Below are 122,584 nucleotides of genomic sequence, written 5' to 3'. Positions count from 1 at the left end.
CACGTGCTCTGTGAGCACTCCCACCTCCCTATGGCTCAAATGACTCTCACACTCCTCTCTCAACTCCAGAACTTTCTCCTCTGCTCCATACCAGTTGATCAGACCGCCTGCTGGTCATCTCTGCTTGGACGTCCCACAGGCACCTCCAAGGCAACGTGTCTCAAAGGAACCCCTCGTCCGTGTCTTCTCTACCTGCTCACACTACTGTTCCTTCTGGGTCTCCCTCCGCCAGAGTGACGCCACCGTCTGCCTGGCTGCCCGCATGGGGAACATGGATGCACTTGGAATTTACCCCCTCATGGCCACTAGGCCAGACAAGGCTTCTTCTGTGATGTCTCCTATCAGCCCTCCTGGCTCCATCCCTGCTGCTAATGCCCCTCCGTTCCCCCCGCCCTGCGTTGTTACAAGAGCCCCCTAACTCCCTCCCAGCTCAATCTTGTCCCCTCAAATCCTTTCTAAAGTGCAAATATATGGTGTCATTTCCCTGCATAGAACTCTTCCAAGGTTCCCCATAAGCAAGGTGCTTTTGCTTGGATCATAAGCACCTTGTGGCCACTTATGATCCAAATCTGTCGGGTTTCTTCCGACTCCTCTCCCTCTTCCTGAATCTCTCATGGCTCTGCTCAGGGAGATCCTGCGGCTGGAAAGCTTTTCTGTCCAGTCCATGAGTTGCTTTTCTGACTTCTTTGTCTTCAGCTTGGTCACCTCCCCCTCCCCGGCATCTTTCCTGGCCCTGCAGGTCTGGGTCAGGCATCCTCGCTTAACACCCTGCCCCTGTCTAGCACTCGAGCTCTGTGTGAAGTGGCCTGTCTCCCCAGCGGTGGTAGGTTCCCGTGGTGTTCCTAGGCATTCCACCCTACACACTGGACCAGTTTCCCCCTTTTCCATCATCAGTTTACTTTAAACTGACCAGCAATTCCTTCTCAAAACTGGGTAAGATTTTCTCTCTTCCCTGGGATAGATTAAGAACATAAAAATAATAACCTGCAAAAAGCAACCTGGTTGAACTTGAGTCCTTTCAGCCATTCAGTTACACAGTTGACTCTGTGTGTGTGTGTGTATTTGTGTGTGTGTATGTGTATTTGTGTGTGTGTGTGTGAGACAGAGAGAGAGAGAGGGAGGGAGGGAGAGAGAGACTGACTATGTACAGAAGGATACATTACACGGTGGACATTTTTGATCATCTTTAAAGATGAAGTAGGATTTTGGCATCCTTCTGAGAGGTGCAGATGAAAGGGCAGGTGGGGTTGGGGGCAGGATTGAGAAGGGAAGGGAACAGAAGGCAGAGTTCAGCCGAAGTCCTGCCCAGCAACCCAGGGGTTCATGCTTTCCCTCACCCTGGAGACTCTTCCCCTGGCCCTTTCCCCAGGGCCTGGCTGCTGCAGTGCCTCGTCAGAGTCAGCTCACTGCGTGTCCTGGTTGCTGTGACCTAGAGCAAGTGGTGGTCACTGGAGAGATGGCTGTGGCAGATTAGCTTGGAGTCTGCCCTCTCGTCTTCAGTGTCCCATGCTCAGGGTGTTTCTGCTGGTTTAGTATCAGAAGACTCCTGACCATGAAGTAGTGGGACCAAGGCAACCTTAGGTCCCAAACCAGGCTTTCACATCCCTCGTCTCTCACTGCCCGGGCAGAGGCGCTTCGCCTGACCAGATGGCAGCATCCCAAGGGCTTCACGCCCAGAGTCAGAGGGCAGCACGATTACTAGCAAATATGTTGCCTCCACTGTTAGATTAAGTTTCCAAGGGTAGGAACTACTGTACGGGTTTGCCTTTTTTTCCCATAGTATCTAACCAGAGTGCATGCACTAAATATTTTAAAAAACTAAACTGAATTCTGAGTATTGTTATCAGTGAATATACTGATTTTATTAGCAGCGTACATGGAACACTTTGTTAAAGAGGATTTGAAAAAAAAACCACAGACCCACTCACGGCTCAAAAGGAGCTCAGAAAACAAAAGGATTTCCAAAACTGTGTCCCCTGCTGTCCTTGAAGCTGTGAAGGAGGCAGAAATTCCATATGATTTAGGTCAACTGAATACGTTCAAGTCTTTAAAAATAGCGATTTCAGGTTAACAGCAGGTTAGGGATCACCGTCTACAAATAATTATTTAATTTCTAGAGAGAAAAATTCAGATTCAACATATTTTCTAAGCATTCCCCAGGCATCAGGCATACATTTGCTCGTTCCATCTTTACATTGTGTATTACAACCTGATGGATGATGATATAACTAATAAAGCTGAGGCTCAGAGAGTTTTAGCAACCCAAGCAGAGTCACACAGCTAAGAATTCAAAGCCACATCCATTTGCCACCAAGTTTGTGGGACCTGAGGGCCAGATGGTCTTTACAATAGAACTGCACTGTCCAATATGGTTGCTGCTATTTAAATTTAAATGAGTCAAAATTAAATAAAAGCACTCAGAAAGCTGCCATTCTAGGTAGTAACAACTTCTAGGAAAAGCAGGAAAATTGTGCTTTTCACATTTGCATCCCAGGTCTGATATGGACCTGGCACTGAGGGGAAGTTGAGTGGATGAATGAATGAATAACTCAGTGAGTGAATGTAATGCTCAGGGCAAATACAAGTTAAACAACAAATTAGTTTGGATCATGGTGTAAGTGTGTATGTATATATATATATGTGCATTTTTGTGTGTGTATAGAGTGTGTATTTGTGTGTATATATGTGTCTGTGTATATAAGTGTGTACATGTGCATGTATGTGAATATGTACACATCTATATATGGGGCAAGGACAGGGAGAGGGATAGGCCAGAGATACAGGCCTTGTGAGAATTCTTGAATCCTTGAATTCCACAGTGAGTTTGAACTTGACTCTGCTGGCCATGGGAGCCATGGATGGTGCGGGAGCTGGGAAATGGCAGGATGCAAACTGTGCTTGAGATGGATGCAACTGGCAGAGGCAGAGAGAGCCACTGCTGGGCTCTGACCACATTTGGTGGAGGGAAAGAGCTCTGCCCAGTTGGATCTGAGGCTGGGAGGCTTCAGGAGGGCAGCCGCCAGAGAGACGGAGCCTCTTCTCACTTCCCCTTGGCAGCAGCACAGACGTGGGGAGTTCCGAGCAGCACACGCACTCCTGAGCTGTCTTCGCCCCTGCTGGGCAGAGTCCTGTGGACTAAACACCTCTCCTTCCCAGTTGCTGGCAGTCCTGGGAACTGGGATGTGTCTGAAATATTTTTAGACAAATTTTAAAACAGCTCTAACCCCAACCAAGGGACCTGAGCTGAGATTATTTATTTACTAGTGTCTGCTCATCCCTGTCTTTGGGGACTGGGCTCCAAAGTCACAAGGCACAGACCCCGCGCGTGCACACATCCCCCTCCAGGGCAAGGCCAGAACAGCCACATGTCAGGAGAAGGTTCTGCACAGGGAGAGTGACTCTAAGCTGAGGGTGAAATCAAGGAAGACTTTATGAAGGAGGTGGCATTTTCCCTGGCCTTGCAGGCTGGCTAGAATGTGGACAGAGGGAAATAGAAAGGGAGGGGAACTCCAGATGGGGGATCTGCAAGAGCACAGTCACCAAAGCAGAAAATGCAGGGCAAGGTTTAGGGCAGAGGGTAGCCCAGAGTTTCTGCCTCCACCTCACCCCTTATTTCGGGGGAATCTCTTGACCCTGGAACCAAGCATGGCTGGGGGAGGTTTTCTGGTAGAGAAGGTGCCTGATCTGGGTTGGGTGAGGTAGCAGGGAGCTTGGAGGCAGGCCGACCAACCAGAGGAAGTAATGGTGGCCGCGAGATGCTGCCTCTGCTTCCTCCTCTGCCTTGCCCGCCCAGCATTCTCCCTCTGTGAATCACGCCTCTATTTGGCCAGTACCCTCGGTACTTTGTCCCCGTGGGCCACCATTGCAGAGCAGTCGTCACCTGGAAGAGGGTGGGTAAGGCCCAGGGCGGGGAGCTCTCCCTGAGTTAGTTTACTGTATCAGCAAGTTATCAGTCCGCTAAGTGCCGAGAGACTTACCCCAAAGGGGCTGAATACGCAGGCTAGTTTCAAAGGAGAGTAGGTTTTTGCAGCAACTCGTCTGGGGTGGGTAGGGTGGGTGGGATGGGGAAGGCTGCCTCTGCCAGGACGGAGCATGCAGTGGGGCTGCCCACCCTTTGCTGGGCTCCCACCAAGTAGTTCCTACAATTTTGTTGACTTCTCGTGACAGCTCAGTGCTGCTGTCACCAGTTCTCTAGAATAGCTCGGAGAGGTCAAGGCTCAGACTTGTCAGGTGCAGAGTCTGGACTGGGGCCCAGGTCTGACTGGTTTCAAGCTTGTGCCTTCTTGACTTTTCCACATTGCCTGCAGGGGGAGTTAGAAAGAAGGGGGGACTAGGGTGCAGGGCTCAGAGACGTGGCTTCTCTGCAAGGCTGGGAGAATCTAGAGTGCCCCAGAGTGCATCTGGCATCTGAAAGTCCCCGACAACCCCAGTGGTTCTCATTCCTTCTGTACGAGGTATGAATTCCTCCTCCCACCCGCCCCCAGCCAGGCGGAAACTCGGCTGTCGGCTGTCGAGTGGGGGTGGAGAATGTTCCCTGATCTGACTCCAGCATCCTGGGCCACATTCAGACATAATCCTTTTCACCACGTGTGTATGGCAGGAAGGAAAGATCAGAAGTGGCCAAGACTCAGAACTGGACAGACCAGCTGCTGGATGGGGTCCAGCCTGTCCTCTGGGGTCACAGGGGCCACCGTGACAGTGGACATTGGGTGTTGGTGGTGGTGCTGTGTAGCCCGCGGCACCTGGGGCTCCAGCACAAAGTCACAGGGGTGAGAGGGGTGAAGCGACCGTGGGGAAAGGAGCAGCAGGTATTTGGAGATTCAGGCGGGCAGTCGGGCAGGATGGCAGCGGTGTTAAGAAAGTTCAGCAGCGGGAATCTGGATTCTGGGACGGGGATTGGCATGAACAAGACAGGGGAGGCGCTGGCTATGGCAGAGGTCCCAGCACCGGGGCCTAGGCAGGGCGGGCCTGAGGCGTGGCTCCAGTAGGTGCAGAAGGGCCAGTAGGACCGAGGAGTTGGCAGGCCCTGTCTGATAGGACAGCAGGTGTTAGCAAGCTGGGGACCCTAAGAGGACATCTTTAGGAAGACTGGGTTCGGGAAGGAAGCTGGGGAGCCCACAGACTTATGAACATTGATTCCAGAGGCTAAGTTTCTACCAACAGAAGGGAGAACCTCTGTAATTTCTTTGTGTCCTAATGGAGACACAGGCTTGCTAGTTTCTCTATTTTATTTTGAAGGCAGACAACTCAATCCATTCCTTTTCTGCACTCATCTTGAGTCATTCTTACCTAAGGGGAGTCTGATGATCAGTGTTTATTTCGTTTATGCTGCCTTCGTGCGTCAGTGGTTTAGAGCAAGAAGAGACATGGCCCCTCCCTCATTTTACTGATAAGGAAACTGAGGCCCAGAGGGGTGGAGAGACTTCCCTGAGGACCACTGGCCCAGAGAGAGTTAGGGCAGCGTCCAGGCTGTGGACCCCCGGCCAGGGCTCCCTCTCCTCTGCAAGCCTCAGCTCATCTGGACTTGCCATGGTAACCAGGCCTGCTCCGGCGTGGGCAGAACAGGCTGTGGAGCAGTTACCTAGCAACTCCCCATAACCAGGTCAGAGCAGGGGGAGCGAGGCTCCAGGCTGCTCACCCTGGGGAATTCAGACCCGTCGAATAGGGATCACCCACATCAGATCGTGGCCACAGGTGACCCTGGATAGAGCCATACCTGGATGCACCTGAGTGGGGGAGTCTCACATGAGGGTCAGAGAGTTGCTGGGACTGTGGCACAGACCCTGGATGGCTGGGGCCCCCGTCCCCACGGCAGACACAGGGCCTCACTGTGTACCCTTCTGGTTTCTTTGAATAGCGTGGAACCTGTCCCCATAGACATGCTGGCTTAACCTGCATGTGGGAATCTGTAGAGGAGGGCTGATGGCAGGGTGTGTGTGTGTGTGTGTGTGTGTGTGTGTGTGTGTCCCTGTAGGCATTTCAATCTGGAGGGGGAAAGCTGGGATGCTGTGTTCCCTCACAGCTGCCTTCTTGTTCCTTAATTATCTCAAGAAATGTTTACGGAATGACCTGGCCATAAAATAAGTGAATCTTTTTCTTATATTCCCTGTGAATTGGGTCTTGACAGCCATCACCCACTGCCACCCAACCCCGCCTGCTTCTTCCCTGGGCAGATCTGTGCCTGGCTTCCCGGATTCTGCCTCCTGTGGGGTCCCACCAGTTGATCTAAGCCAACCTCGGTGGTGTCATCCCTTGGAAGCGGTTGGTTTCAGAGTGGCAAGTGATCTGGTCATTGCCAGAGGGACCTGAGGGAATGGCTGCTAAAGGACTCTGGGAAAGGTCTTTCTCACTAATCAAAATTGGGAAGGAATGTGTTTCTTCTTCATTGGATGTTGTCAGTCTGCATCTGATGCCTGAAACTGCAACGGCCACTGACTAGAGACACCGTTGATGCTCCGAGGATGGCATTGTTGAGCCATTGAATCCAGCAAGCCAAGAACTGCCCTTCCTCTGGACGTCTCGTACGGGACACCATAAACCCCTTGTGGCTTAGGATACTTCTGGTCAGGGCTCCATGTTCCTGCAGGCAAAGTCCTCCTAACTGACCCTCTTGCTTCTTGGCCTCAGAGTCACTCACTTTCCACTAGTCTGAGTGGGGTGCTCAGTAGATGCCTGGACAAAGCTTGGTATTAAAGGTAAAGTATCCAAAGAAAGCAAATGTCTCTCGGAACAAGTCAAAGCTATGACACCTTGATTCTTCATCTGCTGGGTTGGAACTAAAATCGGACCTGCAGCTGCACGCCCAGCCTCTTACAGGTCTGAATATGCTTTTCTTAAAGAGCCTGAAGGCTCTCTCATATTCCTAGCATCCCGCACACTTCATTCATTCATTCATTCATTCATGCAGTGATGTATTCGGGCTGGTCCCTACCTGCTCGTGAGAGCCAACTGTGCACATCTCTTCCCCACTGTGAGTTCAGTAATGGCATGGTGATAGCTTGAAATCAGCCATGGTGGGAGGTTTTTTTCTAAATGGACTTAATTTTTAGAGCAGTTTTAGGAGCAGATTTTTCTTATCCTTCCTATCCCCACACATGCAGAGCCTCCCCTGTTATCAACATCCCCCAGCGGGGTGGTACATGTGTTACAGCTGATGAACCTACAATGACACATCATGTAGTTTACATCAGGGTTCACTCTTGATGTGGGTTTTGGCAAGTGTATAATGACACGTTGCCACCATTAGAGTATCATAAAGGATAGTTCACTGTGAAACCCTAAAACTCCTCTGTTCCACCTATTCTTCTCCCCCCTGGCCCTTGGAAAACTTTGATTTTTTTACTGTCTCTATGGTTTTGCCTTTTCCAGAATGTCATACAGTTGGAATTATACAGCACGCAGCCTCTCCAGATTGGTTTCTTTTGCTTAGTAATATGCATTTACGTTTCCTTCGCGTCTTTTCATGGCTTGATAGGTCATTTATTTTTAGCACTGAATAGTATTCCGTTGTCTGAATGTCCTGCAGTTTATTTATACATTCACTTACTGAAGGACATCTTGGTTGCCTTCAAGTGCTGGCAATTATGAATAAAGCTGCTATAAACATTCATCTGCTGGTTTTTGTGTGGACATGTTTTCAGCCCCTTTGGGTAAATGCCAAGGAGCATGATTGCTGGATCGTATGTTATATGTTTAATTTGGAAGAAACTGCCAAACTATCTTTCAAAGTGGCTGTACCATTTTGATTTCAATTCATTTGCCCCAGCGGTGAATGAGAGTTCCTGTTGCTCTAAATCCTCGCCAGTATTTGGTGTTGTCAGTGTTTTGGATCTTGGATTTTCTAAGAGGTGTGTAGTGGTATCTCATTGTTTCAATTTGCATTTCCCTAATGAGAGATAATGTTGAGCATCTTTTCATGAGCATCTTACTTGTGATCTTATATCTTCTCCAGTGAGGTGTCTGTTCAAGCCTTTTGCTCATTTTTGAATCAGGTTGGTCATTTCTTGTTGCTGGGTTTTAAGAATTCTTTGCGTATTTTGGGTAATAGTCTTAGAAAACATACCTATCAGATGTGACTTTTGCAAAGATGTTCTCCCATTCTGTGGCTTGTCTTCTCATTCTCTGGACACATGGTAGGAATATTTACATCACAGAATTGATGAACACGACACATCAGGGCCTTTCCCCCGAGAGGCAGTAGTTAAACACCTTTAGCAGCACACTAATGCATTCACGCATCATTGATTTATTGGGTGAATTTTTTGCCCTTATCCTCAAACATTTTCAGTCCCACTGGGGGAGGCAGGGCGCTGCATTGCTGGCTATAGTACGGAGTTCTGAGAACTGACATAGAAGCACGGATGCTATGGGACATGAAGGAGGGGTATCTACATCAGCCATGAAGTTGGGATGGCTTCCCAGTGCAGAACTTGAGCTCTGAGCTAAGTTCTTTAAACTGAGTAGCCGTTGTCCAGATCCATTCCGCCCAATAACGTAGTCATTTCTGGCTATTTAACTCACTCACTAGACACACTGCACACATGGCCAGAGGCCACTGCATTGGTCAGAGCAAATAGAGAACTTTTCCATCACTACTGCAGAAAGTCCTATTGGACAGCACCAGTCTGGACAAAAAACGTGGGAGAAGGGTGTTCCAGGCAGAAGGAACAGAGTGGGAAGACTCAGAGGCCTGAGACAATGTGACTCATTCTGGGAAGAGATGGGAATATCTGCTGAGCTAACAGGCAGCAGTCCGATCACACAATGTCTTTAGTGCAAGGCTAAGGAGTTTAAACTTTAGCCTGAAAGCTACGGGGATCCCCTGAAGGCTTTAACAGGAGCCTGATGCCATCAGCTTTGCAAGTTAGTAAGATCTCTCTGGTATTCGATGGAGGCTGGATTAGAGAGGACCAGCCAGGAAGCAGGGAGACCAGTTCTGAGACGACTGCAGTCACCTGGGAGAGAAGTGAGGGACATCTGAGATGAGGCAATGATGCCACGTAGATAGATGCAGAGAGAGGGCAGAGTAAAGGGATGTGAAGATCCGATGGCTGACTGTATCTGGCTCCAATGAGGTGCTTTGTAAGTATCTGTTGATTTACTGAATGAGTGATAGCCAAGCCCAGATTGTACAACTTGGGTGCACATCCCCTGGGACTCTGGGTGGTAGTTATTGCACAAATGAAGAGGTCCAAGGCTTTTTTTTTTTTTTCAGCTGAAGGAGAAAAGGGCAATAGGAAGAGAGATGGAGGGAAAGGTGGCCTCCCCTGTCCTGTCTGATGGAGGGAGGACTCCGGTGAAAAGGGAACAAGCTGTGGGGGACCCTGGAACCAAGCAGTGCCTCTCTGGGACCCAGGGACAAGGGCTGCTCAGAGCTGGGTGCAGGCCATTCTCCACCTGACCCCCTTCCCCAACCCCCAGGCCTCATGGACTGCAGGGCAGATTTGCTTTCCTAAAGGATCGGGCTGTTTGACCAACAGACAGATCCAGTACATGGTGGCTCTGCAGCATCAGGGAAGACGTTGTCAGCAGAGGGTGTTCTTGGGGACCAAATGTGGCCAGAGAAGATACAAGCAGACTGGCACTTAAACTCATGAGTGATAAGCCCCCTCCACCTTGTGGACGGAGAAGTAACTGGAGATGTTGAGGGCGGGTGGCTAAGAGCTACTGTAATTTGGGCATTTGCAATTTTTTTTTTAATTGAAGTATAGTCAGTTACAATGTTTTGATTCCTGGTGTACAGCATAAAGGGCATCAATGTTAATATCACCTTGTGTGTATGTATGGGTCTGTAAGGTCTGGGACATTTGGATTACGGAATGAATGACAGGTGAGATGAGGCAGGTTTCACTTGTTCATTCACTAAACAAATATTTATTGAGGCTTGGTGTGCCATGAACAGTGCTAGATGCTGGGCGTACAATGGTTTACAAAACAGATGATCCTGCCCCTGCGGAGCTTACCGTCTAACAGTCATACAAATCATCCGTGCATGTGCTATTCAGGAGAAGCTCTGAGAACCACGAGATCATCTAGTGGGAAGGATTATTCTAGATTAAGGGTTAGGAAAGGACAATTTGGGCAATTTTGTTTAAACCGAGACCTGGAGATGCATGGGAGTGAGTCAAGTAGAGAACAGGGGATGTGCATTCCGGGGAGAGGGAACAGCAGGAGTGGACGATCTGGGGGCAAATCCTCAGCCATCTGGAGGCTGAGAGAAGGCCAGTGGGGCAGGGGTATGAAAGCAAGGAGGAGAGAGGCTGGAGAGGGTGGTAGGGGCCAGGCCTCACAGGGCCGCACTGGGACTTTGGATTTAAACCTAAGTGTGTTGGGTAGAGGAGTGAAGTCATCAGATCCACATTTTCTGAAGCTTGCTCTGTGGTCTGTGTGGAGAACAAGAGGGCATGAAGGAAGGAAAGGGGGGAGGTGAATTCAGTTGCCTGGGGTAGGGATGACGGTGGCATGGCTGTGGTGACAGAAAGAAGTGGAGGAATCTGAGGGGTACTGGCAACAACGTTTTTCTCAGGCTCTTGCCTTGGTGTAGACAGGCCGAAGTGTTGACTTTTGACAGGGTGAACAGTAAATATTTGGACCATGCCAGCCTGTCCCCCATGCGGCCTATTTCTCTTTGAGTTACCTGAGATCTGATGATGTCACAGGAGCCACTCCCCTGCCCCCAAGTAGGACCACACCTGATGGGAGATTAAGGATTTCCTGGGAAATCTTTCGTAACTTCTATAACCTTTGCTCATGTTTACAACAATTATTGTTGGGAAATCCCCATTTGTATTTTATCCGAGTGCTTCTTGCCCTAAAGTTTCCTGATTCTTGATGGAAATGAAGATGCTAAAATAAGAAGTCTGGGCTGCCAAACACGAAGGATGTTATGACAGCTTTGAATCGTGTGTCTATCCCACAGCCAAAGTGACTTATCTGTTAGCAATAAAGAAAAATGACTGAATATGCCTAGAAGAGGGCTTCAATTAGATGTCCGTAGCTGTCCAGCTCATGGCCAAGTCATTTGCCCTTGCTGTTCAAGTATGGCCCATGGACCCAGCAATCAGAGTTTGAGAGAAATGCCGGATTGAATCAGAATCTGCATTTTTTAACACACTCCCCAGGAAATTCATAGGCACATTCATTTTGAGAAGTATGGCCTCAGGTTACCCCAAAGCCATAGAAAAGCGGGTGGGCAGTGAGTGGCCAGGGCAAGATATTTGAAATGCTTCAAGAGTCAGCCAGCTGTTAGGGAGACAGAACTGGTCCAACAGGAACCAGATTTTCTCTGGAAGTTCCCTGTGCCTCCCAAGTCACGCAGAGCAGTTCAGCTGAATTCAGAGACAACGTATTGTTTCCTGGTTGTGTGGCTGGTGAGAGGCACCAGGGGATGGCGGATGGGACACTCCCCTGCAGCTGAGATGCTGTCAGGTGGAGAGCAACTTGCCCTAGGCAGTGCCAGAGGCCAAGGAGTGTCAGCCTCCCCTCCCGGACAGCATGGACAGAGTGGCCTTGTCCCCCGTGGGCCCTTGTTTCCTGTGGGTGGTTAGGATGACTCTCCCTTCCTTCTGAAATGAGACATATGACATGCAGGGACAAGGCTGTTTCAGCACCGCAATTAAAAACACTCCCACAACGGCCTCTGCTGGAACAGAAGGTCTGGTTCCAGGGGCTTGAAAGCTCTGCCCATGCTGTGTGGTCAGCCCCTCGAGGCCAGTGACCCCAGGCCCCCACCTGAGGCGTGTGTGACACAGACACCAGACACAGCCAGCAAAACAAAGGCACTCATTTTATTACTGCTTCTTGAGATGTGTTTCAAGGCACAAAACCCAGGCCAGAACCAAATCTTTTCCCTCTGTCTTCACTGGGGCTGGTCCTCCCACATAATCAGACAAATGGATGAAGTTTGTGAGCTGGTTAAAGCATATGGTTTGTAAATCCTGTCAGATCAAACACCACTTTTGGCTTTTATTTCCTGTAGCATGTTCACATTCTCTAGCACCGAAATAGCTTAGTAGGGCTGCTCGGCCTTTGCTCTCTTTCTCCCATTCGTTTGTCTTCATTCCTGTGGTGTCTTCGCCCCCTGCCTTCCGTGGTCTGTGTTCCTCTGCTCCAATTCCTCCCTCGCCACCTGCCTCTGTCCCTCCTTCCTGGCCGATGTCTGTCCGCTGACTCGTCACCCGATGTCTTCCTCGCCTGTGGCATGTAACCTCCTGTCCCTTCTCCTCCCTTTGTGCCTCTCAAGCTGCTCCTTGACCTTCTGAACCGTCTTCGCTAACTCCCTCCTGCACTTTCCTATCCAAAGGCTGTGAGACGCTCCTCATTCCACTGCCCCTGCCTGTCTCAGGCTGTTTTCTCTTCCCTCCTGAGACCCACCACAGAGTCCTTTCTTTCTCCCTGTTTCTCTAAAGGCAACACGGGGATCAGAGAATAGTGGAATTCAGAGGCAAAGGGACACAGCCTACGTACGTGACACTGACTGTTACTTCTGAGTCAGAAACTCTTCTTACATCACCTTTGCTCGTGGCTGCCTGGTCCTTCCTTAGCAGGAAGGGCTGGGAAGAGGACAAAGCAACAGGCCCCCCCACCCCCACGCTCCCTCACCAGCACTTCCGCCCCAGCCCTTTCTTTCCTGTCTCAGCGTGTGTGTGCACACGCACACACACACACACAGACTTGCACACACACACACCCCTCCTGGGTCCCTCAGGGCAGACAGGCTTGTTCTGGCTCCACTAAAACACTGAGCCTCCACCTCCAGGGTCCCTGCTCCCCAGCCAGGCTGGTCTGTGATTCACGCCCCCAGGGTGAGCTCAGGGAAACACAATTCTATTTTGAGGTGACAAGGGGAGACAGTGGCAGTGGGGTTCCTTCCCCAGGTGCAGCTTGTAGGGCAGGGGAGGTGCCAGCAGTGGTCCAACAGTCAGAGGGAACAGGAAGCTCTCTCAAAGCCAGCTCTGGCTCAGGGTCATGGTCAATCAACCAACCAACCAATCGATGGGTCAATTGCGAACGCAACGCTCCCATAGAGTGAGCTTCTCTCTGTGCCACTGGGAAAAGCATCTTCAAAACACAGACAACCAAGAGGGAAAACAAATAGTGCCCTGAAGAGAAACCCTTGTAACCGTAAAACCATGGCTCTAAAATCCAGCATTCTCAGCCAGGGCTTCTCCAATCACTTTACGGAGTCTAGGATGTTGCCCTGTTGGTCGCCGGGGAAACAGGTTTCACTCAAGTAAGCCCCTGGGGGATTTGTGAACAATCCCTCCATTTCCCAGCGCCCCGCTCCTGGCGGAGCCTCCATTTCTCCATGTCAGCCGCAGGGAGGAGGATGAGCTGAGGAATGTTCACTGCAGGGAGATGAAAGTCTCGGCTGAGCACCAGCCAGGGGGCCAGCCCTAGCCTCGTACCCCTTCCAATGCCCAGCTCAGACTTCACCCCCAGTGCAGCAGTGCCCACCCTGGAGAACAGGAGGGAAGCTGCCCTGCACGCCCTCAGGGTAAGGAGGACTGGCGGGTAAGCTGGAACACGCCCCACCAGGCCCAACTCCGCCCTGCTGTTCCCTGTCCAACGCCAGATGTGGATCCCTGCTTAGCAACTCTCAGCAAAAATTCTCAAGACCAGGAGGAAGTGAAGCGGTGCATCTTAAGGACAGGAAGAATTTCAATTTCATTTCGCTGCCCCCGCTTCCCAACTCCCCCACTGCCTTCTGCACATCCGCTGAGGGGAGGGAAAATAAGTAAAAATATAATTCTCTACCTGAGTTCCTTTCATATTAACTAATTAACCAACTAAACTGCCAATAAATTACTATTATAAAATGTGTGTGTGCATAGGCATATACGTGTGTGTATGTATGTATGCATGTATATGCACACACACACGTATGTTTATGTAGTTCCAGCTTCTCTTTCTTGCCCCATCACTTGCAGGTAGCTTCAGACAAGAGCCTCTGATTCCTCCAGAAGGGCTTCACCGCATCATGGGCGCCACGTAGTTGGCCGGGAAGAGGCCCAGTTTGTTGTGCAGGCGGCCAGTCCACCAGGACGGGTTGGCGCTGTCCAGGACCTCCACCACCTCTCCGCACTGGAATCCTAGCTCGTCATCCTCCAGGGCCTCAAAGTCGTACAGCGCCCGGGCCCACCGCACTCGCTGTTGGGGGAAGCACAGAGAGGTTCTGCTGAGCTGGGGGTGGCCGAGCTGGTGTCGGAGCCACTGGCTCACAGAAGAGTCTCTGCTGGGTCTGGCACTGAGACAAAGCCCTCTGAGAGCAGCCCGCCCTAAAGGCTGACGAATGGCTCCCCAGAGACATTTCAAACCCCACTGCAACTGAAAGCAGACCCAGATACAGAGTCCTGAGCAACGGAGACGTTCTTCTCCAAGGCCCCAGGAGGATCCTGGAGAACGACTCTCCCTACATCAATAGGTGGTCTTTTTATTCTCTTCAAGTGACAAACAGAACACAGTGTGCCCAAACCAACAGCCCTTGGTGCCAGCGCAGCCAAGTCAAGATGGATCTCTGTGATAAAGGCAACAGATCACCCTCTGCTAGAATCGCAGCCAGGAGCTATGAGGACCGGGCAAGGCCCGACAGCCAAGCTGAGAAGAACAGGCTGGATGGTGCCAGCTGGGATTGGCTCTGCCCGGGAATTCTCACCCCACCGTCCCTTGCTGGGTTCCCAGCACCTCTGTGTGAGCTCCACGCAGTTTGGCATCTCTCCTGGCGGGCCAACTATTTTTCTAATTGTCCCCTTTGCCTCCTGCATTGAACCCAGAGGGGGATATTCACATACCCCGATCACCTGGAGTTGCACCGGGTCTGTGTGTCTCCGGTGCATGAGGGCGGCATTCATTTCACTGCCCAGGACCCCGCCACAGTGCCCGTCGTTTATGTCCAGGCTGCCTCCACGGCGGTCCTAGAAACATATGCGACAGGAGACCCGTCGTCACCCTTCCGGAAGCATACCCCATAGGCTCCCCCAGTGCCTTGCTCGGATGCCATGGACACAGCCCAAGAATACTCACTGATGATGGCAGTAAACCCTAGACGATGGAGAGAGGGGAAACAATGACCAATGTGGAGATGATGCCGGATTTCATTCATTCAGTCAAGGAATGTTTGTCAGGCACCTGCCATGTGCCTAGTACAGACCTAAGCTCGGGGGTACGTAGATGGAAAGAGAAGGCCCCTGTCTTCATGGAACATCAGTTTAGAGGGGGTATCACACACATCTAAGTGATAAGTGAGCAGAGAAAAGAGTGTCTAAGTCTGCCTGGGTAATAAAGGAAGGCTTTATAGAGCAGGTGATGTTTGAACTCCAGTTTAAAGGAGGAAAGGGCATTTCAGGCAGAGGGGACAACATATTAAAAGCCTCAAAGGCATGAGAGAAAACACAGTGGACCATCCTGGTAACTAAAGGTAGTACAGCCGGAATGGGTGCTTGTGCGGGGAGTGGGGGAGGGAGCAGGGGACGAGGCTGGGGAGACAAATACGGGCAGCTCACAAAGGACTTTGTACGCCCTGCTAAGGAATTTAAGAATGATGTTATCTGGCTGTATTGTCCACCTCCTTAAGTCGCCTAAAATCCCATCTGGAACAAGGCGGGGGATAAATAAATAAATAAGCAAGCCTCCATTTCTGATGTTAATCTGTTTTTCTTATAGATCTCACCAGCCAGATGGGTTAAGGGGCATGAAGAAACTTGGAATTGCACTGATAGGAAAACGAAGCAATTGTTCACCGAGTCCTCGGGGTGAGTGTGTGTGCGTGTGCGTGTGCGTGTGCATGTTCAAGCAGGGAGCCATTTAGTTCACAGAGACTCCTTTGCCAAGAACAGTTTACCGTATTTCTGCCATCTGGGGACCCAGGCTTTTCTTTATAAACTCAGTGAGACCTGACGGGGCTTGGCGGGGACCAGGATGTTCCTCCCTCATCCAACAGTCCCAGGGCCACAACCGACCCCCAGCAGTTATTTGCTTTGGTTGTTTCCAGCACTGTGGAGGATTTTCACACACTAAGTGGCAGTGGGGAGAAGGTGGCCTGAGCCTAGGGGAAAGCAAGCCCTCCTCCCCACTTTGCTGGGCCCAGCTTCGCTCTTGGGAGATACCTGATGAAAATGCTGCTGCTGCAGGTACCGCTGCTGTGGCGGCAGTTGGGCTGCGGGATACTGCGAGGGAGGGGCGGGGGGCTGGTCTGACAGCTTCCGATTCATCGAAGGCCGGATCTCTTCTCCCACAGCCCCACTCAGGGGTAGGCCTCCCTGGGACCTCCGGTCCAGGCTGTTGCCCCGCTGACGCTGAGAGAGAACAGAGAAGATACAGATCCATTCTCCTCCCGCGTCTGCTGGCCCTACCCCTCCCTTCTGGCAGCTGTGCCCAGACTTAGCGCTTGACGGCTCCAAGAAACAGCTGATGGGGTGGGGACAGCTTAAGGAGAATGGACGGTTTGGATCATCAGGTTTTCAAAGTGGCCTCAGCATTCTCAGATCCTCCCAGTTTGGGGAGTATGGGTGTCTGGTTCACAGACTTTCCACATGGTACCCATCTAGTCCATTCCCAGTGGGCTTGTTTTTCTCTGTGTAATCAAGCTTACATATTCCATTTTCCTGACACAATGCCACTCCTCCTTATCGCGTGTTGCCACACCACTGGACATCCTACCCTCCAGATAAGCTCTGCTATTGACTTTGCATGATTCTGAGCTGTCATTTACAGCCTGGTGAAAGAGACCCAAGCAGCAACGCTCTCGCAGCACCATGGAAACCAGGCCTGCCGCTGGGCGTGTTGGGAAGCAGCAAGACCTTTCTCCTGAATGCTAGGACAACCTCGTGAGTCAGAGATACTTTCTTGTTATTTTTATTTAACAAACAATTACACAGGGCCCTGGGCTCAGTGTATGCCAGGCACTGTTTTAAGCACTTTGCAAAATGAACTCTTTTAATCCAGTTTAATGCAGTTTAATGTTGTCTCTCTTGTCTCTTTGTGCACATCCTTGTAAATGAATACCTCTGTCCATTTCCTGGTTAAAAGTATTCACAAGGTCTTGGTTAACCTTTGTTTTTCTTTCTGAACTTTTGTGTGCACTCGGGAACACCCTTTTCCCCTTTGATTATAACTTCTCAGGCTTAAAATCAACCCATTACTTGAAAGGGATGTTTTTTTTTTTTACTTCCCCAAAGCACATGTTGCTTGGAAAGTCTCAATGCCTTTTCAAATAACCTGTTGTTGGGATTTCAACTACCCTAGTCAATGCCTGTTTCTATAATATCCATCTCTCATAACTGTTATTTCTTTTGAAACATTATTTTATCGATTGTGCATGTGTGAATTTATTTATGGGGGGTAAGTTAACATTTCCTTAGTGCCAACTGTGGGCAGGCTCTGTGGCAAGAGCTGTAATCATGTTATCTCATTTAATCCTCACAACAGCCCAGTGAGAGAGGCATTATATTCTCTCCATGCTATGGATGAGAAAACTGATGCTCAGAAAGTTTTCTTAACTTGGCTATGTGATAAGAATAGTTAGCAATGAAATCAGGACTTCAAGCCAAGTCTATCTGATGCATTTTCTATTAAAACAATACTTCATACTCCCAACTGTTCCAAGAGCATGAATTCCACGGCCAGTTTTCTCCTCCAATGCCCTCTGCCTCCCCCGCTTCTGCCACCCCCACTTCTGTCACAAAGCTCTACCTGCTGCTTTAGTCCTGGACTCCAGGCTCTAATATTCCTGAATGTTACCACCCACCACCCAGCTCCTTCATCCTTGGGCAACTCCTGAGCTAAGGTGAAAATTGTGAGATAGTAACGTCTGTGAAAAACGAAATACCAGCATCCACAATAAGAGCCCATGTGTGCTGAGTGCTTGTAGTGTGATTAGGGATGATGTAAGGGATGGGGACACATCATCTTCTCTAACCTTCACAACATCCTATGAAGTTGATATCACTATTATCCCGATTTTACGGATGAGAAAACTGAGGCTCAGAGAACTTTCCAAAACCATGGAGCTAGGAAGTGTTAAGCTAGGATTTAGACTGCGATCTGACTTCAGAGTTATTCTGCCTTTCAGAATGTGCAGGGACCTGCCCATCAAATGCATGGTCTTGGTGGTTCATGTAGGACCCAAGACGCCCAGAATCTCTGAATTGGGGCTGATGGGGACCTGAAGCATACCTGATCCTCCCGGGTTCTGTCCCTCAGAAAGATCTGCTTCTGTTTGGAGATGGAAGTCGTCCTGTAGTAGTCCACCAGCTTGTTGAGGGATGGAAACTTCTCTGTCCACAGGAAGTAATTACCCTTGTTGTCTCTCATGACTTTGAAGTGCTGAACATCATCCTCATGCCTAGAGATCAAGGCAAATCCAACACTGTCTATTACATGGTGACCATGTCCCCGCCTCCAGGGCTGACTGCATCCAGGGATGCTGGAGTTCTGTCTGGGTAGGAAATGGAGATATGGGTGGCTAGCCCGTCTCTGGGCAGGTGGGCTGGCCCAGTCAAACTCCAGGGGGAGATTTGTGGGCAGGACCACTCAGGAAGGACACAGGCTGCACTAGAGATTTTTTTACTTGAGCAGAAGTTAATCTTTCTTCGGCCACTGGAGCTGATCTTTTACAAGAGAAAAAAGTTCCAAATGCTTTAAAGGCTATGAGGTTAAGGACTATTTTTTTTAACAACGTTCTTTTGAAACATGGCAACTGCTGAAACATTACTAGGCTAAGGACTCTGCCAAGACTAGAGCGGAGGAGTTTTTCATGCCCTTGTTATCTTTCTCTTAACAGAAATAGTTTGAACCAGCTCTTTTAAGCCTGTAAACTACCAGAGAAATTTGTCACACTTTGTTCTGTACATAATGGGGATCTCTTCTTTCGCATAAATAAGGTTACAAAGTATTTTGAGCTTTTGGGAAAAAAATGTGCTGAGGCTCAGAGAGGTGGAGGGCTTTGGTCAAGGTCACGGTGAGTGAGTGGCAGGGCTGCGGCAAGAATCCCGGCTCTCGGTTTCTAGTCTAGTGAGCTGGGCCTGTCATACCATGCACACATGCTAACTTCTTTTGGTTTTTTTGCTATTATTATTATTATTATTATTATTAATTATTTTCATGCTAACTTCTTTTAGATCAGCACCCTTGACACCAGCTGGACTCACAAGTGATGGGACACATTTGTGCCAGGGTTGGAGAAATTGAATTGTATTCACTGGAAAGGGAGGACTGGCCTTTTAATAATAGCTCCAGGCTTTCTCCACCACAAAGTCATTCTCTTTCGGATGTCAAGGTCTTTTTTTTTTTTTTTGGTCAAATGAACATACATTTATATCTACATATAAACTTGTGTTAATGATAGCAGTTGTCCGATCCAGCAGAAAGGTCAAAAATTTAAAGCATGCTTGAGAGTAAAGATTCCTCTTTCTTAGGGATGGATTTAGTGGTCCGCGTTCAGAGAGGACAGGAATTCTGATCTTCATTCTCCTCTTATGCGCTGGGCTCTGCTCACAGCCAGGTGAACCCAGACAGTGATGCCTGCTTGACCAACTCAGGGATATCACCGAAGCTTTGTGATCATCGCCTGCTCTTCCCCTTTCGGTTGTGGCCACTCATATAAGCTTTCTTCACTCCAACACCACGTGGCTCAACTCAGTCATCACTCCTCACATCTGGGTGAGGAGGAGGACGCATTCTTGTGATACAATTATTCATCTACCACCTCTTAGTCAAAGAACACAGAGTGAGAAACATTAACCCTTTCCCTCTCCTGTGCTGAGAGGATGGATGTCAGGGCTGCAGTTGGTCATCTGGGTGATGGAGAGAGAGTGGCTGGACCATTGTCTCAAATTCTGAGAAGGGCGGAGGAAAGGATGTAACTCAGGGCTCCAGGCTCTAAAGTCTAAATATTTCAAACCTTTAAAAAATGATAGAGCTATACTTAGCTCTTAATTATCTACATCCATGACAGAAAGCAGATGTATAAGTAAACAAAAAATAATTTTGCTTTGGAATATATTATACTACATTTCTGCAGAAGAAGTAATATAATTCTGTTTATGGTAATAATCACCATCACAAAAAGCTACATTGTCTCAACAGTAGGGGAAGACTGGCAGAAGTCAAGACTGCTCTTTTTTTTGTAGAATTCAATTTTTTTTAAACATTAAAAACCTTTTTTTTGGGGGGGGACATAATTAGGTTTATTTATTTATTTAAGTGGAGGTATTAGGGATTGAACCCAGGACCTCGTGCATGCTAAGCACGTGGTCTACCACTGAGCTATACCCTCCACCCTTATAAAATTCAATTTAATGAAGGAAATATAAATCCTAATTCCTAATTGAAAAAGCCAGACTCAACATCATGCAGACCAAAGGCACGAAGAGATGCCTTTCAGTCTAACAATTTGCTTGGCTCTTGCCTCTAAGTGTGGCCCTTAAGAAATTGGTTTGACTTGTAAGATTTATTAATAGAACAGAATTTCATTAATTCAGATCTAGTAAGTTTAGAATTTGTGATACATCAGTATTGGCCTGAGCTAAAACTTACCATTGCCCAAGTCATGAAAAAGAACACTTCAGTGAAGGAAAATTAAAAGTTTAAGCCTGACTGCAAGGGCAGTGCTCTGGAGCCCAAGCTCTTCTTGAGCCCAGCAGGGGCACATATGCATACAAATGGTTGACCTATTATTTTTAAGTCCTTCCTATCAATTCCTCAATATACCCTTTCTTTCTAAATAGCAAACTGGACTCAGCTGATTACCCGAGATTGGATTTATGAATTTAAAGCACTACGGCTGCATGTCTTTCAAATGCTATGGCATCACGCAGACCGGCATTTCTGGTCGGGTAAGTTGACAGTAAGGCCTCACTGTACAGGTTGTCGGGCCTCCTCCTAGACTACGATCGGCTTTAATTCTTGCACTTTCACGTGTGGTCACCAAGTCTGATGTGTGACTTGTGATCCCCAACACGCTGACCACACACCGTGTGTTCAGACTTGGGGCTTCTGCGTGGGGGGCTGTGTCATGTTTCAAGCCTGCGCTGAGTCATTTCCTCCCCGGGGCTGCACAGGAGCCAGACTTTGCTGTCACAGGCCCCCACCCCAGGCCTCCTGGGCTCTGCTGCTGCCCGTTCGGTGGTTTTACAGGGCTTGGAGGTGGCCTTTTTGTACAACTACCCACAACTGCAGTTGTGACCTGCGGCGGGAACTCAGGGTTTTGATTTTTTCAGACCCTTCCTTAGACAAACATCAGTGGTAAAAGAAAAGGTTAAGATCTCAACCTCAAGATGGATGTGGACAATTAGGAACTCTCTTTTCCTTCTCCCTTCCCTTGCCTTCCACAGATATTCATCCAGCACCTATAGGGTGCAAGGCTCTGTAAAAGGTACAAAGATAGTAGATAAAAATCCTGTCCTTCCAGAAGCACCTGGGCTGGAGAGGGAGGCTGATGAATGTACATGTAATTTGGGCCACAAACTAAGGAGTCATGTACATGAGTTACGGGAAGGAAATGGTGGCATCACAGTTGATAAGATGCTTGGGCCTCTTGGCTGCCAGGTTCCTGAAGTCATAGGTCTTTTCAAGAGGGTGGTGTGGGTCAGGGTGGAGTCAGGAATGACCAGTACCTGACAGATATGGAGAAGTCCCCTGGGGAGCTCTGGCTGGCCCGTATGATGAAGAAACCGACCGCCTTGCCCATCAGCAAGTTCTCTGCCTGGTGTCGCGAGAGGCCTTCGTGAAACCATCTAGCAGGTGAGATAAAAGCAGAGGATCTTGGTGAGATGCCAGAGTGATGGTGTGGGGGAAGACGGGGAGAGATGACCCACAGGGAGAGAGGCAGGGGACTGTGTTCAGCAGAGAGCAGAGAGAGATCAAAGAGGGGCCAGGAGCTTTTGAAACCAAACAAACGCTCCAGCAGTTGGCGGGCGAGGCTAGGGTTCCCCTTGATGCACCCACCTTGCTCTGTACTGCGCCCCCTCCCCCCCCGCATCCCCCACAGAAGTGTCTCTCTGGCTTGGAAATCCTGAATCATGGAAATGTGCCACTGCTCCAAAATGGGACAGCGTGGGAGTGACTCCTTGCAGGGAGCGGCCGCCTGCGGCAGCTTGGAGAGGAATATCTCCAGAAAAGAACTGCAGGGACAGACAAGATGCCAGGAGGCAGGGACCCCTTTGGGAACTGGGGCAATCGGGCTGGAGCCGGGCAGGGCCTTGGGCACTGGCTCCCAGGCTGAGACCTCAGTGGCTGGGAAGGAGGGTTACAGCCCAGGGTCCTTGGGTGGCCTGGGGCAGGTCGGTTTTGCTCTGTGCTAGGCAGAGGCTGCAGGGCACCCAGGGAGGCCCGCACGCACACTTGGAAATGAGTGAGGCTGGCAGCAGCCAGACAGAGATATCTACACAACCCGCTTCTGGGCCCTCCCCAAAAAGCCAGGCTGGAAAATCTTCTTTACTGTAGAAAAGAAGAAACTGAGGAGAAACTGTCTTTCAGGGAAGCAACCAGGGTGGCAGCCTTTGGAAGCGTTGCTGCAGGCAGCATGGCGCTTATGAAGAAGGCCCGGGGGGCAAGACAAACAGTGGCTGGAACCGCAGGGCAGGAGACCGGAAACCTCTCTGAACCGTAGAAAAGCGGAACACACGTTGGCAATCACTCCAAGGCCAAAGGTGGGGCAGCGCCCCTTTCCTTCAAGGTGCCTGCCCTAACTGCTGCCCCTGGAAGGCTAGTATGGGTGTCCCTTTAAGGGGAACGTCCAAAGGCCACGCTCTGGATTCCTTTGTGAGCAATTCCCTGTGCTGTCTGGAGTTTAGGAACCGAGCAGACAGGGAAGGTGGAAGGGATGTCCTTATTCCAGACCTGGGGCTGCAGGGGAAGGGTGGCTGGGCTTTGAGGTGCAGGAAACAGAGGGTTTCTGATGTCATCTGCCTGGAGATCCTGCCAGAGAATTTGCCATACAAACCTACATGGCTGACAAGCGGCCACCGCAGGAAACGTAGGAAACGTGATGGGGAGGGGAAATGAAGGGTGCCTCCTCCCCAGCAGCCGTCCTCAGAGGCAATATCTCAGGCAGCAAGCAGTGAGGGGACTGTTTAGAAAACACACACTTGTCCTCCAACAGGAATTTGGTAAGTGATGTCTTTCAAGACTTGCAAAAATGTCCACACACACGACATATGAAATGAAATGCCAGGGTTTCACATTATCTTATTACTCCAAAGCTGTTCATTCAGTCATTTAACAGCTTTTATTAAACATCTATTTTGTGCTGGGCCCCCTTCTGGGCCCTGGGGGTACAGTGATGAGCGGAACCGGTAAGAATCCTTGCGGAACTTACATCCTAGCGGGTGTGGGGAGACACACCACAAACAGCAAAATGATTAGAATACAGAGTGTGTCAGGTGATGTCAGTGCTGTGGAGAACATGAAAACAGAGGAGATATGGGGAGGGGGGAGTAATTTAAAATCTGGTGACGGGGAGGGCCTCCCTGGGAGGGGACATTCTAACCCTAAAGGAGAAGGTGGGAGAACCAGGAGGGAGGGTAAGTTGACGGTAAGTTGCTGACGGGAATGGTCCAGCAGAGAAGGCGGGAGGATGTCCCGGAAGCCAAATGAGGAAGGTGTTTCCACAGGAGGGAAAGATTCCCCACGTCAAATTGTGCTGAGATGGTGGCCAACAATCGACCACGGGGACCAGCGGTTCACTGTGATCTTGATCAAAAGGTTTCCAAGGAGTCGTGGGGGCTCCAGAGAGAACGGGAGAAGGAGGGTTAGAGACAGCGAATATCACAGTTCTTTTGAAGAAGTGGAGGGGTAGCTGGAAGGGGATTTGGGATCAAGAGTTTTGTTATTTGGCTTAGTTTTTGTTTTTTGGTAAGATGGGAGAAATTGCAGCATCTTTGCTTGCTGACGGGAATGGTCCAGCAGAGAAGGCAAGAAAGTTGATGCGGGAGAGAGGGGAGAACTTGGGCTAGAAGCACAGATGCTTCTTTCCTAACAGCTGCAGGAAAGGCAGAGTCTCAGAGGTTGCAGGATGTGGGTGGATGCAGTGAGTCAGGTCGGGGTGGGGTAGTGGGGCTTTTCTGGGGGCCTGCACTGTGCTGGAAGCAAGGCATCATCTGGGAGTGTGGTGGGGAGGGCTGCAGGTGTGACGCGGTCACCTAGAAGATACAGGGCAGCATCAAGGGCCCCGCTGAGGTCAGTGGGCAACCTGCAGGTTCAGTGGTCAGTGCCGGTGCCCTGGGAGCGGTACCGCTGCGCCTCACCAGGATCATCAGCAAAGGTTTTCTAACAAGCCTTTGCTCTTTGGCTAGACCCTGACTCTCAGACAAGATTAGATTTCTATCTAACCCTTGTGGTCAATTCTTGAGACGCACGAGACCCAATCTCAATTTTTCGTTTCCTCTTTACGAAGGGAGTTTCCCCGACTTCTTTCACTGGCGTGAGCATGGTTTCAGGAAGGCCCAGGGCTGTTCGTTATCCTGGTTGGGACGGAGGCTGGGTTGGGAGACAAGAGAGAAGAACCCCCGAAGGAGCAGCTGTGGAAGTGGGGTGGCCGACAGCGCCCCCTACTGGAATTCTTGGAAACCCTGTGGCTATGATTATAGATAATTCTAGTTTATAAACTTAAAATAGCGATACTTGCACATGGTATAAAATTCGGGGGAGAATGCAGTGAAATGCAAGTCTCCCTCCCACCCGTGGCCTTCAGCTGCGTGGTTCCCTCTCCAGAGGCAACCATTTTTGACGGCATCTCGGCTGGGCGTGGGTAATCTTTACTGCTGAAAAAGCAAGGGGAGTGTGTGTGGGCAGGCCCGTCCCAGCAGGCTGGAAATACTTACTCAGGAAACTCCATGTCTATAAAATTCTTGGGCACGTATCCTTCTTGGCTCCCAAGCTCCGCCTTGAACCACTCCTCTTGGTTACTTAAGATCTACATGGAAGAGAAGGAAGGACACCAAGAAGCAGGAGAAAGGGGCTGCAGGGCGCAGGGTGCCCTTTGGGATTTAGAAGAAAATAAGACAAAGGAACCACTTAGCTGCTCAAGGGCCAGAGCAGCGGGTCTATCTTTGGGATTTGGCTTCTCTTGACCCCAAGCTCTTTTTGTCCATTTGGGCCATCCACTCACGTGACCCCACCCTGGGTGGCCCCCCAGACTCAGTGCTCAGGGGCTTCCCTGAACCCCCTTCTCCTATTTTAGAGAGTCGTGTCCCAGATCTTAGCACCTTAGGCCCCTTATCTAGGCGGGTGGTGAGAAGGAAGGATCGGCTACTCCGTGACTTTCTCCTCTCTGCCAGGCAACTAGGAATCTTTTACAATTTCAATTTGTTCTTAAGTTTTTTTTTGAAACTAGCAAATTAAAACTTAAACATCCAAGTGGGGGCTAGCTTTGAAAATATTCACTCTTGGTGGGGGGAGGGTATAGCTCAGCGGTAGAGCACGCGCTTAGCATGCACGAAGCCCTGAGTCCAATCCCCAGTACTTCCATTAAATAAATAAATAAACCTAATTACCCCCAACAAGGAAAAATTAAAAAAAAAAAAAAGAATGAAAACATAACTCTTGGCTTTCACACCCCATGTGTTTCACAAACAGTTTGGACATAACTCAAGACATTTGGAATGCCTTTTCTAAACTTGCTTTTAGAGCCAGATCATAGGCAAAACCAGAATTGCTGCCTCATTACTATACAGTCTTACCTTGACCATGACCTCAAATGTTATCACCTGCCTGGATTACTCATATGATTCTCCAGACTTAGCTCTATGTGGTTTCTGGTTATTTCAGAAAATCGTTTACCGTTAAAAGATGAATATTCACTGCATCCTCTGACCCCAAGAATGTTTCTAAAGTATGTAGCATAGACTCAAATAATAATTCAAAATGAAGATGGTAGAGCAAAAAGATGAGAAGGATCTTGATGATGCCATGGAACCCCTGAAGAGCCACCCAGGAGCCCTCTGACTACTGGAATTTGCATGAGAAATTATAAATCATTGTTATTGTTTAAGCCATTTTTAGTTTCTGTTTCTTGTAGCTGAAAATGGGTTAACTGATGGGAGTGTGATGATAACGGGAAAACAGAAGACGGATAAGAAAGATCACCTGGAGGAGAGGCCATCTGGGCTTCCCAGGCAATGAAAGGAGTTACCCAGGTGAAGTCTGAGGGCAAAAGAACTTCTTCTGGGGCACGAGGAAGTGAGGACATTCTGGGGACGAAACGCCTCAGTCTAACGGGAGTTTAGATTGTGACCACAGGACCAGAGACAAGGGAAACCAGGGGCACAGGGCTTTGTGGTCCATGTTGAAAATTCTGGATTTTTACCTCAAAATTTATGAAGAGGCATTAAAGGATTTTCAGCAGGGAAATAGCACAGTAAGAACCAGAGTGAAGAAAGGCGTGCTGTCTCAGAGCATGATGTTGGATTGAGGGGTCAAGTCACGGGAGAAAGAGATGTCGGAGAGAGATGTGTAGCCATCCGGGGAAGAGATGGAGGGGCTCTGGGCTAAGAAGAGGTGAGGACATATTCCAGAGGAATCAGGAGGCACAAATGGCAGGATTTAGTGACAGTTGGCGGAGCTAAGGGAGAAGGGGGATTCTGGGATGGCTCCGGATTTCTGGCTTGGGAGATGGAGTGGGCGGTGATGCCTTTACTAAAATAGAAAACACAGGAGGAGGAGCAGGTCTAAGGGAAAACTCCTGGACTTCAGACCGCGTGTGGGTGAATCAAGTTGCCCTGGGAGGTCTGAGGAGGAAAACTCTGTGAGCAGTTGGAGATGTGTGTCTGGACTTGATGGAGAGGTTGGGACTGGAGTTTGGGATCCTGCAGTCACTTGAAATTGGTGGAGTTCAAACCACAAGTTTTTCTCTGTCCCGGAGTTTGGGAAGAGAATTGAAGAGAGCTAAGTAATTGAGAAGCAGTGATGACCTATTTCTAATGTCACACCTGAGGTGGTAGAAGGGGGACTTTTAGTTTGGGAATGAGGAGGCTTAGGTCCTAGCTTGTCTCTGTCACTAAGTGTATGACCTTAGACGAATCAATTTCCATCTGCAAAATGGGGGCAATAAAAACTGGCCAGCACCTCATGGAGCCAACCCGAGGATCAAGTAAGCCCTGGTATCTGGAAGTCCTTCAGAGAGTATGCACCGTTTTTTTTTCAAGAATGTAATTCTGTAAAAGGTGATATTCTTATGAGGGAGAACTCCAGTTCTGAAGGACACGGAAGGGTTTATAAGTTCTCTAAAGTGTTATATGTTTATGTTTTGAATTCAATCATTTGTTCTGAAGAAATAAAAGTGTGTCCCATATTTGAGTTCTAGAATTGCTGAGAAAAGAAAACTTTATAGTTTCTAACATCAAATGTGACTGTTGGTCTTGCCAAGGACGCGTGGGTACGTGTGTGCTGAGGGGGGTAGTGGGTGGGGGAGGCAGGAAATCTAGGTCAAAAGAAGAGTTAGGAAACTCCGCACCAGTGCCTGGTCTTCACATAAAGAACACAAGGGCATTTTGCTCCATGCCCTCTCCCCTGAATTTAAGGACTTTGGAATTCCTTTCTCCCGTCACACAGGAAGGCGACGTTTGGCTTGGGTAGCAAATGTCAAATACGAAGGTGTACAGGGATGAGGTAGAAGAGGCCATTTGGAAATTGGCTCATTGCGGCAGGAACCATACTTTGCACTTAGTTCTCTGACCTGAAATTGGCTGTAATTTTAGGAATGGTGGTTCACACCCATCTACCTCCTCCAGCAACTGAAAGATTATCCCACTATACAAGCCACTTTCCCCCACCACCTGCTGCTCGGTCTGCCTGAGATTGTGTTCCCAGAGAGGTGAATTTATAGGCTTTTTATGGTGCATAGAAGGCAAGGTCTTTTAAAAAAATCTCATTTTCTGCAAAGAAGAATCTTTGGGGGGAGGTGGTTTCCTCCTGCCGTTGTTGGCCCGGAGCCATGCTTCCTGTTCGTCTTATCTCTCCATCCCTCCCACCCCGTTCCCCTATCTCTTGTCCCCATCGTGTAAACCTGGGCAAGGGGCTCAGCCCAAACATGTGAGGTTTTACCCTTAACTTTGCTGTAACTTAATTCTTATAATGTTGCCTCCCAGAAATCATTTTCTGGGTTACATGGCCTGAGAATAAGTTAGATGTGGGAAGAGGACAAAATGTACGGTTGGAAGAATTTTAAAACTGGATGAAATTATAGCTCTTAGAGGCAGAGCAGAAATCTGAAGTGCTGAAGGAGTTAATTACATAGGATTAACTCTTAGTGCCCCTTAGTCGCTGTTTTAGTGGGAAGAAGTGGGGTCACGTTTAGATGCATTACAGAAGCAGACAGAGATGGGCTGGGCTGAGAGGCTTTTTTTTAAATATCGATTGGCAAATTCTAGTGGGAAATCTAAGTCTGGTGCGGGGAGCAGCTGCGGGGCCAGAGGTTGTGACATGGACACGAAACATCCAACTCTTGACTTTTTAAATGTTTTTCTCACAGGAGACACGGGAGCAAGTCATTTGGCAGGAGTTCCCTGTCCACTGTCTGGCTCACCATTCTGGGAATGGCATCTAGTGAGCACCTACTGTTTGCAGTTAGGTGCTGGGAATAGAGAGGAAGGAGCTGGGGCCTTCACCCTTGGGAACTCACAGTCTGGAGGGGGTGGTTTGGCAGTGAGCTAGTCAGTTTGTTTTGTACCTTCTAATGACAAAGGCTGTTTAGTCTTTCAGCACTAAAGGCCAACCACGAAAGAGCATTCCGGGAGTGAACTGCCCGGGCAGTCAAGAGCTGGCCTTGAAAACAGCTGTGAGCCTCCTGGGGCTTGTTACCCATCTCTGGAGGAGGGGGCGGACGGAGCATGTCTACCACCACGATACAGACCTCCCCGGAGGCTCAGCCAACATGCCCCTTTCCACTTTCGTCTTTACAGTGGCTACAAAGGACAGAATTTTAAAAGAAGGAGGGCTTTGGCCTTCTGATGGAATTCTAAATGTGTAGAAGCGCAGTTTAACAATCCAAGGAAGGCATACCAAGCCCCCGTCTGGGGCCCTGACTTGGGTTAGATGCTGGGAAGATACAAAGACAAACCTGCAAGGATCTGCTCTCAGACCAGTGGAGGGCTCACCCACTCACTCATTCATCAAATATTTATCCCCCTTCTGCTGCTCTGGACACTAAGTCAGACCCAGCCCTGACCTGTACAGACCTCTGGGGGGTGGAGGAGCCACCATGTAAGCAGACAATCAGGATCACACGGGGTCAGGCAGCAGCGAGAGGTGGCTGCTCAGGATGCAGAGAGCTTGGAAGCTGGGCCTGCTGGTAAAATACTGTCATGTGAGGCCAGATCGTAAGCGCCTTGAATGGAGTTTGTGTGAAATGCTGTGGAGGAGCTAAAGAGGTATGGTCGGGAGGGGTGGTTGGGAGAGGGGAGGATTAGTGAGAGTTCCTGGGCAGAGGTGGTCAAATGTCTGTGTGAGGGAGAAGGGCATTCAGAGTACGAGGGAGAGCCTGGAAAGGATGGTGGGTATATGCAGTGTGACCTGGGGCATTTCATACACAAAAATGTGCATGTGTGTGCATGTGTATGTGTGTATGTAAGTGTACGTGTACGTGTTCATGCACACCAGCACGATGTCCTTGGGCAGTAGTTTGGGGCCGTAGGGTTTAGACTTCAATCAACTGGTAATGGGGAACCAGAACTCAAACTGAGTGCTTTTGAGTAAGGACATAATATGATCTGGTTTGTCTTCTAGAAAGCCTCTTCTGGGACTAGTTTGTAGGATGAAGGAGGAAGAGATGGGAGGCGATGAAGTCAGTCAAGGCCAAGCTATGGCAGTAGTTTTAACAGTCAGAGGCAGTGGGAACGGGTGACACTGACAATGTGGAGATCATTTTTGAACATCCACTTTGGGCTGGGGCTATTTATTACCTCTAATCCTTTCCACAAGCCTGTAAGATACATATGGCCTCCACTTATAAAGACACTGAAGCTCAGAGGGGGCGAGTGACTGACCCAAGGCCACACAGCTACTAAGCTGGGACTCAAACTCAGATTTATCTGGCCCCAAAGTCCATGCTCCTTTGTACTGTGTCAGATTCCTCTCCAGTGAAGAAAGGGATACAATGAAATAAAAACTTTCAGAGCAGCGTAAGGTGTTTGGGTGTCAGACAGGGCTCCATTCAGCTGCAGGAGAGGGACAGTGAGCAGGGTCCGATCCTGCAGGCGTTTAAGTAGGGTCCTTATATTCCACACTAAGGAGATCACTGCTGGTCTTTAAGGGAGTGTTGGGGGTAAAAGACAGATTCCAGAGGGTTCCAGTGGAATGAACGGGAAGTGAGGAAGTAGAGACATTTAGCACAGAGAATCCTTCCCAGCACTGGCAGGGAAGGAGAGGAAAGAAACAGGAGCTGGACTGAAAAGCAGAGTTGAGGAGAGTTTTTCATTTCTTTTTACTTTTCTGGAGAATAGGGAAATTTTAAGCAAGAGAGTAGGTTCTGTTTGAAATGGGAGGTGAGGGGTGAGAGTTGTCCCCTTCTTTGGGCTTCCTTTGGGTGAGAACACTCTAGAATGTCAATACTCACATGGTCACAGTTCCCCACAGGGAAGGGAGGGACTGCTCACCGTGTTGCAGAGCCCTCTGTGACCTTGGTAAGATCCCAAAGAAGTGAAGGTCACATTTTCCTGGGTCAGCAGCCCCAGGAACAGTTTTGACCTCGAGAAGCTCGACATTGAAGGCATACTCTTTGCAACTGCCTTAGTAGGTCTTGCACGGTGAGAGCAGTTAGGGGGATAAATACTGGGGGGTTCAAATCCAAACCATCATTCTGCCTGGTTTGTGCTCTGCAGACACCTTTGGAATCATCGTCTTGCGTACTGACGGGGTCCTTCCTATAGCAGACATTTATCTTAGTGGAGGGACAATGGTGGCCTCAGCGACACTGGGTGGTCTGAGAAGGCCCACGTGGGCTGCAGAGGACCTGGGATCAGGATATCTGAGGTGTTCCGAGGCCAGGAGGAGGGCATTGGTGCCTTGGTTCCCCAGTGGCCTCTTGAAGGCCTTGTGTTTTTTGGCACAAAACAGGGGCTCACAGGCGGGGTCTGTAACTGTGGTGCAGGAAACGGGGGAGAAGTCCAGACCCTCTTCAGCTCGGCGAGTGGCCGCTACAATTCAAGCATGGCCATAAGACAAGTTTTAAGAAGCCCCTGAGTTGGCCAGGTGTGCATGGCCTTTGTAGACCCGAGTCTCAACTCTCAGCTGCCTCTCCAGGCTGTCCCCACCCACACCTCCCTCTTGTAAGTCCCAGCCATGCCCAGCATCACAACGCAGACCGAGTTCCGCCTGGGCTCACTCATCTCTGAGCTTTAGCCAAGAGCCCAGCCCACCTTCTTGCATTCTCTGACAACTGACAGCACCACCCAGTCCTACAACCCCATCTTTCAAGGTGGGGTCACTTGTCCCCCAACCCTTGCTCCTGAGCATGTGGATGAGAACATCTATGACAGCCCTCAGGGCAGGTTTGTTCCCCCTCCATGCCACGAGCATCTCAGGGCAAGGATGCTGGCTTGTGCCAAGCGGATTTCCATCACCCAGCCTGGTAGCTGGTGCCCAGGTGCTCAGAAGGAAGCCTTTTGATTGAGGTGAACTTCTCTCTTTGAAAGGAACTGTATATATTTCTTGAGAAACAAAGGCATGGATTGTGAGATTGACTCAGTGACCAGACCAGAGACACCTAAACTCTGTCAGGCTCCCCGGGGCCCCACATCACCTACCTTCAGAACATCTCCGGCGTGAAAGCTCAGTTCATCCTCACCTGAGGCGATGAAATCGAACTTGGCAATGGCTTCCATGTTGTAACGTGAAGCTGGAAGAGAAATAATGTGGTCATTGTGCCTTTCTGGCAGGAGGGGGGCGGCAGAGCCAGTGCCAGCGGGCTGGTAGGGGAGCCCTCAAAAGTCTCCAGCTGGGGAGGGAGGTGCGGGAGCAGCGTGAGGGCTTTTGTTTTCCGCAAGAGCTCCCAGAGCCTCTAGGACCTGCTTTCCGGCATCGTCCTCTGAATCCCCAGATGCCAGGAGCAGGGAGTGAAGGCCAGCGATCGACTTTCCCCTCTCCTTTCTTCGTTTGCTGTCCTGGCCTGTGACCATTTCTGGGGCATCGCTGTTTCCGGTTGATAAGGACGGAAGACTGACTATCATCTCTAACTTGGGGCCCGAGGGATTGGAGAGACTGTTCGGTAAACACTGTCCTGAGGCCGTCCCTTAGCAGCTGTATTTAACCAGGCAGCATTAATTAGACAGATGCCATTTTCTCTTTTACATCTGAACCATTTAAGAGAACTAGACAGCAGCGGTCAGTGGGGAACGCAGCATCCTTCTGCACGGTTTGGGAGTAGAAAGCACTCTGGTTTTAGAGTTGAGAGACTCAATTAGTTAGATTCCTTCTTTTATTATTATGGTGACGACCAAGTACATTTTGGAAATTTCCGCTTTAATACTTCAATTGAGTTAAAATATTGGTCCCTCCTAGTAATACATGAGACCTGTGTAAAGATAAATAAGTAAACCTACAAATGAAATATAGCTGTTTTTTTGGAGACAGTGGGATTTAATAGAAAGAGAGCAGAGGCCAGGTGTTGCTGGCGAATAGCTGTGTGCCTCCTGCAAGTAACGAAATCTCTTGCAGTCTCAGTTTCCTTATTTGTGAAAGGAGGATCATAATGCTCAACGAATAAGGACATAAGATTAAAATAATGACGAATGCAAAATGTTATACAAGATAGAGCTAAGTAGCATTTATATTTTAGAATAATTTTATGGAATGAATTTATCCTCAGCAAAGGTAGCCTGGCCAAAAGCAGCAAAAATTTTCTTCTGATTTCTCCCATCATCTAGAAACTTTTCTCATTGAAATTTGATATTTATTCTCCATGACCCTCCAATTCTTTGGTTCTCTGCTCACTGTCAGGACACCATCTTGAAAGCTGTTGTTTGGCATTTCTGTTTTGCAAAATTTGCCTAAGTCTGAAACCCTTCAGGTTAATAACCCTTAAATCTACTTGACTTTCAGTGACCGGTAAACTGGGATCACAGTTGTCCTCTCAGTGGGAACTTCTGCCCAGGTGACAAAATTTAGGTAAATAAGGAGGGTAGTGGCCAGTGGGAGGGTGCAGCACGCAGCAAGCGGAGGATTAAAGCCGACTGCAGCAGTGGTGATAGCAAGAGGCTGGTTCCTCTGATTCGCCACATTCGCTTGGTCTTCCAAAGGCAATTTGTAGAGCTGAATATTACCAGTCCCAAAGATGGATCTTAAGCAAAAAATATTTCAGGAGCCAAAGTAAAATGTCACAGCCCCTTGTCTGAGCTTTATCACCAGCCAAAAATTATTTCCAAATGAAAAAAAACCACATATATTTGGTGCACTTTCTTCAAGATCTGTCCATCTAAGGCAAATTAAAATTTTTGTGCCCTAGGATGACCCACTCAACAGGAAGGAGTACTCTGCCCTCCTGAGTGACTGTGAAATGCCTCTGCTGATTTGATTCACCCCATTACTTTAACGTGCAAAGCTTCCCCTAATTAAAGCCTTCCCTCTAGTTTGCAGGAAGATGGGCTTCTGTGGGTCACCCTCATGGTATCAACAGCAGACACTGGTCACATCAGGAGATCAAGTGTCAGGTGAATGGTCCTGAAAACCAAGATCCCATTTCTATGCAAATTTACCTTAATAAGCAGGATGGAGACAAGGGGAGGGCAAGTGCTAAGCATATTAGAAAGTCACATACATTAGAGATGGAAAAAAAAAATCCAAGGCTTGCTCTAGATACGACCTTGAGCTTGGGAAGATCTTTCCGACATTACATGTAACTCAGATCAGGCCTGGGTGCTGGGTGCAGGCTGGCTGTAAGTCACCCAGTGAGAAGGCTGTGGCAGAAGTCAAACTGCTTCTGAAGAGAGGCACTTTCCTCTACCTTCCCCCAGGAGGCGGGTGGGGTGGTAAAGCCAACCGCAGAGGCACATCACAGAGCTCCCCAGCTTATAATGTTAATCCTGGGTTGCAGAAACCCAATTAAACAGGCCCACTCTTTGTGCAATCACTTTGAAAAAATTTGTTTGTGTCCCACTTCCATTTGTAAAATGAAATCTGTTCAGATGCTGTTTGGTAGGAGGGAGGTGTTCAGGGTGGCGTGGGGGACGCTCTGTTTTTGTTCAAATTGCAGGGGGCTTTGCAAATTCTTCCCTCGAATTTACCATTCTCTGCTTCCCTAATAGCAGAGAACAGTAAATGTGCCAGCCCCAGGGGCTGGTCTTCTGTTTGATCATAAAACTGCATGGAAATTTATATCCTACTCCTCTATATTCATTAGTTTTAATTTTGAAAAGTTAAAAATTACCACCAGGGAAAAAAGAAAACCCTGTACCCACCACCACAGCAACTGGAAAAGAAAACAAGTGATGGAGCCAAAGACGTGGTAGCAACAATTCCAAGAGAGAAAAGAGGCAGGGGTCGGGGGCGGTGAGAGAGACAGAGAGAGAGAGAGTTCAGCGGCCTCAAGAACTCAATGCGGTGGAGCCTTCTCGCTGCTCTTTGCAGTTAGAGCGCTTCTGACCTCAGGGAAGATGAAGACAGACACCTCTTCCGAGAGCCTCACTGATGGGCTAAATGTGCTTTCCCTTCCAGTAATCAGCTTCAGAAACGGCTGCAATGATACCTGAGTGTGGAGAAGTGACAGCATCCAGGTGCCAAGCCGCTGCCAGCAGCCTCCACCTGCTCAGCCCAGCCCTTCTGACGGTGCCATGGGTCCAGGAAGCCTGCCTCTGAATTGTGCATGGCTCCTGCCCGCAGCGCCTGCTCTGCTTCTCACCAGCCCTCTGCATCTCTCACCCTCCCACTTCACGAATTGCACGGAATACTGATTAGCAGCCCTGGGACACAGACCACCGCTGGACACCTCCACACAGGACACCCCCAGCACAGTTTTCTCTGCCCTTGCATTTCTGCTGAAGTTTCTTGTACCACCAAAAAACCCCCGAAAAAGTCAGGCATGCTTATCTACTTCTAAAATACATCACCGCAGAGGATTCTGAAAACAAAAGCTAGGAGACAGCTCTGTAAAACAGCCTCCATTTGAAAGCCAGATTCAGTGGATGTTCAGAAACATGTAGTTACCATCAAAATGGTACCGGGAGAGAAACTTCTTGAACAGTTTCAGCTCCTCCTAATTTGGCTATGAATAGCCAAGCCTTCCGTTTTGTGCTTCTCTTAAAAAGAGCAATTGCATAACACCACAAAGCTCTTCGAAGATTCAGGCTTAGGACCCAGGGAAAGGAGCCAGGGCTCAAACTGAATCTTGCCAACACTTCCTATTTTGCTGGGGGGAGCCCTAATTTGAATATATAGGACTTGCCCCTGTTTATGCTGTCATTCAGTTGAGATAATGTCTTGGGAAGAAAAAAAACATTACTCTTTTTTAAAAAATTCTTTTTTGTTTGTTTTGTTGGGGAGGTAGGTTGGTTTGTTTGCTCTTTATAAGTATTTTTTTGTAGCCTATTTACCAGGTTATTAGCAACAAACATAATTTGTATTAATTTATTTATTGATAGAATAGTGAGGAGTTTACGTTTTAGAACTTTGGCTGCAGTGACCAGAGGAGCTTAGCTAAAAGTGTAAAATGATACCAGCTCTCTAAGTTCACACAGTAATGCTTGGAATCCACACCCTTTCTACTGTCAGGCAGAACCTCTCCTGGAGACAGTGTGAAGGCAGACAGCGTCCTCCCCCTTGAATCAGCAAGGTCAGCTCAGTTCTGTTTCGGAAGTGGGAAACCTTACATGGCCGGGAAAAAATGATGACAGCTAAGCCTCACTGTACACAATAGATATGTTCTCGAAGAGTTATTATGATGGACGCTCATTCTGCAAAGGAATCCCATTGCAAAATGAAAAGAAAAATTTGTTATGCAAATAGCTACTTCTTCATTTATCTGTGTTAAAGGCTGGGTTTTCATGCATTGAGTCTTAAAAAGGGCACATCTGTATGTCCCTCTTGGCACCTCACACTGTGAGTTAAATAAATATGTTTCCTCTTTTCTTAAACCCCAAGCATCTTTTAAAAAAACCTCTTCTACTGATATATAACGTTCCACCTTGGAGTATAGACTAGGGGTCCTCAACCTCTTTTCTGTAAAGGGCAGGACATTGTCTGCTGCGACCACACACCTGCACTGTTTTCCGGGAAGGCAGCCGGAGAGAACAGTAAACAAGCAAGCGGACTGGGGTTCTGATAAAATTATGCTCACTGAAACCTGAATTTCATATAATTTTACATGCCCCAAGATATTCTAATTATTATTTTGATTTTTTCCAACCATTCAAAAAAGTAAAAACCATCTTACCTTGTGGCCAGAAATGTGTGATGAGTCAAATTTGGCCTACTGGCTGTAGTTTATGGGTCCGGGGCCCGGATGTCCTTGGCTATATCCTGTCTCCACTAACAGTCTGTAAACTTCTTCAGGGCTTAGGAGTAGGTGAACCTGATATGAATCTAAGATGTGCCATTTACTTCCCAAGTGCCCTATTTCTTCGTCCAAAACCTGGGGGCAATCACACTTACTCCACAGGGCGGTTGTGTGTTAATAAAGACCCTGGCACACAGTAGGCATCAAATGAGTAGTAATAGCAGTTGTTATTTATCCTTAGATGCCCAGCAGCACCTAGTCAGTGCTTTGTAGGCCCTTAGCAAATGCTTGTTGAGTGTCTGGAAACATGATAAATGACCTGCCACCAGAGTTATAACTGTAATTGATTTCCACCGGGAAGGGGCAGCAGGCGGAAGGACCCATTTACAAGGATCAATTAATTTTCCATTCAAAAGTGCCCTAACTGCTCAGCAAATTCAGCCAGAAATCGTGAAACACACGTCCACACGGAAGGTCTGATTTATTTAATCCAATAGAGGGCAATGGTGCACCCCAAACCGTGGATTCCACCTCATAACTTTTCTATGCATGACGAGTCCCCACAACCTTTATCTAGACAGTTTGGCAACTGTCTTCCTGGTCTCTGGTGAGTTTTAAGGCATCTAAACTTTAACATTTCAAAGAGTCTAAAACCCATAAAATACAGAATTGCTTAGATGGAAAAAGAATTGGAAGACATCTGCTCCCACACATTTTCTGATGCTTAAATTCTCTCTGAGCTCCCTGGAAAGCTGGTCCCCTTTCATCTCAAAATGACTAGTTCCTCACTCTTGCTTTTGAGCCGAGGTTTATGATTTGTGTTGAAACCCCTACTATGTATTTTTCTTTTATCTGAAACGTACAGCTGTGGTTGGGCCTTTCTGACTTTATCATCTCTTTCTGGGCATTAGACATAGGAGTGGGAAACTGAGGAAGGTCATAGACCGCCCTTCTTGAAATTTCCTAAGTGGAGGATGGACAACTACCTATGACTCATCTGTTAGCCACTGGTTAAATATTCTTCTAGAGACCCAAACCAATCTATTCTGGAAAAGAATGTTAAAAAAAGAAGAAGGAGAAGGAGAAGGAGGAGGAGGAGGAGGAGGAGGAGGAGAAGGAGAAGAAGGAGAAGGAGAAGGAGAAGGAGAAGACGAAGAAGAAGAAAGAAAAGAAAAAGGCTGAGCATGGCTAAGAGATGAAGGGCTGATCTTTCCTCATTTTGGGCCCTCAGGTGACATTTTTGGTCTATTCTAAACCAGCAGAATCCTCGCCCACAGGATACCTTTATAATCAGCTGGCCACGTTGGAAATGTTAACCTTCTCGCTCAGTGTCTAATAGGGCTTACATACTTCTTTACTGTGCCTGCTCTTGAATTACTTCTAACTCATCCTCTGGAGCCCTTAAAATAGAGGGCCTCAAATCCTGTTCTAGTAAGATCCTGCTTCTGGTTTCTCTGGAGACTTGGATCTGTGTCCAGGTGCCAGTGGGAGATGGAATCATGGCAGCTACAACCAAGACAGCCGTGGGAGTGGCCACCAAGGGCTTCTGCTTTAAAAGATTTACAACCAACACTTCTTTGCTTATCTGGGTCTCTCAAGTCAGACATGCAGGGCCGTTTCTTTTTGGGTTTTGGACCTCAGGGGCCTTCTAGGAGGACCTGGCCTATTTCCACAGGTGCTCTCTCCACGGGGTATAAACAGTGCTGATTTTTATTGCACCCAGAATAAGCAAAGACAAGCACATGGACCCCACCAAACCAGTTCTGGCAGACATTTTTAGGACCCTCTAAAAGCCTCCATTTTAAATGCTTTTGAGCACACGGGACATTCTTATTTTCCCCTCATCCCTAGGTGACTCAATTTTCCCCCTCCTAAGCCCTAGAAATGCGTAAATCCCCTGGAATGGCTGGCAAGGGTGAACACATGGGACTAGAGGTGCCCTTTGAAGCTTGTCCGAGGATAATAATTCCTCGGTAGCTGATCTGCTGATGCCAGTCCTGGAGGCCACCAGGAAGTGGCTTGTGAATAGAAGCCATCAGGGAGTTTCTCCATCTCTCTGCGCTTGTGTGTCCCTTACCAAACAATTCATCCTCTAGCCGCTTCACTGCGGAAAGCGGTAGTGGGTTCCTGAGTGGGATCCGAGACATGGCGGGGGGTTGTGCTGTGCTCCCCTCCCAGTCTGGGATGGCTTTGGGCTCAGCCCGTAACCACCCACCCAAGGCTGGCTGTACCCACCCGGCCTTCTAACACCTCTACCAGGGCACTGCCTGCAGACCACCTGCCAGCCTCTTAGGTTCAATCCAACCTTGGATCCCCAGCCCCACCTGGACACTTTGGCTTTGCCCTGAGATTTTTTTTCCATACTTTTCCTACTTTCCAAATGGAAACCATCTTCCCAGCTAGAAGGCACTTGGTTTCCAGGTTTGGAAGCTAAAGAAAGATATTTCAAAAACTAACAGATAAACTTTACACAACTGGAGAGTTCTTCTAAGTCCCTTAGATCCTTATTTAATCAAATTGCTCTTCTGCTGGTCCCTGTCTGTCATTGTGGATTAGGGAGATTTCATTGGTCTCAGTGATGCTTCCCTCTTTTTAATTAGCTCCTCTTGTCCTGCTTAGCGTTTTTTTTGTTTTGGGGAAGGGAGGTCAAGGGGAGGGGAGTAGAAGAGGGAGGCAAATCAGAAGGTGGTCCCTGTGCAGGTCCCCTCCCCTGCCTTGTAAATTGAGCGATGCCGAGACAAATAGTCATTTGCTTTTCCTTCTTCTGATTATTCATTACCTTACTCTTCCCCCATCAACACCAGTATGGCTTATAAAACATACTTTTTTTTTAAGTTCAAAGCCCATCATATAAAATCTCATTTGTCTTCAAACTTTTTATAAGAAAAATATCTTTCTTTAAGCGTAAGTGTAAATTTGCCACTCTCTGCAAGGTGAGGCTGCCAGCCACAGTGACTTGGTTTCAAATCTCAGGTCTGTTGCTCACTTGGTAGCCGGAGGAAGAATGTCTCTGTGTGTCAGTTTATTCATTGAGACTGGAGATGCTAATCTTCACCCCCGGGTGTTTCGGGAAGAGGATGTAGAATGCTGGGCTCATTGCTAGAGTTCAGCAGTTTAGTGTGTCTTTCCCCAAAGCATCTTTGCCTCTCGGCTATCTACCATTGTTTCTCGTAGAGAATAGAATGTCAAGACTTCTTTAAAAGGTGTAAATTTTAGCATATATTGGGGCCCATTTTCCCCACTTACCCTGGGCAAGTTCTGGTTTCTCTCTACTTACCTCGGAGCCCTGGCTGCAATGTCCTCAGAAGGTACAATGCATCGTAATCAAGATGATCCAGTAAGTAGAGAGAGAAGATAGCACTAGCCAGAGGAAAGTTGGGAAATGGAAGATTGAGAAACAGAAAACTGTTATGGCTTCTAAACCTTGCCGTGGGCCCAGAGCTCAGTCACCGTGTTGCTATCTTTAAACAGGAAGCCCCGGGACAGCCGAGCAGGGAGAGCTCACAGAACAAGCCTCCCCGACGCCTAGAAACAAGAACCAGTTAAGACTAAGCTCCATTTACTGACGTGGCCTGTCATGTGCCAAGGGCTTCAGAAATGGTCACCCTTTGCAACATGCATTATTATTATTATTATCATTCACATTTTATGAAGGAGACAACGGGGTGAGAGATTAGCGTAAGGGTCTGCTGGCTCCAAAAGCTGTGCTTTCTCCTTCATCCAGCTGCCTCCACTGGTCCCAGCACAGTAGTGAAACTGCTGCTAACTAGCTGAGTGCCCCTGAACCATCCTGGGCTGCTGTCTTTCAGACAAGAAATTGACGGGAACGATTCTCAGCTATCTGCAAACATTCAAGCTCACTGCTCCTTGGTCAAAGAGGCAACGACTACAAAAAACCTGGATGACCTCAGACCAGCAATCATATGCTTTAAGGCAATTGCAGACATGGGTTTCCAATCTCAGTTAGTAAACTTACAAGCAGCTGTTCTCTTTTCCTTTTCTTTCTCTTCCTCTCCCTCTCTTTTTTTTTTCTCCCTCCCTCTTCCTCTCTCTTGATGCCACATATTTCTAGCCTTTCCCACATTCAACTTTCCCCACAATGTGTTCTGCTTTTTTCAACTTCTTTTTCCTTCTCTTTAAAAACATCAGTAACTTACCATGAATCTAGTTAGAAAAAGTGTCTCTAGAATGTTCTTGTTTTTTGATCTTCTACACTTATTTAAATAGCCCCATGGAAACATCCATACAAAACAACAACAACAACAAAAAAACGAAACAGAAAGAGCCCCCCTATGCTGGCAGTGTACCTCTCGCCCCGCTCTGCTGCAAGACGATGTCTCTCTCGCCACTTCCTCGTTTTATCCTGTTTCCTAAAGCAAGAACAATCATCTGCAGAAACACCATGAATCCTGCTGGCAAAAGCCAACGATGAACAAAGCATTAAAAATACCCACCTAGAATCAGAAATTACTTAATGAGCCCTGTAAGAAGGACGAGAAGAGTGGTGGTGGATGTGAGTACAGGGCGAGAAAGAGACAGACAGACAGACATTTTACAAATCTCCAGGCTTCATTTCTGTTCACTTCCTATTTTCTAGTCACATCATGATTTCCCCTCGAATATATCACTGAGATTTTATGGTGCCTTCCTGTTCGCTTTCCTTCTCTTCCCTTCTGTTTGCTTCGTATTTGTTTTTATTGATTTGGGGGCTGAAAGCTTGGCTCATTTATCACATATTTGAAAGCCACCATCTTCTTGCTCTGTCGTCACCAGAACTGTAACATCACTCACAAACGCCACAAATACTCTCAGTGTCCCCTCTCCTCTTTCTCACCATCTGTGCTCTGCACTGCCTTAACTCTTATTCGGGCAAAGCACAAAAGGGTAGAGTGGATGGTCGCATGACCACAGCTGCTTTAATCTTCTTGTCACTTTTACTTAGAGTCCCAAGCCCCCATTTATTATTGGAATGCGGGTCATTTTTTTTAGTTCACTGGTCTCAAAGCTTGCAAAAGTGGACATTAAGCCATGTGACAGCTTCCCTTTCCTTCATTTGAGAAGTCTATCCCTGAAAAGATAAAAGTAATTACATTTTTATTGATCAAGCCGCCCCATAAAGGTACGTAAAAAGCTGCCAATAGAAGGGAGGATATTGAGAATTACTTCCCTCAAGTGAATAACTATAATAGTCTGACTTTTTGGAAATGTAGGTCTTAATTCGAGTCTGCTTGAACTGAGGAACTCCTGTAACTGGCTTTGTTTAAAGGAGTTCTCTTTCTTTTTAATTGCCATTTCTGATCAAGCAGGGCCCTAAATCTTGGCTTCTTGAAGTTGGAAGTGATCCAGAATATAGGTCCAGTCTTTCCCTGTTTAATTGAGTTGATAGAGAATGGGTGGGGGGGTGCACTTGGAAGGGGCAGACTAAGAGTTTGATGAATTGGTTCTATCGAACCAAAATGTCTCACTATAATTTTCAGTCTGAATTTTGCCCTAAGAAGAAAAATCAGATTGAATATAAGCAGATGATGCTCACAAGTCCTAAATTCTTGTGTCTAAGCTTAAATATCCCCCCTGGTCCTCCACCAGCCTCAGACTCCTTCTCCTAATCATTTTCTTCAGGTCGAATTGCAGTTTTTCAGTGTTCTTCTCAAAGTGTATTACCTAGAGTTAAACCCAGTGTGCAAGACGTGGTTTGAGCCATGCTGAGCAGTACAGGACTATCTGACGACTTTACCCGCACAGTGGAGCTTTGTAATTGTCACCTTGTTAGCTGTTAGGGAGTTGAACCACCACCACTACGACAAAACCCCAAGTGTTTCCCAGCGTGAAGAGGAGCCAGGCCAGGCCTCCCCACTTCTGCTGGGGGCTTTTCTGGAACCAAAACGTGAAGTTCAAGTTTAATCCTTCTGATTCTCCTCCTGTTTTTGTCCTCCCTGTTGGCAGATTCTACAGTTCATCACAGCTCGTCTGGCCATGGGCTTGCATTCTGCCCCTCTGGGTCTCTCTTTCAAGTCTCTTTTCATAAGCAAACTTAATGCAGTTTCGGTATTTATTCCATAATAAATGGAACGTGGGCTTTGGAGTCAGGCAGGGTTGGGTTTGAATCCTGCCTCCTTCATTTACCAGTTGTGTGATCACAAGTAAATTGGTTCTCTCTGAACTCAGTTTCCTGCCCTAAGGACTCCCTCCAGGCTGCCACTGAACTTTTCAATCAATATTCCTTGTGTAGCCACTCCAAACCCACCAGATTAAGTAGTTAGCATTCCATCTGTCTTTCTTCATTTTGTTCTCTAGGGTATCATGAAAAATGTAACCAAATGCCTTGCTGAAGGCAAACTGTGCTGTCCAGTAGCCCTTTCCACAAAAAAAGAAAAGGAAGAACAGAGTCCCTGCCTCCTTGAGGGATGTACTTGCGGAAACACAAAGTGGAAGCCATTCATCATCTCCCTCACTTTGCCTCTTCTGTGTTTTCTGTTCCCCACTCCTTGTCCTCTTTTCCAGTCTGTTGAGTTTCCTTTTGTTGTGTCTCTTAAATAGGCTGCTGTCACATTAGCTATCGGCCCCCTGTTCTCCCTCCACCCTGTGCTGCCTGCTTGATGGAGCAAAGACTCCTATGTGTTGAAGTCTTCTGACGCACATGCTTTCTGAGGGTCATTTCTCCATTCAGATTTCGTCAATGTCATGTTGTCACGCTACCTCCCAGATCCACTCAAGACTCTCTTGTTGTCATTTCAGGCCTCCAGCAATCTCTCCCCAACTCGTCTCTCTAAATTGGCTTCAGAATACCACCGACCCCATGCAAACGTGCTTTAGTAAATGGCTTCTCATCATCCTCTCAGCATGCCATCTGCATCCTTGCTTCTGTACTGGTCCTCCTTCTGCCACTTAACTCAGGCTGCTATGTACCGTTGAGCAGGTCGTCCACTGTATAAGGGCCCCTGGCTGGGGCTTCTGTGGCAACTGAAATCCATCTGGTATTCTCCTAATCAAGCTGCCAGTCCTGGTGTGTGGCTGTATCTGCTGAAAGTTCGGGGAACACTTTCAAATGTAAATAAAAGCACCTGGTCTAACTTCAACTGCTCCTTCAAGGCCTTACTCAGGGACCGGCCGGTCGGCCCCTGTGCTCTCGCTCTCTCTTACTCTTCTGGGGTCCTCAGTGCACCTACCCCTTGCTTGCTATGGCCACCACGCCAAGTGAGGTGGGAAAGCACACGGGCTTTGGAGTCAGACTACCAGAGTTCAAATCCTGGGGCTACCACTGGCTGTCTGGGTGACCCTGAGAGAGTTATTTAATTTCTCTGAGCCTCAGTTTCCTCATATTTAAAGCAGGAATGATAACAGTGCCTGCCTTATAGTGTTCTTGGGAAAAACGTGAACTACCCACCCAAACCACTTAGCGTGGAGCCCGGCACACAGTAGGTGTACTTAGTCGTTGTCAGCTGTTGCGGCTTTCCATATACTCCTCGATTACTGAGACATGTTGTGGCTCAAGGGACGTATGAATGAGAAAATGTACACCTCACTAAGTGGGGGTTCCAGATAAAACACAGAGCACTCAGTTCAATTTGAATTTCAGAGAAACAACAAATAGTTTCTAGCATAAATATATCCCCAATGTTTACCTTCTCCATGGGACTCTCAAAGAGGTAGACTGGCTCATTGTCAAGAAGGATGGCAAAGGATCATTTGATCTTTCTACCCTCTTGTCCCGACTCTCCCCGCAGCCCCTGCACCTCACACAATGCCTGTCCCATGAGATCTTTTACAAGAAAATTGGAGGGTGGGTTATCCTGTGGGGTGAGAACTGGGGTCTTGGCAGGGAGCCTTAGGATGTCCTTGTGAAGGTCACCGTTTGTGTGTAGAAGTCTGTATTTTCTCATTCATACATCCTGTGAGCCACAAAACGTCATACTTCCTACTTTCTCTATCTTTCTGGTGTTATTTGCTACTTTTCATATTGTGCCTTTACCATTATGCATTCTGGAATACTACGTGTTTCGAGAAGTGGGTTTTACATGCTGGAATTTCTGTTTTCGTAAGTGAATTATTTTGTAATCCGTATTTGTGGTAAAGCCAGAATCCTCTAAGCCTTCTTCCACAGTCTGATATTTCTCTTGTGATTATGCTGGCATTTCACATCGTTATTTTCAAATTCACTATCTGCTTTCTCGTATCTGTAAGTTGTCAAAATTTTCCATGCTTGGTATTTGCACCAAGGTAAAAAAAAAATTTCTGGGCATCAGCCCCAGTAACGATTAGTAGTCCCATCATGCAGTCACCAGGCTGACATTTACTTGCATCACTGTGTATCTGGTCCCGATGACAAATAATCCTTGAATGGGTGGCTGGTACCTCAGCCTTTCTTTATATGATTTGTGCCTTCCTAGAGCCTTGTCTCTTCCCAGAATAATCACAGAGGAAGTCACTAAACCACCGACAGTACCAGACGTGGTTCTGTGTTATCATGAACTTCTCTTTTTTATAGTCTTTTATTTCGAATCCTCCATTGCTGACTCCTTGCCCAGATTCTTTCTTCTCTCTCTTAACTCTGCGAGCCCAAGAAGGGCAATTTCTCCTTGGGCTCGTCTTCAGAGTCCCTGCTGCTTGACCTCACTGGGCTCTCTCTCTTCTTATTTCTCAGGAGTCTCTCCTAGACTTCAAGCATTCACTCAACAAGCATTTTCTGGGCCCCACTTTGTGCCGGGGATTGTGCTCAGCACAGAGATGCAGAGGTGACTAGGGAGCTCCTGATGGCCCTTAGGTGGCTTCCAGTCTTGCAGGGCACACAGACCAATTGACCAAACAAATGAGAGCAAGTGTGATAATGGTGTCAAAGTGGTTGAGGAGCCCAAAGGAGTCCAGCCCGGGATGGGTACAGGCACAGGAGGGACCAGGGCATGCTTCCCAAATGAGGTGACGATTGAACTGAGCCTTGTGGACAGGCAGAGGACACATACATGACAGACAGAGTCGTACGTGCAAATAGGAGCTGGGGAGCCCAGCTGGTTCATTGTGGCCATTGCAGACTGGCCAGATGGGGTTGGTATTTCCGTGTGCAGTGGGTAGGACATGGAGGGCCTGCCAGAGCATTCCAAGAATGTTGGGCTTTATCCCAAGGGCTATAGCGATTCACTAAACATTTTGACAACATTTGCTTTAGGAAGTGTTTATTCTGGTGGCAGAATGAAGGCTTAGCGGGCATGGTCAACTGGAGATGGAGAAACTCTTTGCAGGAGTCTTGGTCAGAAATGATAAGGGCCTGAAATATGACAGTGAGAGGCCATGCTCTTTCTCTTGGAGCTGGGCCTTTGCACATGCCATAGTAAGTGTTTTACATGTATTATCTCACTCAGCAATTGCAAGAAACTAAGGAGTAAGAACTACTATTATATCCATCTGACAAATAAGGAAACAGGTTCAAAAAGGTTAAATAATTGCCCAGGTTCACATGTATCAAAATCTCTAACATTGTTCTTTGTCTTAACTCAAGAGAATCACTAACTTTCTGACCAATTAGGAGTGGCTAAAAGGCAGAGAAGAGCCTAGAACAGCACTGCTCTATAGAAATGTAATGCAAGCCACGTATGTAATTTAAAATATTCTAGCACATTAAAAAGTAAAAGGAAATTATTTTCAATAATTTGTCTTATTTAACCCAATATATCCAAAATATTCTCATTTCAACATGAAATGGTATAAAATAGTAAAGTTATTCTGTGGTTTTTTTCTAACCTAAGTCTGGTGTGTATTTTATACTCACAGTGCACCTTCATTTGGACCAGCCATATTTGAAGTACTTTGTAGCACATATGGCTAGTGGCTGCCAGTATTGGTCAGCATGGGTTTAGAAAGACTTTCATTTTCTGCCATGAGCAATATGGCAGATGGCGATAACATTTTCGGAGGTATGAGAATATAGGAAGAAAAGATCATTTGGAAGGAGTTTAAAATGTGAAACCTCTAGGTAGAGATTCATAGTCAGGGGTTGAAGCTGTAGGTGTGGATCTCAGCAAAAAGGACTGAGTGAACCCATAAAGTTGGGAGCTATTCTCATCTAGATGGTTGTTAAAACCCCAGGTAAGAAGAAATCACATGGGGAGATTATGTAGAAGGGCTGAGCCTTTGGAAACAGCAGGAAGGCATGGATGCCTTGTGCAGGTGAAGGAGGTCACTGGTAGCAGCAGGTGGGGTATCTCCCCTCGATCGGGAGGGGAGGAGGACAAGGTGAGTGTGGATGCGGAGGGTAAGTCTGTAGGTAAAGGGTGTGGGCAGGGGCAGGCAGTAGCCCTCTAACCCGATGTTGGTCGGGTTCTCCTGGCTCATTTTACTTCTTTCTTCTCTTCTATAGAGAAATGAACCCTAGCTTTTATATCTGACTGCTCACAAAATCTGTAAGTGAAAAGGGGAGGAAGAGGTAAACAAAATATAAATACTTATCCAGCCGGGGACCAAAACCAAGATGAGCATTCATTTCTCCTAATTGCCTCCCCATTCTCTTTCCTCTCTCTCTCATTAAACTTTTTATTTTGAAATAATTATAGACTCACAGGAAACTGCAAAAATAGTACAGAGAGTTCCCCTGTATTCTTCATCCTGCTTCCTCCAACAGTGATAAAGATATCACCATAGTATAGTATCAGAGCCAGGAAACTGACATTGGTACAGTACTATTAACTGGACTTCTATCTTCTCTTTCACCACTTCCTCCGAAGAAGTACTCTGAATACAGAGTCAACATGATGTAAGATGTAATGTCCCAACTGGGTCAGGAGTTTTGTGTGTGTGCGAGAGGTTTTCATCCCTGTAACTAAATGACATGCAGCAGACACTGCACCAAGTGCCACCTAAGCGCTCAGGTCAAAAACACTTTCTCACAGCCATTTGTCATTTGCACCAACATTATGCAGTTAGACCAGGCTCTTTTCTGTCTGTTTGGCAATTGTATCATTACGGAGAACAGCAAAGAAAAATAGACTGCTGTGCTGTTCCCATCAGCATTTATAACAAGGAATGTGTGGCTCAGAAGAAAGGAACAACATGCCTAAGGTTGCACTGCTATATGACCTGGGTCTCATTGACTGCAGAACTCAAGCTCAAGTTTACGACATCGCACTATCTCTTGGCAGATGGCAATATCATGGCCTTGTCTACAAAGCAGAAAACCAATGGATTAGAAGGGAGTCAGCATTCAGATAAGTGACTCATCCAACTTTCAAGCAGGGAGGATTTCAGATGAACCCACAGAACCCAATGCAATAGGATCTTCAATAAATGCTAAGAGGTTAATCGAACCAGCTCACAAAACCAACAGATCCGAAGGAGATAGGCACCTTCCTCAAAAGCAGACTCAAAGACAGAGCCAAGAATCTCTTTGCTTCAAACCAATGAGAGAAAATGAAGCCAACTTGAACGGAACAGTGGCTGTCCATCAACCAAGTTTCTGCCAGTGAGAATAACCCATTTATTCACAGAGTGAGAGAGTTCCTCTGTATTTTCACTGTAAGTGGTAATTTGTTAACGGGTAAATATGGAATGACTGTAGTTCTCCCTTGGAGATAAATGAGCTCACGTTCTCAAAAAATAATACATCTGGCAAGAAGCAGAAGTCAGAAAAAAAGAAATATTTCATCCATTAAGATCTGGAAAGCAAAAGGAAATAGATATTTCTGGTAGCTGACTGAAGAGTTTGGCCTTGACAATTCCTGAGCAGTGGAAAAAGGAAAAATTTAGCAGGAATAGTTTGAATAAGGGTGGTCAGATGCCTAAAGGCTGAGTGATCTCTATAAAATGGCATTTCTCCTACATGGGTTCCTTATTTATTTTGTGCATCTACACTTTCCCTTTTATCACCAAATATGATATGTATACTACAAGTAATAAAAGAGTTGCTGTCAAATTCAAGAAGACAGGCTGAGAGCAATTTGCAGTTGTGAAGACAAACTGAAGGGGACAGGACAGAGGGAAGAGGGGTCCTTACTCCGCTGGAGCCATTGGAAAGGGTTTTCAGCCTTCAAGTGCCAAGACAGCAGCAAACACTTGACGAAGGGTGAGGAAATCGCTGAAATCAATTCAGTCCTGTAAATGCTGTTATCAAACAGTCAAGGGTGAGGGGGGAATGTCCCAGGTTTGACTGCTCTGCACTGACCAGAGTTGAAATCCAGCCGAGAGATCAGTTTTGCAATTGACCTGCCCCTTAATGATGCAGTTTGGCCATTGGTACCAGACCCCAGCCATTGGTCTACAGGTGAACAGAGGCAGCCCGTGTTTTGAAATCTATGCAGATGCTTACATAGACCCTGCTCTCCAGTCAGACAACAAGACCACCACCAGATGTGACTTCAATGTGCTTCCCCTTTTAGCTATTTAAATGTGAGACATTCCTCCTGCATCTAGTCCACTTCCGGGGACTATTTTTATCAGGGTCTTTTCCACCCCAGCTCCAAGACACATCACAGATATCCCCACAAAAGTTCCAAGAGTCAGCAATGAAATAAACCCAATGCCAACGGACTCGCACACCCAGGCAGGCAGAGAAGGTCACGGCAACTGTCCCCGAGATCACTCGGAGCTGCAGATAAGCTGGGTGGGGGTAGCACAGCTGGCTGATAGGGCAGAACTAAAATGTGATCAACGGCATCTGGTTTCCTCTCCCTCTGCAGTGTTCACAGAAGTGATCGTGAAAAAAGGGAAGAAGTGAGGAGGAAAAATAAGGAGAGACAGGGCCCCTTCTGGGAAAAGAAATCTAGTCCTGAATTCTCAATTGCCCATTCAACCCCAGAAGCCGGTGACCGCTTCCACTGAGCACCAGGTGACAGACAGGCTGAGTTTCCTCCAGGCTGGAGCTGGTCAAGGGTGGCAGCTTCTGCCTCAGTCTTTCTGCTCTCTCCCTTCCCCATTCCAATCACGATAAACACATTTATACTCACTTGATTATGTCAGCCAGACAATGCTCCCCTAATTGGCAGTGATCAGGGTTCCAGAACCTGCTGTCTCTCTATCAGGCAAAGCGATAAGGAGCCGCTAATGCAGTCCCCGTTAACAATTTCCAGTGGAATAAAAAACAATCCCCTGACTCGTGCATGGCAATGAATTTTCCTAACAGCTCCTAAAGCCAACCCTTGAGGAACTCAGGCTTACACGAATCTGCCCAGCATAGCATGCTTTTATAAATCTTCCCTACCCCCAGCTCAAGTGCATTTAAAAAAAAAAAAAAAACCATAGCTACTTCCTTCTGCTCGAGGTTCTTTTGTTCTTTAGCGTTTTTTTCTTTTTTCTTTTTTTTCTTTTATAGGGCTTATGGAGCTAACTGTCATTTTTGGTTCTCAGTTCTTTGCAAATTTCAGGGACATCTGGCACACAGTTGACTGCTTTTGCTAGCTCTGGTGTTTGTAGATGTACACAGTCTCTGCCACGTGTGCATGTGAACACGCCCTATGTGTAACTTATGCGTGTATAATTTGGAGCTTGAGTGCATTGGTATCTTTTGATATGTAAGTGTGAATACCACAATACTGATCATAAGTAGTTGCTCAATAAATATTTACTAACTGATTGAATGCACCAAGAAGGCAAATGCCATTCATTCATTCATCCGACATTTGAATGCCTCATATGAGCCAGGCACTGGGCTAGATGCTGGGTGTTCAGTGATGCGTACTCATGGTCCCTGCCCTCAGGGAGCTCACAGCTGAAGGGCGGGAGACAGGCACATAACAGGCAATTATAAGACATCTAGGAAACATGGGGATAGAGCCCTGGGTGGGGTAGCACAGAGCTGCAGGGAGGGAGACCTTATCCACCGAGGGGAGGAGCTGAGGCCATGGGGGTCTCCTAAAGATGGTGAGGCCTAAGCTGGGATGGTAAAGGGTTCTGGACAGAGAGACCAGCAAGATCGATGGCAGGACCCAAGAAACAACAGGTGTGGGTGGAGGACTAGAAGCTGGAGGGTGTTGAGAGAGGGCATCGAGGCAGGGAGCTGCAAGAATGAAGAGGGGGCTCAGGCAGGGACTGGATCTAGGTGGGGGTTCTGGGAGGAGTCGAGGAAAGGAGTTCCAACTCTCTCAGTTAGGGCCCCGATTCTTCTGGATTTTGCCAGAATGTGCTCACACCCATCTCAAAGAAGAATTTAGACCAGCTTCGAGGCTTTGCTGGAGTGCAGAAGGGTGAGCTGGTCATGCCCTGACCCTGACATTGACAGACGAGCTGCGTGAAACTGAGCAAGGGCCAGCCTCTGGATGGGTAAACTGAGGCGTGGGCTTTGCGGGCTCTGAGATTCCTACCAGGTTTTATATTCTGAGGTGCCTAGACTCTGTGAGGTTTGCAGACAGACCACACCTGGGCCTGTCACGTACAAACCGTGGGGATTTTAAAGGAACGAGGCTACTTCCGAGCAGCATGCAGCGTCATAGCATCACTGTCCTACAGTACGGAGACAGCTAGGCACACTGAATGCAGTTTCATAGAAGCCCCTCAGAGGCATTCACAGGAATGTACTGCCTGATGGAGATGTCCTACTGGGTCCCCAGCCGGGGTCATGGCCTCATTATCTCAGTTCTGAAGACCTCCGATTAAATTCATAGCATGAATCTCTGTTTGATTTAGTTTCTGTAAAGCATTGCTTGGCTCACATCCTTTCTGCTCAAAACCTCTCAACGATTCCACTTTACTTATAGAATCAAGCCCCAAATTCTTAGAGTGGCATTCAAATCCCTAACTTACCTGCTGCAGCCTCCACCTCAGCCAGGTGGGACCCCTAGCAGTGGCGTCCACGACTGTCCCCACCACTCTGCCCCGTCTCACTCCAGCCCCCACCACAGGTCCACCTCAGATTTGAGTCCATCTCCTCTGGGAACACAGTCTTTCTCTGACCCTGTCCTTTCCATTACCCTGTCCTTTTCAGAATCCTGTATAGCGCTTACTGGCCATGTCGTTCACTAGCATCTATTAATTTTACTTTGTGGTTTCTGTCTTGAAGCCCCAGCTAATTTGTAAGCCCCAAGTCTCATTCCTCTTTGTAGCATATGGACCAAGTGTGGGATCCAGCTCACGGAAAATGCTTGCCGAAGATGGGTTTCCTACACTGTAGCCTCTATGAGACGACTGAGTAAAATCCACGGGAAGTATGATTACTATCATTGTTATCATAGTGCTGTGGGTTGAAGTTTTTTCCCTCGTCTTGGAAAAAAAAGGACCCTCTGAGAGACTGGTTTGGTGTACCCCTTTTGGAGTAATGAGACTGTGGACTATTTCTCCTACGATTCATAAACAGTATTTTACATGCGTTACTTAGGAGCTTAAAGTTCATCCAGGAATGAGCTATTTCACAGATAGAAAGGAGCATATGTGCAATCCTCCAGGAGGAATAATCACTCTGCTAAATTTAAAGGGGAAAATGATTAAACACTCCAGCCTGAAAGTAGAAATGGTTTAACATCACCTGATCAGAGAGGAGCATGAGAGACTTAATTTCTGGCCCCGAGATTTCTGGTTTTATTGTCCATGTTCCGCTGAACAACACACAGGGTTTTTCGCAAAAGGGAAACTGGCATTAAGTCACTAAGGAAGATCCCCATTTCCTTACTGAACCAACAGCATTTAAGGAAGCTGAGCTCTGCCCATATGTCCTGCTGTGCAGAATTTGTAACTGGGCAGTTAAAGCCGCCATCTAGGCTGGCAGCTGTGATTTTCCCAGAAGTAGAGCTTCAAGAGGAAAAATAGCTTTTAAACATCAGTTCCATCTTTGCAAATTGGATCTGTTCATGAAAAATTGTTCTACATCCAGATTTTTTCCTTTTCTTTCCTCATTAGTAAAGGATGTGATTATTTCTTTCTCACCTGAGTGGAAATTCATTCATTGACTCAACAAACATTTACTGAGCACCTACCATGAGGCAGACACTGTTTTAGGTGCTGGGGCTACAGATGTGAACACAAGAGGCAAAGTCCTTGGCCTCGTGGAGCTTGTCTTCCAGCAGGGGAGACAGATAATTAAATAAGTAAACAAATAAATAGGTACCTATCATGTCAGGCACAGATAACTGAAAAAATGCTAACATCTTATTGTATCTGGAAAAATTAATTTCCAGAAAATGAAAAATTAAGACTCTTCCATGAATACTATCTTAGCTCATGCAAGTCACATATATTAAGGGGTATTTTTAAAAAGGTTAACTATCAGGGAATATATTCACTGCTCTTTGCACACGACATTGACATTCCCTACTGACCTTCAACAAGACTTCAAGAAGCATTTCTAGGAGAAGGATTTGTGCCAACTTGTATTCGCTCCATTAGGTACTATGGAGCCATATGGTACTATATGGCCCTGTGGCCCTCACAGTGGTCCACACTGGAAACCTGGAATTCCTTCTGGACTCCTCCCTCTCTTTTCTTCGTATTTCCCAAATCTGGCACCCCTCCCTACTGGGTCTCTAAACCCTACCCTTTAAATATGCCTAAAATTGACTCCCTCTTTCCTTCACCCTCTCCTCAGTGCAGGCTTTATAATCTGTCCACTACTCAGCCACCTGTTTTTCCTCTCTGACTCTAGGCTCAGATGCCTCCAGTCTCCCCTTTTCATGGCTCCTAGGATGACTCGTGTAAATCACCCCTCTCTCCCCGGCTCCCCAGGCCTGCAGGACGGAGCTCAGGATTCTTGGGCTGATTGCTGCAGGCCTGGCCCCAGCCGACCTGGGCAGCTTCGTGTCTCAGCATTCTTCCTAGATCCTGGCCCCTGTCACACCAGCACCATGGAAACTAACGGTTTCTTCTTCCTTGAATACTCTCCTCTTTTCCTGTCAATCCTTGCCATCCTTTAATATAGCTCCAAAGTCTCCTCCTCCGCGCAGCCCTCTTAGACCCACCAAGGTGCTGAATTCTCCCTCCCTTCTCCCCAAGGTTATCCTGGCACCGGCTCACTTCAAGGACAGCATCTCATGCAAGACTTTTGCCATACTTCTTTTACTTCTGTGTCTTCCCTCCCAAGCTGTAAGCTCCTCCAAGCAGGAAGTGTCTTATTTGTAATCTTAGAGCAGAGCACAGCGTCTGGTACATAGTAGGCCCTCAATAAATATTTGATGAATGAATGAATGAACTATGGTCTCATCTGACTTGGCTTGTGCTGAACTATGCATTTGAGAGTTAGGTGACTGGCAGTATAACAGAATGAAGCCAACTGACACATGTGGTAAAGGACTTAACTTTGATCTTATGAACAATGGTTTTAAACATTTGAGCTAATGGACTGCAGATGATAAGGGATTTCAAAACTAAATTTTCCTAGACAATATTTCTGTGTGTACTAAATCTGGAGATGGTTGAGAAGTTCAAATAAATGATTAAGGCATGTAAAACAGAACGATTAAGTAATCTGGATCATTTACTGCAGAAAAGAAGCTTGAAGAGACAATAATGGTTTTTAATGAAAAGAAAGATTACTCCAAGGATGGCTAAACATCTTCCTTCTGCAGGTACACAAAAGAAGAAGAAGTAAGATTAAAGTGCTACAAAGATTCAAGTCAAAAACAAAACAGAACTTAATAGCTTCCTGTTGGGACATGTGAGCCCACTTCAAGTTACTGTTACAAATAACTCACATGTGTTGAGGGCTTACTCTGAACCAGGCCTTGTTCTAAGTGTTTTACCACGTATTATTTCACTTGGTCTTCATAGCAAACCCATGTGGGTTCCTTTTAGTTAAGTTATTCCCATTTTACAGATGAGGAGATGGAGGCATGGGACGGAGAGAAATTTACCTGGGCTGCAAGCCGGGAGATGGGAGAGCTGAAATTCCAGTCCGGGCTGTCTGGCTCCTGAGACTTAGCCCTCACCTACTCTGCTTACTGCCTTAGTAGGGCTGATATGGACACCAGCCCTGCACCTGAGAATGGAGGCCTAAATTTAAGCTCACAAATGCTCCATAAGCTCATTTGACCAGTTTAAATTTAAACAAGAGGGGGAGGGTATAGCTCAGTGGTAGAGTGCATGCCCAGCATGCACAAGGTCCTGCGTTGAATCCCCAGTACCTCCATTAAAAAAAAAAAAATAAGCCTAATTACCTCCTTCCCCCAAATAAACAAACAAACAAATAAAAATAAATAATAATTTAAAAAATAAATTTAAACAATAAAATCCTTGAAAACATTAACTGTCCGTCATTGCAAGGACAACTAACTGTCTTGTGGGCATAATTACACTATTGTGTGTGTGTGTCTATGGAAGTTAGAGTACCCATTTTTCTTTATTCTGGTGAGTTGGCCTACCAGCTCTTGTACTTCTAATGAGACGGTAAGCTGTCTTGTTTTGTTTCCAGCAGTCAGCACCCATAGTTTAAGCATACACACGTGTGCATATATTTACAAGACCTGACATAAGTCGAGTCACATTTAGGTACGATGATTTTACTTTCAGAGTGATGGAATTTATTCTTGGGGCTAAAAAGCCCCCACCTTCCTCCCTGTTTTATTTTTCCAAGGCGACCTTGTTTAGCCTGCCTCGGGGACGTAAGCGGTGGGGTCACCGTCAGCACAGAACAGGGGCAGCTTGCTGAGCAACTGTCTGTGCAGAAGGGAGTCAACACTCATCGGATCTGCGAAGGAGCGTGATTGAGCCCCGAGCTGCATGCGGGCTGCAGGAGCCTGGAGGCTGGTTCAGAGAACTGGGGTGGCCCGCAGGAGCCCTGTGAAAAGGGTGTGAATGAGTCACTAGACTTTTCAAATTGACTGAGATGGCTTCGGTTGATTTTCTTCGAATTTAGATGTGTTATCAGGGTTCATACCTTGGGCATAACGGGAAGATGAGTGAACATTATCTTGCTAGAGCCCCACCTTCGATCTTCGGCAGGGCTGTGATAAGATTTGGGGCAAGATGTGACTCGGCAGGAGTGCTCTGGCCAGCGCGCGTGGCATGTGCCCGACTCGCACTTCGGGGCCTCATGGGGCACTTCTCAGTGTTCTGAGCTGGGAGGAAACCCAGTGCGACAGGTGCGAGTGTTTTCTGTCATCTGCACCCGTCGGCCTGGGTGGATATTTACCATTTTAGGGCATCAGGAGGCACTGCTGACTTGTCCCACTTTGACTTCATGGTCTGGGAAAAGCATTTGCTTTCTAACATCGGGGCCACCATAGTAACCAGAGAAACGGCGGCTGTCCTGACCAAGCGTTTGAGTTCTGGAAGTTCACCTAACCTGTCTGGCTTCAGTTTCCTCATCTTCAAAATGGATCTAACCATGGATCTAACCCTTGGGGAGGGCTAAATAGACTAATACATGTCAAGGGCTCAGAGAAGTTCCTGGTATTTCGTTAGCACTAAATTAATTAAGTTAATATTAATTAAAATTTATATTAATGCACACGTTTTGTCCATACAACTTCATATTTGGCAGAGGACTGACTCCATCACTTGCACAAAATAGGTGCTTCGTAAATATTTGTTAAATGTTGAAGGAAATAGAAGAATGGATTCAGGGCATACATGGGTGATACCCTGTTCTGACTGCTCAGTGCCCTGTAATTCAGGGACAGGCCAGCAAAACTGGATGTTAAGATTTAATATCTCCCATAGAGAAACACCTATATGCAAAAGCGAAGTGTTCTGCGATCACACATCCCTGCAGACAAGAAGGGAGAGAGGACAGCTGTGCGTGAAGCTCACAGAGGCAGTGGCTGGAAGAACTGAGCTGGGACTATCACGCTTGAAGAACAGGTCCCCTGACTAAACCAAATCAACCGAAATCTCTAATTTAACTTAACAAATGTTAGAACTACAAAATATATGTTATTTCTGAGTCTACAAAAATAAGTGAATATGAAAAACAGAAGTCAAATCCCTGACCGATGTTTACATTCTGCTGACTTTCTAACAATGACAGCTTCAACTTGAATCGCTTAATTTAAAAACAGAAAATGAACACTATCATGTTTCAGGAGCTGGTACAGTATGACAAAAGTACCTTAATATTAGGTTGAATCATATGAAATGGCCACTTTTGGTTTAAAAATGGTCAGGCATTGTCCATTTCATACAGTTCAATCTAATGTACTTAAGCTAGTTGACACTAAATCAAAACTCTCATATTACCTCGCCCTTTATTGCCTTTTAACTATGACTATAAAACTAAATTGGCCAATTTCACCGTTCTTAGCCTCTTTGGCCTCGTAGAGTTTTCACAGAGTAGGTGCTAAAGAAATGTTTTATCAATTAAGCAGTATTTTCTGCTATCGTCTCTTAAAAATCAGGCCTAAATTTTGCTACACTATCAAATGCGGAGACTGTTCTTAAAATATAATGAACAAAGTATTAGCTTCACTTCATGTTTCACGATTTAGATAAATCCTTTCTGTTCCTTGTTTGGGCAGCACTGGGAAGCTAATTAATGCATTATTAATATATCGTAGAGGCAAACAAGACTGCTTGCACAAACACCATGACATGAATAAATTCAGGTCAGAAAGATTTTTGCAAATGAGGACAAATGTTATTATAATAATGAGAAATTATTGTTTATATGACACATCTCTGCGCATTAAAACACATTACAGACTTACAAATGAAGGGAATGGTCGAATCAGGCAGCCTTCTGGAGATTCCAATCACTTAGGGCCCAACTGGGGCATCCAAAGTACCCCACAATGAACTAGAAATGATAACCTTTGGGATCCCAGGATTGAACGCATCATTATTATTCATGTAAGGTTTCCTAACATTTGGGCTTGGTCCCAGACTTGGGAGCGTTTACTGACATAACTGAGCAGACAGCATGCAATGGTTTTCAATTCAGAAAGTAACGAGCTCCTTCTATGGTGGAAGAGATGGGGAAAGTTCAGGGAGGGGTGTGAAGAGCCTGTGACTTACTGCATCTCCTTGGGCCTCAGCTTTCCCATGTTTGTGAATTACCTCCTAGAGACCAGTCATTCTCTGTAACATCTGTCGTTGTGGGATGATACCTGAAAAGGCTATGCATGTCTTTGGAGGTGGGGGAGGGGGGAGTTAGAGCTCTAAAACATATTATTTTTGTTTTGGTGACCCAGAGCTGTGAGAGCAGACATGTTGCATAAGCAGAGTTCTGAGAAAACAGATTTGCTTTCATTTTTCAAACAGAAGAACCACAATCCTCTCTATGTTTGGCTCGTTATACAAATTAAATATATGGGTAAGAGAGAGCTCACAGAATCAGCAATTTTAACCTTTCCCCCGGTGCTGAGGATTTCTCTTAGAGATTTTTTTGGAGCTTGGAGCAAGCACAGTTCTGCTCAATTTGTGCCGTCTAATGAGATCACAGCCCGAGGGGCTGTGCTCCGACAGTAAAGTCTTCATGCTAATTACATTTTAGAATGGTTAGGGCAGGAGTGGTTCCAAACATACTTGAGGTAATAACTAGTCATGTATCCAGAAGGTTAACAGTTCAATCAAAGAGAGAAAAAATTAGCATATCTTAAGAAAGAGTTCAAGTGGTTTCATACAAGAACACTTTAAGTCTACAAGGGTACTTAAAATACTGATAAGCCAGGTAATTCTATATTTCCCTTTTTAACTCGTTGAAAGCCCCCGATTTCAAGGTGCAGTGTCTGAGAACAAGAAGTATCTGGCAGGTGAAGGGGAGAAGTACGTAGTTAGGGAAATTGGCTGGAGTTTTAGGTTAGGGGTCTGTGCCAGGACTACATCGCAGAGTTTGGTGGGGGGGCCAGGCTGCTGATGAAAGAACACAGGCGATGCTGGAGAGTCTGGCATTGGGTAAAGGCTCTGGGCCAATCTTCCATTATAGTCACAACACAGCTTTGGTCCATGCTAACAATAAATCCCTCAAATAATTGTATATCAAATCACTATAAACAAAATTATAATCTGCTTTCATCAATGCACTTTCCATAACATCTGAATTTTTCCTCAAATTCCTATTTTTCTATGATTTCTAATGAACACAAAAGAGCAGCAATTGGAAACTACACCCATTGCTGGCTATTTTAAATGACTGAAGTTATCTTTCATTTAGAAGGGCACAGTATTTTAATTAATTTAAAAAATATTTATTGAGCACCTATTACGTACTTGGCAATGGTTAACATGGCTAATTGTTTTAGAGATGATTCCTAAGAAAGACTTTCTGTTCTGCTAACAGTAAAGTATTAAAATAACAAAACAGCTCAAGTACTTTTTTTAATATTCTAAAAAGTGGCACTTTTCATCCTCCAAGAGCCCCACACTACACAAGGAGTTCCCTTCAATACAAGTGCAATGCAGTGTGGAATTGTGTGGATCACAGTCTATGGACCATTGATTTCAAGGGGTACCATATTCAGTAGATAAAATACAGCTAAGCTGGAAAGCAAAGGATGACTTTTTTCTAATTTAAAATACAGGAAAATTTTGAGGCTGAAAATCAAGTTAGAAAGAAAGTTACTCAACTCACTAACTTTTAAGTAGGATAGGGTCTTTTATGTTCATTTAAAAATATGAGATATTTCAAAGGTACAGAAAAGTACAAAGAATGAGAGAAGCCTCTGTCTACCCACCACTCCTAGGGTTTTTAGGAGTCTATTTAACAGACTCTGTTCTATTTCAGAGGGTCCTACAGTTAGTTGCCCAGGTAAGGACATTTCTATATCTGAGACCAGCCTCCAAGGATAAAGCCTCTTCATAGAACATTTTTGGCCCCGTGGAATTCTCTCCCTTACCCTCAGGCCATTTTACTCTGAGCTGTTACTTTCATTCTTTGAAGGGAAGGAGGACCTGGCAGATGCTGAAACAGACCTGCTCTTTAGCAAGTCATAGCTGATTCAGGGAGATCAATACCTACATAAATAATTCTGAGGCTGAGCGCTGGGGAGAAAGAGATGAATTCTGTCTGGGGAAGAGCTGGGGAGAGAGAGTGGGTCTGGGGTTAACCTGTGAAGGTTGGCTGGGATTTGGAAGGTGACTGTGGGGGATGGGGAAACTCAAGCAAGAGGGAAGACCTTGTTCCAGAATCATGAGCAGACAGTCCTTGGACCAGAGTGTGTTCTCAACAGAATGGGCATGCTTTGGTTGTTAAAAAAAAAAAAGTTGGAGGCCTCTAACTTATTGATGGAGAGGTCAAGACCTCAAATTCTCTAATTTTCTTTTCCAACTGGGTTACCAAGTCTTACCGAACTTTTATATATAATCTGGCTGCTTTTTAAACCTTAAAATCATATAATACAGTAATAATTTACTTTGGGAGAGCATGTTACAGTTTACAAATGGCTTTTTTATACATATTATTACATTTGATCCATATAACAGCCCTGGGACACCACAGGCTCATCTCCACAAGCGATTTCCTTTGAAAATAACTGCTAGTTATAGAAATCAGAAAAATTTCCACTGGCGGCTTTATTGTATTAGAAGCACGAGCCAGGATAAAGGCAGCAATTTGGGAGAAATGAAAGGAGGGGGTCCCAAGCATAGACACAAACTGAGAGTCCCGGGAGGGTGGTGAGCCTGTGGTTTTGGAAATGGAGAGAGATACTGGGGAGACAAGCGTACAGAAGAAAGTAGAGGGTGGAGTGAGTGGGTGGTGACCCAGTGCTGGGTGAGTGGTGGTCCTCAGCACAGTGCTGAGCACACAAGCCCATGATCAATACTTGTTCCCCCACGAGTGGGCTTGGGTATATATCTTGAGCAGTGCCGTGTGAAACACGATTCAAAAATCTAAAATGGTGGCTTTTAGGACACAGGTATAGAATAAAATAAGTATTTTTAATAACATTTTCTCATTTTACACACCTGTGTTCTCTCTCATTCCACATCCCCATCGACTGTACATTTGATAAACTGTTTTTCAATGCATACACTGAAATGGTGCCCTTCTGCAGCTACTTTATAGACGTGAAAACAACTAGTGTACCATGACTGCTGTAATCTAGTTGCAATAAATCTTACTGATGTAGGATGCATCAACATATCCATTTAGCCAGCTGCAAATCAGTTTACTCTTCTACTTAGAGACATGATGTGAAATGAAATTAATCCAGTTGCAGCAAAGTGAGTGCATTCAGCTGAATAAATCCCTTTACGTGGAAAAGAACTTTGTTTTGCAGCTCACTGGAAACCAAACCCACATGGCAGTATAATGCCTTCTCTGGAATTGAACAAATGCCTTTATCCCAGTTTTATTTACAGCTAAACTCACATCAGAGCTATTTTATATGATAGTGGACTCTGTTGTCCTTAGGTGAGGGTCACAGTGAAAGCATTTGCAGGACAACTAAAATGTTACAATAGAACTTAGCCTAAGGACATTTGCTCCATCTAGACTATGAACTCGGCAAAGACTGACAACTCCTTGGAGAGAAAAGAGACTAATAAGAACTAACAAAACCATGTATCTCTTTTTATATTTTTCCTTCTTTGCATTCTAGGGTCAAAAGGGCAATTGACACACATTGTAGATTTAATAAATACATTTTGGTGGTGACTATCACACGCAGGCAAGGCTTCGAGAGGGTCCAGAGGTTGGGTGACACACTAATGGAATGGAGATTCTTAGCTTAGAGAAGGGGAGACTGCCTTCGGGAGTTGTGAAGGTAGTTTGTGTTATTCGACATTACGGGCTGTTAGAAAGCTCATCATGTGCAGGTGGGATGAAAGAAAGTCGACTTACATCCGGGGAGGTGATCCAGGGTTAGGAATGGGGAAGAAGTGTTGATTTAGATGGATTAGAAGGCATCAACACAGGTCCTTAAGAAATCTTTCTTTGGAATTTTACAGTTGAAGAGTAGGTCATTTTTCTGAAATGGTTTTGATGCCGTGCAGTAGGGAAATGACATGGAGGACCCCCTCAAGTTCTGTTCCAGTTCTTATCCCATGATTTTCCAGCAGCCAGTGTCGGGACCGACTTGTTTCTTGCCCATCTTTCTCCATAGCTGGAAGCACTTGACCTCTTACTTAAGGTCAGCCATACCGTACACCTGGCACTAAGCCTCTTCCTGGTTGGGAGGGATTTAAGAAGCACACTCCAGCCCAACACTCAGGTAACTGTGCATCAGGTCACCCCCAGCTGCTGGCCTGGCTCTGAGGTGTCCCATTCTAGCAAGTGGGATTCTGCCTTGAATCTAAGTCCACGTCTTACTGGATTTACCTGAAATCCACCCACGTACTCCTATGCTAGCACCCCAACTCCTTTCTTGCTCTCCAGGTCTAACATGATTTTGAGATCACATCTAGTACCCAGTCTAGAAGCTTTCTCTCTCTCCAGCCCATACCACCCCCTCTCCCCATTCATACTTGGTGTCCAATCTCTGAAGCCAAACCCTGTTACCCAAAGCCGGCTGTGCACAGGACACTGATTATAACCTGCCCTAGATCTCTCCTCTCACCTGTGGTTGGATTCTCTACTCCCAGCCCCCCATGTCCCCACCATCATCACTCAGACCACTGCCAGTCGTTTGTTCTTTTCTTGGCCGCATGATGACATGCCACGTGGCTTCATTTTCTTACATTCTGCTGTGAATGATTGCATATCTGAGCCCTTTTCTACAAACCACATGCGTCTACAACAGGCCTTCTCAACCTCAGTGCTACTGACATGTGGGGCTGGTTAAATCTTTATTATGCGGACCATCCTGTGCGTTATAGGGTCCTTAGCAGCATTGCTGGTTTTCACCCATTAGATGCCAGTAGCAGCCCCCCTCCCTGACCTCTAAATTGTGACCAGAACCCAGAAAGGCAAGAGCATTTTAAAGCCAGTTATAGAAACTTTGAAAAATAGCTGGATGTATATAGAATATTTAAATCTGGTCAAATTTTAACTAATGACTCTAAACTATTAGTAAACACCACATGGTACTTTGCAAGTTTTGCACCAGGACACAGTGGGTAAGGGCGGTAAAATGGGGTTATGATGGCTAAAATGGGGTGAAATCCCTTCATCCCAGATCAGTTCTCCTCAGATTTTATTGTACAAAAGAATCATAGAGGAATTTTTTTAAAGATCAGAGTCTGATTCAGTAGTAGGTTTGAGGCAGAGTCTGAGATACTCATTTCTAACAGGCTCCCAGGGGATGTTAACACCATTGGTCCCCAGATGTCACACTGAGTGGCAAGGCCCTGGGTCACAATCACTAGTGAGAGGTGGGGGAGGGGCTATTTGAATCTTAATGATTACAAGGTTATGAGAGCAACATTAAAATTTGCATTAAAAGGACAGATTGGAAAATTATAGATGTTCCTGAACTTTTCTGTAATGAATGAAACTGCTCACAGAGATGTGTTTTGAAATGTGACATTTCTATTAGCTTGAAATTATAAATATTATACAAGTTACCTACAAAAATCTGTGACCTGCTAAATTCGTTTGACAGGACTTCTTTCTTTCTTTCTTTCTTTCTTTCTGGTTGGGGGAGGATATTAGGTTTATTTATTCTTAGAGGAGGTACTGGGTATTGAACCCTGGACTTCATGCATGCTAAGCATGCACTCTACCGCTTGAACTATACCCTCCCCCCAGCAAAACTTTTAAAGGTTTCCAAAAGTCTGATGGAAACCTAAACTTCAAGGTCTTTGTTGCCCTTGTTTCACGAAGGAGGAGGCTAGGGGTAAGGATGGGCCCGGAGGAGGGGATGGAGAGAGAAGAATCACTTTAAATGGAGTCTTGCAATGAAACAGATTCATATACCTTCCTCACATGACAAATAGTCATGTGCTGAAATTATACTGACACCACCTGATGTTATTATAACCCCAAATCAGGTAACCTCAGTTATAGCTTTAAAACAGTTGCAAAAAGAATGCTATTCACTGTAACGTATAGTGATAAGGGGAATCAAATCTTTGGAAAGTTGCCAGAAGCCTGTTATAAAATCTTTCTCCTCTCATATAACACTGCCTCTGGGAACTTTGACTTAGAGGTTTACTGACATCTGACTCATTGTTGCACGTCCTTGGGAGGCAAAGGGCCGTTCACATTTGTTCCTAGTTTACAGTTAGGAAGATTAAGGTTTGCTAATCTGTCTAAAGATGTAGATAATAAAGTCCTGACCTGCTGGAGGCCTCTTCCAGGGATCCAGTGTTGAGATTAGCTATGCCTCCGGCCAGAAGATAAGTACTCACCTTGGGACAAGAGATCTAATGTGCTTTGAAATATTTTGATAGGTTGTTATCAATTTGATCAAGTGTAATAGAGTTAAATGTCTCTTTAAACCTCTGTGCCTAGGGTTTTTGGCTGTTTTTTTTTTTTTTTTTTTTTTAAATCAATAGCGCAAGGACAGAATAAGGACGAACTGGCTTAATAGTAGTGCATGGGAACTCATGGGTATGAGTTGACCACAATTTCAGTATGAGTCAGCAGTGTTGAATGCCAAAAAGACTAATGCAATCTCAGGTCATGTTAATAGAAGTATAGGGTATAGATGAAGGGAGGCGACTACTCCATGGTATTCTGCATTTGTCAGACCACTCCTGGAGAGCTCAGTCCCAAGCAGAGCACCATGATTTAGGAGGGACCTTAGACTGGAGTCCATTGGAGGTGAACACTTAAAATGATGAGAGCATGAAAACCACATCATAGGATGAATAGTTAAAAGAACAAAGGATATTTATGTTCAAAAAAGAAGACTAGGGGACATGATAAGAATTGAAAGAAGAACCAGTTATCCAAGAAAAAGACCTTGAAGTACAGTTTCCAGTGGCAGCAGTTTAATTTCTGGATCCCTAAGGAAAAGATTTACAAGCGCCTTCTCTACTGCTTGTCATTGGCAAAATGAACAGGTCTTTAGCAGAGAAGACTCTGTTCCGCCTATGATTTCCTTGAAGTGCACAAATTTGTGGATGCATTTATGCCTCTTTGCCAAGCCATCTCCATCTGCCTGCAGGTGCACCTCCTTCAGGAAGCCCTCCCTACAAAGCCCCGCCCTGAGCCACTTACTCCAGCTCCTCCTCAGGAGCTTGGCACTGTGGCAGCATTTTCTCTCCTTTGTCCTAGTTTCCCTAATAGCTCGTTAGTTCCTCAGGGAAAAGGACCCTATTTGCCTTTTGTTTTTATTACCTTATGTGTTCTCAGTACGTCTGGCTACCTTGAATTAGAGACTGAGGGGGTGTCTGCTGACAGTAACCAAAAGACGAATTAAAGTAACCAGGTAGGTCATTTTTTTTATAGTGTCTACATGACAAAGCATTACAGCGTGCCCTTTTGATGATAACAACACCTAATTGACCCTTCACTTTATGAACTAATACAAGCTGACAAAGTTGGCTGTGTAGTGTATCTGACTTTTCCCTACAGCTTGCATTTTAAAATGAAAGTTGTTCATCCGTTCTACTATTTAAGAGCCCCATCTTCCTTGTTTCACGTCTCGGGGATTACTCTCCAGCTAGGAGATTCTTTGACTTCACACACTCTCCTTCTTTGTTTATTTGGATATTTACAGGGTACCAAGTGCCCAGTCACAACAGCATACAATATCTGGTTTATAAAATGAGTTAGTAGTAGTCTATTTAACAATATTGGTCTAAGAAATAGAGATTCCACAAAATGAGTTTGTTTAAATAAGAAAGCACCATGTTAGGCATTTTTAAAATGAAAGAGAGCATATTTATAGTATAGCAAAGACATAAACATGCTTTGAGGGTAGCAATGCATGGCTCTTCCTAAGTCTCCCGCGTAGTAGGTTAAAGAATGGTACCATTTCACTCAAGGACAGAAGGGTGGATGGGGTGCAGTGACTCACTCACGAAGCTGAGAATGGAGCGCAGAACCCAGGAGCTACGTTCATGCTCCGTCACTCTCATCACCGGACAGTATTACCTCCCACAGTCCAATGACCTGACACGGTACAGAGCAAATTATACACTTCCCTGCAGGAAGCTGATACACCTCCACTCGCCAGCCTGACGTTCAGTTAGAAAACACAGTGAGCAAAAAGACAGGGCCCCCAATTTTCTATCATTGGCTATAAATGACAATTAGAGACCAATACCTTCTTGGTTACTGGGGTAGCTGCCTGTTTGTGCTAATAGCACGTGGTTCAGATTATTCCAAAAGGCAAGAGCAGGGTGGTTCCTATGATGAACAGAAGTCCTTTGGTTCTGAATTTCCACCATTTGACAACTGATATTATAAAACTCTGGTTTACTGACCTATGGAGCAGGAGAATTTTCTGCTTGTTTTTCTTCCTGGAGAGATCCAAAATTAAACTGGGGCTATATCATGGATTTTGCACACTTGGCAGCAAACGCTATGGACACTTTTTATAAATCTGAAACAAAGGCTAACCTACAAATTTGTGCTAGTTATACTGACTCAAAGATTCTTCCAATAGCCCACAAAGTAAAGGGGTTGGTTCTGTTCTTCCTTGTCTCAGGGCTTCTGCGTTCAATGCTGCGGGCTCTCATGACTCTCCAATTTCCAAGCCATTTCAGGGCATTAAAGGAAATAACTCTTAATGATGGAAAATCAGGTGGAAGATTTGCGTCCTTCAAGAGAAATAACCATTTCAGAAGGATAAGTTCTATCAGCCCAAAATAAGTCCATCAGCGATCTTTATTTCCATATTATATTCTGAACTACCCAAGAGGGATCATAAAATACCGTGGTATGTCTGTCTGATGCAGAGCACAGAGTCAGAGCAAAATTGCTGGGAGACAGTCAGCCCTGCAGGAAAATGAGGCAACCAGCAGAACCGCACTCAAGCAGCTCACAAAAACACTATTAATGTTTATGGTTTTTAACAGGATTTGGCCATTGCAAAGAAACCCATCTGAACTGAATGCCAGCTCTTATGATTTACAGGGCAGGGTGAAAGGTCTTGCCATCTGTCACAGAAAAGGTCACTTCCCTCTGCTCTCAGACCCAGGGGGATTAGGTAGTTTGCAACAGAGAACGGAAGGGGCTTCAGCAAACACGTGGTCTAACCACTCACTTCACCAAGAAGGAAACTGAGGCCCAGAGAAGTTACCAAGTCTTGTTCAAGGTCACGCAGGTAGTTCCCAGTAGAGCCAGAATTCAGATTCCCAGAGCCTTCATCTTGGGCTCCTGTGTCTCCCAAATGCTGGGCCCAGATCAGTGCAGCAGAAGTAGCCCTGGGCCACAATGTTACAGCCTTGGTCCTAAGTCTTGGCGGACATTAGCAAAAGTACCTCAAGCAAGTCGCTGAAACTCCTGAGCTTTGCTTCTCCCACTCAGCAACATGAGAGGCAAACTATGTGGTCAGATCAAATGAGATAATGTGTGAAAATGCTTTTTAGAGCTTTAAAAGACTCGGGGTAAAAAAAACTCCAGATAAAGGACATTTTTTCCTGTTAAGGACATATAGGCGGAGTCCAGGGGAATCCATGGACCTCTGGAAATTCTGTGTAAAGGTGTGTGAGGAGGAGTGCTAGGCATTTTTTTCCCTCTTGAGAGAGTTTCTTTAGCTTTCTTCAGCTTCCTAAATGTGTCTCTGACCCTCCCCTCCACCTCTAACCTCACTACCACCAGGGAGAGCTCTGCTTTGGATCTCAACATACTTACGATCAACCTTAAGGGTTGCTATAATACATTAAAACATAACAATTTTCTTAGATTTAATGTATTGTTGAGATCTTCCTGCTAGCCTTACTAATTCAATAATCCACTTTTTTAGAATATAAATCTATTTAGGGGAGAGGAGCTAATCTGATGTCACATTTTGCTCCACAAAGTGCTAAAAATCTATGACTTACAAAATGATGAATAGAAATGTCAAATTGTAAGTCAACCAGGTTTTTTTTTCCTATTAGTTCTTCCCTAGTAATATTTCCTAGTTATTCAAAAAGATTTTTCTTTAAAATCACGTTGAATAAGAGAACTAGCTACTTATTATTCACTGAGTTCCTACTGAGTTCCCCGCAGTTTGTTTCTAGTATTTTCCTACAAAGCACTAGACAATAGACACAAATCATAAACCGTTTGCAGGCTGCTACGTTAAGCCCGTGGCTCTGGAAGGCTGAGAGGTGGGGAGGAAAACAAATGAAAAAGTATTATTCATGACCAATTGATCAATTAGCCTGCTTTTCATTAAAAAACATAAAAACGCAGAATCAATTCAGCAACGACTGTGTTGGAAATGCATAAAAACATTATTAATGTCGGATTTTTCCCCCCTTTATTTTTAGTTCTCTTTAGAAAATTACTCTGGAGAGCTTTCTGTAACGGGGCAATTGAAGGAGTGAACAGACGGCACTGGAATCCCTTTTTAATGCTAATGAAGGAACAGGGACCTCTACCTGGTCGATGAGGCCTTCTCTGTATAGTTATGTTTCCGAAGCCATGGCCTGATGGACGGAATATCTGAGTGAGCGAGATAACCAACCAGGGAAGTTACCTACTGACAGGACTCATCCATCGTCCCATAAAGAAATCCAATGTGGTTTTTATAAATCTGACAATGGCTAGACTCTTGTGTTTTAGTGGTAAAATCTTACACAGTACAGTAACGTGAAAAATGAGAGGGATTTTTCCCCCCTTGACTATGTCAAAATACCTTCTGCCCCAAGGTTCTGAGATCTCTTAACTCCCCTCTTGTATCATCCGTTCAGTTTTTTTGCCTTCCTCTTCCTTCGGAGTGCTGCATTTTTCAGGGCTAGCATTCTCTCCTATGTTTGAACTTCCTTCTCCAGAGCCTGAAGCTATATAAATGCAATAAATATACGCATCTATGCTTAATAGAGTGCTATTATTCTGATAAACAAAATCTAAAATATATTTTGGTAGCTACGCTGCCAGATTTTCAATAACTTAAAGTAACTTAAAACTGGGGTGGTGGCGAGATGGGGTGGTGGTGAGATGGGGTGGGGCCTTGTAACTGATTTTCATTCAGTTCCACTTGTGTCTGGTCTCATTCCGTGCACCAGTCTTCAGAGAGAATGCTCTGGAACCCCACTGCCTGGGTTCAAATCCAGGCTCTACCACATACTAGTGAAGTGACCTTGTGCCAGTTACTTACCCTCCCGTACCTCAGTTTTCTCACTTACAAAATAAGGGTGACACTAACCCTTGCTTCACTGTGCCGTTATGAGAAGCAAATGAGTTCACACCTGAAAAGTGCTTGGCAAACAATAATAACAGACACTGTTTTAGAAACTTTACTTGTATAAATTATTTAATCTTCAAAACTACATGATGAGATAGGTACCATTATTACTCTCATCTTATTGTGTAAGAAACTAAGGCACAGAAAGACTAAGTAACTTGTCCCAGTTGGCCTGGTTAGTAACTGGAGGATTGGCCTCCACCCCAGACCATCTGGCTCCACAGCAGCACTCGGTAATGTTCCTCCTCCTCCTTCTCCTCCTCCTCATTGCTGTTGTTATTACCTGAACTTAAACACTCAATAAGTATCTGCTGTTGCTGCTGATAATGATGAATGTGTATGTCAGTCCTTCTTCCAAGTGTGGTAAAAATGTACATGATTCCCAATGGAAAGGTGGATCCAGGCAAGGATTATCACCCAAAGCCACTGGGTGAAGTCTGTTGGGAAACAGGATTTTACCACAATGCCGAAGTGCCATCCCGTCAGATCACTTGCTAATTGCAAAGGGGGGTGGGGAAGTACCTTCACAACAGAGGGATCCCTGGGGTGAGATCACTACCTTGAGCCAAGACCAAACTGAGCACCCTGGCGTGACGTGTCTCCTGCTGAGACGCAATATGGAGCACCTTGTAAAATACGTTCAGTTGAAATCCAATCAGTGCTTTAGTCCTAACTTGGAGTTTACAGGGAATACAGGGGGTAGAGGTAGAGGAACAAATTAAATGACACCATGAGGCAACAACAAATCCAGAACGTGGGACATCCTATAATGTGGGACATCCTATAACATGGGACATTCTATAACACCTAACCTTAAAAAAAAAATCCAACATTGAATAAAGACATAAAACCCTAATGCAGAAATGTATTTTTCTTAAAAAAATTAGATCCTAGCTTTTTAAGGTACAGAAGACATTTGTGGGACAAGTGGTTAAGGTTAGATATGGCCTTGAGAGTAGATTTTATTAATGAATTACTGTTCATCTTCCTAGGTATAATGATGGCACTGCAGTTATGTAGGAAGCTGTTCTTATTCTTAGATGTGCACTGAATTATGTAGGGATGAAGTATGATTTTGTCTGTAACTTACAAGTAGTTTAGAAAGAAATACATATAGACGGAACAAATATGCCCCAAAGTTAGCAACTGCTGAACCTAGGAGGTGAACATAGAGGTTTCAATTCACTAAATATCTTAATCTTCACATACTTGGTTTCTTTTAATTCTCTAAAATGTTTGCCTGTAAATGCATCTTTAAAAAGAAAATTGTTTTTTAAAAATTATTTACTGAATTCCTATTGGCTGACACTTATTGAAACTTAATATTAACATTGTTGAAGAGAACTCAGTGCCGAACACAAGGCCCAACACATAGGAAATGCACAGTAAGTTTTACAAATGTTCATTTGTTAAATAAGGCTATATTTTCCTGAAAATTGTAAAGAGGCAACAACAACAATAAAAAAGAGAGGGACACATGAGGCTATGATGCTCCTTAAAAGATGGAGATATGCTGGTCTGAGAAGGACAAATGAGGGCCAATCAATGCAATCATTTGACTCAAAATAACTCAAGTCATAAAGACTTTTGACCAAATTTTGAGTTTGTTTTATGAGGGCACAAAAATGAAGCCTCTGTCCCTAGGACTCATCCAGCAGCAACTGTTACTTGTTTAAGAAATCCCAATGGAATCACACTTGATGCCACATTTTTGAACGACTGGAGACTTCTCTGGAGCCAAGAAAAGAAGCAAGTTCTGCTCAAGTTCAGGCATGAGCCCTGCAAGTCACCAACACCAGCAGGTGTTATTCTCTGAGAATCAATAAACAAGTGGGAACCAGGCTCATTTTCAGCTCTTCCAGAAGGCAAAGGTTCTAAAAGAGACGGCTCCAGGCACTAAGTGAGATATATTTTTTATTAAAGGTGGGAAGAAAATGATCAAGATTCACAGAAACAATACCGATATCACCCTGCATTTTGATAGCGCTTTTCTCTGAAGGCGCTTCAGGTCTAAGTTAACTCCTGTATTCTTACAATATCCCTGTGAGATAGATAGACGTAGAACAATTGAAATAAAAAAAATAGTAAAAGGGATTTTCATCGGGGCCTAAGGTATAGAAGGTATTCAAAAAGATATTATATTAGCAATAGAGACATTTCATTTTGAACAAATTGATCACCTCCTTCCCCTCTGCTTCAGGAAAGTCATTTTAAAAAGATGAAATCTACTACAATTTAGGGAGAATAAGATTACTGTTTACTACATGGGAGACATTCCAAATTCAATCTAAAAAGATAGTTTTATTCAATGATGTAAGGCTGTCCCTTTTAACCAAAAAAAAAAAAAAAAAAAAGTTCTCCAAGAGGGCACAAATTAGAATTTTTAAAACTTGAAATTTAAACGCACGTAGATGGTCCTCCATTTACACAGTGTTCTTTATTTAGTAACAGATCCTTTGGTAAAGAGAATCACTTTAAAATTATTTTATAAATGAAGTTTTATAAACAATATTGGGTTGCTAAAGCAGAGTATACTTTTACCAAATGTGCTTTCTGAAACCAAAAATAAGAAGAAAAAAGGAAAGAAAAGACGACCCATTAAAGAACTAATCAGTCTATGATAAATGCAGCTGTAAAGGACAAAAGGTTTCCCAGCTTGAGGTTTCCCACCCTCAGATGACAGGACACGAGCACATGTAATCTTTCCTATTGGAGTTTTAGACCCTAAATATTTTCCCTCCTCTTAATTCATCTGGAGATGTACATTTTTAATAATGTGCAGATGAAGTTACATGTACTTTACTACCAAGGACCAATTCCAAGTATATAAACACCATATTTTCAAATTAGCACAGTCTTTGGTGGGTGCATTCAATCGCCAGGTTCAGGGGCAGGTGGGGCAGAGAACATAAAAGAGTCGTGTTCAGGCTCGATGCCTGAACCAGTGACAGTCTTAGGGAGGACACAGTGTTAACAGTTAACACAGAGACACAGACAATACTCTCTCAAAACCTATTTCAGTATAAAGTTTTCTTTTTGTAAAGAGACGCAAATTGGTGTTCTTTGTAAAGGCAACATAAATACTAACAGAAGTAGAAATGCAAGCTACAGGAGAAATCCTGACTTGTAGTACTGGTGTTCATTCATTACTGCTCAGCTCTTCACCTCCCACGCCCCACGCCCCCAATTTGGAATAAATACTGACACTGGTAAAGTGGAATTTCACCTCTGTAATCCCAGGGTCTTAAGTCTTTCCCTGAGATGACTCAGAAGCCAATCGGTGAAGTTTTTTGTGTAACGGGCTGGGTAAGGAACAAGTTTTCTCCCAGTTCATTCGCTAGAAGTCGAATCCCAACATCACAAACGTTACGGCAAAAGATTTAGAGACCTTAGTTGATGGACCAAAAATTGTAAGGCATTTAGAGAGCCCATGGGATTCATTTTCATTAGGTTTGACTCCTAGAGAACAGTCTGCAAATTATAAAACTGTCCAAAATCTCTAGAGCATGTGGACTGATGTATAATGACGTACCTTTCAGAAGAGAAGGGGTTGAGTCTGTGGCTTTGACACCGAGTTATTAGAATCCTCTCTTGCAAGAAGGAAGATGAATCCAAGCATCAAAGTTACTGCATTTCAGAGTACAGAACCACCTCGTGCTGTCTTCCAAGTACCACACTAAAACAGGGCACAGGCTCACGGAGCCATTAATAGTGCCTCCTCCTCCCTGACTTCTTACTCCCTCCTCCAAACTCCCCCCAGTCAGCCCTGCAGTCTGTAGTCAAACCACACAGGAACTAGCAGATACGGGGCTTCAGAGAGTTGGGTGTGAGCCTTAGATTATGTGGTTTTGTTTTCTTGCTGCCAGAGTTGAACTAAAATGCAGGAGGTTCACTGAAACACTTTTGCTTCTTAATGCTTAGTTTCAGTTTTAACAAGTTTGCCCCAAATGATGATGTTCACATAAGAAAATTTCTAATCCTAGAGATGGTCCATTAGCAAGCTGCTGCCGGTCTTAAGGAAAATGCATTTTCTCTGAGGCTATCCAAGCAGCCAGAGAAACATTAGGACGTCTTAGGGGAACTCGCTTAATACCGTTGTGGATCACTCACAATGTTAAAAGCCCAGAGAAAATGCTTCTTTAATGCCCTCAGCCCATAAGATTACCCTTAGCCCGTAATATTACCCTTAACAACAATAACAAAAAAGAACAGCTCTGAGCCAGGATGAGTTCTAATCCCAGTTTTGTCATTGTCAGGTGTGAGCTGGGGCAGGTTACTTAGATTCTGGGGACTTCATTTTCTCATGAGTAGGTTGGATTAAAATATTTCTGGGATTTTAAGATTTTTCACCTAACATTTTTGTCACCTTCAAAGTCCTTAGTTCTTACCTTGAAATTGATAGCTCACCCTCCTCTTTCAGCTCCTTCCTCCCATACCAAGTGTAACTTTCGAAGGCCTCTTCCTTTTTGTTCTTGCTAGAAAATAAATTGCCAACATTGCATCTTTTGCACAAAATTAGAAACATTGCTACTTGCTAAGTGGCACCATTCAGGGTTGGGCACCAGACTCGAGATAAACAGGCTCACAAGATGTTCCCAGCATTAATCTCTCGAAGTCTAAGAAGGAGGGTATCATGTAAGACATAACCTGGGGATCTGGAATTTAAACTTATTCTGCATTATGAAATGGTATTCTTTTCTATCTCTTTGCCTTTTATACCTAAACCTTGCTCAAGATTTCCTTGGTGGGGGGGGGGTGCTTTCTACTTGGTTATGAAAGTTTTTTAAATTGAAATAGAAAAGATGAATCCGGTGTGGAATTATTAGAGTACCTTGGTTATAGCAGGTGCTCAGTAAATTACTGGTTGAATGACTTAAAGGAAGTAATTCGCTCCTCTTAACTCTGTAATAAAGGACTTTCTTTTTATTCATGCAAGTTTGTTAACTCTTCTTAAATCCAAGTGGCGTCTAAACAGGGTCCCAACTATTTCCACATGTTATAAAGACAGAATTTTTCAGGATAACGTGTGGCTGATTTTAAAACAGGAACATCTCAAAATTGGCCTCAGTGTTCTTCCGTCTTCATGGTCTAAGGGCCTTCTCGGATCCCACCATTACAATCACAGCCCCATCACTAGTTCTCAAACACCAAAATCCTCTGGCCAGAGTCCTTATCCTGAGTCAGTGGTTTTGAAGTGGGAAGGAAGGGGACTGTTTGCTAACGCTAAACAGGAAGACCATGGTGTTCTCAGCCACGCACCCCAGTGAGGAAGCTACTTTTTCCAGGGAACTACCCCCGGGGAGCAGAACACAACCCCTTTCTATTCAAATATGGGGCAGAGGGCAGAAGAGGAAAATCTCACAGAGAAGTTATCTTGGTAGTGAGTAAGGACTGGCAGACATATTGGGAGGGAAACAAGGCCACTTGAGTGGTTAATTTCACAGCAGCTCTGTTACTGACCCAGTGCAGCGGCAGAACCAAAGAACAAAGCCCCTCAGGTACGAATGAATGCTAGCATTTCAGTCCTCACCATCATGGCTACTTAGAAAAATGTCAGTAAAATTGGGAGGATTACGGAATATATGAAATCTGGACTTATCCACAAGGGAGAAATTTTCTTTTAAAACTATACTTTAAAAAAAATTTCAGCAATTCCTTTTGAGGGGTCATTGTTAGGATCAGAACTTCTTGTATAAAATTATGTTTAACTTTATGGTAATATGTGTACTTTTCATCCAATAGTATGAATTCAGACATTCTCTTTTCATTCATGCAATAAATAACGTTTATGTGCTTACTCCATGTTAGGCCTCCAGGTGCTGGGAATGTATCTGTCAGGGAACAAAACATGGTCCCTGACCTCCTGGATCTTACATTCTGGTAGAGGAAGAAATAATACATAAGCCAGATGGCTGTACTACCATTGCGAATTATAAAATGGGTCAAGAGTCAGAGAGAGTGTGGCTGAGGTGGGCGCTGTGATTTTCTTGGGAGATCAAAGGACATTTGAGCAAAGTTCAAAACAAAGTGAGGGATCCAGCCTGATGGCTCTTTGGGGAGACGGCTTTTGCAGTATCTGGAGTAGCAGGTGCAATGCCTTACGGTGGGAGTGAGCTTGATGCAATGAGTGAGGCAGAGAGGAGTTGAGATGGAGGTCAGGGGTGGGGGGCAGAAGATGCAGGGCTTCACTGGTCATGGCAAGGTCTCTGGATTTTATTCTTGGGAGCCAATGGAAAATTTTGAACTGGGGAGTGATATGATCTGACTTGTGTTTTAAGTTTTTCAAGGCTGACTCATAACTCTGTTGAGGTTAGATTGTAAGAAAGCAAGAGAAAAGGCAGGGAGATCAGGTAGGAGGGTATCCTGGCAGGAGAGGAGGGTGACTTAGGCCAGATAGTGGGAAGTGATTGAATTCTGAATGTACAGGGTGACCAGAAAGTCTGAAACCATAGATATTATTTTATCATGTATTAGAATGTGGCATTGATATACCATTTATTACCTACTGAGCACATATAACCCAGACTTGGTAGCCACCCTGTGACAAAGGTGTGCTTGTAGAAATGATGTGCAGTGTGAAAGACAAAGAGAGTGTCAGTGATGGCTCCAAGGTTCATGGCCTGAGACACGAGAAGAAAGGATGTGTCGTTAACTGAAACAGGGGAGACTGTGGGAGAGTGGGTTTGGAAGACGAGACCAGGAGTTTGGTTTTAGACATACTAAATTTGAGCTGTCTATGAGACCTGCCAGTGGGGATGACAGGGGAGTTTGATATATAAGTCTGGAGGTCAAGTGAGGTCAGGGCTGACGATGAAAACTGGGGGGTTGTTGAGAGAGAGAAAGGTGTTGAAAACTATGAGACTGGATAAAACCACCCAAGAAATGAATATAGACAGAGGACAAACCACTCCAAAGTAGAGAGGTCAGAGAAATGAGAAGAAACCAGTCAAGGAGATGAGGAGGAGGAGTGATATCCTGGAACCAAGTATGGAAAACTTTGTCCACTTTTATAAAACTCTGAGTTCAGGAACAACAACAGCAAAAAACAAACAAACAAACAAACAAAAAACAAACAAAAAAACCCCCACGCCAAGTTAGCATTGTCAAACGATGTCTGTATTTGGTGGATGAGATAGCACTGCAACTAAATTAGGGTGCCCCCAAATGGAGGAAAGCAGATAACAATCTCTTACACAATGTCACCGTTAAGGGAGTTAATTGCACTAGGTTGGTAATACATTAACCTTTTGCCTGAGCTAATCGACTCCTTCACTGCTCCTGGCCTCTCCACCCTCTGCCTTGGTTATGACCTTCATCTCTTATTTCCAGAACCATTATAACATTCTGCTCTTTTACCAGTCCCTCTGTTCTGCTTCCAATCTACTTTTTTGAACATACCCAGATAATTCGTTCTAAAAGGAGACAATAACTGGGTTTAAAAAGAAAAAAAATCAGGATCTCTGAACTCAAAATAGAACAGGTAGACTTGTGACTGAGAAGGTCAGTGGAGCTTAATATCCAGGACTAAGATTTGTCCTTCGCATAGGGGAATGAGCACAGAAATGCATGCAGGAGATTTGGGTTCAAGTTCCAGTTAAATCACTTGCTAGTTAAATATTTCTCAGCAATTCATATAACCTATTTGTTCCCGCAAACTCAGCACAGGTTCACCTCCTCCAGGAATACTTCCTTAACTATGTAGTTGAGATAAATTCCTTTTTCACTCCCAAAACAATCTATGCTTGCCTTTATCATGGTAATTTATTACATTTACTGATTTATTCTTATTTCCTCTATTAGACTATTAAACTATAACTTCCTTATATTCCCACAGCTCAGCATAGTGCCTGGCACATAGCAGGTGCTCAATAATGTAGAATGAATGCGTGTTCCCCAAACTTAGCATTCTCACCTGTACAATGGGATCACAACACCTATATCTTAGAGTTCCTTTGAAATTTACACAAGACATGCATATAAAAAGTCTTCATAATCTATAACTCAATGTGAAAAATACTTTTGGCTTATTCCTTGCTACTTGATAAAGTCCAACACCTTACCATGGCATTCAAGGCCCTGAACCATCCATTTCTAAGCCATCATTTCAATCACCCTCTGGCTACTGCCGTCATGACTCTGTATTACAGCCAGCTAGCTCGGTTATAATGCACCAACTTCTTTCATGTCTCCTATCATTTTATATTATACTTAGCTATTTACATGTCAGCATCAATAATATAGGCTGCTATTATAATAATTATGATTGAAGCAGTAGGAACTAAAAACAAATGTAACTTCCATCTACTAAGCATTTTCCTATTCTCTAAATCTTTCTCCTTTCATTCTAGTCAGTATCCAACTCAGCCACCAAGGGGCTTTAAAACATGGGCTTGATTACATTTTCAATGCCTACTGGATAAAATCACCTGGTATACAGACAAGGTTCTTCATGATCTGACTTTGTTCTGCCACTTCATCTCCCTCTGCTGTTTTACTAATAGTCTTTGAGACAGCCATAGTAACTACAGTGCTTGCCATTTCACCAAGGTAATAGGCTCTCTCAGCTTCGAGCCTTTACACGTGATATGTCCTTTGCCTCTCACGGCTTCCTCTACTTTGTCTATCCAGTGAACTCCTGTCATCCTTTCAGATTCAATTCAAATGTAAACTGTCTGAAACCTGTCCTCAAATACTCCTTGGCAGAATTTGATGCTCTCTCCCCTCTTACTACACTATACATATCTGATCACAATCTTCTGTGATGGTGCTTGCCACATCTACTAGCCTGTAAACTCGTCCAGTGTCAGACTGTCCTATCTGAGTCCTTGCTGCTTTGGTGGGGTGCCTGGTACATAGTAGGTGCTCAATGAAGGTCAGCTGAATAGTTCAAGGACTACCCATCAAAGGTACACAAAGCCCTCACTGGAGGCACTCCCCATGTCACTGCCCATCACACACACTTTCCATCTCTAGAGACTATTACTAGACATTACATTCTTTGTCCGTTTAGGTGAAAATTAGCTGGTGATGTTGTCTGCAGTCAGTTAAAATGACACTAGTAATACAAATTGTAAATTTTATTTGTATAAGATTAGGGCAGCGCCATAGCCCAACACACTGTTAAATTGACATTTACCTTCATGCCACTGGATACCCTCCAACTGGGGGTATTTTAACCTGCAGCATCCCTCTCGCTGGAAGCGCTGTGAGACCCGGGCACCAGGCCCAGCAAAGGCCGGAAGTGAGGGGCCGGAAGTGAGGAAGCGGAAGTGGGGGAGGGCGTGAGCGCTTGGGCCTCGTTGCGAGGGAAAAGGCCGCGACGCCAAGGCTGGCCCTTCCCCTCAGGTAGTAGCGTCTCATTTCGGGGCAGAAGTGGGGATGGAGGGGGCGTGGAGGGGCGCTATCCTGCCGGGGTCCCAAGCCCGCGCCCTCAGCTGTCCGCTGTCCGCTGTCCCGGTGCGGGCGGGAGGGGGACGAGGCCCACAGGCCTGCGTGCGGGAGTCACTGCTGTGTGACGCCACCACGTCACTCCGTCCTTCCAGAAGCTTCTCCAAGGCCCAGCCTCCCTCTGCCCCTTGTGATGTTCTTTCCATCAGAACAGTTACGCCTCCTAGTGCCGAGGTATTCACTGTGATTGTTTTCCCGTAACAACGTGGCCCAGAGCTTATTTTCTCCTGTCTCCTGTGCAGGCGGAAGCTGTATAAACACAAGAGCCGTTCTCGCCTCATAGCACTGCCCAGAATGCGGCTTTCCAGAGATGCCTCTTGGTACTCAGCCTCTTAGACGTTCTTGTCATTACTGTCCTAAGTCTTTGGATAAAGTCAGTTTGGCTCCTCAATCTCTTATTCTCAATTCTGACAGCCAAGAAGTTTTGTAAACCAGTTTTTTCCCCTAACTCATTTGGCCACGAGATCTGAACGGAAGCAAGCCATGTCTTTACTTATTCCAAATATTCACAAGTTTTTGTTGCAGTCATGTTTATGTGGTCCATTGTTTTGGGTGGCCCCAGACTTTACTGTGTTTATCATGTAACATGGTATAGGCATGGCATTACCCTTCCCAAAAGCTCCCCCCACCCCCCAATTGAGTTTGAATTCCACAAGTCACCTGGCCTCAAAAGATTCAGATAATAAGTTGTGGACCAGTGGTTTAACTTCACTTAACTTACATGATGTCCTATTATGATTCAGGTATAAAGTTGGGGGAGAAAACAGCCTTTGCCAAAGCATTGTGGAAGTGGGTAGATGTAAAAAGAAAGTTAATGTAGGGAGCATGTTTTATATTTGTTACTTCCTCCACAAAGTTATATAAATGGTAGGAACTCGAGAAATACTGTTGACTGATTTGAAAATATTTGCTCAAAACTCTAGAATTTAACTTGACTATTTCGAGTGGATTGTATCTTTTCAAATGTCATGTTTATAATCCAAAGCTATAGAATCAATACAAGTTTATCCCAAAGCAGATTCACCCCACCATTTGGTGATTCAACACCTGTTTCTTGAGTGCCTACTATGTGCTAGGTATGTGTTACACAGTAGGATTACACTGATAGAGAAGATGCTTGTGGTCTCTGCTCTCAAGGAGTTTCCAGTCTTATGGTGGAGAAAGACAAGGAGGAAATGACAAATCGATAAGTATACATCATGTTAAGTGTCATGAGGGGAATAACCAGGTCCTGAAAAGAACATGATGGGAAGACTTAAGTAGTAAGGTTGGTGGGTGAAGGCCTCTCAGAGGAGGTGACCCAAATTTGTGACATGAAATATCTTACTTCCCTCCATTTCTAAATATACAGAGATTTGGGTAACCAGACAACCAAAATTCAGGTGTGAGAATTTACCCTCTTGGGCACCACTTTTATCTCAGATGTCACATCACTGTAATTACAATCTCAAATTTTTGAAGGTATGAGTAAACTGAGTATTTGCATGTAGCTAGGTATCTAAAACACATAGTAAACCAACATGTAACTTACAACCAATACCAATTAATTGAATGCCTAGTTAGCTTAAAAAGATACCAGTAGTAGAGTGATGTCTTATATCTTCTATGTTCATGTCACAAAGTGCTGTACAGTAGTAAATGGTACTAATTCACTTAGCCAGACTTTTTTCTTTGTGTTTTTTTTAATGGTTTAAGAATATATTTAATTTTGGTATGATGTCCAGTACATCCATTTTAAACTACTCTGTTAGATGGGAGGCTGTTATGTAGATAGTTTTCTGGGGAAGAAACTTCATTTAAGAAAACATTTTTTATGGCTGAATAGTATTCCATTGTATAAATATACCACATCTTCTTTATCTAGTCATCTATCAATGGACATTTAGGCTGTTTCCATGTCTTGGCTAGAATAGTATTCCATTGTATAAATATACCACATCTTCTTTATCCAGTCATCTGTTGATGAACATTTAGGCTGTTTCCATGTCTTGGCTATTGTAAATAGTGCTGCTATGAACATTGAGGTGCAGGTGCCTTTCTGAAGTAGGGTTCCTTCTGGATATATGCCCAGCATAACCCCATTTGCAGCAACATGGATGTTCCTGGAGAATGTCATTCTAAGTGAAGTAAGCCAGAAAGAGAAAGGAAAATACCATATGAGAGCGCTCATATGTAGAATCTTAAAAAAACGAACAAACAAAAAAAACCATAAATACAAAACAGAAACAGACTCATAAACATAGAATACAAACTTGTGGTTGCCAAGGGGGAGGGGGTGGGAAGGGACAGACCGGGAGTTCGAAATTTGTAGATACTGACAGGCATATGTAGAATAGATAAACAAGATTATACTGTATAGCACAGGAAAGAATATACAAGATCTTGTGGTAGCTCACAGTAAAAAAAAAATGTGACAATGAATATATGTATGTTCATGTATAACTGAAAAATTGTGCTCTACACTGGAATTTGACACAACATTATAAAATGACTATAACTCAATAAGAAAATGTTTAAAAAAACATTTTAAAAAATTTCAAAATGCAAGTTAGAGAATAGAGGAAAACCTAAAAATAAGGATTTTGTCCCTCCAAAATAGATATAAGTAGTTTTCCAAAAAAGAAAAACATGATTTTAACAACTGTTGTTCAATTCCAGCAAATTATGACTCTAACAGGCTTTTTTTTTTTTTAAATAGACTTGTAAAGAAACAGATCAATATTTGTTGCTCTAAGCCGATGTCACAGTACAACTCTGCATTGAGTGATCTTGGTAGAGAGGAAAAAAGGACAATAGAAAAAGAAAACCCTCATGATTGAAAAATTTAATAGCTTATTGAAACACATTATAAATCAAGTTTTCACTGCAGGAGTGAGATAAAAATGTCTGTATTAGAAGTGCAGATGAGAGAAAATTAGAAAATTGTAAAAACACACAACTTCTCTTTTTCTTCCTAGATTTGATGATAGTCTCTTTCTGAGAAATCTTAATTAGACAGATATATTTTCTTTTTTCTTTCTATCCTCCTTATTTGAAGATGTGTTGCACTTTTACCAAAAAACGAGTGATAGTTCCATTTAGGATGCTTCTGAAAGTTTATGTTTTCCTCAGATACATACACAGAAATTAATCAGGCCTGAGTTAGGGATTGAGAAGGTCAAGGAGGAGAAACAAAACTGAAAATAACAAACACTTTTGTTATGGATTTTAACATTTTTCTTCTGTATGTGTGCAGTTGCTCTAGTAAAATCTGATTATAGATTTTGGAGGCTTTGTTGGGTCTGGATACTCCTCAGGGCATCTTTTTCTGAAGCTGAGTAAAGAAAGTAATTGAACCTTTTCGTTGAGCTTACCAGCCTTACCAGGACTAAAATATTGGTTTAGGTTAGATACCGTGAGTTAGATGTGGAGTCCACTAAGGACAGTTACTTGTCTTAATAGTTGATGACCCTCCTTCTTCTCTTTTAAACGAACAAGAAAACAGATCATATTTAGATCTGATTCTAATGACTTGTAAGTGCTGAAATGAATACAATCATAGGGGCAGCTGATGATTCTAGGACTCAGTTTTCACCATCTTAATTACTCTCAGGACATAACAATTTTATCCATGACAGCAAATCTTAAGCAAGAGATGTCACAGTGCAAGTCCCATTTTCTTAAACTAATTTATCCACTGTTCATGTAATGCTCTATAATTATTTTATTTCTGGCCAAAGGGGTTCAATGAAACTTTCAATGGAAACTTTTAGGTCCAGAAAGACCACCTGTATTTCTTTAAATAACATAGGCCAATCCCTTATAAGAGATTTCCCTATATCGATCCTAGGAACATTTATATGGTACCCTCAATTCTGGCGTAAGTGAGGGGCTGATTTAGAAACTATAGCTAGATTTTTTGAGACTGAATTGACCTTCTATAGACATTTAAGAAAAAATGAACATGTATTTTTTTCTGCTTTCCTTTGCAGGAAATTGATACCTTGTCAAGACGGAGATTGCTCATTTGTATTTGGGAGCAGCAGAACTGGGGACCAACTACTTCTCAAGGGTTTTATAAACCAGTCACATAAACTCCTGTTCCATTGCTCTCATCTTCCATCTCACCTTCAAATTTGTCTTACCTATGGCTTTCAGGAGGCAAGTGAAAAACTTTGTGAAAAATTACTCAGATGCTGAAATAAAAGTCAGGGAAGCAACTTCTAATGACCCTTGGGGTCCTTCTAGTTCTCTGATGTTAGATATCAGTGACCTGACTTTCAACACGATTTCTCTCTCAGAGATTATGAATATGCTCTGGCAGAGACTCAGCGACCATGGGAAGAACTGGCGACATGTGTATAAGTCCCTCACCCTCATGGATTATCTCATCAAGAATGGATCAAAGAAAGTCATTCAGCATTGCAGAGAGGGGTTCTGTAACCTTCAAACGCTAAAAGATTTTCAACACATAGATGAAGCTGGAAAAGATCAAGGTACCTGTTGAAGAAGTTTATACAGTGTGCCAATAAAGATTAAAGGTTTGGGAGGGGATCATTTTAAAGCAGGAGCTGTGGAGTTGTTCTTAACAATACTACCTCCCTTTCCTCTGGGACCAGTTGTTTCCAGTTTAATCCTTTGTGTTGACTCTTGAGTGCCTCAGAGAATAGTGTTTTGTTTTTTTTTTCAAAAGGATGTGTACAACTGCCACACTTAGGTTCCTGATAAAATAATACCTCATAGAAAATGAACATGTAAGAGGTCACATGGTATTTGTCTTTCTCTGACTTGTTTTGCTTAGCATAATGCCCTCAAGGTCCATCCATGTTATCACTCAAGGCAAGATTTTATTCTTTTGGACCTTGAGGGCATTAAGCTAAACAGAGTAAGTCAGAGAAAGACAAATACTGTATTCTGTCTCTTACATGTGGATTTTATAAAAAGCTCAGATACAGAGAACAGATTAGTGGTTGCCAAAGATGGGGAATGAGGTGGGGAGAAATGGATGAACTGTTGTTGTTTTTTTTTAGTTTAAATAAATTGAATTGAAAAATAAAATGAAAAAGAAAGTACACCAGAAAAGTTAGAAAGTTGGACTTGAGGTCCTGCTTAATTTAAATATGACAAAATAGTAATGAATTCTTTTCCATGAACAAATTTCATGATTGAAGTCAAGGAACTATGTCCTTGGGGTAAATATGTTATCTTGGGGAGCTAATCCAACCTTTTACCCCCTAGGACCATTTTGTAAAGATCATAAAGATATCTCTTATGTGAGTTAAAAGCTCAGAGTCTGTCATCAAATTGGGTTGTCATTCAGCCTGACTCTACTACTGACTAGCTGTGTATCCTTAGGCAATTTGCTAAATTACCTGATGCCTCAGTTTAGCTCTTTGTAAATTGGGATGATAACAGTATGTATCTCAGGATGCTTGTGAGAAGTAAAAATATGCTGGTTTGCCTGTTTCTTCCAATAAGATGTCAGCTTCATGAGGGCAGGACTTTGTCTACCTTGCTCATTGCTGGGTCTTGGTAGAAGAGGAGCTGTCAGTATTTGTTGAGCGACAGAATAAATGAAAGAAACAATGAATAAATACACAAAATGATCTAAATTTTGTTTAAAAATTTATGTTTATGTATATAACATTATATAAGCATTTACCAAGTGGTACTGGTAGGATTAGAGGTGATTTTTTATTTTGTTTTATATAAGCTTGTATATTTTAAAACATCTTATTTTATAATTAGACCAAATAAAACCGACATGGCAATGTGAAAAAAAGAACAAAGTGAATAAAATAGGAGGCATGGCAATTTGACATAATAATGTCACTGTAATTCATAATTATAATTAGACTGGAATTTAGTCATTAATGTAAGAAAGTGTTTCCAAAGACTATGGAATCTTCAAAAACTATTGATGGAAATAGTTTTATGAATACAAAAATTTAGGTCATAAAGTAAGTTTATCGGGGGTGGAAGAGGAGGTGAAGTCAGGGAACAGTATATTGGATACTGAACTGAGATGATTCAGTGGTGCCAGATACTCTACAATGGTAAAAGAATCAGCACTTCCTCCCCATCTAATGTAAAGTTATAATTTGTATTTAAAGTGAATAGTCTTATGAATCATGAGAAGAGGATAAAATTCAGTGCAGTGTCTGTGTTAAGTATTCATTTTAAAAATAGACTCTTTTTTTAGAGCAGTTTTAGGTTTACAGAAAAATTATGCAGAAAGTACAGAGTTCCCACATACCCTTCCCCACCCACGCATGGTTTCTCCTGTTAACATCTTGCATTAGTGTGGTACATTTGTTACAATTAAACCAATATTGGTATCAGTATTAACTGAAGTCCTTAGTTTACGTAAGGGTTCACTCTTTGTGTTCTGCAGTTCTATGGGTTTTGAAAAATGCACGGTCATGTGTCTACAATTCCAGTATCATGCGGAATAGTTTTACTGCCTTGAAGATGCCCTGTGCTCCCCCATCCATCCTTTCTCCCCTGCCGTAAACCCTTGAGCTTGGCAACCACTGATTTTTTTATTGCTTCTATTGTTTTGTCTTTTCCAGACTGTCATATAAATGGAATCATTCGGATGTAGCTTTTCCAGAATGGTTTCTTTCACTTAGCAATATGCATTTAAGATTTTTCCGTGTCTTTTTATAGCTTGAGAGCTCATTTCTTTCTCTCCTTCATTAAAAAAAAAAAACAAAAAACGGCTTTATTGAGATGTAATTCATATGCCATACAATTAACCCATTTAAAGTACACAATCCTATGGGTATTGGTATATTATTAATTTTTAAAATTATGATAAAATGTATATAACATAAACTTTGCCGTTTTAAGTGTACAATTCTGTGGCATTAATTACATTCATAATGTTGCACAACCATCACCACTATTTCCAAAATGTTTTCATCACCTCAAACAGATACTTTGTAGCCATTAAGCAGTAACTCCCCTGCTAACCTCTAATCTTTCTGTCTCTGTAAATTTGTCTATTTTGGATACGTGTAAGTGGAATCATACAGTATTGTCCTTTTCTGTCTGGCTGATTTCACTTACCTTAATGTTCTTCTGATTTACCCATGTTACAGGATGTATCAGAACTTCATTTCTTTTCTAGTTGAATAATATTCCATTGTATGTACATACCACTTTTTTCTTTTTTGTCTGTTCATCTGTTGATGGTTTCTTGGGTTGTTTTCACCTTATGACTATTGTGAATAATTCTGCGGTAAACATTAGTGTACAGGTATCAGTTCAAGTCCCAGCTTTCAGTTCCTTTGGGTGTATACTTAGGAGTGGAATTGCTGGATCATATGGTAAGTCATTGTTTAGCTTTTTGAGGAACCACTAAACTATTTTCCTTAGTGATCACACCACTTTACATTCCCACCAGCAATGTAAGAGGATTGCTATTTCTCTACATCCTTGCCAATGCCTGTTATTGTCCATCTTTTTCATTATAGCCATTCTACTAGATGTGAAATAGTATTGTGGTTTTAATTTACCTTTCCCTAAAAACTAATGATGTTGCTCATCTTTTCATGTCCTTGTTTGGCCATTTATATGTCTTCTTTGGAGAAATGTCTGTTCAAATCCTTTGTCCAGTTTTAACTGGGTTTTTTTTTTTTGTTTGTTTGTTTTTGTTTTTGTTGAGTTTTAAGAGTTCTTTATAAATTCTGGATACAAGACCCTTATCAGATAGGTGATTGCAGATATCTTCTTCCATTCTGTATTGATTGTCTTTTTATTTTCTTGATTAAATTTTGATGAAGTCCTGTTTATCCATTTTTCCTTTGGTTGCTTGTGCTTTAGGTGTCATATGTAAGAACTCATTGCCTAGTCACAAAGATTTATACCTGTGTTTTCTTCTAAGAGTTTTATAGTTTTAGCCCTTATATTTATCTTGGGTTCATTTTCAATTAATTTTTATATACGGTATAAGGTAGAGGTCCAAACTCATTCTTTTGCATGAGGATGTCCATTTGTTCCACTGCTATCTGTTGAAAGGCTGTTCTTTCTCCATTGAATTATATTGGCACCCTTACAGAAATCAGTCAACCATAAATGTATGGGTTTATTTCTGCACTTTTAATTCTGTTCCATTTATCTATATGTCTATTCTTATGCCTGTGCCATACTATTTTGATTACTCTAGCTTTGTAGTAAGTTTTGAAATAAGGGAATGTGACTTTATTTCCAAATGCAACTTTGTTCTTATCAGCATTGTTTTGGCTGTTCTGAGTCCCTTGAATTTCCATATCAAGTTTAGCATTAGCTTGTCAATTTCTGCAAAAAAGACAGCTAGAATTTTGTTTGATCGCATTGAATCTATAGATCAATTTTAGGAATATTGCCATCTAAATAATGTCAGTTCCTCAAATCCTTGAACGTAAGATGTCTTTCCTTTTATTTAGGTCTTCTTTCATTTCTTTCATAAGCGTTTTGTAGTATTTATTGTACAAGTCTTACATTTCTTTTATGAAAATATTCCTAAATATTTTATTCTTTTTGGTGCTACTATAAATGAAATTACTTTCTTAATTTATTTTCAGATTATTCATTGCTAATGTATAGAAATTCAACTGGTCAACTGATTTTTGTATATTGATCTTGTATTCTACTACTTTGCTGTAATAATAATTAGCTGTGATAGGATTTTTTGTTTTTGTTTTTTGATGGATTCCTTAGGATTTCCTACATACAAGATTATGTCATCTGCAAATAGAGATAATTTTACTTCTTCCTTTCCAGTCTGGGTGTCTCTTATTATTTCTTCTTGCTTAATTGCCCTGGCTAGAACCTCCTCTACTGTGTTGACTGAAAGTGGTGAGAACAGGCTTCCTTGTCTTGTTCCTGATCTTAAGAGCTTTCAGTCTTTGACCATTAAGTATGATGTTAAGTATGGGTTTTTCATAGATACTTTTTATCAGGTTGACCAAGTTCTTCTCTGTTTCTAGTTTGTTGAGTATTTTTATCAGGAAAGGGTGTTGACTTATGTCAGTTGCCTTTTCTGCATCTGTTGGTGATTATGTGTTTTTCTCCCTTCATTCTATTAATATGGCGTATTACAGTGATTTTCATAAGTGAACCAACTTTGCATTCTTAGCATAAATCCCACTCAGTCATGGTGTATATCTGCTCTTTTTTTAGGTGTTTATTTTAGGTCAGGTTTGAGGCTTAATGATGAAATTGGAGAATATCTTTTGGGTTTTGATCATGTTATATGTCATAATCCAGAAATTTTAAAGACATCAACTTCCATTAGGATTAAATCTATTATTAAAATTAAAATTAAATACTGATTAAAATGTTGCATGCCCAAAAGTTAAGTTTTTAAAAGGCATAATTTTTTGGATAATAGTGAATGGAATATAATCATTTATGTACTTTACAAAACAGCTATTTTATCACTGTCCTTAGCACTGTGATAATTTTTTTTTTACGTGGAAAGAGAGGATCAGCCCTGCTCTAAAGAGTTTATGAGCTATTTTGAGAGATAAAACAAGTAAGCATGTAATTATAAATATACTGAAAAACCTATTTATGCATTTATATTTATGCCTTCTATATGTACAAAGTATAATATATATGGATATAAATATGCTATCATAAAGGTCATAAAGGTTTAAATACACTATCATAAAGGTCATTCAGATTCCCTAACAGTTGAGCTTAGGATCACAGAAGTACAACTATACTATATTGGACTTCGGAAATACTCTTGACTATTTGTTAGCATGAAGAGCACACACACAAAAAATGCAAGTTAGAACTGAATGTCAACAGAAGCATAGTACAGATGACCCTTGAACAATTTGGGGTTAGGGGTGCTGACACTGCTCCCCCGTGGGCAGTGGAAAATCCACATATAACTTTGTAGTTGGCCCTCCCTGTCCCAATTCCACATCCTCAGAGTCAACAAACCACAGACTGTGTAGTACTGTAGTACACATTCATTGAAAAAAATCCATGTATAAGTGGACCTGCATAGTTCAAACCCATATTATTCAAGGGTGAACTGTAATTATTTGTTGATTATGGAAGATACATTAGTTATTGATTGATAACATTAATACACATTAGTTATTAATAAATATTAATGAAAAATAATTCCATTTGGGGAAAATATTATTTCATCTTTATCTTTTATACATTTCTGTTTTTGTGTTTGTTTCCTGCTAAGTGTAACATATTTGAATAGTAGCTGTTGGCATAATTTAATTTATATATAAATAAGTGTGTGTGTGTGCCCATTTTTGGATTAGGTTGTATTTTTTGTTATTAAGTTGTATGAGCTGTGTATGTACTCTGGAAATTAAGCCCTTGTCAGTTGCATCATTTGCAAATATTTTCCACAATTCCATAGATTGTCTTTTTGTTCTGCTTATGATTTTTTTTTTTTTTGCTTTGCAAAAGCTTGTAAGTTTAATTAGGTCCCATTTATTTATTTTTGCTTTTATTTCTATTACTTGGGTAGACTACCTTAGGAGAACATTGCTAAGATTTATGTCAGAAAATGTTTTGCCTATGTTTTCTTCTAGGAGGTTTATAGTGTCTTGTCTTATGTTTACATCTTTAAGCCATTTTGAGTTTATTTTTGTGTATGATGTGAAGGAGTGTTCTAACTTCATTAATTTACGTGCTACTGTCCCGTTTTCCCAGTACCATTTGCTTAAGAGACTGCCTTTTCTCCATTGTATATTCTTGCCTCCTTTGTTGTAGGTTAATTGGCCATAGGTCTATTGGTTTATTTCTGGGCTTTCTATTCTGTTCCATTGATCCATATGTCTGTTTTTGGTTACATATAGCAGAATGGAACAGTTAGGAAGGGCCTGAGAACTGAACTAGCTCTGTTCACTAATCTGGGACAGGAGATGAGAAATTTATCCTTTTTTTTGCATCTATTTCAGAGTTATTTAGGTCGAAGATGGTATGAGAAATGTATAACTTATATTCTTTACTTGTGCTTTTGTGGCTTAAAAATTCTTCACTCAAGTATACCTAATATGGGCAAATAGCTGGACAGTGTTGACATGGCTGGGCCAGTCTCTTATTTTAGGGTTAGGGCCCATTACTGGTAAGGCTCAAACTTGTTAGAAAAGGCACTATATTCCCGTAAATGATTCAGGGTCCTGAATGTCCTTGACATTCTCAGGTAGAGTGTAACATTCTCTCCTTATGTCCACAGTATCTATGTACCTCTGTCAAAGCGTACTGGTATCCCTCTCTGTATCCCTGCAAAACTTGAATTTCTTAAAGGTGAGAACAGTGTCCCTAGTGTCCCTTAATACATTGCCTGGAAGTAGGATCATTCAATAGGTATTTGAAGAGTGGGTGATTAATACCTTAATATTTTTATACTCAACCAACTTTATAGCAATTGACTTTCTTTTAGGAGTATAAGAAATATAAGTGTCAGAATTGACTCCTTTAATAACAAAATTTTCTACTTCTTTACTACAAATTACTTTTAAAAATAAATTTTTAATGCTAACAGTGCTTTATTGAGATATAATTTGTATGCTATAAAATGCATAGATCTTAAATGTAAAGTTTGATGAATGTTGATAAACGTAACCATCACCCATTCAAGATAAAGAACATTTCCATCATCTGAGAAAGTTCCTTTATTCTCCTTTCCAGTCAGTCCTCCCTCCTCCCCAGAGGTAACTACTATTCTGATTTCTCTCACCATATAGATTAGTCTCATTTGTTCTTGAAATTCATATAAATGGAAGCATACAGTATGTATTCTTTTGTTTCTGGCTCCTTTCTCTCAACATAATATTTTTGAGACTTATCCATGTTGTTGCTTCTATCAGTAGTATCATTCCTGTTTATTACCAAGTTAATATTCCATCATATGACTATGTCTTCTGTTGATGGATATTTGGATCATGTGTAGTTCTTGGCTGTTATGAACATTCTTGTGTAAGTCATTTTGTGACCATAAATATTCAGTTCTCTTGGACATGTACTCAGGAGTGGAATTTCTGAGTCATTGGGCAAGTATGTATTTAACTAAAGTTTTCTAAGATGGTTTTACTATTTTATACTCCCGCCATCAGTGTTTGAGAGTTTGTTGTTCTACATCTTTGTCAATACTTAGGTATTGTTATTTTTAACATTTAACCATTCTGATGATTATATAGTATTGTTTCAATTTGTATTTTCCTGAAAAGTTGCTGAGCACTTTTGATATGATTTTGGCACTATGCACATCTTTTGCCTATTCAAGTGTTTTGCCTATTAAAAAAATTTTTTTTTGGTCTTTTTATCATTGATTTTTAGGAGTTCTTTATCCTTTGTCAGAAATACGTACTATAGATATTTTCTCCAAGTTTGTGGTTTTTCTTTTCACTTTCCTGATGTCTTTTGATGAAGTCCAGTTTGTTTTTTTCTTTTATGGGTAATGTCTTTTGTGCCTTGTCTAAGAAACTTGCCTACTCCAAGGCCATGAAGGTGTTCCCCTATGTTTTCTTCTAGACATTTTATAGTTTTAGCTAGGTCTATGATCTAGAATTAATTTTGGGGCATATTGTGAGGTAGAGGTAAAGTTCTTTCTTTCTTATATGGTGTCTAGTTTGAGCATTTTTAGATTTTAATAATAGAGCATTTCCATGTATGGTATCTTATTTGATCCTTACAACATCTCATGAGGAACAAAGGATATGTATTATCTCTCTTACAAAGATGATGAGTTAACACTCAGACACATTAAGTTATTTAGGTAAGGTTGCACAGCTAATTAATGGATGAACATGATTCAAATGTATATATCCTAATATTATTTAGTCCTATTCTATCATTAGGCTACAGCCTCTCAATTTTTAAAGAGTTCTTAAAAATATTGTAACAAAGTTTCACTGAATTACCAGAACAAACTTAATTAAAATTGTCTGAAAAATACCCAGTTGAATGTTTCATACTACAAATAATTATTTAAACAAATTATGGTATTTTTTTTTAAGAAAACTAATTCAGGTTCTCGGAAATGTGTGCATATTTATAGCTTTATGTACTATTTTATTCTCAATTAGGTAAGTCATGAAATTGCAGTTAATTTCATTTAAATGGGCCATTTTACATTTATACAATGTAAATATATATTATTACACACATACATTTAAGTTAAAGGTGGAGCTTTTAAGAAGGTACATTTTAAAAGACAAACTTTCAGTGTTGTTAAAAAGTTACGTTAAGCTATTTAACTAGAAGTAGCATGCTATTAGTGACATTACTGCCATTTTAGTTCTTTACTATCATTATCGGTTATCCAACTTAGGAAATTAGATAGTGCACATTTATATTGATGGCTGATTTTGTATAGGCTGCTTCTCTGTGTGTCCTTCAAAACTTGAGGATGGGCCCTTACCACTCGTCCAGTCATTGCTCACTAAATTCGTCATCTTGGAGTAAGAACTAAAAGCCTTTTAAGCCATAGTTATGAGGTACAAATTAAAATGTGAAAGGTAAATACTCTGGAAGATGTAATACATTTATTTATATTTATGTTAGCTTAAAAATTATTAAAATCAACTTTTTTTGAGAGGGAGTTTGTCTTTTGAGCTCAGGTTCTTCTAAGAGGGGAGAAAAACCCAGGTATTTGGGCTTGGAGAAAGAAGGAGCCTGGGCAAGTAGGAGAAAAAAGGAATGACTCAGATTTTCTTTTCAAGACAACTAATGAATTGAACACAGACAAGCTACCTGGAAAGAGTAAGTTCAAGAAAAAGAAAACATTTCAATGTAAAAAAAAAATAACAAATTTAGATCTTAGTTAGCTTGTGAAGGCTCTAAAAGCCAAAAAACTAAAATTTGGAGGTGTTACGTTTCTTAAAAGTGTGCTTGGGTGTGGGATGCGTGAGGCAGACAGTTCCCAGGCTATACGATGTAGTGGCTAAGCACTGCGGGAAGAAATCAAGTGTCACAGTGCAGTGGACTTAATTTTTTTCTACAGGTGTCAGACAGTAGTAGTCAAAATTCTCTAACCATTGAACTCCCCTGATAGGTGGTGGTGGCTTGATTAGTTACTGCAGTGTAGATGTGCTCATCTACAGAGATGGCTTACTTAACACAAGGCTACTGAGTTCATTTATAGCTTACGTGAGCAAATGTGATTTCCTGTAACAAACATTTTTATACTCTTGATCAACAAGTGGATTTCCTTAAGCAAACATATTGTAGACTTTGGGTCATCATAAGCCTGTTCTTTTATTGTTAAAAGCTTTATTACTGAGTTTAAACAAAACCTTTATACTCAGTTGAATATTTTGGATTGCCTTTTGTTCCTTTCAGCAACTATAGTCATACTAATAATCATAATAGCAAGAAGCAAATCATGAATTTATATAAATAAATGTGCTGGTCCAGCCAGCCTTCCTGCTCTTTGTTTATTGTACTCAGATAGCCAACAGAGGACAGTAACACAAAGGGGACAGTAACAGGTTAGCACTTCAGTGCTGTTTCAGCAGAATCATTCTCTGCTCAAGGTTCTCATCAAATAAAATTGATTACGTTGCATACGAAAGCCATAGAAATTAAAGTCTATATTTTGTTATTTATAGCGCTAATCTCTACTTTCTAGTTTATTAACTTATGACTATGGGAAACTTTCTTACTCACCCTAAACTTTCTTTTCTCATCAGTAAAGTAGACTTAGTTCATAAACTCTCAGGGTTGTTGTGAAGACTGGAGATAATGTCTGAAAGTCAGGCACATAGTAAGTCATTAATCAATGTTAGCTAAAAATATTAGTCACTGGCGTATTTTTACTTTCATTATTTCCTGCAGTGCATATTCAAGTTCAAATGAAGCTAAAGCTCAGTGTGAATATTCTCTAGAAGGTCCTCCTGCTGCCCTGTGGAGTCTCGCAGCTTCTGCCCATCCGCAGCACCTTGTCACCTCGTCCGTGCACGTCTGTTGCAGTGCGCATCACTCTGCTGTAATGACTTACTACATGTCGGTCCCCTCGCTGGCCTGGGGGTGTTTGGAGGGCTGAGATTACTGTATTTGTATCTCTGTGTCTTCACTTGGTTTGTGTAGGTGTCGAGTAAATGTTTGCTGACTGAGTGGCTAGTGGGCTCTTGTAGGCTCAGAGAAGGGATTGGTGGTAGCCTTCAGAGTTTCTCTTTATCCTGTAAGTTCTGGTTTTCTACTTTTTTTTCTAGGTATAATTTTATTTTCATTTCTTCTGCTTAGTGTTTGGAGATCATTTTTGGTAAGAGGATTCTATATCTTCTCTGTAAAATTCCCAGTTCTTGTCTTTCTGAATATTGCTTTTATCATGATTATTGTAATTTTCTTTTGAAACTTCTTCTAAGTGAATATTCTTCTTCTAAGAATACTGCAATCTGTCCTTTATGACTTTTGGTTAATCTTTTTAATCTTGTTGCCTCTCTGTGCTGTGTTCTGGAAAAATTCCTTAGTAGTACTCTTTAATTGTCAGTTCTCTCTTCAACTGTTAGATTCTGGAGTTTGCCTTGGCTGTTGAGGGTTTTCTCTTTTAATCCCGGTGACTATAATTTTCATTTCTAGGACTTTAAATTGGTTCTTTTCATATCCATCTGTTCTTGTTTCATTTCTGCCTGTTTTTGTTTTGTTTTATAATTTCATATTCCTTGTTGTGGCTGTAATGCCTGTGTTAATCTGTTTTAATCATATTTATTTTAAAGTCTTTGTTATTAGATTTTAAATCTGTGACAATATAGAATATTGATTTATAGAAGATTCTATAGAATCCTATAGAACGCTGATTTCTTTTGGAGTGAATTTGTTTGAATTGCTGCATTTATTGGCCATTTTAAGATTTTTAAAAATCTATTTTGTAATTTTAGTTTTGGGGTTTATTTTGAGTGAGAGGTTCTTCCCCAGCTACCCATGTTCATTCTTCCCTTTATATTGATTTTTCAGTTTTTACCTCCAGTCCAGCCTTATAAAGGTAGCTCAGGAGTCCTGCCCTGTGATAATACTAGGGTGTCATCGATCCAGGCGCTGAGCCAGCAAGTGGCTTAGTTTAGTTCCAGGCCTTAAGGATGTATTGTGCCCTCTTGCTTCTAGACCCAGAGCTACAACTAAGTTATAGCCAGTAAGCAATTAATGGCTTTTTTAATTTTTCTTTTCTTCCCAGCCTTCTCTTGCAAACATGGATACCCCTAACATCAAAGAGTGAGACCAGCTCTTGTTCCCTAACACCTGAGGGACTGAACTCCTGGCCGCCAGATTAAGAGCCCGGCAGCCCTGTGACTGCAGTCCTGCTCACTGCTTTTTCATTTTCCCTATGTTTCTGGTTGTGGAGGTTTTTATTTTTTTTCTGAGAACTGACGGTATCTGTTATTGCTGTGTATTTGGAACAGAGCAGAGGGCTGCTTTGAAGCATGAACTTACTGTGCCAACTTGACTGAAGGTTTTTATGAAAATAATTTGAACAGATATGCTGTTTGGGATTCTTCTGCTGTTCCTCTCCACTCTACCCCATCCCCACCTGAAGGCATTGTGGAGGGTCGATTGGAAAGGAGACATCTGATAAGTAAATAATTTAGAACACCACAGGCCTGAACTAAGGGGAATGGAGAGGAGAGAATGGAATTAGATATTTAGTAGGTACAATCAATAGACATGAATGACTGAGTTTGGGGAGGTGAATGTTCATATTTCTGGCTTAGAATGGAAGAAAAACTCACTAAGAAAGGAACGTAAGAAGAAAAGTAGATTTTGGTAGGTCAATGAGTCAAGAATGGAGAGAGGAGTATTGAGATGTTTTATAACAACCGTTTGAAGCCTAGTACATGTTTTATTTGTTTTTTTAAGTCTGGTATGTGTCTTTCTTGCTGGGGCACCCAGTGTCTTTGAATTTACCATATTTCCAAATCTCTTTACATGATGTTCAGTTGTAAATTTATATAGATCCCTCTCCTTCATTGAGGAAATTTTTCCTCAGCATATTAACAAACATTTCTTAAGCATCTCTAAAGCAAACAAGTACAGTTCTGGCCTTCATGGGTGTTACACTCTAATGGAGGAAAAAGACATTTATCACATAGGCAGATACTGTGGGAATCCTATGAAAGGCAAGGTAAGTGCTCTGAGAGTGTGTGAAAGCGAGGTCCTAATGTATGTGCAGGGCGAGACGGGAAGCAGGCTGTTATCTCAGCAGAAGGCTTTCCTGAAACAGTGAAATCCGGGCTGTTCCCTCTGCCAGGCGCTCTCTGCCTGTATGTCTGCACAGCTGGCTTCTTCATGCTGCCTAAGACTCAGCTGCTATGTTACTTCTGCGGTAAGACTTTCCTTGACTGCACCCTAAACTGATGTTTAGCATGTCCCTCCTCTTTATTTCCTTTAGAGCATTAATTTTTACCTAAAATTATCTTCTTTAATGACCTTGTCTCTTTTTTCCTCACCTGTGCCCCTGCTACTTAGAACATTTCCTGAAATGTAAGTGTTTAAGAAATGATGAAATGACTTTGTAAGTTAGTATCTTTGGGAATTGGTTGCATAGTTGATCTAGTGATTTGTATGTCCTTGTCCTTTGCCTTGAGTTTGGGCAGATTACTCAGGTTAGCTTTTTACTTGTTCATTTTTCTATCCTGTTGATCCTCCCCTCCCTCTCCTGTGTCTTTCTAGGGGTTGCCAGTGGTAGCATCAGCCCTCTGGCCATAGTGATGGGTATATGACTTTCAAGCTGCGCCAATCAGAGTCATTCTTCTGGATTTTTTAAATTTGAATAAATGAAGAGGGAGATTTCTTAGGTGGCAGAGTGTGAGGTATGAATCTGGAGCTGTCTGTGGTCATATCCACATCCAAATGGAAGAAGTCAACTTACAAGAGGAGAAAATAAAGGCATTACACAGAGGGAAGCAGGGAGGGGCAAGGGAGAGTCCTGGCAGTTTTCCAGTCTCTGCTTTGTTTGTATCTGAGGCCCAGTTGCAACCACTGGCTTTCTCATGGCCAGTTCACATTGAGTTTCTGTCACTTAAAACCAAAAGATTCCCAATTAAATAGTATATAACTTAATTTTATTTTAACCTTCACCTCAACTAGCAGGCTTTTCATCTTGATGTGTTTTATATAATATCTTTGGATATTGATCTGTTGCATAGTTTAATTTCTTATTTCAGAGCGTCTGTTTTCTCCTTCCCTCTCTCTGTGTCCCTCTCACCCTTCCCAACCCCTTTCCCCATCCCTCCTTTTTTCAAACACGAAGAAACTGCTGCCTGAGTTTATTCTGTTATCAGTACTATTCTACTTCAGTGCTATGCACTTACTCTCTTCTTTTCAGAAATGTATAGGCAGAAGTGAGTAGTTGCCATCTTATTACTATTATTATTTATCACATCCTTCAAGCAAGTTTATTGGGTTCTTGGACTTCTTTACTTTCAATTTTGATGCTTTAGAACAACCAGGTTCCTACTCTCCAGTATCTCAAGGATGGTGGGGAGGTAACCAGGGCAGTGGGCAGCCTTGAGTGGGAAGTTCATTTCTGGGTGATTCCTTCCCTATTTTCTGTAAACTGCTGTGGCCTGACCTTCCTGACACCGCAGACTGCTACCTCGGGGAGGAGCCCTGATGCTTCAGGGAGAAGTCCTTCATCCCTGTGGCTGGCTTTCTGCTTGATGTGCCTGCTAGTCCCTTTGAACTGTTGCTGCTGTCCTCAAATCCCACAAACCCATGCAGACTCCAAGTAGAGTAGTCCATATCTCTCCCATAATTTCTAGTTCTAACCTTTTCTAATTAGGTATGTTGCAAGAAATTATTTCAGGCCAAGCAACTTTCTCAGGCAGTTAAGTTGTAAATTGGCAATCAGTATTTTTCACCCGTCTGACTTGATTTGCTCTATGTCAAGGAGAAAATTGAGACTTTTTGGTAATTTGCTCCTTTATTGATTCATCCACTCAGTAAGTATTTATTGAGCATTTACTATGTGCTAATCACTCTTCTAGACACTGAAGAGTCTCTGCCCTCATAGATCTTGTATTCTAGGTGAGGAAGCAAATAATAAATAAGAAAACAGATAACCATATAATATAATATTAGGTAGTGATCAATGCCAAGTTGAAAAATAAAGCAGGATGAGGGAATAGAGAGTGCTGAGGGTGGGCTCTTTTAGAGAGGGTGGGCAGAAGGAGAGCTTCTCTGAGGAGATGACATCTGAGTAAATACCTGAATGAATCAGGGGTCTAGCCATGCAAAGAGTCCCTGGCAGAAACAACAGCCAGCATATAGCTCTAAGGAGATAAATAGTGTGGTGAGATTGGAGAATAAAGGCAGCCAGGGTGGCTGGAGTAGACGGAGGGAGGGAGAAAGTGGAAGGAGATGAATTTGTGAAGCTGAGAATGGGAAAACAAGTTTTTCACTTCCCTCCTCCAGATCAAGCTATGTTACTTATCTGGGGAAGTAGTGTCTGGCTTGTTGTCCCCAAGGATTGACAGTCACAGCAGGCTTCTATCATGCAACACTGAGTGGTAACCCTAAACACTGTTGGATTTTTTGGTTAAAGACTGTAAGCTAATTAGAGGAAATTAAGGATATTGAGAATCATGCAGTTTGCAGCGGTTAGCAAAGAAGTTTGGAAGGAAGAAACAACTAAGAAGTGAGATTATATAAAATAATCTTGGGAAAGATGACACCTTGAGTAAAGGTTTCTGACACTGTGCATATCACTCCTTAATGAAATGACCAGCAGTTAAAGATCATTGTTGGCCCCTGTCATCTAAATATACCCTGAATTTGACTATTTCTCATAACTTCCAATAGTGGTAAATTATAGTTAGAAACATTAACACTAATTCATCATACTTGGAGCTCACAATGAGCATAGTAGTGGATGTTTAGGGACTGTTCAGTTTACTTCTGGAAGAAGGCTTGGGAAGACATGAGATGTTAATATGGGTTGGTCCCAAGATATGGAGAAGTAAGTGTTTCCTTTATAATTTCTCATGGAGATGGCTGAGAACAGTACTAGTAATACCATATATTTCAATTTATATCTGTGAATTAAATTGAACAGATAGACGATTTTCAGGTAGGAGACTCATGCTCAGACGACCACCTAACTGGCTCAGAGTCACCCAGATGGTTAAGGGCAGCAGCACTGTTAGAATTCTGGTCTTAGTCTGTCCTCTGGTACTGTATTAATGGCCTCACGTTATTTTGGTAGGATGTTTTGTCAAAGAAAACCCAGTTGCCCTCCCCTCTCTTGTTCTACCTAATTGTATTTCTCTAAGGAAGCAGATATAAACAATGGATGCCTGCCCATCCATCACCCATCATCCATCCATCTTTGTCTTTCTCTATCTGCTACTCTCTTCTATATGCATATATAATGGTTTATTTTCCTTATGCTTTACAAATTTGAATGATACTATGCAATTACTTTAACTCTTTAGCCATATGTCATTGTCATACATCTAGGTCAGTACATCTGGATCTGATTCATTCCTTTGTATGCCTATATTGTTTGATTTATTGCAGAATATGTATTACTTTCAAAGGAAAATCCAATAGCATACTTAAGGTGAAAAATGTAATGCCAATATATGATACGATTTCATCATATATTTCTTCTTAAAGCATAAGAAAAGGAATAGTTATGGAAAATTCTAATGACACAGGTTTTTCTATGTTTGCTAGAGGTTTTTTCGCTTTGCTTACATTTTCATTTTTCCCTAATTTTCCTTAAAATAAAACTAATGGTAGCCTTAATTAATATTTTCTTTTTTAAGCAAATTAATGTATTTTTCAGGTTATTATATCCGGGAGAAGTCTAAGCAAGTCATAACATTGCTGATGGATGAACGGTTGCTGCATAGAGAGAGGGAAGTAGCATGTCGGACTAGATGGCGTACCTCCTACTCTGTGACCTTTCCTAAAGGATTACCTGGTGCGGGTAACTCACCAACAGCATGTGCTTCTGCCCCCACATCAGAAATTCCTGCTTCAGAGAAGAAGTGTAAGCTTCTTAAGGTTGCAAGGCTACATAATAAAAGTGCGTATAATGGGCTTTGGACTAAAATGCAATAGGTATTATTTAAGAACAACTAAAAATTATAAAACATTAGGTTATGTATTGAAGTATTAATACTGTATTAGTACTACTATTATTATATTAGATATCATACTATAGAGAACAAAGATGAAGAATACCATTCAGTAGAAAATTTTATGACTATTTTCTGAATGCAGTTATCTGGGATTCAAATAAGGTGTTTTTGAGCTTTGAAGGTATTACACTAGTGACTACCCTATTTGACATCATGATTCAGTTTTAAGATGTTCACCATACTGGAGAGTGAAGGAGAACTGTTTTCTGAGGCTAGGGGTCTGGGTGTGTGTGCATTTGCACTATCTGATCCTCCAAATCAAGAAATTGACATTTTAAAAAATGAGCCTCAAAATTCTGAAACTCTTCTAGGACAATACCTTGTGTTATATAACCCTTTCCTTTGCCTAAAACTTTAAACCTGGACTGCTGAACTTAAAGAAAAGGCATTTATTTATAACGTTATAATAGAAATCAGCAGGAAAATACAGTTAGCGTTTCTACTGAATTTATTAAAACATAAAGGAATGTCATTTTGCTCTGACTTCTTTAGTACAAACCTTGTTGATAAATTGTGTGCAAGGAATGGACAGTTTGAGGAAACAAAAACATTAGTGAAATGTGACTTAGGTAACTATCCCGTGAAAGGAGCTGAACTTTGTGCCGCATGTGAGGGGCAGAGTAGGAGGAACAGAGAGTTAGAAGCATTTTCAGAGACTTGCCTCCTGGCTTTATTGTGTAACTCTGTTAAGTAAGATCTTGAAAGAGAGATATTCTAAATGTCAGTAAAGTTTGGAAATTTAAAAATGCTGATAGTAATGCCAACACAAACCAATCCTGCTAAAAATCATTAATGTACTACTCTGACTCAGTTGAGAGATCTCAGATGTTCACTCAATTTGTATTTGTGTGGATAGGGGTGATGGAAAGACAGTAAAAGGTGGGCATTGCAATTATAATAGTAAATACCAACCAAATGCTTCTAGAAGTAGTGGAACCTCTTTCTTTAGGCTACCCAGTACTTTGAAACAAATCTCCAAAAGAGACAGACATATTCTGAAGATTTTCTTAGAGAAGCCTTAAATTCAAACTGATGCTAAAAATAAGTAACGGAGTAAAATAACTCATTATGACTCACCTAGAGTTTCTTCACCCCTTTTGCTACTTCTGTTACCTTTCTTTTTCTTCCACCATTGCTTTTCCTCTTCTTTTCTTTCATTATAAACGTATTTACTAACTTTATAATTTGAAATTTGGCTATCTAGCAGAAATTTGGAGTTACAGCAGTGAATAAAACAAAGTCCCTTTCATCATGAAGCAAATATTCTAGTGACAGAGATAGATTGTTAAATACACATAAACAAAATAGATATAAAATATTATGTCAGATAATGTCAAGTCCTGTAAAGGAAGGGAAAGTGGTGACAGGACAGAGAGTGACAGGGATGGCTTTATTTTAGGTCAAGTAGTGACGGAAGGCCTTTTGGAGGAGGCTGATATTTAAACAGAGACTTAAATGAAGTAAGGGAACAATCCAGGTCTGTCGGGGGTGTTCTGGCAGAGGGACCAGCAGGCGCAGTGCTCTGAAACTGGAACCGGCTTGGTGTAACCAACCATGGCTTAGGAAATGTGTCCCTGCATTGCTGCAGAACTAGCTCAATGCTGAGCCATTTTTATGGTTCATATGAGAAAATCTAGTTTATTGCTTTTTAGTCACTGCTTTTTTTTAAGCCCAAAATGATGCTTCCCAGATTTATGACACTTCTTATTCACTGGACTAAGCTCTGAATGACTTTTGAATATTTAAAAAAATCAATCTACCTGCAAATGAAGTTTTAGTACAGTTAACTTTTTTTCATACCACAAATGTGTGTTGAATACGTACTTACTATATGCCAGACACTGCTCTAGGCCTGGTAAGCAAATTGGGTTTATTTCTGCTCTCACAGAGGTTGTATCTAGTGATGGACTTTCAGTCTGTTTCAAAACACTATGTTCAAAAAGAGTTTTGGTGAATGATGACATCGCTGAAGTGAATCTGTAGTAAGAGTACTAAAGTGAATAGTGAACATTTGGATATAAAAGCTGTAGTAAATTTGTTAAAAATCTGTTACATTATTTAAAAATCCCATTTACCCATCACTGTATATAGTACACATACACAGTAGTTGTATAGATGTGTTTGTGTTCGAAAAAGAGAAATTGGATTAAGTAAGCTTAGCAATATTAACCATATCTATTTAGGTATTTGAATCTGAAACTATTTTAAAGGAAAAAAGAAAACTTACAATTTGGTTGGGTGGGGAGAAGATAAGAAAATTTATTAGGGGTTGTTATTAATGGGACAGGACAAGTAGCAAATGAAAACTTGGAGATGGGTGGATCAGTCAAAATTAGGTGTGCCCACAAGTGATAGTATTAGGGCCACAAAACTGTTAGTAGTGTAAAAATAATAGAAATTTCTCTCTTCTAAAAATAATCCAGAACCAGGTATTATTGGACTGATGTGGCTCTCCATGATGTCAGGGCTCTTTCTGTCTTGTTGCACCACTAAACTCAGCATGTAAGTTCCACTTTATGGTCCAATATGGCTGCTTGATTCCAGCCGTCACATCTGCCTTCTAGCCAATAGGAAGGAGGAAGGGTTGAAAATATGAATGCCTTTTCCCTTTAAGGACATTTATGGAAGTTGCCTGTAACATTTTGGTTTATATACTGTTGTTTAGCACTTAGTTACATGGACATTCCTAGCTTCAAGAGAGGCTGAGAAATGTAGTCTTTATACTAGACAGGCATATGTCCAGATGAAAGAGAATCTATCATTAAGGAAGAAGGAGAGACTAAATATAGGGGACAACAATAGTCCTACCATACTGGGAAAGAATACAAGAAGTGAATTAATCATGGTAATACATGGTTGTCAGTTTAAATGGAATAGAGAATATAAATTCTAATATGTAGAAAAATGTGGGCAGATAGTTAAGAGTACTCAGCACAATTTATAAAAGGAGATAATGAACAGTATTTGGAAATGTCAATTTGATACGACTAGCAACTAGGAACCATTGTAGGCCTTGGAGAACAGAAGGGATGTTTAGCTTAGTCACAGAACTTAGCTTTCTTATTACTGAAAACAGCTGTTGGTGGAAGATAATTCTTACTACTTTCTGTAGAAATGAAGGATATACAAATTGGAGGGAAGCTTTATAAGAGATAGTTGTTTCAATCCAGGCATCCAGGACCTGCTCTAGGGTTATTGAAATGAAGGAAAGATAATGTTTAAAGATAGAATAGAGAGAGGAAATGGAGTGAGTCGATATATTGGAGAAAAAAGAGAGAAATTGAAAATGACTCTTACAATTGAGTTAGAAAAAAAAGGAGGCAAGTAATGGTATCATACAGGTAAATTTCCATCAGAAGGAATTTAAAGACGCTTCTAAATTATTTAGTTATAATGAGATGTAAAACTGAATGCTTTGCTAGGAATCTGATTCCCAGGCTTTAAGATCTAGAGCTGAAACAGCTGTGTGTCACTCTTTGCGGTGAATTAGCAAGGGGAAAAGGTACTCTAGAGAAGGTGTTATACACACATCACTACTTCTACTCCTTTTTTCCTATTCCTGGATGCTTTCCCCAAGTTTTAATTCTGGTAGATAGGTTGGATAGTTTTCATTTAGCTGATTTTGTTGTTTGAAGGCAGAGATGAGCTGAAGGATGATTGCTGCTTGATGGCAAGACAGAAAACTATATAAAGCACAGTGATAACTCAGCTTCTCTGAGCTATAAGCATCAAAGTTAGGTCCCTTCCTTGGAGGTAATCATTATAAAAACCGTCACCATAGACGTTGCTTACAACTAGACCAGCGAAGCATTACCTCGTTGATCATCCAGTCTTCCATGAAGAGCTCTTCAGTGGTATTATTCTTTGCAGAGGAACTTTACCTGTATTAGAGAAGGATTACTCTGGTCTGTATTAAATGTAATGCAACTCTACATCACGGAAATATTTCCCTAAAAATTGTATATAATTCCCATTGGACCAAAAGTTAAACTTCAAAGTAGTTGTCATACTTTTATGAGCAAAAACACCAATGTTGGTATTACGTCCCACAATGAACTTTGTACGGACAGAGAGGCGATGTGGAGGCAGACCTGGGTGCCTTATCACATACAGTCTCAGTGGCAGGACTTATGGTACAAGTGGTGGTTGCCACTAAAACATTTACCTTGATGAATGTCAAGCAGTGATTTTTTTAAAAATTAGAAAATAAACAAGTGTACAAAAGAGAAAATAACAATAACTTATATTTCTACCACCCTAGGTCTACCATTATTAACATCTTAGAATATTTTCTTCTAGTCTGCTTATTTTTCTTCTTTTGTTTTTGTTTCAGAAAAATCACTCTATTCTTGTAAAGCAAAAATACAGGCCCATTGTAATTAATCACTTCCAATCCCATCACTCAAAAGTAGTCATAATTAATATCAAATTAACATGAATTCTAGGCACCTTTTATCCATCCATTTATATATGTATAAAGATGAATAACTAGAGAGAAAATGTTATTATAAAAATGTTATTGTACTCGATGTTATATTTTACTAAAAATATTTCAAGTCTACTTCTGGCAATAACAGTTACTAGGAGCTCCAAGAAACCCGTTTATTGCACAATAACCAAAGACTGGAAACGATACACTCACTATTTGAGACATTTCTGGCTTCACTAGAGTATGGGAAGTCTCCAAGGATCTCCCCCTCCAAACATTTGAATTAATTATTAAATGAAATAAACAAAATAAGAACAGGACATATGAGCTCAGGTAAAAGTGACTTCGAGTTGGTGCCTGTGGGACACTGCAGGTGATTGTAGTGGTTGAGTTGCTTAAGGGCAGTTATTAGTAGGTAAGAAAATGAGTTTTGGGGCTGCCTTGAGAATTGGGAAGGAAAGTATGAGGTTACTGTGCTGAACCCAGACACTCAAGAAGGGGCTGAAGTGATTCTAGGTAGTTCTCTCTGCAAGAAGAAAACCTTCTCAATTCACAGGTTAGGTCCACAGGATTCCCATCAATTAAAGTCAAGACAATGAGCTCACAGTCCATGCACCAAACACAGGAGAAAGTAGTTAGTAAAGAACATATTCAGTCCCCACAGATTGTAGACATTAGAAAGGTTGGATGCACAATGTACAAGAGCTATGTTTTTAAATATTTAAATAAATAAAGGATATAATCACAGTGTTGATAATGGAGGAGGTTGTGTGTGGGGCAGAAGGCTTACGGGAGATTTCTGTACCTCCCTCTCCATTTTGTTATAAACCTAAAATGGCTTGAAAAAAAAAGAGTCTTAAAAAAATACACACAAGCACAACTGTCAAAGCCAGATTTGCCCTTCTCTAAATTAATGCAATTATTCAAATGTCAGTTATGTCTGTCATAGCCTAGGCCCTTAGGCTGAATCAAACTCTTAAAAATTAAGATGGCTTTACTTTAAAAAAAAGATTATTAGGAATGAGTATATGAATTTGAAAATGAGAACTTACAGAAATGAGAAATACCGTTGAAATAAAAAAATTTAGTGAGCTAGAAGCTATGTCCAATGTAAGTGGAATATATGGAAGCAATGTTTAGACATAGAGGATACATGTATAGAGGAATGACAGTTACCATGCCAGTATACGCAAGGTCTTCTCGTCAGCTACAGTGGAGGCCAGATGACTGTGATACAATATTTTCACAGTGCAGAGAGAAAACAATAGCCTATAATTGTGTACCCAGCAAAACTGTCATTCAAGGATGAGGGTGAAATCATCACTCACCGATAAATACAAAAACTGAAGAATTTACCACCATAAAACCAATAATTAAAGGGTATACTTCAAAAAGAAGGAACATTATTCCAGAAGAGTGGTCGGAGATGGGAGAAGGAATGATTAACAAATAGTTAACATGTATATAAAATAAAAGAAACACATTCTGTGTAAAACAGTATTGTCTAACTTTTGAGTTTTAAAAAAAGACAACTAGAAGAGTGGGTAGCCGTGGGATGTAAGTCAGGAGTGGGTCTGCAGATTTATAGTGTTCTAAGGTCCTTGTATTTTTTGAGAGAATAAGAGTATTATCTGACTCTAAATTTTTAAAAGGTAAATGTGCATGATAAATTTTCAAGGGTAAATGCTAAGAGAAGTAGACTGCATAAATTCCAAAGTAGCAAGAAAAAATGGAATGAAAATTTTTAAAATTTTATAAAGGGCAAGAAGCATAGATAAAGTGGGACAAATGGAAATAAAAAAGTAAAATGGTAGAAACAAATCCAAATATATTAATAATCACAAATATCAGTGAGTTAAAAATTCATCTGTTAAAAGGCAGAGATTATCAAATTGGGGAAGAAGAAATCCAGATGTATGCTGCAAGCAGGAGTTCACATAAAGGTTAAAGCAAGTGGGTGGAAAAAGATAAACCAGGCATATACTAACTAAAGAAAGCTAGTGTAGCTATATTAGTACCATAGAAAGTAGAATTTAAAGCCAAGAGCATTATTAAGGAGGATGATAAAAGGTTTAATTCCCCAGGAAGACATAATATTTCTAAATGTGAATTTAACCAATACAATAAATTCAAAGTACATAAAGCAAAACTTGGTAGAACTACAGGAAGATATCGAAACATCTTCCATTATAGTAAATGATTTAAAATTTTTCTCTCAATTGATAATTCAACTAAATAAAACATTATTTAAAATATGGATTTTATAATTGATTATATGTATTATAAAGAAAATCTTAACATTTCAAAGAATTTGTATCACACAGACCACATTTCTAGCAAAAATGCAATTTAGTTTGAGTTTTTAAAATGTAAATTTAAAATTTCTGTACATTTGAATGTGGAAGTATTTTGTTTAGAATCGGGTAGAAGAAAAGGTTCCCATTCTCTTTCCATTCAGTTTTATACTAGAGATTCTAGCCATGACAATAAAACAAGTAAGAGAAATAAAAAACATATGTATTGAAATGGAATAAATAAATTTATTTGCAGATGAAAGGATTTTCATATAGAAAACATGAAAAAGTCTACAGACATATTAGAAATAATAAGAGGTTTAGTAAGATGACTGGCTATAAATATATTGTTTATTGAAATACTAAAAAATGTAAATATGGTTGTCTCAAAATTGCATGAATTTAGTGGAGGGTTTTTCAAGCTTGGTACTATTGACGTTTTAAGCCAGATGATTCTTTGTGGTTGGGGCTGTTCTGTGCAGGGGAGGGTGTTCAGCGTTATTTCTGAGCTCTGCCCACTAGATGCTGTTAGCACACATCCCTTCCTTTTGTGAGAGCCAAAAGTGTCTGCAGACATTGTCAGATGCCCGCTGCGGGCCAAAATTGCCCCCAGTTGAGAATCACTGATTCAGTGCAATTACAATCAAAATCCCACAAGAATTTTTAAAGTTGAATTTGATGGGCTGATTCCAAAGCTTATCTGAAAGAATCAAAAGGTCAGGCATATCCTAAAACATTCCTGTAAAGAATAAAGTGGGGGGCTTGCCTTTTTAGATGGCAAGAATAAAGCAATAGTAATCATGGCAGCATGGTATTGACGCAGGGCCAATGGAACAAACTACAGAGCCCTGAAAACACAACTGTGCCGCTGTGTTACCTTAGTGTATGACAGAGGTGGCATGTCACATTGGTGGGGGAGAATGAACTGCTTAATAAGTAATACCAGGGCAATTATTTAATCATATTGAAAAAAATGGAATTAGGTCTCTACCTCATATCATGCACAAAAACAAATCCTAGAGGAATTAAGGACTTAAAAGTGAAAAAAACAAAAATTCAAAATGTTTAGAAAAGAATTTAGGAGAGTATCTTCTTCACATTGTGATAAGGAAGAATTTCTTATAATAAAAAAGTACAAACTATTTTAAAACATATTTATAAATTTGACTATTGTGATAGGCAGAAGTGTGTGAATAAACCTCAGTGACCCTGGACTCTGCTCTATCTTCTGAGTCCTTTATACAAGGTCCTGCTCATTCTGTCAGGTTGGGAAATGTACCTTGTTCCAATCAGGTGGGGAGATACCCTCACCTTCAGATCATTCACCCAATTCAGTGTGAACATATGGCTTTCACTTTCATTACTGTCAGCATCTTTTTTAAAAAATTAAAGTATAGTTGATTTACAGTGTTGTGTTAGTTATTCCTTTTCAAATTCTTTCCATTATAGTTTATTACAAGATATTAAATATGGTTCTCTGTGCTATACACTAGGACCTTATTGTTTATCTATTGCACACATAGTAGTTTGTATCGGCCTATCCCAAACTCCTAATTTATCCTTTCCCCTCCTTTCCCCTTTGGAAACCATAAGTTTGTTTTCAATGTCAGTGAGTCTTTTTCTGTTTTGTAAATAAGTTCATTTGTATATCTTTTTAGATTCCACATGTAAGTGATATCATATGATATTTGTCTTTGTCTGACTTCACTCAATGTAATAATCTCTAGCTCCATCCATGTTGCTTCAAATGGCATTATTTCATTCTTTTAATAGCTGAGTAGTGTTCCATTTTATACATATACATCACATCTTCTTTATCCAGTCATCTGTCAATGGACATTTAGGTTGCTGCCATGTCTTGGTTATTGTAAATAATGTTCTGTGAACATTGGGGTGCATGTATCTATTCAAATTAGAGTTTTTGTCTTTTCTGGATGTATGCTCAGGGGTGGGATTAGTGGATCATATGGTAACTCTATTTTTAGTTTTTTAAAGAACCTCCATACTATTTTCCATAGTGTCTGCACCAATTTAAATTCCCCAAAATAGTTGAAGGTGTTTATTAGTATTATTTGTAGACTTTTTGATGATGACCATTCTGACCAGTGTGAGGTGATACCTCATTGTAGTTTTGATTTAATTTCTCTAATAACTAGCGATGTTGAGCATCTTTTCATGTGCCTGTTGGTCATTTGTATGTCTTCTTTGGAGGAATGTCTGTTTAGGTCTTCTGCCCACTTTTTGATTGGGTGGGGTTTTTTTTGTTATTGAGCTATATGAGCTATTTGTATATTTTTGAAATTAAGCCCTTGTCAGTCGCATTGTTTGCAAATGTCTTCTTGTAGACTGTAGGTTGTCTTTTCATTTTGTTATGGTTTCCTTTGCTGTGCAAAAGCTTGTAAGTTGATTAGGTCCCATTTGTTTATTTTTTGTTAGCATCTTTTTTTACTAACTCTGTTATACCTATTTTTTTTTTCTTTAGCTGTTTCCACCTCTTCTCAGTCATAAGGAGGGCAAAAAAGCACTGTCCATTCAGTTCCCCCTTTTTCCAGACATGAGGATATTGATGAGAAACCTCAAAATCTCGTCAACTCGCCAATAACACCTTTGGAAGAGAAGGAATGTCCTAGATTTTGTTTCTTTTCTTGCCCACTGGTTATTTTTGTGTGTTTTTTCCCCCTTTTAAAATTACTTTTAATTACACCTATTTCCATGTCAGATTGCGTTGTAAAAGTTTTTGATTAGTTCTGACCTTTTAAAAAAAAATATCATGAAGTATTTGGCGATGGAAATTCTGTGTTGCAGTTTCACTCTGCTCTCTAAACCAGGAGTCAGCAACTGGAGATTTAGACCTGCTTTCGTGGTGACTGTTTAGTTCTTCCTGTGCCTATAGCTGAGCATTTAACATAGTTTGTGGGTTTTCCTGTTTGCCATTATTATTAAGTAGTATCATATTTTATGTGCTATTGTTAGCAAAATGCTGAGATAAAATTGTCTCAACTCCCTTTTGTTGTTGTTGTTGTTGTTGTTTCTTTTTGGGAGGGGTAATTAATTTTATTTATTTATTCTTAATGGAGGTACTGCAGAATGAACCCAGGGCCTCGTGCCTGCAGAGCACAGTGCCACTGAACTTATACCCTCCCTCACCACCTCAACTTCTTTTTTTTTTTTTAACATTTTTATTGATTTATAATCATTTTACAATGTTGTGTCAAATTCCAGTGTTCAGCACAATTTCTCAGTCATTCATGGACATATACACACTCATTGTCACATTTTTTTCTCTGTGAGTTATCATAACATTTTGTGTATATTTCCCTGTGCTATACAGTATAATCTTGTTTATCTATTCTACAATTTTGAAATCCCAGTCTATCCCTTCCCACCCTCCACCCCTGGTAACCACAAGTCTGTATTCTCTGTCTGTGAGTCTATTTCTGTCCTGTATTTACGCTTTGTTTTTGTTTGTTTGTTTGTTTTTGTTTTTGTTTTTTAGATTCTACATATGAGCGATCTCATATGGTATTTTTCTTTCTCTTTCTGGCTTACTTCACTTAGAATGACATTGTCCAGGAGCATCCATGTTGCTGCAAATGGCATTATGTTGTCATTTTTTATGGCTGAGTAGTATTCCATTGTATAAATATACCACAGCTTCTTTATCCAGTCATCTGTTGATGGACATTTAGACTGTTTCCATGTTTTGGCTATTGTAAATAGTGCTGCTATGAACATTGGGGTGCAGGTGTCATCCTGAAGTAGATTTCCTTCTGGATACAAGCCCAGGAGTGGGATTCCTGGGTCATATGCTAAGTCTATTCCTAGTCTTTTGAGGAATCTCCATCCTGTTTTCCATAGTGGCTGCACCAAACTGCATTCCCACCAGCGTTGTAGGAGGGTTCCCCTTTCTCCACAGCCTCTCCAGCATTTGTCACTTGTGGATTTTTGAATGACGGCCATTCTGACTGGTGTGAGGTGATACCTCATTGTAGTTTTGATTTGCATTTCTCTGATAATTAGTGATATTGAGCATTTTTTCATGTGCCTATTGATCATTTGTATGTCTTCCTTGGAGAATTGCTTGTTTAGGTCTTCTGCCCATTTTTGGATTGGGTTGTTTATTTTTTTCTTATTGAGTCGTATGAGCTGCTTATATATTCTGGAGATCAAGCCTTTGTCGGTTTCCTTTGCAAAAATTTTCTCCCATTCCGTAGGTTTTCTTCTTGTTTTACTTCTGGTTTCCTTTGCTGTGCAGAAGCTTGTAAGTTTCATTAGGTCCCATTTGTTTATTCTTGCTTTTATTTCTTCTAGGAGAAAATTTTTGAAATGTGTGTCAGATAATGTTTTGCCTATGTTTTCCTCTAGGAGGTTTATTGTATCTTGTCTTATGTTTAAGTCTTTAATCCATTTTGAGTTGATTTTTGTATATGGTGTAAGGGAGTGTTCTAGCTTCATTGTTTTACATGCTGCTGTCCAGTTTTCCCAACACCATTTGCTGAAGAGACTGTCTTTATTCCATTGTATATTCTTGCCTCCTTTGTCGAAGATGAGTTGACCAAAAGTTTGTGGGTTCATTTCTGGGCTCTCTATTCTGTTCCATTGGTCTATATGTCTGTTTTGGTACCAATACCATGCTGTCTTGATGACTGTAGCTCTATAGTATTGTCTGAAGTCTGGAAGAGTTATTCCTCCAGCCTCTTTCTTTCTCTTCAGTAATGCTTTGGCAATTCTAGGTCTTTGATGGTTCCATATAAATTTTATTATGATTTGTTCTAGTTCTGTGAAATATGTCCTGGGTAATTTGATAGGGACTGCATTAAATCTGTAGATTGCCTTAGGCAGTGTGACCATTTTAACAATATTGATTCTTCCAATCCAAGAGCATGGAATATCTTTCCATTTTTTAAAGTCTTCTTTAATTTCCTTCATCAATGGTTTATAGTTTTCTGTGTATAATTCTTTCACCTCCTTGGTTAGATTTATTCCCAGATATTTTATTACTTTGGGTGCTATTTTAAAGGGGATTGTTTCTTTACTTTCTTTTTCTGTTGATTCATCGTTAGTGTAAAGAAATGCAACTGATTTTTGAACATTAATTTTGTAACCTGCTACCTTGCTGAGTTCTTCAATCAGCTCTAGTAGCTTTTGTGTGGACCTTTTAGGGTTTTCTATATATAGTAACATGTCATCAGCATATAGTGACACTTTTAGCTCTTCTTTTCCAATTTGGATCCCTTTTATTTCTTTCTCTTGCCTGACTGCTGTGGCTAGGACTTCCAGGACTATGTTGAATAGGAGTGGTGATAGTGGGCATCCTTGTCTTGTCCCAGATTTTAGTGGGAAGCTTTTGAGTTTTTCACTGTTGAGTACTATGCTGGCTATAGGTTTGTCATATATAGCTTTTATTATGTTGAGATATGTTCCCTCTATACGCACTTTGGCGAGAGTTTTTATCATAAATGGGTGTTGAATCAACTTCTTTTTTAAGATCTCCAGAAACAGAAGTTTGCTTTTTCTCACTTTTCCTTATCTACTTATTTCAAATTCAATTTTAAACATCTGCTTAAACATCTCTGCTTTCTTATTCTTTATCCTTTTCATGTTTTCATTTTTTAAAAAAAACATACTTTTCCCCACTAATGTCGAAATACACCTTTCAGAAAAGATTTACCGCACTCACATTCTGTCTCCTGTCCCTCTGAAGCATTTGTCATGAATAAACAGGAGCAGAGAAACAACAGAGAAGCATTCTGGTGGTGTCTGTAGTAGATACTGTGGTGTTTCCAGATTCCTGCTTCAAGGTAAATGCGCTTACTCCCTCGGCTGCTGGGAGAGTTGGTGCCTGAGGGGTCTCAGCTAAGTCCTTCTCTTCAGATTTCCAACATTTGAAGAAAGCCTCTTTGCCTAAGGTCACACCCCCTCCCTAAGAGAACCTGCTGTCAGTGACTTGTGGATGTAGGCCAGTCCCCTTGCTTCAAGGTAGGACAACTGTGAAGAGCCATTCCAGCCCCAAAGCTCCCAGTAGGATTGGCCAAGACCTCTGTTGCAAACACATTACGACTCAGTTTCTCCCTTGGCCCCGGCCTGCCGCCCTCTTTAGTCATGGATACTTCTGAGAGCACTCCCTAATGAGTCTCCCTCACACAAATCTGAGTCTCGGAGTCTGTTTCCTGGGGAATCCAACCTACAGCAATGGCTTTGCCTCAAGATTTAAGATATAGGACAACTATATGTATGTAAATGAAGAAAGAATGATAAAGCAAATGGGACAAAATGTTAGCAGTTGGTGGATCTGGATGAAAAGTATATGTGAATTCTCTGTACTAGTCTTGCAACTTTTCTGTAAGTTTGCTCCAAGAAAGTGAAATTGTTAAGGTTCCAAACTCATGATTCTGCAAAAGCTGAGTATAAATTTAATCACTATGAGATGTTTAAATCTTATCAATTCTTCATTAGCCCACTGAATATTTTCTATAATTGATACATTTATTTTTAAAATTAATTTTGTTATGTAAATGACTTAGTTTACTTAAATTGCACCTGTAAGGACACTGTCAATATGTAGCAGCAATGTCTATTAGATGCTAAATAATAAACAGAACAACTTGAGAATTTAAGGAGCATTTCAATTCCAAAATGTGCGGTTGCACTGTTAATATCTGATAGTTTGAATGTCAGTTTGATATCTCATCTGAGAAATATCACAGGGTTTGCCAGTTCTGCTTTGTGGTATTATCTGAGTGGTACAGGCTCACTGAGATCTATAGCTTCTCTCTAGATAGTTTTTACAAAATACCATCTTGGTATCTAAGCACTCATCTTCGAATGACTCAGTAGCATCATTTCCTGCAGCATCTTCACTTTTTCCTTTGAGGTTTCTCATTCACATGCTGGTCCTCCTTGGCTGTGACTTCACAGTCTCATTTGATAAATAGCTTGTGATATGCAAGGGGCTTCATTTCCACTAAGGAACTAGATGTGTGATGTGTTTTCTCCCCCTCTGCTTGCTTGTGAAAATCTAGAAAGAAATATTGTGTAATCACCTTAATTTAATTAAGCACACTTCACTTACAGTGTTGTGCTTGATACTAAAAAATTTTTTTCTAAATGAATTTCCATAGACTCAGTATATTCTAACTGCCTTCCTTCTTGCCCATAAGATTATTTAATATATCCTTGTAACATTTTAGCTATTCTGGGCTAAAATGCATCTCCAGGTATATAAGATATTTTTTCTTTCACAGTTCTTACTATTCTTCAGTCTTCTTCACACTTGACTTCAAAATTGACTTCCTGAAATTTTTATCAGTCTACTTCTGTGATGTCTAAAACCTAAGTCTATTTCATTTCAAGGATAATTTGTTGCTGAGTGCTCAAAGAGTGAAAATATAGTTCCTGATGAAATCTCTTGAAAGTACATAGATGATCTAAGCCTCGAATTGCTGCTGTTTGCCAATATTAATTATACAATCTCCAAGTCCAAAATAAGCTCATTTTAATTATTCATTTTCATGTGAAGTTATAAGAAAATGAAAAGTTAGAGCCATAAATGCAAAGTTCTTATTCTTTCTTCAGTGTCTTTGGTGTATACCATTCTTACTCCTTTTACCCATGTGGTTCTTTCTGCTTGGAATAATTTCTCCCTCTATGTTTGTCAGGATCCTAGCCATCCTTCAAAGCCTTGTTCAAATTTTACTTCCTATTTGAGGCTCTTTCTGGTTACTCTGGTGCTCATGAATTTTTCTTCCTTTTAGAATGTCTATTTCTAAAGTTAGTCATTTAAAGAAAGTTTGGCCTGCGATTGATCTCCTCGGATTGCTTCCTGTAAGACAAGTCTGTGTGTTAGACTTATCTCATTAGTTAGGCTATAAACTTTTTGAAGACAAGGACTGAGCTATTTTTCTTGAATAACCCATAAAATGATTTTGAAAAATTATGTACCTCCTTACACATTTTTTGGTTGACATGTGAAATTTTGTCTTAAGTATAAGTAAGTGCAAAGGATATAATTAAAAATATCATCATTAAAGACAAAAGAAAACAACTGTTACATGAGTCCTTTAAGAGTATCTACAGGAATCTAAATACTATTGTGATTGATACCTATAAGCGTGCTTTAGAAAGAAAAACATGGCCTTCTTTAATTGTTGGAAATTTTATACCATTCCCTTTTCTCCTTGAGGTCATACTTCTTTTTCACATCCCTCACAGAATTTTATCCTAATAGAAAGTATTTTTATGCTTGTAAGTCTCCTCTACATCAAATATGTATGTAAATTGAAATTATTTTTCTAAATTGTCTGTGACCAGAGGTTTTAAGTGGTAAAATATTCCCTCTAGATTGACTTACATTACAATTATTTTTTAGTGCACAATTGATCAAAGCCACATAAATATATTATAAATGTTTATAAACACTTATTAAACATAAAAAATACAATTTTATTGGAAAGATACATTTTTATGAGAACTGCTTATTTTACCCACATATGAATATTACTTATTTCTTGAAATAAGAGGGTTCAGCATAAACTGTTTCTGTTTTATATTTTTATAGATGTAAATGCTGAGAAGACTTGTTCACGTAAAGTTGTGGGTGGAAATAGATGTTTTATTATAACAATGTCAATCAATTCTATGAATTCCTTCCAAGTAATATGCCAAAATTATATAGTGATTTATTGTTAAAATGTTTTTCATTTCTTGTAACTATTAACTTGGTTAGGTCTTTCTTCACTGTTGTTGAAAGCAAATTATTGGAAGCACTCTACTTAGAAGATTTGTTTAACAGTCATTAGGAGTAATTTACTTTCTCAATTTCTGGGAATAATACCAAAATAACTTTACTAAAATTTATACCCAATATACTCAGAATGTGTGTGAAAAATATGAATAGTACTTGCAATATACCTGTAAATACAATATTTTTTTGAGAAAATGATTTTATTGTGTCATATGCTTCACTTTTAAAAAATTTTTAAAAAATTTTTTATTGATTTATAATCATTTTACAATGTTGTGTCAAATTCCAGTGTAGAGCACAATTTTTCAGTCATACGTGAACATATATATATTCATTGAGACATTTTTGTCTCTGTGAGCTACCATAAGATCTTGTGTATATTTCCCTGTGCTATACAGTATAATCTTGTTTATCTATTCTACAATTTGGAAATCCTGTCTATCCCTTCCCACCCTCCACCCCCTTGGCAACCACAAGTTTGTATTCTATGTCTATGAGTCTATTTCTGTTTTGTATTTATGCTTTGTTTTTGTTGTTTTTGTTTTTCGGGTTTTTTTTAGATTCCACATATAAGCGATCTCATACGGTATTTTTCTCTTTCTGGCTTACTTCACTTAGAATGACATTCTCCAGGTGCATCCATGTTGCTGCAAATGGCATTATGTTGTCGGTTTTTATGGCTGAGTAGTATTCCATTGTATAAATATACCACAGCTTCTTTATCCAGTCATCTGTTGATGGACATTTAGGCTGTTTCCATGTGTTGGCTATAGTAAATAGTGCTGCTATGAACATTGGGGCGCAGGTGTCATCCTGAAGTAGGGTTCCTTCTGGATATATGCCCAGGAGTGGGATTCCTGGGTCATATGGTAAGTCTATTCCTAGTCTTTTGAGGAATCTCCATCCTGTTTTCCACAGTGGTTGCACCAAACTGCATTCCCACCAGCAGTGTAGGAGGGTTCCCCTTTCTCCACAGCCTCTCCAGCATTTGTCATTTGTGGACTTTTTAATGATGGCCATTCTGACTGGTGTGAGGTGATACCTCATTGTAGTTTTGATTTGCATTTCTCTGATAATTAGTGATACTGAGCATTTTTTCATGTGCCTATTGATCATTTGTAGGTCTTCCTTGGAGAATTGCTTGTCATATGCTTTAGATGTATTTTCATCAACTCTTCAGAACTGCAGATTTGGTTTATTCAATTTTTGGAAAATATTTGCCATATTTACCTAGTTGTCAGAGCCAGCCCTCACTGTCAAAACAACCAGCTGAATCATATTTAAACTTTCTTTCAGAAAACATCTTACTTTATTTATTCAAATATACGTGTAAGCAGATATCACTCTGGTTGCATTCACACTTCTGAATTCTTTCCTTAAGATAAATTTCTAAGGGATGGAGCCTTGCCCTGTTTGTTGCATTGGTGAAATAAGGTGCCCTTGCCTCCGATGCTTTCTTTGCTCTTCTCTCAGGAATGATGCATGCTTTGACAGTACTAGGGGGATGCAAAGCACAAGGACATTAGATGAAACTTGTCAACTGTCCTGCTTCTCCATACTGTCATGTATCTGAGTACCACACATCCTAGTATGAACAGTTTGAACCAGAAGACCCTGTTACTTATACCATGCTTTGTCATTAAAAGAAGTATGTGTAAGATAGGATAGACTTTGAAGCTCTACTTTGGGTTTCTCGTGCCTTGATTAAAAGAAGATTCCCATGTGAGTCTTTTTTTACTGTTGTTTGGTGCCTTATAGATTCTTATGCTTGCATCTTAAGGGAGGATGCACCATAGTAAGATGGGTAAAGAAAATGTCTTTCTTTGTAAAGTTGGAGAAAATCTATTATGAAAGGGAAGGGGGAAAGAACTAGCCTGATGCTTCTACTCAGTTGCATTCTCAGGCAGATCAGTTTTTTTGGTAAGAATATGTACAGAATTTGTGGATCTGGAAATTGAGTCCTTTAAAGCTATCTGTGCCCACCTAGCCCTCGGGAAGTCTTTAAGTACCCCCAGAGGTGTGCATACATCAGTTTGAAGATAGATTTCTTACGCTTTTTGTTGTACCCAGTAATGTGCTGAAATATAGTTGGTACTAATACTTTTGTTTACATAGTAATTAACATAGGGAGGAAAGTGATATTAAGACTGCAAAACCGTTAAGTTCACAGAGAAAAAAATGTGACAATGAATATATATATGTTCACGTATAACTGAAAAATTGTGCTGTACCCTGGAATTTGATACAACATTGTAAAATGATTATAAATCAATAAAAATGTTAAAAAAAGACATAAATTGTCTTAAAAAATTAAGTTTATCAAAACTATAAAAGCAGAAAAGTAGCTTATTTTCATTGGCATATTCTTTTTTGTTTAAATTTTAAAAATTTTGTTATAAAGTTTCCTTTTATGAAATAATCTATACATTTCTGATTACTTTCACCTAGAACAGATGAAATTCACACAGCAGTAATAAAGTTCTTTTAAATATTAATTAGAATAATTATAGTTGTCATTTCTGATTTGCTAAAATGTCATTTGAGTAATTTTCACATTTTCAAACTATTTTTTACAGTATACTATATCTTATTTTTAAAAAGATATTTCAAATAATAAAACTGTAAAATAGAATCATTGATAGGAGAAAGGGCTAGAATTGAAGTTATATTTTAAAAATCAGTCTGAACTTGTCTATTATTATAAAGGGGTATATTAAATGATTAATATTCATAGGTAACCATTGACAGATGATGTATATTTTATAGACAAAATGGATCTTCAGAAGTGAATAACTTAAAAATTACGAGCTAATGTAAAAACATTACTATCTTTTGTCAAAGTCCAATCTTAGCTTTATGTTGTTGACAGAAAACACTTCCAAGTCAGGACTGAAACGAGAGCAGCGTCAAGACATTCAGCTGCCTGGTGGAACCGTGTTGTCACAGGAGATGCTGCCACTCAAGATTAGTGCTTGGAAGTCGACAGAAGTAAGTCACTGTAGTAGTTTTCTGTTGCTGCTCTAACAAATTGCCACAGACTTAGTGCCTTAAATCAATGCAGATGTCTTACTTTACAGTTCTGTAGGGTAGAGGTCTGACACGGGTCTCCCGGGCTGGAATCTAGGTGCCTGCAGGGTGGCGTTCCTCTCCGGAGGCCCCGTGGGAGGACCCGTATTCTTGCCTTTTCCAGCTTCATGTTTTCTAAGAGAGACTATGCTTGTCTTTTAACTTTGTTTTTGATATTTTTTGTTATACAGAATTTTAAATAAGAATAGATTAAACTATCAAAATTTTCCTTTATTGTTGGTGTTTTTTAAAAATCTTATTTAAGAAATTTTTTATTCTAATAAAATAAAGATCTCTTATTTTTCCTTCTAAATGTTGAAATCTTTATGCCCTCTAGAATTTTACTATGTCGTGTAAGATAGGGGTCTTATATTATTTGTACCCCTGTAGATAAGCCGTATGTAATTTATTGAACAGTCCACCTTTCTCTGCTCATTTAAAAAAAAAAAAGCTTTTTATTATGAAGTAATTACAGACTTAAACAGGATATTGCAGAAATAGTACAGAGTCCCGCATACCCTTTACCCAGCTTTCCCGTGTCGACATCTTATATAGCTGTAGTACAGTATCAAAACCAGGAAATGGACACTGGTATGGTATTGCTAACTAGACTAAAGTCCTTATTCAGTTTTCAAAATTTTAATTCAGTGTTCTTTTTCTTTTAACCTGCGTGGGGTGTGGGGGAGATTGTGCAATTTTATCCTGGGTATAGATTCAAGATACAGAACTGTTCTGTCAGCACAGAAGTTCACATGCTGTCCACCCCAACACACTCCTCCCAACCCCATCCATTGGCAACCACTAATCTTTTCTCCATCTCCACAGTTTTATTTCTAGGAAGTATGTAAGTGGACTCAGATAATATATAACCCTTTGAGATAGATTTTTTCCACTCAGATAATATTCTTGAGATCCATTCAGGTTGTTGCATGAATCAATAACTCATGCCTTTTCATTGTTGAGTAGCATCCAGAGTATAGATGTACCAGAGTTTATTCACCCATTCACCCATTGAAAGATAGCTGAGTGTTTCCAGTTTGGGGCTATTTGTGAATAAAGCTGCTGTGAACATTTGGGTACAGGTTTTTGCATATGAAGTTTTCATTTATCTGTGTTGTATGGTAAGTGCATACTAAGTTTTGTAAGAAACTTACAAACTGTTTTCAAGCATGGCTGTACCATTTTACATCCACTAGCAGTGTATGAGATCAGTTTGTCTGCATCCTCACCAACTTTTGGTATTACCACTATTTTTATTTTATTTATTCTACTAGGCTTCTAGTGATATCTCATTGTGGTTTTAACTTGTGTTTCCCGAATGGTTAATGATATTGAACATCTTTTCATGTGCTTATTTGTGGCATCATAACTTCTCTTTGGTTAAATATACGTTCATATCTTTTGCCCATTTTCTAATTAGTTGTTATTGTTTTTTTTTAACCATTGAGTTTTGAGAGTTCTTCATATATCCTGGATTTGAGTCCTATGTCAGATGTGACCTGCATGTGTTTTCTTCCAGTCTGTGGCTTGTCTTTTCTTTTAAACAATGTCCTAACAGAGCAACAGTTTTAAGTTTTGGTGAAGTCAAGTTTATCATTTTTTTATTTTGTGGATCATGTTTTTTTGTGTCATATCTTAGAACTCTTTATCTAACCCAAAGTCATGTAGATTTTCTTTCATATTTTCTTCTAAAAGTTTCATAGTTTTATGTTTTAGATTTAGGTCTGTGTTCTGTTTTGATCTAATTTTTGTATAAGACGTGAAGTATAGGTCGGGGTTCTTAAAATTTTTTTTGCCTACAGATATCCAGTTGTTTCATCCCCATTGTTAAAAAGACTTAAATTTTAATGTGTAGTATGCTTAAGTGCGGATTTCCCTTCTCTCTCTTCTTTGTCACCCTGTGAGGCTTTCTAGTGTGAGGTCTTTCATCTCTAATTCTGAGACAGTTGTCTCTGGTTCAGGTATTTCCAAATGTTTATTTTCATTTTTCTCTCTTTCTTGGGCTCTTCTTATTTGGATATTAGTAATTCTATTTCTGTCTTCATATCCCTTAACTTCTCTTCGTAGTTTCTGATTATGTACTGTTCTTTTTACTTGCAGAGTTTCTCATACTGATTGTCCAGTTTAATAATTTGTTCTCAACTATGTCCATTCCACTATATATCCTGTCTGTGTTCACTATTTTAACATTCTGTTTTTACATTTGATATTTAATATTTCTATTTTATTCTTTTTTATTGTGTTTGTTCATGTTTCATATTGCTTATATCTTTCCTTATTTATTCTAGTATGTGTATTAAGCTTATTTTAAATTCTTGATCCATCTTTTCTGATATCTGTGTTTCTGATGAAACCTGTAATTCAGGTTATTTTAAAATAGTTTTGATCCTCAAAGGGTTGGTTACCGCTAGGGTTCTGACTGCTCTGTTTAGGATTGCTAAAGTTCAGATCTTCCTCTATGTCAGTCCTATCAGGTTAAGTGGGAGGTGGGAGAAGCGGACTCCAGGGTGGAGAGCACCTGTCTCCCCTCCTGTTTCCCTTCAAGAATACCAGTTAATCATTCCTCACTCTGAGAATCAGTGCCTCAAATCAGGTCTTTATCCTTAGCACCCCAAGAAGCAGCAGCTTTTGAGGGAGGCACTCCTTAAATTGTAAACCACCTGCCCTGAGGCTTTAGAAAGAGGACGGGTGACCTAAGAACATCTTCCTAAGAACACTTCACCTAAGAACACACATCTTTAATTCTAGCGTATATAGCTCCTCAAATACTTTTTCTCTATTTCCTTGATATTTTTCTGGTTAATTTCTTCTAGATATATATTGAGCCACTTAACCTCTCATTTTCCATGTCTTTCAACTGCTTTATTTTATTGAAAAATTTTTATTAAAGTATAGTTGATGTACAACATTATGTTAGTTTCAGGTGTACTACATAGTGACTTGATATTTGTACGCATTATGAAATGATCACCGTAATAAGTCTGGTAACCATCTGCCCCTATCAACTGCTTTTATAATTATATGATGTTTGTATCATTATATCCTGCTGCATTTTAGGTAATTAATCAGAACTGTCTTCCAGTTTGTCGTCTTCTCCTTTCCTCTGTGTCCACTCTGGAGTTTTTCCTGTCCATTAAGGGTTTTATTTCAGTAGCTATGTTTTACCTTGCCAGGATTTCTCATTGCATTGCATTTTTATAGGATATCCATTTGTACTTACTTCATCTATGCCTAGTTTTGCTTCTTGTTTTCTTATTCCTTTAGATTAATGTCATCCTTTCCATTATCTTTTTGAGGGCTGTCTATACTTAGTTTTAATGCTTCTTAGATTTCTTAGTTTCATTTTGTCAGGAGTGAGTTCAGTTTTCTTTCTGTTTTGTAGTATTGGTTTGAAGTTCCTGTGAGTGGCTCAGGTTTTTTATCTTTCTTTCTCTCTGAGTGTCCTTACCCTTCCCTGCCTAACAGTTTTTTAGTTGCCTCCTCCTGACACCTGGGACTACATATCACATTCAGGACTTAGACTGGCAGCTTGGGGCTCCTTTTTTTGCTGATGTCAGAGATACTGCAGATCCGCTCCCCAGGTCAAGGGATGCTGTGGATCAGTTGCTGGTGAAGTTTAGTTTGTGTCCTTTCACTACTTGCATAATACTTTTAGAAGCCACAGCGTGGGCTGTGATTGATGCCAGGTTATTTTAACTTCCTTTGTAAGTAGGAGAGCCCAATGTCTAGGCATAATTTCAAGCAGTGAGCCCATCTTTAGCAGTCCTATCTTGGATGGCCACTTCAAATCTGTATTTATCCCTCTGGAATTGGGCGTCTGGTCTTCTCTGCCTTTTTCTGGATCCAGAGCCCCAGTGGTCCACAGCTTCAACCTCTTCACCATTATGTGTTTCTGTGCATGCTCCCATCCATGAAGATGTTCGCCTTGTTTTTGAGCAAGACTTTACCTTTAATTTTCACATTTGTATCTTCTCTTTCATTGATACGTGTTTGGAGAAGGAAAGTATCCTCAAAGTATGAACATATGGAACCATCTTGACTGAAAATTATCTCATTGGCTTATTTGTTTTCTATTTTATTTTATGTGCGTTTCCTTACTAGAAAAGACAGCTGCTTTTTAGAAGCTTTTGAGCCCTTTTTAGTCGTATTCATTACTGAATCTTTAGTTGCCAAATTTTTGTTAACAAAGAATGAAATGAATGAATGAATGAGTAGACAGTGTTAACTTCCTTCTCTTCTTTCCCCGTAAAAGAGGCTTGTTTGGCCTCCTGCTCAGAGTGCTTTGTTTAGTGTTCTGCCACGGTTCCTATGGTGGGGAGTTGGAATTATTTCTCGCCCTTCTTTTCCCAACCCTTTCCCCCAACCCGACTAGGTGTTGAATTTATGTGATTTTCTAGCAGCTCAGAAAAAGTACATAAAATTTCACTGTTTCTTAATTGCATAATAGCCCATAGGTTGAAAATACACAGATTATGTTTAAAGATATGACATTAAGTCAAAATGGTTTTTATTTTATTTTATTTTATTTTTTAAAACATTTTTTATTGAGTTATAGTCATTTTACAATGTTGTGTCAAATTCCAGTGTAGAGCACAATTTTTCAGTTATACATGAACATACATATATTCATTGTCACATTTTTTTTCACTGTGAGCTACCACAAGATCTTGTATTTATTTCCCTGTGCTATACAGTATAATCTTGTTTATCTATTGTGCATATATCTGTCAGTATGTACAAATTTTGAAACCCCATTCTGTCCCTTCCCATCCCCTGCCCCCTTGGCAACCACAAGTTTGTATTCTATGTCTATGAGTCTGTTTCTGTTTTGTATTTATGTTTTTGTTGTTGTTGTTGTTGTTGTTGTTGTTGTTGTTTAGATTCCACATATGAGCGATCTCATATGGTATTTTTCTTTCTCTTTCTGGCTTACTTCACTTAGAATGACATTCTCCAGGAACATCCATGTTGCTGCAAATGGTGTTATGTTGCCGTTTTTATGGCTGAATAGTATTCCATTGTATAAATATACCACAGCTTCTTTATCCAGTCGTCTGTTGATGGACATTTAGGCTGTTTCCATGTCTTGGCTATAGTA

At 41.9% G+C, this 122,584-nt stretch overlaps 1 protein-coding gene and 1 long non-coding RNA gene across 4 annotated transcripts; one reads left to right on the top strand and one right to left on the bottom strand.

Annotated features, from left to right (window-relative positions):
* Positions 1-11,766: 11,766 nt before the first annotated feature.
* GRAP2 (GRB2 related adaptor protein 2) lies at positions 11,767-72,210 on the bottom strand. 3 transcript variants are annotated; one of them, XM_010960275.3, is made up of 8 exons: positions 71,951-72,210; positions 31,737-31,828; positions 24,819-24,910; positions 21,612-21,731; positions 18,172-18,340; positions 16,104-16,292; positions 14,790-14,912; positions 11,767-14,148 (listed from the first exon to the last, which is right to left on the bottom strand). In XM_010960275.3, the coding sequence occupies exons 2-8, from the start codon at positions 31,812-31,814 to the stop codon at positions 13,969-13,971; spliced, it is 951 nt and encodes a 316-aa protein (XP_010958577.1). In that variant the 5' UTR covers positions 31,815-31,828; positions 71,951-72,210; the 3' UTR covers positions 11,767-13,968. The 3 variants fall into 3 exon arrangements, with proteins under 3 accessions (XP_010958577.1, XP_045376596.1, XP_074231685.1); XM_045520640.2 differs by lacking the exon at positions 71,951-72,210 and adding an exon at positions 49,345-50,011; XM_074375584.1 differs by lacking the exon at positions 71,951-72,210 and adding an exon at positions 31,998-32,084.
* LOC123618372 (uncharacterized) lies at positions 14,919-38,720 on the top strand. Its single transcript, XR_006726801.2, has 5 exons — positions 14,919-15,160; positions 15,661-15,749; positions 16,711-16,823; positions 20,724-20,831; positions 34,642-38,720. It is a non-coding gene; the product is annotated as an uncharacterized LOC123618372 (long non-coding RNA).
* Positions 72,211-122,584: the final 50,374 nt, after the last annotated feature.

This window comes from Camelus bactrianus, chromosome 12 (genome assembly GCF_048773025.1).
Source record: "Camelus bactrianus isolate YW-2024 breed Bactrian camel chromosome 12, ASM4877302v1, whole genome shotgun sequence".
Taxonomy (NCBI): Eukaryota; Metazoa; Chordata; class Mammalia; order Artiodactyla; family Camelidae; genus Camelus; species Camelus bactrianus.
The sequence above is the reverse complement of the archived record's forward strand: the minus strand, read 5'-3'. Positions and strand labels throughout refer to the sequence as shown.

What these genes read in the sequence shown, in the direction of transcription:
- GRAP2 (XM_010960275.3), bottom strand. Translation starts at nt 31,814, where the DNA reads ATGGAAGCCATTGCCAAGTTCGATTTCATCGCCTCAGGTGAGGATGAA. An exon ending in ACGCCGGAGATGTTCTGAAG is followed by an intron (nt 24,911 to 31,736) that starts GTAGGTGATGTG and finishes TCTTCCATGTAG; the next exon opens with ATCTTAAGTAACCAAGAGGA. An exon ending in GACTTCTCCATATCTGTCAG is followed by an intron (nt 18,341 to 21,611) that starts GTACTGGTCATT and finishes CTTGATCTCTAG; the next exon opens with GCATGAGGATGATGTTCAGC.